This window comes from Semicossyphus pulcher, unplaced genomic scaffold (assembly GCF_022749685.1).
Source record: "Semicossyphus pulcher isolate SPU_LCO1_2020_fin unplaced genomic scaffold, fSemPul1.0.p SCAF_10, whole genome shotgun sequence".
NCBI classification, from domain to species: domain Eukaryota; kingdom Metazoa; phylum Chordata; class Actinopteri; order Labriformes; family Labridae; genus Semicossyphus; species Semicossyphus pulcher.
Genome location: NW_027211604.1, coordinates 18,664,402 through 18,776,273, shown reverse-complemented (window position 1 = coordinate 18,776,273; position 111,872 = coordinate 18,664,402). Strand labels below are relative to the sequence as shown.

General features: G+C 41.1%; 1 protein-coding gene across 4 annotated transcripts; it reads left to right on the top strand.

Moving 5' to 3' along the window:
* The first annotated feature begins 33,147 nt into the window (after positions 1-33,147).
* Positions 33,148-98,570, top strand: gabrg2 (gamma-aminobutyric acid type A receptor subunit gamma2). 4 transcript variants are annotated; one of them, XM_069678061.1, is made up of 10 exons: positions 33,148-33,560; positions 44,158-44,297; positions 52,310-52,377; positions 56,188-56,408; positions 58,515-58,597; positions 61,458-61,595; positions 84,375-84,527; positions 88,108-88,313; positions 90,336-90,359; positions 94,131-98,570. In XM_069678061.1, the coding sequence occupies exons 1-10, from the start codon at positions 33,445-33,447 to the stop codon at positions 94,407-94,409; spliced, it is 1,428 nt and encodes a 475-aa protein (XP_069534162.1). In that variant the 5' UTR covers positions 33,148-33,444; the 3' UTR covers positions 94,410-98,570. The 4 variants fall into 4 exon arrangements, with proteins under 4 accessions (XP_069534162.1, XP_069534154.1, XP_069534178.1 ...); XM_069678053.1 differs by having other exon boundaries at positions 94,128-98,570; XM_069678077.1 differs by lacking the exon at positions 90,336-90,359.
* Positions 98,571-111,872: the final 13,302 nt, after the last annotated feature.

Below are 111,872 nucleotides of genomic sequence, written 5' to 3'. Positions count from 1 at the left end.
AAAAGCAAACAAGACCATGAACGACAAGATTCATTATATAGACTGTTACAAGAAAGCAGGGTGAAGTTTTTTTGTTGGGAAACACTTCTTAAGCCCATCAGATAGAACACGTGTTTGCAGCAGCTGGGGGGGGCTTTGTAGCTGTTGTCAATAAGAGGGACGCTTATGAGGAAACGCTCTGAGCGCCTCAAGTTGAAAAAATTTCAACTCAAAGCAGAAAAGCGCCTGGCGTCACGGCCATTTTTTCTCATTGTCCAATCGGATGAAAGGAGAGGCGGGCCTTCTGTCAGTTTACAATATAACGGTTAGGATAATGACAGCTAATGAATCGGTTGTTGCAGTTGCAGTTTTTTTTTGTTTTTTTTTACCAAAGGCCTCGCGTTTTACAGCCTGTAAATCGTCTTCTGTCTGATCGGGCCCTTCCACATGTACACGACAAGATCAGGAAAAGAGAAACGTACCACTTTGTCCACAGGGGGCAACAAATTTAACACAGACTGAAAGTTCCTCATAGTAGCTTTAAATAACTAATTCCCATCAACCTTTGCTGGATTTTGTTCTAATTATTAACTGTTGGCAATCTAACATAGCAAATTAAAGTAAATATTATACCTGCTTCAGATAGCATTAAGTTAGCATTCAGTACAGCCTAACAGAGCTGTCGTGTTGTGTGTAACACATGTCTTAAAGAGACAACTGTTCTGACTTGTCCTCAACCCTACACCCCTAACTGTAAAGGAGTCACATTATATCATGTCACTTTCTATTCAATTAGATTAAATGTATTTAGATAGTTCTACTTCAATGCTTAAGAGATTACTTTATATGCTTTAAAGACATTGTTGCAGCTCCTTTGCAAGATTTTTCTTTCATGTTTTAAGAATACATTTGGAGGTCAGTTAGTACTTGAGGTATATTTAAAAGAAATCGCTGCTGCAGGTGGAACAATTCAACTATTGAACACATGGAGGTAGATAAAGTACATTTTTGAGCTGTAATGGAAAAAATAGATCCTTTCTATGTGGCTTATGCAACGCCATTGCACCAGTATTACTATATAAAGGTGCTTACGCTTGTTGTACTTCCCCACCTCAACCTGAACCAGACCACAAATACCTCAAACCGTTGGAAGCGCGACAAAGCCCATTGAACTACAATGGGAAATTACAAAGCGTAACAGAGTAGCCTAGTTTTTACAATGTGTCTATTTTAATTCATCTTGGTGCACCTATCCCTCAGCTAAACATTTAAATAATAGCCAAATAAAACCAGCCAAGAGGGGATGTGTGAAGTCTGAGGGCAGCGGTTCAAGCCCCCTTTGGGATATGTCTGTGTCAGAGAGGGTCTAGTTGTCATCAGTTGCTTTAATTCACACCAAAGGGGAATCCACCCATCTCCCATCTGACATGTATTTTGTCCCTCGTTGCTTCTCTCCACACACCTCATCTCTTTCTGCCTCTGCTCCCAAACTCCCAAACCTCCACCTCCTGCATCCCCAGCTTCTCCCACCCTGCCATGAGATTTCAGGTGCAGAGGAACGTGTGCTTCTTCCTTAAAAGCATGTGAGCTGCCAAGCCCCGAGACTGTTATGTAATAAAGCTGCTTCTCGCTGGCAGAGGAGCACAGAGAAGAGGCTTTTTTTTTTTCTTCTTTCTCTCTGCCTGCTTCTCCTCCTCCTCCTCTCCCTCTCCCTCTCTCTGTCTGTCACTTATTCCCCCATAGGCACAGATTTGAGGAGGACAGGGTTGTGGGGACATGTCCCACTCTTGCACACTCCGATTGTTTATGCTTCAAATGCATATAGTGTTTTCCTCTGATCTGCGTTTTTAGACACACATTTGAATTTCAGAGGCACAGCGTGGATGCCTGTTGTCACTACTACAAAACCTCCTTTCCTTTAAGAAAAGAGTCCTTTCCCACATTTCCTAGTTTCCCTGGAATCTCCATTTAAAGATGCATTCTGTCCAGGAATAGTGTTTCTACAGGAATTAAGGTAAATTCAGCCAATCCATTACACAAAGGAGCAAAAATAGCTGCACAAAAACAGTAAAATCTTACCCGTTTTAACACAAAATATCTAACTCAAAACCTCAGGAGGCATTCAAATCTACATTTGAGTATTTTATTCTTAAAATTAAGCATTAATGTTGGAGTTTTTTTCTTTCTTTCTGCAATTAGAGCTCAATAAATGTGAGATTTCTCATCGAAAACCTCTTTATTTCTCCTCACGTGGATGATTGAAACTTACCTACAGGGACTCACTCTGTCTTTCTCGCACACACACCCATCCAATTCTCCTGGCACTAAAATCCTCCAGCAGAAGCCCCAACAGGGACTCACATCGCCTGAGATTTCCATTAGGTCTCCCCCCGCCCGCTCGCTCATTTCTCTGTCCCTTCGCTTCCCTCGTGTTGCTCTCTTCCAGCGCCTGATGTCTTTCCCCAATTATCCTTCGGAAGACTCCATAGATTACAATGGCAGCTATCAGGATCTGTGATTTGCTTTTCCTCTTCAATTGAAATGAATAAATGAATACAAAAACAGCGAAGAAAAATGCATTCGGAGCAAAAGATAATTACTTCAGATTCAGCAGCCACTGAAAGTAAATGCTGCTCTTTTAAAGGTTTGGTGCCCAAGGACAGCATTGTTTTTATTTGCAGTGAGTCCTTCCAGCCGTACATGTGCTGCAGACTGTTTGAAGAACCTCCAAACAGCCTTATTTTAAGCACAGTTGCTGTTCAAAAGAAAAACAAATCACTCATTTATTTTCCTCAACAGGGCTGAAGGAGTCGATATTGGACTGGACTCTTTATGCTGCCATTTACATTATGAGTTCCATCCATTGTCAAAAGCTATTTCCTGAATAGAAGCTGGAATAAAATTTAAATGTCTGCTCTATTACAGCGAAATGTGAGGTAGTATAATAACAAAGTGCCAATCTCTGGTGGTGACAAAGAGGGATAGACAGGAAAAGCAGGGGGCCTCTGCAGTTTCTGGCATCTCTGTGTCCTGCTCTGTAACTATACAGAGATTTATTAAGTACATTAAGTCAAGACTTTTGAGAGAACTCTTCTATTTTATCGATATTATCGACACATTATCTGTATCTGCAGAGAATGGCTTGATAATGACATATCGGCATCGGCCATTTCTCTGCCGATATTTTCCGCCGATAAAACAGAGCTTTAATTCTGCCTAAATGCTCCATGATTCCCTAAAAAAAGAAAAAAAAATGTTACATACAATATATGGCATTTAGTACATAACCTAAACTTAAGTCGTTGTCTTATCTTTCCCAGTGAATGAGTACATTAAAAAGCACTATTATGTTATTTCTGCGTCTGCCAGTGGGTCACTACAATAAGAGTAGGCATGATATCAATTCCACTACAGGGGAGACTTGATGTCCTAATCAGGTGGGAAAAAACATATACCTAATATATCGGTATCGAAATCGGCAAAATGGGTTGGAAAATATCGGATATCGGCAAAAAATCACAAATCGTGCATCCCATTATTTACTGCTATATATACTTTGAGATCAAGTACAGTTTGCAAAAAATGCTTTAACAATTTAAGATTTTGACAACAGGACTTGCTAGTGATGGATCCGTTCTTACAATGAGGTATTGCTGCCTTATCCAGCAATCAAACAAGCTGCCAAAAACACACTGACTTACAGTATAACGACTGTTGTTGTGGTGTCCGTAATACCAGACCAAAAGACACAGGGCAAACTAGGGAGTCATGTTTATGTCCAATCATGGGTACAAGTCCAATATTTAGTCCTCTTTTAGTCTCCACAAAATCTAGAGGGAAATATCTGACTCCTAAGCAATGACTGTATCTCTAGATGGATGACGCGTTTCCATCTGTTCTCATTGTACAAAATTACAAAACTAAACTTTTCAGAAAAATGAACACTTGGATGTAAATCAGCATGATAAGAACTAACTATAATGACAGACACCATGTTTGAGAAAAATGTATTTGGCAAGTATTTTGATTTTACAGTTTGAGTCATGTCCCATCTGTTAACATGGAGGAGGCATGACCTATACTGCAGCCAGTCAGCAGGGGAGCTGTCATGTCGTTCATCTTTTTATACAGTCTATGCTCTTAAGGTTCAAATGCTTGACAACCAGCTTCCTAACTATGTCTGAACATTTGGTAACAGTGTGTAGTGCTTTTATCAAATCCTCAGTGAAAACCTCCGTTAATCATGACTGAAAAGGTAGAGCGGCCGTCCGCTAATCGCTTCTATTTCCTCCAGTCTGTATGAGTGCAGAGGCAAGATACGAAAGCCTAAATTGCTCCCAAAGCTGTGCCTTTGGTGTGTGAATGAGGGTATAGGTATTCGTGTGTGAATGGGGCGAACTAATGAAGGAATCTTTAAGCACTACGTGGTCAGTAGGCCAGAGTATAAACGTACAGTGCATTTATCATCAGCCAGCTGAGGATAGATTTTGGGTTGAGTAGAGCAGTGGAAGTGAATCAGAAAAGAAAAGGTATGGGTCGTAAAGCCAGAACAATGAGCTGACTTACTACACCGAACACCAAGGAACAGCAACAGTTCTACAGAGCAAACTGGGAAGTTATCACAGCCATCAAACACTCGTAAACTGGCTCCCTGTGCTGAGTCTTTTTTTATGTCCATGATGTTCAACCCCAAGCTGAACTCTAGAACTCTGCTTTGTTATTTTCAGCCAAATTGGACGACGGCACAGTTTCCCTGAGGGGCTCTGTCGCAGTGCATGAAATTTCCACAAATTACCAAGACACAAAGCAGCCCCATATAACAACAGTATCAAACTCAAATGTGCTCAGATGCAAATGCTGCGAAAATAAAAGCCCCTGTTCAGAGATTATACCGTTTGCAGCCATAATGTTGCACAGAAAAAACAACGGCTTGCTGAACTTGGCCGGGGCAGCTCATGGAAGCAGAGCGATGCAGACTTTTTTGCCCACAAGCTGTTCTTTTGCCATAAGAATGATGTTAGTCATATAACACGACATTTGCCGAGCCACCAAAGTGACAGGTTACCTAAATGAGCTAGTCATTAAGTGTTGTTTGAATGCTGCACAACACTGGGCATCGGCTAATGATGGTGGAGGCTGCCGACGGCAAGACTCGTCAGTCCAGAGGAAACACTGGGTGATGGTATGAATACGAATTGGACATATTCTCTAGGACATCATGATGTCATCAGCGTATTGTCTGACATCCATCTGAACTCATTAGAGCGCAAATGTCTTCTTTTGTCTTCCCCTATCATTTACATGTAAATGTATTTCATAGAGCTAGAGCAGACGACACCTCGTTTTGCGCTTGTTTCTCTACTTGTCTTTCTCGTTGTTTTGAAGTCAGCATCCAGGGTCAGCCCGACCACCGAACCACTGAGCTCCTATTCAACCATCTCATCAGTTTTGACTGCAGCTGATGTTTTGTTGCACGGCTCTACAGGAGGAGTGAACTTGTGCCAAGATGGAAATGAGGTATAGCTGACAGATAGCGCAAATAACAAAAGGTGAGAATATGGGAATTGGAGCTGGTTTGAAAAGAGGTGTGAAGAGAGGAGGGAGCACGAGGGCATGTAAAATGATAGATCAACGGATAGGAGAAGATGATCAAAAAGGATGAGTGAGGGTCTGGAGGCGGGAAAGGTCAGAGGAGGAAGGGAGAATGAGAAAAAGAAGGAGTGGAGGGAAGAGAATACGGAAGGCGAAGGGGGGAAAACAAAGGTAATTACAGAGGGAAGTGTAGTAGAAAAAGGATTGTGGAAGGGGACTGTGATATGGGAGGAGACTGCGGAGAGAGAAAATATAGTCCAGGAAGAAGAAAAAGATGACAATAGCCCTTTGCGCACGGGACTAGTATTACCTTGGGACCGGACTTGTTCACTGCACCTACTATGGAGACATCAGTGATCGCAGACGGACTCTTTTATCTTGTGTGCGTCCATGAATACGTAAGTTAGGTTTGCACTGATGTTTATGTCACACTCTGTAAGCGTCGGCTTTGGCCGCGAGTGTATTTTTGGCGTGTCGATATGTCAAGCCATTATCTGCAGATGCCAATAACATGCCGATAATATCGTGCATCCCTAATTTTTACTTTATTTTTTTTACTTTGTACAAATTACGGACATGGCCGATTCGTATGGGATTAAGATCAAAGACGACCTCTGCAATTCTTACAAATTACTAGAGGTCCCCAGGTAATACTAGCCCTGTGCAGATAGGGCTGATGAGTATACAAGAGGGAACACAAAAGCCTTGGACAGACTTTGGAAAAAAGCATGATACCACTGAAAATAATGTTCTTCTTCCGGTCATCTAACCTTCCTTTATGGACTGCTCTTCCTCTCATCCACCCTTTCCTTTTCGTCCTTTAAGATAAACACATCTTCCTCTTTCAAATCACAATCCCCATCATCCTCCACCGCCACCTCCAAAAACCGAACTTAAATAAGACAAAAGCCGCTTTGTCATCTGCAAAATTGCTTTCCTGTTTCGTGGAACGCACGTTCAATTTCTCTGTAAGGTTTATATTATGTAACAGCAGTTATGTAACATAATTAAAAGTTGCTGTTTTAACCATCATTGGATTACATTCGTGTGCTTTCCACTTGCCAGCCAAGCGTCCTGAATCAGGAGAGGTCTTAAGCTTGTTGTTCGCTGTGGTTATATTAATACCAGACAACAGAGGGGTAATTTATTTGGCTTACATCACAAAGGCATCCTGATCCATTCATTTGCAAGTGAGGGCTTTAGTGGGGATTTAACCAGTTTTAGAAACACCACTTCAAGTCCACCAGTTAATAAAAGTCACAGACATATACACACAAATATAATCATTATTTTCAACCACTGCTACAACACAATTAGTGTTGCTCTTATGATAAAATGGAACTTAGATAATTACATTCCATAACTGCGGCGTGCACAACTTTCAACTCGCACGAGTAGGTAGTCTCATTAAAATGATCCATTTGTTTCCTCTTTTGTGCAGCAGTAAGGTGGTGTTTGTGCATTCAGTGACCATATCTGCAGCACACAATCCACTCTTTGTGCTAATACAACTGGATTTATGTGGAACAAATTCGACCCGTTTGCGTTTTTTGGAGTTCTTTTATTCCGAACAATGGCTCTGGCTCCAGTTTTGCTGCAGTAAGCTAGTTGGCTGAACAGTCAGTAAACACTGCCTAATTCTTGAAGGTCAAAGCATAAATACTCTTGGACCCAAAGTGGACAATGTGTTTGCATGGTTCAGCGCGAGGCTGTTTTTTTTTTTTGCAGGACATTATCAGAATGTGTGTGCTTCAGCTGTCTTGTATTAAGATAAGCTCCAGTAGGCATGTGCAGGACTGACCCGATGCAGCTACAGAACTGCACCTGTCACAGCCAGATTGTGTGTTTAGCATCAGGAAAACACATATTTGCCCATAGGTGGGCATAAAGCTGAACTTAATAGATTTATAGCTTCACCTTTGCCTGTTCCAGGTGATTTCTCTGTGTACGAATGTGCTTCATGTGTGTGCATGCGCGTGGGATTGTGTGTGTCCTGCCTGGAGCTGTGTTTTCTCTCATCTTCACTCCTATAAATCACAGCATAAACCCACATTTACCACGGTCAGTGCAAGCGTCACCTGGCCATGGTTCGTCTTTGTCTTATGCCCCGTTCAACCCGAGCACGATTCCGTCCTTCAGGGATCGCGTTCCTCTCTTGTAATCTTCCTCTACCCTCTGAATTTCTTTTCCTTTCTTTCCGAGCGTTCTCATCCCTCTCAATTTTTTTCTTCTCTCTTCAACGCCTTCCGGATGTGCTTTGTCAAAACCAATAGTTTCCATGCATATCACTAACAAGCTCTGCACTTCAAAAGGCTATGAATCTCACTTCTGCTCAGCCACACATTGCTATTCAATCATATCTTGTTACCGTGACATGCCCTATTGAAATATCTATTCTGGGAGGGAAAATGGCCACTCAAAGGGCACAAGTTGTTACACATTTTTTAAGGGGACTTGCTATCACATTTTCTTATTCCACATTAAACCACCACGGACTTTCAGAAAGTGCTTTGCCCTGTTTTCCACTGGGGATTGTCCTGCAAAAGTGACTACAGAAGGTATGACACAGCACCAGCTGTAACCTTAATAAATGCATTGGCTTGTACAGGTACAAAATAAGATTTCCTCTGGAGGCCGGTGCTTTCCCAGTCTCAAGAGCGTAAATCAATAAAGAACTTACAGGATAACACGATGTGTGACTGAGGAAGCACAGTGTGAAACATTAATTGGATATATAGTTAAGATACATCATCCTTTTGCAATGCAATTATGAGAGGATTCACCTCGAGAAAACCAGATTTGAGGAGGACATGCTCCATAGCTTCCATTTCTGATGTCATAAGCCCCTCTCCCAATCTGCTAACACCGGCTTTTTACTTAGTAGGAAAGACTACAATTGGCATTCAGACCCGGGTCTGCAGTAGACCCAGATAATTATCGCCTAAGCTCCGATCGGCATTGATGGGAACACAAAATCCAGGTTGACACGCTAATCTCCGCCCCCTTTCCTGCGCGATGCTGCCTTGCGTCTCCGTCCAATCGTTCCAAGTTTGATAAACAGACTGACTGAGTAATAGATACAATAAAGACCTAACCACTGTAACATCTTCACTGGCCTCCACGCTGCTTACCATGGAGTATAATGTTCTTTGTGCGTACTATTGTTTACTAACCCTGTTCCCGGCGCGTTTGTGAGACGGTGACGCAGCAGAAAAGAGACAGAAAAGAGTATACGCCACTGGCAATGGGAAAAGAGACAATCAGCATTTATTAGCGGGGCTGGAAAACCTGCATCAACATGCTAATTTTGGTGGAAAAGAGGTAATATGTTCACATAACATCACACAATGTCAAACCCCTCTGCGCCAACCTGCAGGCCTGTTCGGAGCCTTTTATCTTTAGATGTATAGTTGGGCTCTCTGTGTATGGTAGGCAGCACATATTGCAGTGTGTCCAACCATAAATCAAGCCTTGATAGACTGTGTACACTGAATCGACACATATCTCACATCACCTCCCCGGGGACGTAGGGGGAAGCTGAAGCATCCATCAACAGTAAGCAGGTTAAATGCAAATGGTGGAGAAGGCAAATGGATCCTGATCGGACCAGAAGCAAATCAAAACATATGGTGCTGTCTTCCAGCAGGCTGAAGCGCAGTTGTTACAAAGTGTTGTCAGTTTTTAACTTGTAGACAAGAATATAACATGGCTAAATATGACTTGACGCTATGCGCGTGCCTTAACATTGAATCCCAAACGAGTGTTAGCAGGCGTGATTTGGCTTGTAATGAAGATATTCTGCCTGTCAGCCTGAGGTATGGCTTTGGTGTGTCTAAATAAATTGAGTTGTTCCATTAAAACAATGGCGTGTGGGAGAGCTGAGGCACTGGACATTGACATTGTCACAGGCCATTTTCCGGTTAATTACATAGCAGGTGGATCATTCTCCTGTGACTGCTGGGTATGGATACACATTTCTCTAAATTGCTTATTTGCCAGCTAAGTGTGTCAGTCAGACTCCTTTCTCACCATTATGTTATAATAATAATAATAATAATAAGCCATGATGGCAGTAAGTGAGTGCAGACCAGAAAGTCGTCTGCAGTTTATATTGAAAATTACTGTTTTGCCATTGAGTTGAATGTTATGGTGGTTTTGTGGAGAAAATTGTGGCTCTTTCCACTAAATTGTAAATAAAAGTAAAGTAATGTTATGTGTTTTATAATGAATACAAAAATGCTTATTTCAGTTACAATACACTTTCTATCACATTACTACGGAAGCCCTAAGCGGACATGCATCCATACATTTTTTTTACTCTGTTTTCCTGTTTTCTCTGCTTCATTTCTCCAGATCTCGACTTATTTCTTTCTTTCTGATTCACTTGCACCATAACGTCAGATGATCATCACTCGTATCCGCAGAGTTGCAAAAGCACAAAACAAACACAGAAGCAGGCTTAACTCACCTCATCAGTGTAGGCAATGGCAGCATGGCATGTCCTGGTCTGAAATATCACAGTTGTTTTGTTTTCTAGATCACCGGACAATCATCCCGTTATCACAAGAAAACCAGCTTTGTTATCTCGAGATGACAAGATGTTTCACAACAAAGGTTAAATGCTGGCTCAAAGCAAACCAGAGCTGTAGTCATTTTTAGCTTATTGTATTTTAAAATACTTATTTGTGTTATTGTTTAGTATTTGTGTGTTGTTATATTATGGTATATATTTCTAACTGTACTTTTAAATCTGTAGTTCTATGTGGTTGTATGAGACTGCTTTAATTTTTTTATTACATTGTATATGTAAAGGTCCAACTAGGGACAAGAGCTGAAAATTAGCAAAAGCTACAAACTCTCTGTTTCGCGCTCTGTACTGGACCTATGTTAAATTGCATCGTCCCTATCAAATACATGAATTCAAATCAAAATAAAAACTTGAGATCCCGAGAAAACATCCGCTAATGAATGGTTATCACCAGAAAACGGAGTAAACAAAATATATGTATTTATGCCCGCTTTGGGCTTCCGTATGTTACAGTTTTACTGTATTTCTTTCTTTCTTTGACATTTTCTTCATCTATTTGAGCTCCTCCTTATGCCCCAACAACAATCATCCCCTATTGATACTGGCCTGGTCTACTGGACACATTACATTACTCGGCCCTGCTTTAAAAGGAAAACAATGGCATATTACAAATGGTCAAACAACCTGGAATTACCTCGCATTTTACTTCAAGACTCTTGATTTTAAACTTGACTTAAAGGACCTCAAATACTGAAAACAGCTGAGCTTCTGCGAGTAATATAACATACTGTTTACATATAAAACAGATGCAAATAAGCCTAATTGTTTTTTAAGGTGTAAATGGAGTAATATTCATTATACGGTGATGTAACTTTGTTTGCAGAGACACCAGGCTTAAGAGAGAGCGCGGTGACTTGCTTCACCTGATTCTTCTTCTGTTTGTTTGTTTCGTGCGGGGCAATTGCTCTGATTGTAGTTCCACAGAAAGTCGGAGATGGTCGAGGAGGGAAAACACGGAATTCTGTCACAACATAGCAAAGTACTACTGTTGTATTTGGGCAAAATTTGCATATTACATGAGGGTGTGCCTGAGGCGCTCTCTCTCTCTCTCTCTCTCATAAAAAAATGCAGATTTCCTTCTCAAACATTAACAAACTGTATGATTTTAAACGGTTGGGTTATTTCTCTTTGAAATAATTTGATATAAAAACCCGCCACACATGTAAAGATCCTTCAGGAACACTTATTACAAACATTCTGTGTTTTTTCTGTAACCTGTCCTCTGTCTCACGCACAAACAAGCACACCGCCGATGCTGATGTAATTTGTTTATGTTGACATTTGTTCCACCTTCTGGCAATGCATTTTCCCTCTACATCCACCCATTATCGTTTTACAGTGAGTAATCTGGCATTCTGACCCCACCCACCATGTAAACAACAACATCGCTCACATAGATAGATAGATAGATAGATCGATAGATTTAAAGTTTCTTGAAAGCACTACAACCATCAAAGCTTTAGAGAATGAGATAAAAAAAGAGAGAGAGTAAAAGAGAAGGCTTGAAAGGGGCGAGAGAATTAGAGACTGACAGAATACGACAGGGAGAGATAGAGGGAGATAGATAGAGAGCAGCTCCATTATTCATTTGCTCATCTCACTGCAGTAGATCCAGCAGGGGGAGGTGTTGCAATATTTGGTTCACTGCTGTCTGTCTGTTGCAAAGACTCAAGGAAACACATTCACATTCAGACTTACATATAAACAGTGCAACTTTTCCCATGTATTCCTTAAACAGAGACACACAGTCTGCACACACATTAATATGACAATGAATTGACAGATAAAGTGCCTTATTATCGGCCCTCTCTCTTCTATGGACGTCTCTTTGACTCTCTGCTTCTCCCTTTCCTTCTTGCGTCCAACTCACTTGACTGGAGTGAAAGCTTAATGTACAGGCACAATGTCCCCCCTCCTCACTTGGGAGGGGTTCTGACATTTTGAGAGAGAGAGAGAGCAGGATATAGGGATGAACCCAGACGCAAAGGCTGTCTTATATCTATGCAATCTGTTTGTTGTTGTGGTCATTATCAGTGTTACTGTCACGCTAAATTTGCGCCTCTTAAAATTGTGTCAGCCTGCAAAGAGTTACAAAGTTTTTATACAATATTAGGAGGACGTATTTCTATACTTTTCTGTCAGGCGCTCCACCCCTCTCAGGCTGTTTCAGGTATTTTAAATTGGCTCTTTATTTAGCAGTACAGCATATCACAAAAAAAGGTGGTTCTGCTTCTTATATAACTGACTTATAAGCGTATAAGAACCTGATATTTTTCCAGACCTGTCACACCTGGCCGGGAAATGCTGGAATTAAATTTGACAGGTTGTGGAGAAAGCCCTTTGGGTGGCTGGAGGGTAAAAATGAGTTCTGGGCCCCTATTAAGCACCAAATTTCCCTGCATTGTCTCTTCATTGAGCATTTATTCCTCTAAAAAAAGAACATGTTGTAACTTTATCCGGCAAAAAGAAGTCACCTTTACGCTCCTATTATTTCAGTTTATATTCTACTTAACTCACATTGTGCTTAATTACTAAACAAATGCATCAATCAGATCAGCACAGACTTTTTAATAACATTGCCTAAATATGACCCTGAAGCTTTCAGGCCCCCACAGGGTCGCGGGCTCGAGGCATTTCACTGCTTTGTCTCGTTGGTAATCCAGCTTTGAAGGGGACGTGTGATCCAATGAGCTTTACATAAACCAGACTTTTGTTCCAAAAAATTCAGCCCCATAGCTCGTCTTTGCAAGCTGCTTATGACGAATACGTAACCATTGTTAGACAGCGACCTCTAGTCCCGGTAGTAATCAGGACTGCAGCACAGGAGGAGATCAGGAAGGAGGAAGTTTGCATGAGGTAATTCTGTCATGTTCTTATGTCCTGTGTGTACCCCTAACTTTTTAAATGGTAAATGGAATGTGCTTATGTAGCACTTTTCTAGTCTTCCCACCACTCAAAGCGCTTTAACATAACATGTCACATTCACCCTTTCACAATCACACCCTGATGGCAATGACCTATCTCTATCTCTATAACTACATATCTCCAATCACGATCTCTGCCCATTCATAGCCTTCGTGAGCAATTTTGGGGTTCAGTGTCTTGTCACTTCGATGTGTGATTGGAGCAGTCAGGGATCGAACCCCCAACCTTCCGATTGAGAGACTCCACCGCTGCGCCACAGCCACCCCTAAACTTCTGAACATACTTTTTCAATAAACCAAACAAGGTCTTTTAAAGCTTCTGTGAGGAGTTTCTTGCTGGTTATGAAACAGACTGAAATTAATTCTCATTACTCTATATGAGCTGCAAAAGCAAACCAGACCATCAGCAACAAGGTATGTAGTTATATATAGTTATTTTTAATGCCTGAAACTGCAGGGGTAGGTGTCAGACGAAGAGATTAACTGCACACTGCCTTTGTTTACATTTTCCAGGATAAAAATTGAAAGCGAGTGATACATATGACTGTTAAAGAAAGCAGGATGAGATTTCTTGTTAAAAACCACCACTTAAGCACGTCCAGGACAAAATCAGCAAAGAGATAAGAGGTACGGGTTTGTCCACAGGGGGCGCCAAAATCAACACAAACTGAAGGTTCCTCATAGGAGCTTTAAAGTTTTGAGTTGAGTGTCCAAACCTCACCAAACACATGTTGCAGGTACTTTCAAACAGTCATACTGTATGTGGTTTTGGAAGTCTTAAGCAGTCAACCTATACAGTCAGTGAGGTACATAGACTCGAGACTTGAACGTAGTGTTTCCTTTACTTCTAGCAGAGTGAAACTGGGATACTAAGCTCCTGTAGTGATTCCTTTAGGAGAAACGTCCATGTCAGTTATGATGCAGCACGATACTTTTTGCTTAAAGTCACACAAGCCAATCAGAGTGCCAAGCTACCCTTTAATAATACCAACAGATAGTTATTTATATGGCAGACATATAAATGGGCTACAATCAAAGCCATGATGGACAGAAAGAAGCAACTTACTTTAACTTATTTAAATATCCGAAATGTAACAATTAAGATGTCAACCTGCAGCAATGTTCTGTCAAAATAATGGGTTTAAAATACATTTTAGATTACTTGATACATATATGTTCATGTTTGCCTCTATTGTGCCTGTAGGTCGTAAATCTGACAAATAACCCCAAACAAAACCACTCGTTCCACGCTATTAGCTAACTGTTTTGTGAAAACAAATGAGAATCTTGCCTTCTCTGTGTCATCAAGTTTAAAGCACACAAACAAGGAGCAGATTATTTCTCACAGGTGTCACTTTGTGTTTCAGTATTAACACATTGCCGACTCACAGCCAGGTCGTGACGTGCCTCGGGTGCCAGCTATTACTCATTCCGAGACTGGACGCGTGTATGATCTCGACTTTTTCAGCACTAAATAAATGATTGTTGCATTCCTAACCTGACCAATAGCAAACCTCTTTCTCTCCTCTTTTTTCTTGCCCAGCTTCTTGATGCCTTTCCTGTTCCAAATCATGTTTGAAAGCCAAACTCTCACTCAAATTCTTGCAGCTGAATTTTTCATAAGTTGGTGTTTTGCTCCCTCAGACTGAAATTAAATTAGGTAAACGAAGCAAAGTGTGTGTCATAACTATGCTGGAAACCAAATGTCTAAGCATATGGGTGCATGTCAACATTATTAGATTTTCTATTAATTCAGAGTGTCAATTAACTTCAATTAAAGGTGATAGATTTACTGTCATTAAAAGCCATGGAGCCATCTCTTCTGTGTTGATTTCATGAAGAATATATATACACATAGCTCTGTAGACTAAACTATAGCTCTCTGTATTCTTGCTGCGGACCGCCCTTTTACTTCCAGGTGTTGTAGCTTAGTGCTACCGTTAGCTGTTAGAGCTACCATTACAAGAAGGAACAGGGCAACCTCTACATCTCTTTGCTCTTCAGCCCCTTACACTCCCACTTGTCTGATCCCTCTTTTTATTTAGGGCTCTCTTTGTAGCTTTTTTCTCCTCCAAGGTTTTCATCCTTCTTGCTTAAGGAGGTACAGGAAATTTACCTCAAGTTGCCATAGCTCCTGACTGACACAACCTCTGCGTATGCACAAATGGCCTTTTTTTTTTTGTTTGATGTGGATGATCGTGTTACAAACTGGCGTCATTAGAGCTGAAAATACTGTTATAATAATAACTATTGCTATGAATATTGCCTGTTATTGAGTAAGAGAGATATATTGCTGTCTGGGCTTGGAAACCCTCCTGAGACACAGCTCTACAGTCTCTGAAAGCATGAAACTTTATATTGTCCAATATAACATACATTATTACTGTCTGAATTCAAGGTTTCATCATAGTGCATTTACAGACATGTGGTTTAACTTTTTGAACCTTTGCATATTTCTCTCTTATTATAAGTCCAAACCACAGAAGCCTTTCTCTTCACTCGGAACAAAATTGACAATATTGCCAGCTGAACACACTGTGCACTCACTGCCTGCACCTGCAAACCCCTCATTGTAATAGTGGTGTGAAAAGCAAAGGAAGCTACGTGAGGAAAATCCGAAATCACTGAAAGTTAACTGAATGCATTTGAAGTTATGATCACTGAATGGCTGCATTTGCAGTCCTGGCAGAAGAGCCTTAAATCAATGGAGGAAAACGGTAGTATCTCCTTAACCCTGCCCTTGAGGTGCTCAAATTCCATTGTGCAATCCGAGCTGTGGTTCTCGGCCCTCTTGTGGTCTTATTTCTGTGGCCTTTTGGGACATTTTGGCTGCTAAACTCTCACAGGACTGAAGGCATTGAGGTCAAAAACCTGCAACTGTTTAAAACTCAAACATGTTTGCAGGTAATTAAGGTGAGAAAACATCTATTCGAACTGAAAAGAAATCTCGGGTGTATTATTCTAAAGGTACAGTACTTTATTCACTGAATGTCAAGTGGAGGCTACGCTAGGTTAGCATATGACTGACAGAGCATCAGATATACTCCTGGCAGGGCATAGCGAGACCACCGTTATCTTATACACCCTTTCTCCCTGCCTCTCCGGTGACATGTCCATGCTGTCTCGCAGCCGTCCAAGCGAGTTTCATATCCAACTCGACTGACACCGCGAGGCCAGACGCAGCAGAGGAAGCAGGGGTTGAGCAAAGGGGCAGCGAGGCGGAGGAGGCAGGGTGAGATATGATGGAGGGAATGTTAGAGACAGCAAAGGGGGAGAGAGAGAGAGGGACGGAGGATGGAAAAAATCCAATAGGGGTTTTGAAAGCTCTCCAGAAAAAGCATTAGGAAGTTACTTAGCTAAATCCATTACGCTTCACAGGATGTGGCTGCCTTGCTAGCTTGAAATCAAATCATGCATCCAGGTAATTGTTCTCACATTAGAAAAACTGCGTCCTACTTTCAGCCCCTTGAATGCTCGTTCAACATGGCCCAGCTTTCTGAGACGAGCGAGGGGCCGGGGCTGAAGTCTGAGTCAGGTAATGGCGGCTATAATGATGATCACGCAATAATCACTATGAGGACGTGTCGGTAAGTTGTGCTGATGAGATTAAATGGAGGATAATGAAGAAGAAACAACAACAATGGTGACACAGATGATAACAGTGGCGGTAATGATGATGATTAGCTCTCTTTGTAAAAGCAGGGCTGCACTGCATCGCCACTGGCTTTATCAAAGGCTAAGTACCTTTCTCAATGTCTGTTTGATGTGCATGTTCGGAGGCCCATTGAAAGTGAGACCAGAAACAGGTTTTAAAATCTCAAAATGACAATGAAAATGTCAACTATACGTGCAAGAAATTCTTTAAAGGTCAAGTTTTGAAAACAGCTGTTGAAAACATTACAATGACCTTCTGCGCTGGCAGCCACAAGTGAGGTAAACTCCTTCAGTCAGAGAATGTTCAAGACAACTCAACATTTCCCAGAGGGTAACCATGAATGCTGAATGTAAAGCGGAAACTAATTTAATCTATAAGGTCAATATCTCTTTTAATATCACAATTATGCTGCTTGGTGTATTGTGTTATGGTACATTTATTAGCTTCTTTTGGGAGCTTTCAGCTGTATCGGTAGATGGATCACAGATCACAAATCTGCAGGAAACCTAAATGCACAACAGCCTTCCAACTAATTAAGTTATTGAGGGTCTTAAGTATCTAAAAGGTATATGATATTAGTTTCAATCCAATTGAATTATTATAATTCAATTTAGAGTAGACGGTAGCTCAGTCTGTAAGGACTTGGCTTGGGAACCGGAGGGTGGCTGGTTCAAGTCCCGGACCAACCATGGAATTGGGGCTGGTAGCTGGAGAGGTGCCAGTTCCTTTACTGTGTCCTTGAGCAAGGCACCGATACCCCCAACTACTCGGGGCGCATGTCCATGTGCAGCCCCCACAATCTCTCCATTAGTCCGTTTGTTCATGTGTGTATTTCGAGCCTTTGTGTGTGTAGCATATTTGTAAAAACAGAGTGAAAAAATTGAACTTCCCTCTGGGATTAATAAAGCATGTCTTCATGTTTCTGTACATTTTTCTGATATTGTGAATTGGTCATGTTTATCCTAAATATTAATACTTAAGCTACATAATAAATTCAGCAAACTAATCTAAGAATATATGGCAGCTATTAGGCAGTTACAGCCAACGTTAGCATCGTCACCAGGCCAAACATGAACAGCTGGAGATAATTATTCATGCTAACAAATGTTGAGTGTTGTCTGGAGTTGTGTATTTTTGAATGCAGGAGTTTAGTTTGAGCAACTGAAGGATTGAGTGTTGACAGGGTGAGTTACTTATGAAATAGTACCGCACTAGCTAACGATACAGACTCATCATTTAGCATTGCATTCATAGCTTTGAGAACAAATAGGAGCATCTTAGCTAACTGGCTTGTGTATGCTAACTGCTAACTTTGATATTGCTAGCAAAGCAGTTAGTAACTCAGCAATTTAGATGATTTTCCCACGTTAGCAGGGCTTCTGTTTCCTTCTCTGACTCCAAAGACTGAAATAAAATGTTTAGGGGTGCACTTTGCTAAATGTCAGATTAGCTAATGTTGTGTGTTAGCTAATGTTTAACTAGGTCATGAAGTTTTATTTTCAATTAGATTTTAGGTGGATGCTTATAAGACTATCGGCCTTCATATCATACATGCATTTATACAATTTCAAGCCAAATTAAGAGCCTGTAAGTTTACGACTATGGTCACTTGGACAGCTTGTGAAAAATGTATCTTCTTTAGCAAATAATTCCAAATCAATAACAAGTTTGTTCACACGTGTATTGCCTAATGCATAATAAGAAACTCATACAGAATGTATAACAATTGCACACAAATCAGAAATTACTACACACTGCAGGCGGACCACATTAGTCCTCATTCGTTCTGCTGTAAGTAAGAAAAATGAGTGTGCCACAGCAAATGAATTACTCAAACCTTCAATGTGTGAAGCCCAAATTGACCTTTACATGGCGCCCATCAAAGGGGTGCATTGCATAATTGAAAATCTTTAAAATATAAATGGACACTGAATCTCATCAACTTCCATTGTAGACTATCAACAGGATTGGACTCATGTTCTGTCTCTGGGGTTTGAGCTCAGGCCAGCTGTGTGGCTTCATGCGTTTTTGTACTTCACCCAGAAATTCTAATTTCCCTATCAATTACTCCCCCTCGAAACACACACACACACACACACACACACACACACACACATACTCTGCCCACCCAGTCTCTCTCTGGCCAGGAGACTTTTATAGTGTTACAGTTACAATTTTTTGGCTGAATTACTCCTTTTCTTACTAGAATTGCTAACAGCTGCAACATAAGTTAAATTAATCACTCTCTCCTCTTCCAAAACGTGTTGCTCATCCATTATCTTCTACACACGGAAAATCTGTAATATGGATTTCTACCAGCATGATTTTGTGGAGTTTTCCAAGAGGCCTACTTTTACAGAATTAAGCCAAAAACAGCCTCTTTTTTTTTTTTTTCTTTTTTTTTTACAGCCTAATACATCTTCTATCTTACCTTATTCTTAACTTATTCCTGAATCACATAAAATAATCTTTAAGTGCTAACGTCATAATGACCTCCACTCATTCACTCCAACTATGCACACATGAAAAACACCCCGAGGTCACACATCGGAGTCATGACCTGTCTTTGATCTGACAACTCCTGGAGCTGTGGATGGGCCAACTTTTGTGAATAGTGGGACAACGCTCAAGGCTATTTTCTGAGGATGTAGGCCCATCTTTTGGTTCAGAGCATTTATGAAATAAAACTCGTGGGTGTAAAAGGCCTCAGGGTTATTCTACTAGACTGCAGAGTCGCTCCGCCCGTATTTGACCGAAGAGCAGCTGAAGAAACGGGATGCTGATTACATAGCTGTGGTCGTCTGGATTTTAGCTTTGGGCTGTACTTGCTAATGTTCATAAATATTAATACAACTGTCCAAGTTGATTAGAGAATTGGCTATCCTCTCACAGTTTAATACTGTGGCTGGTCCCAATTGGAATTAACATATGATTTCACAGTGTAATTAATATGAGAGAAATGGGAAGAATGTACACCTGATTTTTTCATGTTTCACATTACTGGATACATTTTATAGATGTAGTTTAAAGTTGTTATCTCGAAGATCTCAGTTTCATTCTCTTTGGTGGCACCTATGGCAATAAACGGTAATTGCGGGAGCACACTTCCCAGATATCCAGACAGTGTTGCATATGTGACGTCCACGGATGGCTCCGGTTGCAAATCTTGATTTTTACTTGCTAACGGTCGCTTTCCTTTTTAGACTTTTGTTTGCCTTCATCTGAGCGTAAAACTTGTTTCTTTTTCTTTGGATTTTCACTTATTTTTGAAGTAGTCATCGATCTTTTCTTTGTCTGTTCAGCCATAGTAGATAACTGTTTACTGGCAACACTTGCAGAGACCGGAAAAGCAGCCGCTTAGCTCCGCCTACCCTCTCTGGCAGACCAACCACTGCTGGGTGATGGAAAACGCGTCACTAACTGGGCGCCTTTCATAAGTGGGCCATAGGCTCAATCACCATTGTGTTGCCTCATTCACGGATAGATAGTGACATTTATTTACATGAATAACAAATATTAATTAATGATATTGTGAGATTTACATAAGAAGTTTTTGATAAATTGGGCTTGACCTTTGACCTTGATGTGTGTAGATTAGTGCAGAAATAAACAACAGTTAGTTTGAGAATTAAGTGAGTGAGATGTATTTCCAATTTAACAACATTTTAGCAGTTTGCCAATGCAGACGCTCATCACAAAAGCCCGTTAAAATAAAACAAAACCAAGGTTATTTTTGTGAGCTGAAGTGCACTCCCAAAACTGAATCGAGCAACTACATTTTCGTCAAATGTGTCTCCTCTGCCCAAGGCTCTTTTTTTCCCCTCCTTAAATTAGACACAGAGCATGTTTCAGTTCCCCATAGGAGCGAATGGCCTTGGGTTAGGCAACAGGCCTGAAGAAACTCCTTATTCAGAGCACATTTGGCTGTTTTATAAACAAAGCTCTCTGGCTAAACTCTGTGATGTGTCTGAGCAGCCACACTGTGAAATCTGTAGTAATTCCTGATGTGATCTTGTATTATCAGGAGGGATCTGTCAGCAAGGGCTCTTATTTATTTACACTTCCAGCTGGCTCTGTCTTTTGTTTTTTCAGGTGCGATTGTCGCTGCTGGCAAGATTTCCTGTTCCTCGTATCTCAAAAACCACAGGCACTTGGCTTGGCGTGTCTTTTAACATCACCCCAGCAGTGCACTTTACCTCTGGTAGCTCTGCTGGAGGTATTTTTTGCGTAAGTAGCCCGAGGATTTGAACTGGTAGAGACATGCAACACTCACTTATTGCTTTCCTCTCCAGGCTGGCACTGGGGCCCCTGCCAGGCCCTTTTTAAAGGATCAGAGGAGCAGAGAGGGATAAGTTTCTACAGACTCCCTACTGCTCAGTGGAGAGGGATAAAGACACAGAGGCAGGCGGACGACCTGGACTCACCAGGTGTACAACCAATTCTCAGTGGTGCACAAATACAGTTGGGTAAAGTGGTACCAGCAGGTTGTATAAATACTGGAGTTGATTTTAAATGGAACGAGAGCACAGAAGCCTAACAGCTTCAGTGATGACAGCCAAAAACATACAGAATATTTAAAGCTGTCATAAGATTTCTACTTCAGTAGTGCAACAAATGAATGCTGTATTTCCAAAGTGAAAGGTTTTCTCATAGTGACAGACCCACAAAAAATTATAGCCCAACTGGTTCCTCTAGGTTCTATGGAGTTGTTTTGGTTTAAACAGCCAAAACAACTGTTTTGATTTGCGTTCAGCACTCTAATCAGTCTCCTTTCCTTCCTGCTCCAACTGTTTCCAAAGTAAAAGCATGGATAAACACACTGTACGCTACCCATCCACCATCAAACAGCAACCAACCCCAACAGGACGGATATTTCCCGCAAGAGTCGGTGAAGTTCAAGCGGAGTTTAAAAGAGAAACATTTATGCTAACGCCTCCTGGAGTATGTTGGATGATTAAATAGGCTGTTATTTTGTAAGATATTACACATCGATTTGACAAAATAAAAACATGTTAGTGTTTGCTTTTAGCTGCTCTTTAAATATGTATTATGGTTTGGCAAGCTGCTCCTTATATCAACAGAAGTGTTTTGGTTATGAACATTGCTAATTGCTAGGAAAAACTATTGGCATAATTTGGTGTACATCTAAGTTTTTGGAACACAGTGAAGATAGTGGGTAGATACTTCGCAGGAAAGTTAGAGAAGTTTCTAGAGATGCTTCAGTATTAACTTTTTTCTTTTTTGCTATGAACCCGAGTTGCCGTTCCAATTTTTGCTTTTGATTTTTGCTTGTTTTTTGTAGGTCTGAAGACAAAGAGATCACTCATACTGTGCACAATTTTGGTGTTACATTCTTCTTATGCGGGGTCCACACTACAGGAAGATTTTGGGCCATATTCCCCCCTTCCAACCAAAGTAAGCAAAGTCGCTTATTTCGCGATATTTTGATGGTTCCAAAGATTATCTTAATGCCAGATGTTCCTGTGCTGTGAGACATGTTAAGAGAAATTTTACTTCCCCCGATCTGCTCGGAAGAACGTTGTGGCCGCATTGATTTCACATCGTAAATATTAAACATGTTCAATTTTTACGATCCAATTGCAGATTGCAATTAATTCAAAACGCTGCAGCCAGGCTTTTAACCAACACCAAGAGAGGAGACCATATCACACCAGTCCTTGCTGCCCTTCACTGGCCACCTGTGAGTTTTAGAACTGATCAGATTTCATTGCTTGTTTTTAAAGCTTGAAATGGTCTGGCTCCAGCCTATATCTGTGAGCTGCTAACTTCCTATGAGCCTGACCGCTGCCTGAGATCTCCTGGCAGGGCCCTTCTAGAGGTTCCTACATCTCGACTGGCGACAAAAGGTGACCGAGCCTTTGCAGTTCGGACCCCACAGCTGTGGAACTCGCTGCCTGGAGATATCAGGCAGGCAAACTCAGTTTCTTCTTTTACATCTCTCCTTTTTTCGTCTTAACCTTTTGCTTTGTTTTACTTTTTTAACTTGTTTTTATTGATGTATGTATAATAATGTATGTAATATTTGTATTTTACTTGATTTTGGGATGCGCCTTGTTTTAATCGCAAACCACTTTGTAACTTGTTTTTAAAAAATGCTATATAAATAAAGTTATTAAAAGTTATTATTAATATCCTGTTGTGTGGGGGGAACCCTGAGGACAACCGGGCACCCACTTTGTGAATTGTCACATGGAATTAAACGAAAGCCAATTGGGAAGCAAGTTGACTGAAGAAGTGAGCCATGGCGGCAAAAGCAAACATGAAGCATAAAGTAACGTGTACAGCCCATGTTGACGCCGTCTCCATGATTCACCCATAGATTGTCTTTTCTTTGTGACTTTTCAGTTAAAAAAGCATCATTCTTCCTGCCCGTCGTCCGCCATGTTTGTTTACGCTAAGGTCTCGTTTGACTGTGAGATTTCCAGTTTTAAGAGTCGGGACTCTGTTCGGTCATATCGTTGCTCTCCACACACTATTGGAACAAATCTGTTCAATCTATCACTATTTGTGGTCATATGTGGGGTCTCTCACATTTTCAATATCTTTTACAAATATTTTAGTGTGGGCCAGGCCTCCTTTCTTATTTGTCACAAAAACATAGAAAACTATTTGTTCAACACATTTAAGGTGTTTCCAGAGAGTAAGAGATACGTCATCCCTGACTGTTGGTATCCTCTTAGTCATAGACAAAATGTGAGCCCCCCTCCCCCCTCCTCCACCATGAGCACAACAAGGCCGAGTAAATAATCATCTGTCGTTGTGAGTAACCAATATGATATGCCGGCTGTGCACAATGGGACAGAGTGCTATGGCCTTGGGTTGAATAAGATGTTATGTAAGCTTCCTGATGGAGGCGCAGAAAGGAGTGATGAGCTTTGGATAAAGCCGTCTCCTACGCAGTGAATTTAAATCAAAGGCATTAAAAACCACTGAGGTGTGTGAAGATGTACTGCGCTGATTAGGTGAGGAAAGGCCTCATATTCATAAAAAAAATTAAACGGCTGTGCTGAATTACAGAGCTTTTTTTTTTCATCTCTAGTCCTTTTGAATGTCACAGTAAAGTGAAAGTGATGTGTTGCTCCACCCCGTAAAAATAATGTTTCAAGTGAAAGCCTCAGTTATACTTTCATGTGTATTCCTCACAGGTTATACTGTATGATGATAGGCAGTATTTCATTTAGGCAGAGATTTTGGGTCTGAGATCTACTTCCTGCTGTTTATAGTAATCATATTGTGCACATAATCCATCCATTTCCCTTCAGTTATAGCCCATTCAAGTTGGCATATTCCATAACACAAAAATGCTGATAAAATAGAAGACATATACGGCTGTGCTCGGCTCTCCGTGTGCAGAGGTGAGAGTCTCAGATTTGCTAATATTATCAATACGAGACACAAAATAATATTGCCATTGAGAATAAATCCCCCTGCTGTTTTCTTGATGACTTTGATGACATGCTCCCCATATGAAGGGGTGTTGAATGTGCAGGGAACGGACATAACGCGCCCTCCTCTGTTGCGGGTGCCATTAAAACACCGAGACAACAGTTGGTGATGGTGAAGTGTAACAAATTGTTCTAACAGGCTGTCCTCTTTCTGACACATGAATCAGGCTACAAGAGCTTTTTTTCAATTATCAGTCATCAAACAATGTAAGAGTCTTTATAGCTGTTTTAATACCTTGACAAAAAGGGGGCATTTTATTTTAAAGTGATTTTTGGAAACGTGAGCCCATGATGGATGGGGAATAGCAGGGCATTAGTGTTCTTAAGATGACAAAGTGGGGTTCTGGCACATCTTCAACTCCAAAAAAAAAAAAAAGAAAAGTAAATGGAAAACAGAGAGGCCACCTTGAACTTCAAATTACCAGCTACGCTTGCAGCGTCGTGCAAAACAACTTCATTTGTGAACTATCAGGGTGTGATGAAGGCCACGGGGGGAAATGCATTTGTTTTCCACGATAAAGTCGTTTTCTGCAGCACTAAAAGCGGAGCTGGAATTTTCAGGGCATTAGCATGCTGCCAAGGGAAGAGCTAATCTTGACGGCAACTGTTGTGTAATGAAACAGAGATTTACTTTTGATAGACAAATGCATCATACAGTTAGTACATCCCACAGCATATATTCTGGCATCTGCACCGTGTGTGTGGAAACATTTCTATGTTGCAGCTTTTTTAAAATTTCTTTCACTCAAAAAGAGGCTTTATAAAAAATAGTCAAATTCCTGAGGGTTCGACTCTGAAATATTCTTAAAGCGCTCCACATAGTGCAGTATCCTTCCGTTTTAACGTACTTGGCAGTAGTCTTCCTTCAGCTTGCATCACTTTTCTATTTTGGCATTTTTTCCGTCATAGGTAATCTGTCGTATCTGCTTCAGTGACTTTGGGTTCAATCGTGTTTTGTGTTTGATAAAGCCGTGACCCTGAAGAGAACATAAAAGCCTCCGAAATAATACCAGAGCTGAAAGCAGAAACTCCCTGTGATCTACCTTTGGGAGTGGAGATTATACCTGCTTAACGTCAAGCAGACCAAATACCATATAAAGAGGCTATGAAATCAGCCAGCTAAATTTCCCCCTACTCACAGTGTAGAGGTTAGACGCTGGCAGGCGCCCTGCAAGCCACAGTTCAGGAGCGTGTGCGAAAGCAGATGACTGAGCTCGGCTGTTACAGGCTTAGAGGAAACTCCATTTCTAAATAATCCTAATGGTTTGTTCAAGCCGTATACAATGGATGGTTTACTGGATCAGAACAGTTTAGATAGTGCGGGATAAATTGTCTTTTTGAACTTTCTTTGAACTCAGTAAAATAAGTTTGGAAACGTATAATGCAATATAAGACACTGTTATTATTTTTTTGACTGATTTTAGGGATTTCTTACTGTCCTCTGTCAAAAAATAGGGTCATGGGTCAATATAGGGTCATGACCTTTTCGTTGATCTATGCAACTTATCTTTTTAGTTTGGTTGCCAAACAAATTATTAGCAAAGGCAGAAAGCCAGGGGCAGAGTAGAAAGGGCAAGACAGTCTGTCTAACACAGGTCTCAGGACACCTGTGTTTGTGTTCTGTGTAAAACTAAAAGTTAACCCCACGTCGCATGTAGGGTCTTTTGCATATGTAGCATTATGCTAGTCATTTACATAAGTAGGGTGCTTATTTGAACCCAAATCATGACCTTTTGTGTGAACTTACACAAGTAGTTTTGCTGAATAAATATAACAAAATTGCTGCTTCATAACATTAGGGACATCCCAGTGAGCACAAACCAGGTTTTCAATGTTGAAAACAGGGTGAAATCAGTTCTGAACGTCCAACACCTAAGCTAAAATATGGTTACGACAACAACGTGTCAGAAACACATTTTTGTTTAATTATTTTGTTCATTTGTTCATTTTAGCAATGAAAGGGTAACAAAAGTGATGATTGTAGCGGCATTTCTCCAAATTTCTCCATTTTGCAGCAGTGGGTTAAATCCGGTCTACACAGAGATGTCATTTCAACCTATTTATTTTTTGTAAAAAAAATTATAAACACGCCGCTTTATAGGCTGTGCGATGTTAACAAGGTTCAGACACATTGTAAAGGGAGTTTGAATCATTACCCAAAGAAGAAGGAAAAACAAGACTGAGCATGCCCAGGTACTTCAGCTGTGCAGCTCTGACTGTGAAGGCGGAACAACCCCTGGATGCTGACGTAGTTTATTAATACCTGACTGACACGTGTTCCATAAGAGAACTTGGTAGCTGACAGGTTTGAGTGCGTGGGATCAAATCCAGGTCAATCCGTTTTGTAAAAAAAAAAGTCATTGGTGACTGTGATGCACTGCTCACTTATAATCATGTTGGCAGCTATGAGACTTGAAATATGTGAGTGTGAATGTGTGATGAATCTTGTGACAGAAGCAAGTGAAATCAACATAAACGTTTGATCAAAGTCTTCAAATAGTCGGTGAAAAAACGTTCACTTCTGAACCAGTGTTGAATGTCTTTTCAACAGGGGTCATAGTTGTCATTTAACGGTCATTTCAACAGAAAAATGCTCCCTGGGTTTAAGCAGCGACGGTTGAAGGGACGGCTACTGCATTCGAAAAAAGAAAAAGTTCCACTTTGACATAGTCTGACATAGTCTATATTTCCCTTCTTTAAATCAACTAAAGCATCCTGCCTAACAGCACATTAACCGTAGCCTAAAATATCTGTCATCTATCACATCTGCTTGCTCACAGATTAATTTACTTCTAAGGCCAGTATTTAAAGTGAGATGCACCCACGGTCCAAACACAACCCACATAGTTTGCCAGGTTAAATGCAAATAGAGTGAGGGTAAAAGCCCGTTTAGGCGTGCTATCGTGCCTGAGAGAGAGCTGATTGATTTTGTGGTCTGTGCCCCCTTCAGGTTGATGGAGCTGAATGCCAACAAATCTGAAACAGTTCACACTCTCTGTGGCTGCCTGTCCACATGGAGGAGGCTTTTTGGCATCTCATATCAAACCTATTCTAGTGGTATTATCCTTTCTTGGTGATAAAATGGGGTTTTTCAGCTACATACCTCCAGGCTCTCAAGCTGTAACTTGATATTCTGAAAATAAATGCCTTTGAAAGGCAATAAGAATATGTTACTTTAGATACTCCAGGGTAATATAAAGTGTAAGTCCATAGGGACATTGGACCATTTTTCAAGGTTAAACAATGTATTTGATTACTAGCTAATGTTAGACAAAAGCTAATGTAGCATTTCATTACTTCTTAGCTAACATTACTGTCTGATAATGTTACAAGATTAAATAGAAATGACTTAAATTCTTAGCTTATGATAAGGTAAGCTAGTTAACAGTAATGTTAGTTAGCTAACAGTAATGCTAGCCAGGAATTGGTTGAATTCTTACACTGACTGTTTTAACTTAGCTTATGCTAGCAAAGGGTTATCAAATATGTTAATTATGCTTGAAATAGGGCTCCATGTCCCTCTGGAATCCAACAATCCATAATACCAGCTGTTCCTGCCCTTACCCTTGTGTCACCTCACGCCGCTCATGTCGCCTAGCAACAGGTAGCTAGCAGTCTAACTAGCTAGTATAACTAACGTCATGTAACTTAACCTCTTATTTTAAAGATAATTTGTTTCAAGGGCCCTTTCTTTTTTGTAAACATGTGTAATGTGAGCTATTCCATTGAGTTAAAACCAGAAATATCTAAAAGTTTAGTCTTTCAGCCGCGAAAGAGTCCGCCATTTTGTTTGAATTGCGGCGCAATGAATCTTATGTTGAAAACGTAAACGAGAACGCATCTGTCGGCTGCATCTGAAGGAGCCTTTGAATTGGGACAGCCTTCAACGCGCTGTTGTGACACAATCGGCCTTCAAAGACAGCAGCCCCTGGATTGGGACACAGCTTATAGCAGCATCTGAGCCCCCTACAATAACATCACAGGAAAATGGCCGCCATGTGAATATGGTGAAAAGGGTTTACCAGGAAAAGCTAGGTGACATAATTTATAAAAAATGACAAAAACAATATCAGTATGAAATGAAGACATGCTTTGCAGAAAATTGGGTCATAAAAATTGGGAAGTCAGTTGGGGTGTGGATAATTTAGAGACGAGGTGAAATGCAGTTCTGGCATTTTAGGCATCGTGGTTTTAAAATTTTTAGTAAGGTCAGACTGCAGAGAGTGCTTTAACGTGTCCTAAAGCTTTCAGTAAGGAGGGATGTGTTTGCACATTTGCTCAGTTTAATAAACAGACCACCTGGCCTGTCTTTTTCAGTTCCAGGGCTCCTTATTTTATATTTTTAGTCACCGCTGCAGCCGATCACAATGAAATCATCTCTTGAACAAGTTCCAAAATTTGTTGTGTATGTTTTTCCTTTACCGTTTTTTTTGGATTTTCCTTCTGATGTTACATCACTTTGGTCTGATTGCCAGATTGCTTCTCATATCCAATAGTGCTTACAGTAGATCATTCTGCTCCCACAGCTTGATGCTAACCGAGTGGGGCTGTGACAGCATATGTGTGGGCTGTAAAACTGGAATGATAGTGGAACTGGGCATCTGTGTGCTCAATCATGCCATTATAGAAGACTATACCTCCCCCATCTCTTATCTAAAGGTGACACAACATATCATCACAGACAGACTCACACATGCCACCCTGCCTGTGGAGAGAATGGGTGCCATGAAAGATGAAATCATTGTGGTTAATTTTAAGCAGATATGTCACAAAGCTAAGCTGACGTATAACAGCACTGTCAGGGCCTAAAATGTATCAAATCTTTTTGATTAGAGGGATGAAATGCTTTGTGGCAGTCGGCTGTGATTTATATTGTGTTATACTGTAATTAACTCAATACATTTCATGCATTTCAACATCATTTTCGTATGTGTAATATATCTGTTAGCGACAATTTGAAGTGCATGGGCCGTATAAGATTTGTAAAAGTAAAGGCAAAATTTGACTACAAGCATGGATTTTCTCACTGTTACAAACACACAGATAAACAGGACTCTCGAGGTAGGTCAGTGCATGGAGCCCAGGTGCACCCATGATATGGGAATGCGCCAATTTGGCCCAAATCTTGCGCTGTGACTATTGAACCAAGTGGATCCAACCTGACATCTCTCGCTCTCTCCCTCTCTGTTAGTGAGTGTGTGTGTGTCCAATAGAGTATGAAAGAAGAGGCAGATTCTGCCAGGGATAATTACCTGGCAGCTTTGTGTAATCAGAATCAAAATTCAGTAAAACCTCTATAGATTAAAAGTAATCACCTAGTCACATGTTTTAGTAGCATACAGGCAAACAAAACATCCTTTCCTTCCTGTATCTAATCCTCTATCAACCTTAATGTCTCCCACTAACAAAGCACATCCAAACGGGTTAATTAGCCGTTACATTTTAGCGGCCGTTTGGTGCATTAGCATTTATCTAAATTACCTCTTCCATCTCAGCCAGATCAATACAGCCTACCACTAACCACAATCTCTGACGCTGACGTTTGGGTCATGACCCGCAAGACTGGACTCTCTGACAGCTGCGGTGACATGGCTGCAGGGGAGAGAGAGATATCTTGCCCTGGGGACTGAATGATATGGGCCTTGTATGTATGTGTGTGTGTGTGTGTGTGTGTGTGTGTGTGTGGCTCTGTTTAGACAAGTTTAATTTACAGGATATGATGAGCAAGGCCAAATCTTTGATTCCCAAAGTCGTAGAATATTTATAGGGTGATATATAATTGAAACAGCATTGTGATGACAATGCCAATTACTCCTCTGCAATTTTTTGACTGTGCAGAAATGTTTACAGCAAAACAAATACAGCAAGTAGATGTTGTTGCAAGTACTAAAATACAGTTTAACATGACCTTAATTAAAGTTATGTGTTCCCTGTTTGCCTTGTGAAACTTCTAGTATATCCGCAGTACCAGAAGTGTTGTAGTAACAGTAAGGTTATAGGAGTGAATTTCAATGACAACAAACTTCCTCTCTTTATCTCTACTTTAATAAGGAGAGGGTTGCTGTTTTACTCTGCCATGTGGAGCGCTGCATGGCTGATGAAGCATCTGCCAATTTCCTTAAGATGATTAACCTGCGCCGAGCCTCACTTGCCTCTAATAAACACACGACGGTGTTTTCAAATCAGACACACCTCATCTTCCATGCTTGCCACACTCAGGTGGCAAAATCTGCAATCAACGCTGATTGCCAAAGTAAATTCTGAATAACTTATGTTTAAAAACAGAAACCAGACAATGTATGATAGTCATTCTGAGTGAATGTTTATGGGGCTTCAATTACACGAAAAACATCAGCGCAACATGACTGTGGCCTCATGGGATGGTTAAAGTAATAGTGCAACATGTTGACTGGATGTATGCCTGTGGAATGGCTGTTCAGAGGGGAATTTGGGGTAATGCACCATGACAAGATGACGACTCTGCAGGCACCTGCTCGTTTCACTGCACCTGCCGCTCTTTACTTGGTGCTTGCTGCTTCCCCCTTCAGTTTTGTGCTGGTTTTCATTTTGAATTAGATTAATTAACTGTATTTTTCTGTTTGCTTTTTTGTGTGTATCACTGGAAACAACACTTTTCGCTGGGTAGGGACAAAAAATATCGAAAAACAACACTGTTTTTCCACAGAGGAAGAAGATAAATTGTGGCCCCTCCATTATCTTGTTTGAGTAATTCAGAAATGCACTGTGCATGTTGTATGAGATGTTGTTGGGAAATGTTCGAAACTTCATAATCGACTTGAGAGTGAAGTAAATCATATAATCTGGTGAAGAACATATTCTGTATGGAAAAAAATCTTTTATAGAGTGTTTAAAATCAAATGTCTTAAGCTTTAAATGATTTCTTTTGTTATTTTTAAAAAGCTACTCTATCCTGTGGTCGAAACTAACCGTGTCAGGTACAGGCAACTTCCAAAGCAATAGCCTAATGTCTGACACCATTAGATTTCCATATAAGGAGAAAACCAATATCTTTTGACACGGTTAAAATACGACCAGAGAACAGATGTAATATTTAAAAAAAGGGTGTTTCTAAGTGCTAACAAGCTTCATAACAGGAGGAGCATTGTAGAGTATATAAGAGGCTGTGTAATGTGTATTTAGTTCCACCCTGGTGAAGCTCAGAGTTTGTTGTCATATTTGCTCATTGTACTCAATAGACTTGTGTTGCATCAGATCCAGCTACTTCTCAGCTCATATTTGATTGACTTTTACCACCTATTAGAGTTTAAACATTGTCAGTTGTAAAGGGAGTTCAGGCCTCATCTGGTCATTGGCCTGTGACCTTTTTGCCACAACAATGTAAAATTGTTCTTTCCTTGTTTCAGTAAAGATAAGAATATATTGTACACGCAGTCCAGATGAAAGACATCTTGAGCTTATAAACACTTTAAATGGAAACTTGGCAGATGTGAGTGTACTACAGTTAAAACAGAAGGAAAATACTGCTGAAGACACGTGACCTATTTTGCACACGTCACTTACATCATGCACACAAGCCCTACCAAGCACTAATTTGAATTTGGTGTTTTGTTTATTAACAAACTTTTATCCTCCTGCTCTCTCCTGAAGTAGCATTAAAAAAGATTTCCATATGAGCAATACGTGTGTCTCCATAAAAGGAGAAAAAATAGAGGGCAGAGGGGGAAGAGAGACTGGGGGGTGTAACAGCAGTTATTTATGGGACTGTGTGAGACAGGCTACCATTTTTTGTTTTAGATTATGAAGACATATTTTTATCGTCAAACTTCCCCTCAAGGAGTCCTTGGAAATAAGTTACAGCCTACAGATGCAGGAGAATTAGCATACTTATGTAAGGATTATTGGAATGGATACTAGAGCACCTTACAAAGGACAGTGCAAAACACAGGATGCTATCTCTGGTTTGGGTTACAGAAAATGTCAAAAGACTTGGAAACCAAATATATCATAGAATTATAGGGTATGCTGCCTAAATATAAATGTGTCCTCTGGAACAGGTTGTACTTACAGTACACTTAACCTCATTTAGTCAAGTTATCAATTAATGTAAAAAAAAAAAAAACACAGCAGTGTAGCCTAAACAGATTTGTGAGGTCTATTTTGGTGGTGACAGCATGTGTTTATTTATATACTTATTTATTTATTTACTGAGTAATCAACTTTGCTGTGTGAGCAACTATAAGTCTGATTTAAGCAGCAGCAGGCTGTCTGGAGCTGTCCTTGGTGCTGATTGGTGGTTTGTAATGCAGATGAAACTAATATAGCTGTCCAAGGTGCTGAAACCATGACTGGACTGGATTCATGGCTAGGGTCATTTAGGATTCCAAATGGATCTATATAGCAAGGAGGAACACACACACAAACACTTCTCCAACTGAGGAGATTAATATAATTATGTGTATACAACTTTCTCTCTCTTCACTTAAGGAAGGAAAAGTACCAGTGAAACATGATTACAACAAGACCCCCACCGTGGTCACTGATACAGCATTAAATAGTGTGTTTGCTCCTCATTAGCCTGTAAGGGACCCAAGGGTGCCACCTTGGATCTCATTTTGAGAGCCTCTGTATTAAATTGTGCTAATTGCTGACACACCATTTGCCAGTAATTACCAAATAGTGCAAGTTCTCACACCAGTTGCCAGTGCTCAGATCATCAACATATTAAAAATATATTTTATTCTAACAAGCATCACGTGGTACACAACGAGAGTGTGCTAGCAGTAAAAAAAATTAATAATAAAGCCACCATTTTTCTTTTAGCACCAAGCTAAGTATTTTCTATGCTCCCCTGCTTCCGCTTGGTGAAACCACGCATGTGTTGATCCGTGCTGCAGCAACGTGCATCAGTTCCTCTCTGACCCCAGCGTTAATCTGCATTCAGACTGAGGCTCCACTGCTTTTCTCAGCTGCTCGGTTTCACTGTAGCTTATTACGGGGGGGGCTTTGCCGTCTGTGGCAATTTTTTTAGGGCCCTGCTAGGCTGTCAATTCGGCAACAGACACGCCAAAAAAAAGAACGAGCGGTACGAAATCAAGCTTTCGACTCGCATCGATTTTGTTTTGGCTGATTTCACTCTACCGCACGTCCGCCTCGGGTCTAGATTTGCAGACCCGCTACTGCTAACGTGCGTAATGTATCGTAGAGAGGAAACACAGTAAATAGACGGACACGTCCATCTGCAATAAAGAGGAAACGAAGATGGTGATGATGGCTTCACCAAATTTAGCCTCCAAATGCTCGACAGCAATGGCGAAGCCTTCCCTCCCACTGAAGCTGTTTCTCTGGGTGTTTATTGTCGTTAATCTCCCTACAAGGTAAGAAACGACTCTCTTATATTTCCTCTTAAAACCATGACATTATGTCGGCTCTCTCGGGTAGCATTTTCCTGTATTACTAACATATAATTTAGCGGTGCCTCCCATCTAATGCCAACACAACCCTGCTGTTAGTGGGCTCCTGGAACATTATGTAGCTGTGGTGAGTCTAGTTTTAGTAGAAACCAACCCATATAGTGTGTTTATATATCACTTGTAATTGTGTTTATTGAAGAAAGTGTGATAGAATTATTTCGGCCAGCCACAGCGACACATGCATCGCATTCAGGAGAGATTTCGTGTCGTTTTCACAGAAAACAAAAGCGACGCATAGCTACATACTGTCTTAAATAAATTTAAAATCGGGCATTTTTATAGCGAAACATTTCTGTGAAGAGACGAATAACCCAGTGTCTCTCACAATCTGCCCCGCGTTAGGAATAGCATAGTGGCAGGCTAATTTGCTTGAAGCTAAAGCTACATATAGTCTGTGCTAAGCTATCTTTAAGGATCAGGTTTATTCTAAGAGCCAAAGCCTCTTTATTGAGCGGAAGCCGAATATGTCGTTTGTATTAAAGCCAACTTGAACATGAATGAGGGTTCGTTTCTTCCCACGTATTGGAAATAAAAAAGCATTTCAAAATGGCAGACAATCACAAAGAGAATACAAGTGTAAAGGCACAATAAGGACAACGATAACACATATGGACTAATGCTTTTCTTGCACGCGTACAGGCAGGCTATAAGGGATGCCATTTCAGCTCTAACGTGAGGTGTAGATTTGAGTTTGTTGAGAGAAGCTGTTTAGTTGTCCCTGTCAAGACGACATTATTTCCGAGCACTAAGATAAGAATAGTCAAGAAGGGGACGGATGGTTAGGCTCCTCGCGACGCTTTCGTCTTATGCTGCTGGAGGGTGAAAAATGGAGGCAGATAAATCAGTCGACGTTCAATCACCGTCATGCTGATGGCAACCACAGGGCTCCCTGCCCAGCCTACATCGTCAGGCCTGTGTACCGCTTAATTGTACGCACAAGTAGTGTTTACAATATGCTTGAGCAAACACTACATACCTTGTCCTTTTGCAACCAGGATTGAGATACATTGGCATATTATGGATTTTGGAAGTTGTCCACCAGTGGTTGTACTGTAGTGAGCTAAGGTAGATTAAAGCAGGTGGCATTTTGGTGTTCGTAACTAATCATAATAAGGCCAAACATGAGCTCTGTGTGTAAACACCTGCAAAAAGGTATTACATTACATTGGGGTGGCTGTGGCTCAGTGGTAGTCGGTCACCTCTCAATCAGAAGGTTGGGGGTTTGATCCCTGACTGCTACAGTCACATGTTGAAGTGTCCTTGGGCAAGACACTGAACCCCAAATTGCTCCCGAAGGCATAGCCATCAGTGTATGAATGGGTGAATGTGACATGTAGTGTAAAAGCGCTTTGAGTGGTCAGAAGACTAGAAAAGTGCTATAAGTAGTCTATTTACCACGTGTCCAAAACCTTGTTATCAGCCTAGTTTAGTTTCATGTTGCCTAAGTTATAAATCATGCGTATAATAATTAAAAGACAGCCATTGTTTAGTAAAGTGCATTCTAAGTCATTGTGATTCATGTTTGAGACCGCTTACATAAGACATCTCACTAGGCCTCCGGCGTGCTCTCAGTAATCTTTGCTACTTTCTGACTCATTGTGACACTTACTATGTGTAGTGAAGTCTGCTGTCTATCAACATACATTAACCCCAGTGTGCAGCCCAATTACCACTTTACATCACATGTATCACACCAGGCTTAGCACAACACCCCTAAGTAGGCTAGATGTAGAAGAAATTTAGTTGCAAATGTTTGGGTACATGGTGCCATCTGTCAACATGAAGTCTTCAGATATTTAGGCCCAGGATCCTCTTCTGTTGACAGAAGGAAGTGATGTCAGTGGGAGAGGAAGCCCTGATTGAGTTTTTTCTATCAAGCCAGGTGGTGTTTGTTGTTCCACAAACTCGACTCCAGCATTTTCAAACATGACACATTTTGGGGATACACTATAATTACATTTTGATTTTCTATTTTTAATTTCTAACCTTACCAGTTCAGTGACATATTTAGGTATGAGTTTTTAGAGCCTACATTGGTTTCTTGACATCGACACTGGTAGTACGAACAGGGGACATAATGGAAGATCTAATATATGTTGTATACTGTCATTAAGTACAAGTTCAAATGACCTAAAGAGGTACTATTGATGTCACTGCACAACATCTCATTTGATAATGCATTTTTCTCCTATCCTAAATTGTAAATTTTTTACAACCTTTATTACATGATAAAATAAATATATGACGCCATTGACAGATTCAGCAGGGCAACACTGCTGCTAACAACATATTGTTATCCCAACCAAAAACAGTGAAGCATTCTCTGCAAGGCCTATCTTCTCTGAATCTTCTTACATCAAACATATATCTATAGTTCTCTGATTGTAAAATACTGTGATGTGTAGCCACCCATGTCTCAACTAATGTATCAACACCAGCAATGCAGAATGTCTATAAGATTACAAAAACAATACAAAGTTAAAGGAGCAATTTGCCCCTCTGGAAAAAGCCACTGTTAGTCAAAGCTGGTGTTCTCTGTAATCGATAGAAGCAGTAATATTTGACATTGGCACCATAGCTGTGGAGAAAGTTGTACAAACAGCTCATAGTTTCACCTATTCTACATTCCTACAACACCCAGCGTGCATTGCACCCCTCCCTCTGAAAGAACGACCCAGCGAGAGACGCTGGAGTGAAATACTACCGTTTTGCTGCAGGCAATGACTCGGTACAGAATCTAAACTACGACGAGAATATACCCGTGGATCATCTAAAAAATCTTCAGGTCTGCAGTCTACATTTCAAACCTGCCGATTTTGAATGAGACATGACATCAGAGGCTAGCATCCTAGATTGTGGAAGTGTAGTTTAGCAAGCTCCCTGGCCTACGCCAGATAACGTATACTGGTGGAGGTTTTCCAGGACCCATTGGAGAAGCGGATAGTGGCCTCCAAAGGCACAGAGCCAAATTGCATTTTTTTCCTACCATAATGGCATTAGCTCCCCATAATAGCATGATAGGACTGAGGTTGAAAATCGGCGAACTGGCCCTTTAAATGTTCCTTTTTAAGAGAAATGTCCTACTGCAACCTAACAAACGAACCATTTTGCTTAACAAGTACAAAATAAAGACTCCTCATCCAACAACATACACCTACTCAGTGTTGGCATAGTTTTTTATAAAACAAAAATAATAAAGTGACTAAAATATGTTTGTTTTACTAAACCTCTGGGATTTTCAGGGTTAATTTCATAGCTAGAGTTGGCTTGCTAGCGACAATATGCTATGGACATGATACATTAAAAGATGAAGTAACCTAGCAATAACAACTTGAGTGAATACAGATTAGTATTGTATTGGATTGGATTAGATTTATTTCGAACATGTACAAAAGAAGGTCATACAGAAAACAGTAATTACACAAATAGAAAGCATAACGCAGTAACAGATTGTCGAATATTTGATGACTCTGTATACACATCAGAAAGGGAGTAGTATTCTTTAGAGCCTCTGTAGGTGTGGATCATTGGGACATATTTCACAAGAAAACACATTTGAAGCCAGTTTTAGCCACTTGTTTATTCCAATTATCCAGAACTATTATTATTATAGTATTATTCTATGGCAAGTGTGTATGCTCATTACAAATCTATCCATTTAAATGGGAAACATACAGTATATTGGACTCAATCAAGCTATCATACACTATCTGGCTCTTGTCTGCATTTATAATGACTATGAGATATGTAATTCTGACAATCTGTCAATATGCCATGTATCCCATAACGACTATCATATGCATTTCTCTCAGAGTCCTGAAAATCTAGTTGATAGCACGCAGATGTCAAACATCTTTCCTTCTATGTTTGCCAGAGTTTGACAAGACAAGACAAGACAGAAGAAGATGACAAAGCACATAGCTGCCTCTTTCTTACAATGTCTGTCATATTTACTCCACAGGAGGTATGAAGGTCAGCAATTTTAGATCTATTCGATTTGGGAAGGTGTACATAACCAGCAGTTGTTATTTCTCACTTTTTCTTGGCTTAGTATAATCACAATAAAGCTGACATAGGGTCATGGTGGTTGGCGCCAACATGCCTAAAACAGTGTCCTAACCAGAATTCTTTTCACTGTGACCGTCCCTGCTGTCTTGGCCCTGTTTGTTATCTCTTATTCTCCCGAGATTCTGTGGATAAATTTAGAACTTTTTTGGATACCCTTATTCCAAAAGGGTTCATTCTTTTCTATTTTAAGGACACAAGTGCACAGAAGGTGAATTTAGGATACTTTTAAAACTAGTTTGAAGATGTTTTGTTTCCCTCTGTGATAATATACTGTGCCTTTTTACAGTTAAATAGCCTACTGCATTAGATTTGGACTTGCTGCAGTATTCTAATATATAAAACCCAAAAGGTTAAAAGCACCATCACATAGGCCTATATGCAAACTGAAAGCAGAATTGGTCCCTGCTATCATTCTTTTTCAAATCCAGCAATTAGCCTAACGCAAGACAGCGACTTAATGAGTTGTAAATATTTAATGTAGGTGTTGAGGGTTTGTTTACATCATCTTTAAGGCAACATTTCAGTTGCATATAGCAGCATAACCTCGCATTTAAATAGTCCATCAAATTACTGATTGTGCCTTTAATTTAAGTGACAACATATTGGCAAGTTTAGAAATTGGCCCAATCTGCCTCATTGCACTCAACCACTGAGGGGAATAAGTTATCCTTGCATGCCAATATTAGCGAACTTATGTGATCCTACTTAGACTGGGCAGAGTGAAGTTCTGTGTTTGAGAACTGCGAATATTCATTTATTGCAAATTTCCACCCTGATTTTTTAGCAGAATTTACATCCATGTTAAATGCATACATCTGTTCATCTGTTCATTAGTATAACATGGTTGTTTATTGCAGTTTTTGTCGTATTAATGGCAGACCTTGTGAAAGGAGGATTGTAGTACAAACTGGGTGTGCAAGAGTGGTTTGTTGTGTTGTTGCCATGGGTGCAGGACCAATTACATGTTGGTGAATAATAAGCATGAGGGTTCATTAGAGTCTGGTTCCTTTATTAGCTACAATTTAAAACATGCAAAGATGATCGCTCAAGGGAGCTTGTTGAGGATGCTAATAGTAGGCAAAGGGCTGTTTTCATTGCTGATACTGCTACAGTTCTCCTTCTGAGGGATACTTTTGAAAACCTGCAGAGGAAGAGACAGTCCTCTGCTGCTTTACATGAAACCTGCAGTGAAATTTAAATTGAGATCTGTAATAGTAAGCTGTGACTGTTACATATAGAGGAAATGAGGGTGCTTCTTGATGCCAAATGTGAAGGGGTAGAATGTATGACACTAGCAGATTGCCCTCAAAGTGATGAGCTGTGAACACAACACTTAACTCCAGTACTTTCCCTCATTAAATACACAGCCACGGACATACATATGCATGAAAAACAAACACGAACACACGCGCAAACACATAACAGCATGCGCGCATACAACACACAAGCGCAGATACGCACACTGGCGAAGACGTCTCTGTAGATCTTCAGGTACCAAATTAGCAGGCAAAACATCAGATCTGCCTGCAGTGGAGAACACATGGCTCTTTCCTTTGAAGTGCTCGTCTTTGGAGCATTTCCAAATACACAGAGATACTCTGCAAGATGAATATAGATGATAACATTGCAGCAACCTAAAAGAGACTGGATACGTTTTCACACCCCTCTCTGCCTTGTTTATCATCACTATCCATCTACCGATCCATCCATCCACGTATCAGTTCACCTACCTATTTATGCACCTATCCATCTATTCATCTATTTATCCATTTACCTATCTATTTACCACTGTAGCTAACTATCTTCCCATCCACCTACATAACTACGACCTGTGTAACTGCTTACCAACCGATCTATCTATGTCCATCAACCCATCTATCAACAATCCAATTCCCATGTACCTACCTATCTACCTATATAGCCAATGTATCTACCTATATATCAACCTATTTGGCTAACTATCTAACCACCTACCTACATACCTACTAGCTTAGTACCTGCCTACTAACCTATCTACTTATGTGTATCCACCCACTTATCGACCATCCATCCATCTATCATATATCTATATACCCACATGCCTACCTATCTACCAAAATATATGTAGCTAACTATCTTACCATCTACCTACATACCTACTAGCTTATTACCTGCCTACCAACCTATCTATCTATGTGCATCCAACCACCTATAAATTATCCATGATTCACCTATAAATCCAACCATCTACCATCTATATAATCATATACCTACCTATCAACCTACCTATATATCCATTTATATATCCATTTCCCTCTATTCTACTTCCTACATTCATACTAACCTATCTATGTCTACACATGTAGCTATCCATCCATCCATTCATTCATCCATCTATCTACCTACATACATCAATCTACCCATCCCCCTACGTACCTGCTACTTACAAAAATACAACCTAACTTTCAATGTCTATCCAACCATACCTTTATATTTATCCTCCCTATCAGTGCCAGAGGCAGGTACTCCCTGCATATTCTTTAATAACATCCAGTAACGCATTTCTAAAAGGGTCCACCTGAGTAACATAATTAAGATTTAATGTTTAAGGACGCAGTGTTATGGTGGAGATGGATGGCACTTATTGGCACTTAATGCAGTCTGAGGCAGAGTGCTGGTCAAAGCATTAGTCCTCACACCCAGCCTGAGAACATGAGAAAGCTATCAGGGCTTCTGTCCTTGTGCTTTACCATGGAAACGGTGTCTTCTTTTTTTCACCATTTCTGATTCTTTATTATTTCATTCAGAGGACTCTGTTCCTCTCATTGCTCCAAAGCCTCTGTGAAAGCTTGCAACTGTTTCAAGGTTGTTCCTTTATGCTGTCGGCCATCTCCTTGTGGTAACTGGAGTTGCATATTTTAACGAGAGCTGTTAAAGACAACTTAGAAATTGGTATAACTCTATATTTGTTTCTATATGAATTTATCACCTCTCCCATTTGTCTCAGTCTTGTTCCTAAACCCTGTTGTTAAACAAACAGCCGCAAATGCAAGTTTTCTATCATCAGAGATGCAACTTGAATGTAATTATTGAATTATGCGTTTCTGTAATGCTTATGCATACAAGGAAGATTGCACAAACAGCAGGAGACATGAATGTGTGCATGATTGCACATTCTATTAGGTATTACGCTAGTCTGTTTTTTGCATGGAAAATTAGCTTCCTCAAAAGAATGGCAAACCCACACTGGTCTATTACATGAAGAGAAACTCAAGTGGGAGTGTCTTTTTGATTTTGATTTTGAAAGACTGTATTCGTCCATTTTCTTACACTAACCACAAGGGTGGTTGGGAGTTGTAGTTTTGACATTTACAGACAGAAGTTGACATTCACTGGGCTTCTGCAGTACAGAGATACCAATTGTACTTGTGATAAGGCAGGCCAGGGACGGTGGAATTGCTTGTTGTTTAGTGGTGCTCTATAAACCAAAGTTCTTTGCATAAGATAAAAAAGGAATAAAATAAGATGGTGAAACTCATTGTAAAATCACCACAATAAAATCATCACAAAATTACTGTGGAGCGCGATTTATGAATGAATAGTCCAAGATTTAATCAATAGCAAACAGAGAGGTTTAAAGCATTGATTTAGCTCAGGTGTTATGGTAGTTTTCTGTCTTGTTAAGTGAGAAACGTGCAAAGAAAACACAATTTTTAGTAAAGATACATTTGGAGAAAAGTATAATATAAAAAAAGTATAGGCTAATCTTTTTTTAAGACTTGAGCTTTTTCATTCCTTAGACAGTAGCAAGACTTTGTTGCAATACATTTAGACACTATGATTACACTTAGTAATATAACATAAGAATTATTTTTTCAGTTGGAATTTGATTAAAACTTAAGTATTTGGGGATTTCTTTACTTCTAAATTAACATTATTTGGTGACTTGTTTTTTTATATTCTCATAAGGTTTATTATAAGGAAAGCCCCAACACTCAGCTGGCACTTTTTGAAGTCACGAAACGAGTCTAGAAGCTAATCTCAGACAGTCATTACATAATGAACTGCTGCCTTTAAAAACCACACACTTTAAATACAGGTATTGCTCGCACAAATGGAATGAAAAGATGCAGCACAGATGTGCGCTTGGCTTTAATGTAGATAAATCTAGCCCACAGTTTCACCAACACATATTTTGTGCCCTCTGTCTGCTTACTCTCTGTCACACACCCTGTCCACTGGCAGCACCAACCTCCCCTCTTATTGCAGTGTGCTAGCGCTACGTGTCCTGACATACATTATCACACCCTAATGCACTGTCATTGGATCACATACCTCCTTTTTCATTCAGATGTCAAACCTGACAAGGTGTATTGTATAAAAACTAAACTTTTATTTCAGACATATAATTTACAAAGATCATACTTGTCTCTGGGAGAACATGAAAAACATCTCCAGCTCCGTCATGTTGGTATTTGTGGTCGGGGGCTCTTGAGACATCATTATCCTTTCAGTGTGAGACGTTTGGGGTGGGAAGTAAACTCGGGAAAATTGGCTTGTCTGCTCTCTTAAAAACCATCTACAATAGCACAAACAATTCTGCTCGTTGTTCTTCAACTTTGCCATCTTGGATTTTATTCATTATTTCTGTTGAGTCACTTGAGTTGAAAATTGCAGGCGAGCTTCAGCTGTTATTGAAGGTCATTGTGGAGGTGGCCATTCAAACTCTGGGCTTGACAGTAAGAGGAGGCTATATAATGTTGTTACAATTGTTTATGCCTCTTACGTCAGGCTGTTTTGGAAGGCTATTTTGAGAAATAGTGGGAAGACCTTGAAATTCAATTTCACTGAAAAGTTGAATTCTACTTTTTACAATAGTTAAAAATTAAAGCAGTAGAGTGAATAAAAATACCCGCTTCTGTAATAGAAAACTCAGCAGACAGAATAAGCCTTTCATTAGAATTAAAACTAGAAGGTTGGTGTGCCAGTTCTTAGGATATGAAAGATACAATTACATGAAAGTGGTGGAGGTGCTTTCATTCATCTGCTGGCCTGACTTGAGTGAAAATAGTATAAAATTGGATTCATTAGACTAATTCATATTCGGTTAAATGGGGGCAATTTGAATGGAAGCAAAGAAAAAACGCAGTACATCTCATTTTAAAAGACTGACCAGTGTGACATTTCTCCCAATTGTAATAGACAAATAAGTAGATATAGAAATAAAGGTTTTTAGCAAGATCAAAAGAAATCCAAATGATTTTAAAATCAAATCAAGATATCATCTCAATGCAGGGCATGCACAAATTTTAAAGCCCCCCTTCAGTGCAAATCAAGTGTTAAACCTTGTAAACATCTTTCATCTTTCATGTGCTACAAGACATATCAAGGACAACATTAGCAGTCATCTCCATGGCTGGGCCTGTCTGCTTTTAAACTGCAGTGTACCAAGGACAGGCTGAACAACACGTTGTCAGATTGGTAGGGTTTGTTACGTCACAAACCGAAGGAGCCAATCCCGTTAATGGACGGGGTGACGCTAAGCATATCATTATGTGTAACCTATGGCGACCACTTCGGCGATGCACGAGCCAGCCGTAACCGTGATCGTCAGCTAAGTTTCAACATGTTGCCACTAAACGATGGCAGAGACGTGTTTTGTTTTCGTTTCGGCTGTAATTTTACCACAGGAGAAACGCAGTACATAGTGGGCGGGGCCTATGCAGACTTTTTTAATGAGGGAGAAGAAGGTGATTCCTTGGGAGGATTTTTACAAGGTAATTAAACGTATTTTGCAGAAAAACACATCAGACACAATTTATTATTTCAAGCAGAGCATTTTATATGTCTTAAACCATGACTGGAGCTGCTCTTTAAGGATTTAGTTTCAGTCCTTTCATCTCATTCTCACATCTGGCATCACATAATACACAGTCTGTCTTATCTGATTTGGTCTGACTACATTATGGGACTGGAATTACCGTTGGGCTCTTCAGCAGTACACTGTGCCCTTAATGGTACTAGATGTGGATTGAGTTTAAAATAGTATACATGGAAATCAAACTAAAGAGAAATGTTTGAAGAAACTTTGGGTGGGGGTGTACCAGAGTAACACAGTGGTATCAAAGTAGATTAATCCTACATCACTTTATTTCAGTCTTTCCTGGAACTCAAATGAGCATTTTCATATAACTGCCTTGTTTCACAGAAGCAAAAAGGAATAGGATGATTAATATTTCAGTGTGTGTCTACAGTCGCAATATTGTGATGATGAAAAGTTCCCAAGTTCATCTCCTGACCTTGGATTGAAATCATCAAAAGCCTTCCTTTTTCTGTGTCTCTCATCTCCCAGCATGTCTGTGTCGAGAAAGCCTAGCACAGAAGTAAAGACACAGCTTGCTCTCCTTTTAAAACAAATTATTGATTGCATGTTTTCTCCCTCTCCTCCCCGCAGCTCCTTTCAGACCGATGACGATGACGAGGTGTCTAACAAGACGTGGGTGCTGACTCCAAAAGTGTACGAGAGTGACGTCACGCACATCCTAAACAGCCTACTAGATGGATACGACAACAAACTCAGACCTGACATCGGAGGTGGGTGCTGATTTTTCACAGATGATCCGTTTAGTCACAGAATCACAAAGAAATGTATTCAGGTTTATGGGCCAAATCAAACAAATATGTTCTCAAGAACTGAGAGACATGCTTATAGCCAAGCAAATCTCCTTACAGTACAGTGGAATAGCATGGAGCTGGCATTTTTTAGATTTTAAAGACAGATAATCCATGATTGCTCTGTTGTGTGAAGCCTGACACTTAATGAATGCTAATCCACCCCGAAATATGCAATCTTTCAACATATTAATACAGTAATTATTCTCAAAATTGTCACAAAAGAAATGTGACTTCAAGGAACGACTTCTTCTCGATGTCACTTTTCTTTTTGCTTGGGTACAAGTTAAGCAGCAGTTAGATAAAGTGCATCTTAAGGCCCTCGTGCAAAGTAAGAGGAGACACTTACATACACACCAAGTGTCACTTTATGCGCACAAACTTGCTGAGACCAGGTTCTCTTTAAATGAAAAAGAGAAACATCAGCTTTAAAGGAGCTTAGAAAACAGCCTTGTGTTTACTGTAGGTTGATGACGACGGCCTTTTGTTATTGTGCGAAGGATTGGAAGGGTTTTATGTGCACAAGGGTCAGATGTTTCCGTCTGCAAATACAAGAGGATTTGATAAAGAACAGAAATCACCATTACTGAATCTCTTGGTTTGTACATGACAAGAACGGCCTGTATCACCACTGTATCTTTTTCATCACTTGGACTGGGTCACTTGGGGCCTGATGGCTTAGAATCAGTTGATATCCTCCGAGGCACCAAAAATAAAAAACTATGTTACAATTTTCCTGACAAATACTTTTGTTTGAAATAATCAAACAGCAGTAAGTGACACGCACAAACGTGAATATATCGGTTCAGGATTTTTCTTTTGTACTTACTTTTGCTTTAAGTGGTTTAAATGGCTGCACGGTGGTGCAGTGGTTAGCGCTGTTGCCTCACAGCTACAAAGTTCCTAGTTTGAACCCAGGTTCGGACGAAGTCGGCCTTTCTGTGTGGAGTTTGCATATTCTCCCCGTGAATGCCTCTGGGTACTCTGGCTTCCTCCCACAGTGTAAAGACATGCTTATTAGGTCAATTGGTGACTTTAAATTGCCTGTAGGTGTGGGTGTGAGCGTGAACGGTTGTCTGTCTCTCTGGGCTGGGCGATATGGCCAATTTTTTTTCGTATCTCAATAACGATATATATCAAGATATATCATGTTTTCTGGTAATTTAACAAATAATTAGTCTGTATGAAATAACCACACGGTAAAGCCTATTTTTTAATAATCCTGTGTGAATTAAATAAGAATTAAATACTAATTAAAGACTAGCCTGAGTCCTTTTCCGGACTGGATTGCAAAGGATTAGAAACGTAAAAAAATTGCGGTAAAGAAGCTCAGCCGCTGGTTTTGTGACATCACGATCGAGACGATATAGAAAAACACATACAACAGACATTTTCATATTGTTTTAACGGTAAATAATGTCACATTGCCCAACTGTGTCTATGTGTCAGCCCTTTGATTGACTGGCTATCAGTCCAGCGTGTACCCCGCCTCTCGCCCAATGACAGCTAGGATACGCTCCAGCCCCCCTGCGACCCTGAACAGAATAAGCGGTATAGATAATGGGATGTGGCTAGTCGCAGAGCTTACCACCTGAAGCTAGTTAACAATGATGCTGTAACCGACTGGCCGAGATGAGACTCGGCTGTTGCCTGGATGTTTCACTTAAATCTGCTATACCATATTCCCCTGTTTAATGTACAGAGTGATATGGGACTTCAGAGCCTGGAGTTGAGACCTACTTGTCATCACTCTGACCTATGCCTCACCAGGTGGTAGCTTGTAATAATGTTAGTCTCTCCACCTGATACATTTTCAAATGTCTGGCTGCAAATTGTGGAATGATAAGAAATAATGACTTTTTAATGGCATGAAATGAAAATGGTGGTACAGCTGCAGCTGGTTGGTCTGTTCACACTCACTGCGTTTGGGCTGTGAAAATTGAACCCAGCGAGGATTTAATATGCACAGGATGTACAGTTCATTATTAGGCGCTGCCGGGCAGTAAAGGATGTCCTTATGTGTCTGCCTGTGTCCATTGTGTGCCTATATGTTGACAGACAGCCGGTCTGATTTAAGTATGTGTACCTGTGTTTGGGCACATGCATGTGTTATGGCCAGGTGAGCTGTCCGTCATGGCCCTGCTGAAAGCCGTGTCTTGTTGATGTGAGATGGAGACAAGTAGCTTACTCCCTTCACTTTGACAGACAGCTGGGCAGGCCTCCCTTGTCTACACAAGTGCACATATATCCTAAAGCCTGTCACGTCCATCTGCAAGAGCAGAGCAGGGAGACATTCAGTACCCTTGAAAACTTGATTCATGGGGTAGTATTGTAGTGAAAACTGGCTGTAGTCAGGATCTGTCACATACTCGTAAGGAATAATAAAGATGTGCTACCCTATATGCTAGCAGCGAATTGCTTCTTCAGCTACTATAGAGGCACTGAGTAGTGGCGTTCTAAAGCTGCAAATTGCAGGAATACTTTGGAAGAATGCCCCAGTTTCATCAGTCACAGACTTACAGTTGAGGCACTTTGCATTTGTCTTGCTTGCATGAAGTAAGTTTTTTTTCTTTAGTGAAGCAAAACAAGAGAAAGAGGGAAACAAAAACTGAAATATGCAACCGGCGACGCAAGCAGTGGCAATGCAGCAACAAAGTGATCCTTCCAAAGAAGAAAATATTGAAACTTTATTTGTATATCTGCCAGAAAAGTGATGAAAAAGTGATGAGCCAGCTTCAAATGATCATATGCTATGTGGTATGCCTGGTTACTTATGTGATGTAACGTGAGTCCTATGAATTCATTTTTAATTAGGTCTTTATGCTTTGTTGAGCCAGCAACAATTACACTTCCAGAGTGTATTTTATGCCTTTATTCCAATTAGGAATGCACTTTATTAGGGATGCACGATACTATCGGCACGTTATTGGTATCCGGAGATTATGGCTTGAAAATGACACATTGACAGACATGTCTATTTTCTGCCGATAAAACAACACTTTAATCTCGCCTAAATGCTCGATGATTCCCTAAAAAAGCTTGACGTAATGCTACGACATTAACTCAGGGCCAGTGTGCGCGTGCAAGGGTGAAGAAGGGTGCAAGATCTCTGCGATATGGCAGTTTCTCAAAGTTTCCGAGATGGACAGCAAGGTCGCTATTTGCAATGGTTGCTCAGCATCGGTCACGCGAGGAGGGGCCAAATCTCATTCAGTCAACTCTACAAATTTAATCACCCATCTCAAGAATCTGCCAGTGGACCACTCCAATAAGAGTAGGCATGATATCAATTCCAGTACAGGGGAGACTTGATGTTCTCTGCCATTAGGTGGAAAAAAACGTGCCGAATATATCGGCATAGAAAATGGCAAAAATTGTTGGAAAATATCGGATATCTGCAAAAATTCCAATATCGTGCATCCCTACACTTTAGTTTTTGTTACTGCTCTCTCCACTGTGGACTTCATAGGGAGTATGTGTGCTACTTCTTCACCCCCTAGTGCAACAAAAATCCCTCACTTGCTTCCCAACCACAAATATTTCTAATTGTCATAGCTGAAAAAAACCCCACCAAGCCCGAGGCACCACTGCAGGGAATAGGCCCCATGCAGCTTTAAATAATGACTAATAAATAGACTGCGATGATGGCACAAGATGAATGCAGATGAGTAAACCCATTACACTCAGCTACTTTCATGGCTTTTCCATACACTGAACACATCTCATGAAGGGCATCATCTGTATTCGTAACACTTCAGAAGTGGGCTTGTGCTATAAATTCAAGAGCAGCTCAGATCTGCTTTGAGGTGCAGCTTCAACCCAGAGAGCTGCTGCATAGATGGGCGGCCGGCTGCCATCGTCTTAACCATCATCTTCAAACGCGCTATGATCTCGCTCTCTCGCGTCGGTCTTCCAGCTGCTGCCAAGTTACACAGCTACAGAGGGGTTATAATTAGCTGGCTATACTGTCATCTGATCCACCAACCAATCAACCCAGCAACCACACCAAGGCAGAGCGAAGTTTCTCCTCCGCTCCTCAGAGCGCTGAAATGCAGTGGATTTAGATTCTTTGCTGATTGTGCCACAGCCTCCCTTTGAAGCTCATTGTGATGCTCATTTAATTTTAATGCCCCTGGAGTCTACTGTATGTACGGAATCCAAGCAAATAGGACAGAGACAGTGAGGGAGAACGAAAAGGGGGGGTTGGGAATCTGAAAATCCTTAAGTCTTAAATCGTAATGCATTCATGGCATTCATCAAGGTCATTGCCTTCCAGAAAATAATGAGATTGTTTCATAGCATTCACAAATGTGAAACGCAGCATTAATGGCATACAGTTATTGTAACAGGCCCTAATTATTCCTGATGTATGGTGATAAATATAGTCGCAGTCTTTGAGCTGATTCAATCAGTCTTTTTACCAGAGTGCCTGTGGTGGGTGTGTTGGCATGTATCATCTGGACTCAGAAAGCAAGTTACAAATCTTAGCAGAGCCACTTTATGTTCACTGGGAAAAAATCTTCCCTTGGCTTCCTTTTTGTGCATTTATGGAAGACGTCCACTTTCCAGTTGGCTGAACAACATGAGACACATTTTTGTAATTTCTGAAATTATTTTCATGCCATGCGCATAACTTGTTACTGATTTGACTCATAATTCAGTCCAGGATTACATATTTTGTCTATCACATTTTCAGTGCTAGATAAATTGTAATTATGCCAATAGCGTAATATGAAGTAGTTTTTATAGCAGCTCACTGATATCTGGCCAAAAGCAGCACTTAAAGAGTAACTGCACACTTAAACATGTTTTTTGAGCTGTACTCTAAATTATATTGCTGTACTGAAACGCATCAGAGTTGGTGTTCATATTGACAATCCTTACCAAATTTATAAGAATCGGCATTTCATGGGTTGGAAAAGGCTCAAACACGCCATCTACGGTTTTAAATCAGCCCTGGACCTTGTCATGCAGACACGACTGTTTGAGACAAAGTTACATCCTGAAATGTATATTTTTAGAAAAGTAATGTTAACGGCTGTCAATGCACGCGTGGTCAGCAGTTGCAGTGCCTCGGCTCCGAAAGCTCCGGCTGCAGGTATTAGCAGGGCTGGTCAACGGTTCGAACTGATAGGGCCCGGGAACACCACGGTCCTCCTCCACACTAAAGTGCTCTTCAGGGGAGAAGTCCTCCACCTCAAAAGAGACCTCTGTGGGATATGTGCCTTGTGACTCTGTGACGCTCTCCATTCTTCTCTGGCCAGGGGAGGGGACGTCACTGAGCTGCCAGACACGCCCACCCACCCTCTTGTCCCCTTGCCCACTTTGAGCATTTTTCAAAATTGTGCAGTGGGTGGAGTTATGGTCAGACCTGTGGGTGCAGTTCGATTTAATGTTGAGTTAAAGTAACAAGTAACAAATTCTACGCGGCCTTGTTTGCATGTGTTTGCGTGTGTATGTGATTTTCTTTCCTGATATTCTGTATGTATCACATAAATGTTTAAATATTGATAATATTTTATTTAGATGATCCATTATTGAAAGAAACAGAGTCTTTGCAGTAAATGAACAGTCAGTAGGTGAAAGACTGGTCACAGCTCTACTGCAGTATATGGAGGTCCCCTCTTAGATAGGTAGACAACACTCAAGTCCCCTCTTAGCAACAAACAAAATAAAAATCAACAATTGAAGTAATATTCTGGTAAAAGACCTTAAAAGTAAATGTTCTATTATATTTTTGTCTTTTTAAAATGAGCAGAAATAGGAGTCCCCTCTTAGATAGTGTATAACGTTAGTCCCCTGTTGGTAATAAAGACGTGTACGTGTGTGTGTGTGTAAAATGTTTTTTTCATGCATGATAAATTGTGTGTGTAGGACTAAAGGTGCAATGCACCTTCATGTATGCCTGTGAGTGACATGAAAAATGGATGCAAACCTGCACTCACTCCCTCTGTCCATCCCTCACTCTCACTATAGCTCGCATATCAAGCCTGGAGGCCGGTCGAGTCCTAACCTGACTCTCCTCTCAGACATAATGCCCAGTCACCCATAAACACACACACATTAGATGGGCCGATTCAGGCTGGCTTAGCTGATCTGACAGAACATTGACGTCCTTTTGAACCAAGCTGTCCAGTTTCCTCATGCAAACACACAAACATATATTCGTATCTAACGTTACCACCGCTCTAATGTTACGTGGCATTTTTCTGTTGGGTTTCTCTTTTGGAGCAAAGAATCATTTTAATCTCTCCCCAAATCTTGTCAAGTAAAAATATCTGCAGCATTTCTTACCTCATAGTGCGTCGCTGTGGCGGCATCGAACTCCAGCAGGCCTTTGAGAGAAGAGAGAAAGTGATCAGTTAAAGAGATAAGCTCAAACAGAAGGGCAGAAAAGGGGGACGATTGGGACGGTGAAGAGGGCACATAGGTATTCTGGTAAATGGGTCAGGAGTTGGGCCGTAAATACAGAGTTTGCTGTTCTGTGACATTGGCAGGAAGCCTGTATGAAGATTAAATTGGCTCTTAAGGCTCCGATGCAGCCCGATTGCCTACAAAGGGGTTTTTATTTCATTAGCACTATCTGATGTATCTCAGACCTGGTGAAATCCTGATAATATTATACAGTGTCATTAAAGTAAAGTGGGCTCATTTGATTTAAGCAAATTACACTATGTTATGCTTTGAAAGAGTGGATGTAATTAGCTTTTACAGTGGACCTTAAAATAAATTGCAGAATAAATGAGATGTCTTTAACCCAACCAGGCTGCAGCAAGCGATCAAAACATCAGACACTGAATCACAAACACCTGGAGACATTTACAACATCAATATTTGACAGAACAAACATTCCTAAAAAAAGAGACAATGATTTATGCCTGTTTCAGATACGTTTGTTTACATTAGTATTCATTATTTGTGCGGTTAATGAAATGCTGCCCTGATACGGTATTAAATATGAGACGTTTTCCTTTAATATGTTTATTTGCCTTGTATATGTAGTCTGTATATTTCCTCTAATAAATCTGTTGTGATAAAAATGTAGATATTTGCTAAGCAAATTTTTCTGTTTGCATTTTTCTTTTGTAAAGAATAGAAAAGCCTCATTTAAAGACACACAGCTCCGGAAAAAAATAAGAGACTGCTCCAAATTGTAGTTAAATCAGCTAGGGATGCACCGATTGAGAAAATCAGGGATGACACCGATACCAATTTTTGTGCCGATTAAATTTATTGCACAATTAAGGCAGTTAAATAATAAAAGCATCAACTACTGCCATCGGTGCATGAGCCAATGCATCGGTGCATCCCTACAATCAGCATCTCTCTCCACATGTCATGGCCAGCCCAATCCAGATCTGAACCCCATTGAAAGCATCCTGAATGTGATGGAGAGGAAGATGGATGGTCACAAGCCATCGAACAAAGATTGGCAAAACGTCACCCAACAGCAATCTGAAAGACCGGGTGCCAAGACGCATGACAGCTGTAATTAAACACCAGGTTATCCTACCAAATCTTGATGTCTGAACTCTTCCTAAGTTAAAACGTTTGTATTCTGCTGTTCAAACATGAGTAAGAACTTATTTTCAGCCCTTTTGGTTTTCTTAACCAGCTGTCATTTTCTGCAAATAAAAGCCTAAGCGGTGGTCTCTCATTTTCTTCTTCTGGAGCTGTATTCATCTGTATCAATTATTGGTGGTATTTGATTGCTGTTCCTATTAACTGTTTCATAAAAATGGTTTTATAGCTGATAAAGGTCCATGAATGCATTTACACTGTGCAAGAATTCTGAACTTTCTTTCTTCAACTTTCAACAACACAGAGATTATTTCCCTCTTTTGTGATGATGATATGGACAAACCTTAGTAACAACTTTCTGAAACTTGTTCTTGCTCGCTCTCTAAAATGGATATCCTTATTCTTTCTTGCAGTGAAACCGACAGTGATCCACACAGACATGTTCGTGAACAGCATCGGTCCAGTAAATGCCATCAATATGGTGAGTAATACAGACCATGGGGTCAATGTGTCATCACTGTTATTAATTATCAGCTTAAATATTGCAGAAGGATCATATTTATTCCCTAATTAGAGTGCAGCATGCCTCCGTGAAGTAAGTGTACAATGATCCAGAGAGTAGGTCTCTGTTCCTGAGCTGGCGGGGATTCAGTGTCTTGCTCAAGCACACTTCAGCAGAGCAGATGCCTGCTGTCATGGTGGATTGGTTGGTCCGCATAATCACTATGCTGCCCCACTGCCCTCGGAGTGAGGCAACACAAGACAAGTGTCAATCAGCTGCTTAACTACTGCACTGGCCTTTGCACCACGGTGGATTAATGTGGTCCATCCAATGCATCTGTTTGCATAAAACACCTCTTATTTTGAAAGGATTGTGATTAACAGTTAGCCAGTTGTGTTGCTAGAAACACAGGCCAGATCTCCAAAGCAGCATATTTGCAAATGGCTGTGTGCGTTGGCAGACACAGAGATGTTCCCGCTTGTGGTTGCCAAGAATTGCATCAGATGAATCTGAGGTGTTACCTGTTTAAGTTCTTTGAGGTTTGTTCAAATAAATATGACAGTTTGTGATGTTCCTCTGGCTGGAAGACAGGACTTTTTTTTATAGGTTTTGATTATTTCTGTCTCTTGTTATTGTGAACTCTGTTGTGGTTGCACTTAATAATTTCCAAGATTTTCATGTAAATAAATGTCTGTTAAGTCACTATCGTCGAATGAGGTAACACGATGGTGATCGAGCCTGTGGCCCACTGGTGAAAGCCTTTGCATTTGCAGTTTTATGGACTGGGCGGCTTTCGTGGAAAACAAGCACAAGCGGCGCCCGGTTAGTGACGCATTTTCCATCACTCAGCAGTGGTTGGTCTGCCAGAGAGGGTAGGCGGAGCTAAGCGGCTGCTTTATCAGTCTCTGCAAGTGTTAACAGTAATCTACTATGGCTGAACAAACAAAGAAAGGATCGATGACTACAGATACAACTTCAACAATAAGTGAAAATCCAAAGAAAAAGAGTCAACGCTCTGATGCAGGGTTCAACGTTAACTTTTCCCCAAGGAGTACATGTGCTCCTAAATGAAAAAATGTAGGAGCCCACAAAGAAATTTAGGAGCACAGTGAAAAATGTTCAAGTAACAGCGAGTTTGTTAACAATTGACTTTATTTAAAAGGCGCATGTGTTTGTGCGTGGCTATTGCAACAGTGAATTATTGCAATTGTGCTGCTTGTTTAATCTGCCCAGAAAAACATGAAGAAACAGCAAAAGTATATTCAAAGCAATTTGTGTAATAATGATGCGTGCACATATGCACAGGTAAGCATACACAAGACAGCTTTACATACTTCAGGTTAAAGAAACAAACAACGAACAACACAGAACGAAAAAAAAACCTATATCTTCCAATTTAATCCTGTATTTATTAAGAACAATAAAGAGAGCCTCGCAGCATTCCCTCATCATCGTGCAGCGTTCACCTTTCTCTCACTTGACACGGCTGCGCCATCACATAAAACTTTCCTGTGATTGGTGCATTGTGGCTTTCCTAATGTGGGACTTGTAGTTTTTGAACGATTAGCGGGGGGGTTACAGTAGGTGGTAATCTTAACTCGCACACTGTGCTCGTAAATTATTTTTTGAGACAGTCTAAAAAGAAAAGCGACCGTCAGCGATGAAAATCAAGTGTGCTCCCGCAATCTTCAAGATTACCACTTTAATATATCTCATTAACTGCAACGCTGTCTAATTTGCAGAAACATTTCTTTAATAAAAATGTGCAAATAAAATCTTGAACATTTTCAGTAATCTCCATTAGAATAGTGGCATAACCTTGGAGTATACGCACAACACTTCTTTTCAACAGAATCTAACTGTTAAGCTGCATTAGAAAAATATAATAGTAGGGTTATATGAAACAATTGTATCATTAAAAGCTGTATAAAGCTTGTTATATCTGCAAAGCCAAGAAGCATTTGATATGTTATTAATACAACGATGCACATCAGTTTCAGCCAATATGAGTGGGAGAACTGGATAACTGTACAGTACCAGCTTCCAAAAATCAGTGCAACCCTTTTAATTAAAATAAAAATTGTAGAGTTCAGAGCGTTGGATAAGCTGAATTACAGTTATGAGATTCAGATAGAAAGCCTCTGCACAATGTTGCGCAAACGCACCTGAATCCTACATAAGAAGACTGATGAATAGTATGGTATATACAGTAGTCATGCTGCAGTTACAAGCTTAACAGGTCAGAATGGGTCATCTTATAGTGCACAGCGAAAGAAATGTTCGTAGGAGAGAAAAATCTCACATCAGCTTGTTAAATGTGTCATTGTTTTCCGTTGCATGTTCCCGCTGTGAACCCACTTCTATTGTAATTCTGCAGAGCTGCTGTCTGCTCTACATGAGGGTGGCGTTCCATCTCGCTAAGTCTTAGCTAAAACACCCACTCGTAATAACAGCAGTCACAGTGAAGTTGGAGGAGACGCTTTGATGGGATCAGTTAGAAACCGTGTGATTGTGCTCACATTAGGGAGTCTTCGTACATGCCACGCGTGATGGCGGCAATCCTCTAATGAAACGTCGAATGATTGCTTCACATTCATATTTCACCAGTGTGACTGGGCCATCGCGTTCGCACTGTGACATGACGAATGTGGCGGGGTTTGGTTTAATTATGTGTTCAGAGTGGTTGAAGTCTTCAGAGAGGCGGGGGAGGGGTGGGACAGAGGAACAAGAAAAAGAATCATTAATTAGTGCTTTGTTGAGTTGAGCAGTTGTTAAATGAATGGATGTTTCTGTGGATGATCCACGAGTGTTTATAAGTTCAAGAAAAAAAGTAGATCTCACTCAGCTCCTCCTGAGGCATTTCTCTCATCGTTGGATTTGAACTGTCTCTCCGTCTTAAAAAAAAAACAGGATGCTGAAAGGGTGGGAATGTTGCCTGGTGAAAATGTTGTTTTTCAAATCTCGTTTGGGACTCTTCGGCATGGATTTAGGCTTTATTGTTGGGCTAAGCTTTGTCAGGAAGTTAATGCCTCTATGCCCTCTTGCACACAAATCCCCTGATTTTTTTCCTCCCCTGCTGTACTCCACTTTGAACCTGAGGGCTCAACCATTCCAAATAACAAAATAAATAAGAAAGACTGATAGCTCTCTCTCTCTCTCTCTCTCGGCCTTTATTCTTCCTGTTTCACACTAGACTGCATCTCACCTTTGCTCTCAGCTCTTCAACTCTGCCCATGCCTCTGTGGCCCCATGCTTTCATCCCTCATATGTACGTTTTAGAGCAGCTCTCACAGGAGCTGAATAGCAGACAGAAGGTTTTGTCAGGCTCAGGACAAAGTGCTGCCAAGGCACTGGGTTAGGAGGTTAGATAATACTTGAGCCAAACAAGGGGAATTATTAATTGCCCCGTTGAACATTTAATTTTCAGGTTGAGGGCGCCAAGACGGTCTTTTTCAATAGAACTCCTTAACAGGGACAAAGGGACTTGTTGGCCTGAATAGACACCATCTTGTCTGTGGAAAATGTGCTTGCAAATGTGTTACAGCATTTACTTTCCTTTGGCATAGACAGAAGAAACAGAGGAGTGCTTTTGCAGCCCACATTTTAAAATGATCTCATTGCATCTCACAGTTTAAAGCCACACATTGTTGACGGCACTGGTTGCAAACAACAGTGTTTGCAAGGGTTTTCCTACCAAACAGAGACTTTCATCTCATGTGTTTCGTTCAGCTTTTAGACTAAAGACAAACATGAAAAATCTGGTCAAACTGTGTTGTTATCTTTCCTCAGGAATACACCATCGACATCTTTTTTGCTCAGACCTGGTACGACAGAAGGTTAAAATTCAACAGCACGATGAAGGTTCTGCGCCTGAACAGCAACATGGTCGGGAAGATTTGGATCCCGGACACATTTTTCCGCAACTCAAAGAAGGCCGACGCCCACTGGATCACCACGCCCAATCGCATGCTTCGAATCTGGAATGATGGTCGGATACTCTACACCCTCAGGTAAAGCGTCAGAGGTGCCTTAGATGCTCTGCTTGAAATAATAAAATGTGTCTGATATGTTTTTCTGAAAAATACATTAAATGACCTTCAAAGGTCCTCTCAAGACATCTCCTCCTTCTCTCTCATGAAACATTCCTGAATCTGCACAGGCCCCGCCCACTATGCACATTTCCAACCGCCCCCTCCGTCGCAAAAACAAAACACACCTCTGCCATCGTTTAGTGGCAACTTGTTGAAACTTAGCTAGCTTGAAATTAAGTAATTAGTAGTAGTAACATTAACGTTAGTAGTCAGAAGTGACGATGACGGTTACAGCTGGCTTGCGCATCGTCAAAGTGGTCGCCATAGGTTACAAATGATGATATGCATAGCGTCACCCCGTCCATTAACGGGATTGGCTCCTTAGGTTTGTGACGTCTCAAACCTGCCAATCTGAAATCGTGTTGTTCAGCCTGTCCTTGGTACACTGCAGTTTAAAAGCAGACAGGCCCAGCCATGGAGATGCCTGGTGTCCCTGATATGTCTTGTAGCACATGAACAACACCACATGTAGATGTTTACAAGGTTAAACACTTGGTTTTCACTGGAGGGGGGCTTTAATGGGGAATTAAAAATCTATTTACATAAACAAATAATTCTAGTACTCTCAGCAGAAAACAAAAGCAGTGAAAATACATGGTCTCACCTAAACAGTCTGGGCCTTCAAACTGGACTAAGAACAAATCACTGTTCAATTTGCAATATTATCAATTTGATGTCACAAAGCTGCTTCATGCTGCACTTGGAATCCGCCATTTATTATGGACTGTACTTATATATGGTAAATGGACTGTACTTATATAGCACTTTTCTAGTCTTTGCAACCACTCAAAGCTGCTTTTACACTACATGTCACATTCACCCATTCACACACACATTCATACACTGATGCTGCTACGTCTCGTGCCCAACTGTCAATCAGGTATCACATTCATACCCGTTGGTTATGCGAGCGGGAGCAATTTGGGGTTCAGTGTCTTATTGACATGTAGCCTGAGGGAGCTGGGGATCGAACGTCCCACCTACCGATTGAAAGACGACCGACTCTACCACTGAGCCTCAGCCCAGTCATTAAAGCGTGTACTTTGAAAGCACGTTGAAGTACCCAACACTTTACAGCCTATCTACATAAATGATTCATGGTGCTGATTATCCTGAAAAGGCCCTGGGCAATTTTAAATTTGAGCATTTTAAATTTGACATTAATTAGCCTGCAGGAACTCTGTCCAACTGAAAGAGGCAGGAAGTTGTTAGCGACAAGGGAACACTGGAGCTACATCGCCCTTAACTGATGTTTTTAGGCACCCCTGCATGGAGTACATTGCTTAAGGGGAGAATTTTTCATTTTTCTCTGTATGTTTTTAGTATATTTTATTAGTTAAATTTCCTGAAATTCATGGGTTTTTTTTAATGACCCAATTTTTTTTATGCCCAAAGAGCCCCAGAATCTTAAAATCATTGCTTGTTGTAAACTAGCTGTGTGTAAAACCCATGACTCTTAAATGAAACTTGTGGTGTGTTTAAAACAGGAGGATCTTTAAAAGAGAATTATTAATGGTGCTTATTATCATGTTTTTCGTTCCATCATAAACACAGTCGACATTTACGCTGACACCACTATATATCATCAGTGATAATAAGAGACAAAGTGAACTCTTCTGGACTCAATCAAGCCGTGATGGATGTTCTTCTGTGCAGAACACTACCCCTCCACTTCATTAATTTGTTAAGGAACTCAAAATGTAACCAATGGTTAATTAGGATGACCGCTGTGATGGGGAGGACAATGATACATGACAATAGCGCGTGCATGGATGGGTAAAGTCATTTAAGGTCATTCTCTCATTAAGGGGAAGTTTAATGACTTTGCCTTTACAGTCTCTCAAGTGTGAAAAGAAGAAGACGGGCGTGTTAGTGTGAAAAACATCAATTTAGTTCAGTGAAATATTAATTATTCCTTGTGTTAAAACTAATAAGAAGTTAATGGTATGTCATTTAAAATCCATATTCCCACATATATGTTTCGTCCAGTCTGAGTCTGTGGATGTAAATATTGTGTCTCTGCAGGTTGACCATCGACGCCGAGTGCCAGCTTAAACTGAACAACTTCCCAATGGATGAGCACTCCTGTCCCCTGGAGTTTTCAAGCTGTAAGTTTGGCCATATGCTGGCGCCCCACCGTCTTACCACTCCCTCTCTTCCTCTCCTTTATCTCAAACACACTCACACACACTCTCACATTGTAGCCTTGAAAAAAGCAACATATGAGCCTAACAAAGACATCATTTTCAGGGGTAATTATGCAACAGGCCAAGCTAAGGAATTCAAGCTGTGGCAGTCTTATGATGTATTTTAGACCAATATTTTGTCCTGAAAAACAATCCGATGAGTCATATGTGTGTTGAGGTTCGACACATTTATGCACATATTTATGTATTTAGAGTATATACAGAGTAACTTGCTAGCTAAAATGCAGTCTTTAACAGCTAAGTAATATGTAATTATGTGTTACAAAATAAGAGATGTGAACAAAACATTTGTTAAAGCATTCATTCATTCATACTATGCTCTGGCATTCCGTAAAGGCCCTTTAATTATAGATGTCTCATTGCCAACGCGACCAAAGGCAAAGCGCCGATTGATTTCCCTGCACTTTGTCAATACCACTCCAAAAGACATTTCAAAAAGTGACACGAGTCCAAATGAGTCAGTCCCTCTGTGTGTGCAGAGCCGATGGGGGGTAAGTTATGCTAATGAGGCCGCTATGGATCTACAGAGAGATGCACCATGGGATACTCTCCAGAGAGAATGCTTCCTAAATAGCTCCAGAGAAACAAGAAAGAGAGACCATGGGGGGAAGCGGGCCTAAAAATGGAACAGAGGCATTCATTTAAAATTTGATGAAAGCCATGTTGTTGATGTTGGAAGAACTTTGAACATCGCTTGATGTACAGCACATGAGCTCTATCTCAGAGGCAGCAGGCGGGGCAGCGCGCTGCGATTTCTCACGCGGCATGTTTTTTCCACACGTGCCGCGAAGATACAAAGCGTTGAAGGTTTTCAGCGCGACCTCCTTTGCTGCTTTGATTGACTGAAGCCAGACGGGATCAGATTCAACTGCATTCAGTCAGAGAATGATTAACAGACACAAGAGATTTTTTCACTTTGATCAAAATTGCCCATTCATATTAATGTGTTAATTAAAGCAACTGTTTTGATAACAATTGACCCTCCGCTAAGTCCTGCCCCCTTGGTTACTGTTGCTAAGCCTGTCAAGCCTTTGCACCGGCATGTAAATATTGTGCCGTTTTCAACTATAACAGTGAGAGATGTTCCAGGGGAAATTACAGCAAATTCCTAGAGAAATATTTCCCACATATCAGAGAGAAGTGGACAGAAAGGACGATATAGTTTGTCAGTGGCGTGTTGAGAATGAAGAGGACATTAAGATCGAAGCAAAAGCTGGGTCCCAAAGCAAGCGTCAGACACCCCACATCTTGACAATTCATGTTAAGGACAGTCAATATATTGTTTTACTTTAAGCTAATGTTTAGTTATGACTCCCTATAACTTTCATTATCTCAAATGTTTTAGCCCATTGCTAGCAAAACTAAATGATCCTCACATTTTGTTTAAAGCACGTCAGGATAATGCTCGCATATCGTGGGCTTGATCCATACACTGGATCTCCCTCCTAAAGGCCCAACAGGAAAGCCCAACAAAATCCTGTACAAGTGTGTCACAACAATGGCACAAACCAAGGGGTGGTAAAATAAAGGCTGTGCCGATATCATCGGTGGTGGTAGCGTAGGCCAGACAGGATCGCAAGCGGAGACAGACTTCCACAGTTTTTAATCCATGTCCGAAATCTTCCTCAAAAACTAAAAATATGACACCCCACCTCCTCTAAACTTTGAGGAAATCTTCTGTCGGACTTCCAGATTCCATATGCACACCATTTCGGCATTTCTCCTTGTTCTGAAAGCTTGACAGGCCTCCCGCGCCGAGCTACGGTTGCTAACATAGGATTGGACAGCGGCCGTTCAAGGAAGGGGCTTAGCGAAGGGTCAGTTAGGTCCAAAGCGAATTCATGGCATTCAGCATTCAGCAAGAATTGTTTGTCTAGCTTCCCGACAGCAATCAATAATTGGTACCGTCAGTAATGTGCGTCTGTCTGGCTGTAATGTGGCAATCTGGGGTAGATCCTTCCATCCCCTGCCCCTCTGAGGGTCCAGCATTACAGGATGTCTGAGAGCACTTAAAGCCATTTAAAGTTTGCACCGAGGAAGTTTCGTGTGCATTATTCAAGCCACTCCCTCCTCGGCTGCGCACAGCTCATCACTACACAGCACCAGACTGAAACTGAAGGAGCTGACGATCGTTACATTCAGACTTTAACACCTGTCCTGTACCGGGAAATATTCAGTCAGGCCCGTCCAGGAGCACAGGACCAGCTCGCAATTGAATTTTCTATTAATTCAAAAGAAGGTCAGCTATGGCTCTTTTCTTATATTTGATATCAGACAAAAATTCAATTCTAACAAATCTGATTTGATTATGATAATGCATCTGCCCCTCTAAGTGAATCACTATCAGACGAGTACGATTTTTATTGTGAATCTCACGACCAGACAGCAGCTCCTCAAAGTAATACAATTACTGAACTCATAGGCAGCATTGAATCAATTTAGTAATTGTTGCATTTAAGTCAGCGCAGTGCTACAGAGAAAGACATTTTCTCCCCACAGATGGACTGGATATTTTGTCACCATGTTGTGCTGGAGACTGTTACATAACGCTTCTTTCATGCAACTGTTTATTTGCAAGCTAGCTATCTTACTTTGTGGGTATGGATTACACTGACATAAAACAGGCTGTGCTCTATGGTTTTGTTTTATATTGAACATGTTCCAACAGATTTATTATATAGCAGGAGTCTTACGTTTTTTTCGAAAATGGAGGAAACGTTGTCATTTTTAGCTCTGCGTAACTCTGCTCTCTCCCGTTCAGATGGCTACCCCAGGGAGGAGATTGTGTACAAGTGGAAGAGGAGCTCAGTTGAGGTTGGGGACATTCGCTCCTGGAGGCTCTACCAGTTCTCCTTTGTGGGCCTGAGGAACACCTCTGAGATTGTCAGGACCGTCTCTGGTAAGAACACAAGCTGTTCTCGTTTTCTAACAAGCCTCTTCTGTTTTTTTTTCCAGACTAGCCTAATTTATACAGAACAAGCTGGCAGAATACACGTTCTTTGCCAGTGACTTTTTTTGTGTGTGTGTCACAAGTTGCTTCTTGCACTCGTGAGGGCTGCAATGAAATAGAGACTTTGTGGTTTTGCATGACACAACATTCATGATAGATTTAATCTAGATAGAAGCAGCAGCGTGCCGGCAGCATCATCCTAATGTGATGATATGGTGTAATTTCATGTATGAAAATGAGGCATTATTATTATCAGGCTGAACCAGGCATGCCACACCAGTGACTCCAAACATATTATTCAGTAAAATAAGTCTCTCTCCCTGAGTCTCCCAAAATGTCCATTCCTCTTTAAAGAGGGGGTATCATGCTGTTTCACATTTTTAAACATATATATATAATGTTACAATGTTGGATGTCCAGACTAAACATGGCTGAAATTTCAAATCTGTAGGTGAAAGTATGTTGGAGTAATCCCCAGGCTTCTCAGCTCAGTCTGCAGGCTGCTGTGAATGCCAGGTTTCACACTGTTTTTTCTGCACGCTGCACTTTGTGACGTCACAAGACCTTGGAGAGCTGGCCAATCAGAAGAAAGCGGGCTTGTAGGGGCGGGGTTTCTTAAAGGGACAGAACTGACTGAGTCGTTTCAGGCTGTATGAGGGCCTGCACAAATCAGTTAAGTGAGTTTTTTTAACTGTAAATTATGCTAAGCTACTCCACAGGTATCACAGAGTGAAATATGAAGCTTGAAATTAGCATAATACCCCCCTTAAAATCTGATCTGTAAATAATCATCACTGATCTGAAGATGGATCTTTTTGCATCTGTTGCAAATGTTAACTACAGTGTTACAAAAATAAGTAGCAATGGGAGACTACACTGATTGCTTTGAGTCATGTTTTGCCCAAAACACACATATGAATAACCAAAAGAATTAATACAACCTCTTTGAAACCTCGCACCTTACTTTGCACCAAAATTCTAAGATGTCTAGTTTGTAAAAGGGGATTGGACACACCTTTAATGCACTTTGGCCATGCATTTTAGACAATGCACTATAGATTTAGGAGGGCCCTCAGTCTTCTGTATTTCAGAATCAGAATCAGCTTTATTGGTCAGGTATGTACACATACAAGGAATTTGACTCCGGTTTAACTTTGCTCTCTTTGTACACTTAAACATTAAATATTACAAATTAAACTGTTATGTACAGACCTACATTCAACATTAAATATTAAACTAGTATCTGCAAGTATAAGCAGTGCAACGATGAAATATGTAATTATGTAATTTACATTAGGTAGATAGTTTCCAGTGTTTCCAGTAAAAAAAAAACACATACACACATGTGCATAGATAGTACATAGATTGGTGCCAGATGACGGATGATATTTACATGAATGAAATGTGTCTATAGGATGAGATGAACAATAAACAGTCTTTTGGCTTATACAAAACTTAGCCTGCTAATCTTTCTCACTTAATGTACTAAAAGTACTGGACCTGGTTGTGATATCCTTTAGCTTTCACAGCCACTTCTTATATTGAGAATGTATATTTACCTCTTTCTGACCCAGAGGGTAGCAGCACCTACAGTACTGTTTGTGACCGTTAATCCAAAACATCCCTGTTAACGTGCCTGTTGAAGTGATTTTAGAATATATTGAAAATAATGTGCTTAATTGAATAAAATAAATTAGAAACAATACATTTTACTGTGGAAACAAATAATAATTTAAGTGTACAAGTCAGTCACCTGGGAGACCAGATTTGCACTGCATGTCTAAAAGTAATAATGACACACTGATAATTTACATAAATAAAACAAGAGAGTAGACTTGCAATTTAATTTAGATTGTTTATGTCATTATAATTTGTTAGATGTGCGTAATTCATCCATTAGTTTTATGGTAAGCTGGCTGGATTCCATTCAGATGATGAATGTTTGAGGAAAAACAGCTGCTTCCCCTAGACGGTGTTGATGTCTAAGAGAAGGGCCAAAACCATGTTTGCATGCATACATTTGTTTATGTTTATATTAATGAGACGTTAGTAAGTACGCACTGTTCTGCAAAGAAATGTTGGGCTCATTACACTTGTCTGTGGTGTGAAGCCTGCGACAGAGATTAACTTAGGCCAGAGGAGAGTTCATTCTCATGAGAGGAGCTGCACGTCGAGAGGAACGGAATGAACGATTAAAATAAGAGTCTATAATACAGCCACAAATAACGACCCCGAATAAATCCTGCTGTTAAATCGCTTAGAAAGATATACAGCCATTTCAGCATTTATCTGTGTAAAACTTGTAACTTTATAAATGATTAAAGTAGAAAAGCAGTCATATATTCGCTCATAAACACCAGGGTAAAGGTGGCCATCTTTTCTCCTTCCGCTTCGGCTCAGTCTCCTTTTATTACGACTTATTCAATTCTTTCTAATCTAACTGTTATGTGAGTATTGATCAGTGTGAATGGATGTTTTCTGGCTGTGCTCCATCTGTTTAGAATATGCTGTGGGCTGGGAGGCTACAGGAAGTAAAGTTATTGTATTAGACATTGGAAGAAGGGTCATTATTCTTACTATGATTTGCAGCTCAGTGTGTGTCTAGTCGTTTATTCTATTGCTTCCCTTTCATATTAAAAGCCTGGTCTTGAGAAAAGCACAAACTGTGGATGCTTTTTAAAACTGTTTGGGTGCTTTATTTGACCATAAGTTGTAGCTTTATTGGAAATATGTCCGGCTTACTTTAAATATAGATGCACTGCCTGTTGATTTTCCTAAACAATGCTCTGCAATGATGGATAATTAAGTTGGAGGTAATATGATGTTGGAGTGTTTGGTGAGGGTGTAATAGCTGTTGTCAGTGCACTATAATGATGACAAACACTCATTAACTTCAGCTTTTATAGAAAACATGTTTGAAAAATGCGAGAATTTTAATGTCACATAAAAGAGAGTGAAATTCTCACTTTTCATAGGAGGCCAAAAAAACCAAGCTCGAGCCAACATTCACGGAAACGCGCTGCCCTCGAACACATCATAGCCATGGGAGTAACTGAGTTCACCCAGTCGTTCTATAATTCGCCCCAATTCTACAGAGTGTCGCTTCAACGTAAGGCTCGCACGCTCAGGGAGGCAGGGAGGCCTTCGGTGCGTACGGGACATGTGAGTTCTTGCCACCGAATGCTTGAACCGCAGTGGTGCAAGGTGATTAAAATTAAATAAAAAATGTTCTTTTTTGTTTTAATCAAAACATTTTTCAAGAGACAACATGAAAAGGCAATCTGCGTAGGAGGATGAGCTGGAGTGGAGAATTTGCAGCGTCCTCTCCCTCTCTCGCTCGCTCTCTCTCTCTCTCTGATCTGGTTTGTTATTCCCACCAACAGCCATCTGCTCTCTTGTCAGTGCAGAGAACCTTGACTGTGGCTGAGAGACCTCTTGTCTCATTTCGCAGTCAGTTTGGGTATCTGACCTGCTTCGAGATTCATGAACACAACATCTGTCTCAAAAAGCAGTCAGTTAGGGCCTTATAATTACCCCGTCATCTCAAGTACTCGTCATGCAGTGGGAAGTGCGGCTGAAAATTGTGCTGGAGAAGCAGAAATACTCCTTAATATGTTGTTTCATTAGCAGCTCCTATTGTGCATCTTAGGTGTAGACAAACTTTCTGATAGTACTTACTGATTTAGATTCAGATTCAGCTCTACTTCTTTGATCACTTAAATGATAGCCACCTTTGTTAATCTAAAAGTCAGCGAAGGAGCTTTGAATCTAAACACTGAGTTATCGTAAGTCAAATATGCATTTAAATGTATAAAAATTGCATTAGGGAAGTACAGATACCTAAAGAATAAATCGATGAAAAAGAAAATATATTGCAATACTTTTTTTTAAACATCAGATAACGTTATTTGCTTTTGACTCCCCTTGTTCGAAGTCATTACATCTCTTGCATCTGGCTGAGGATTACAGACAATGGAAAAGACCTTACAGCTGATGATGCACCCTCCTGTTTCAAATCGGAGGTGTGGCAGCATTTTGGCTGTCCCATGTCCGAAAATGAAAAAAGGTGGCCAGATAACGGTCACGACAAATACTGTGTGCAAGTATTGCAAGAGGCAGATGATAAAAATAACACAACAAACCTGATGCAGCACGTAAAACGGCACCACGGTGAGAAGATAGAGACACCAAGGCCTGAGGTGGAACAAAGGATTGAAAGTGCAAGCAACGCTTGCAAGCAGATTTAAAAAAGGATTTGTTTTAAAGTTGTACGATTTCAGTTTCGTTCTCTTTGGCGGCACCTATGGTGAAAAAACAGTAATTGTGGGAGCACACTTCCCATATATATCCAGACAGTGTTGCATGTGTGACGTCCACGGTTGGCTCCGGTTGTAACTCTTGATTTTCCTGGCTGACGGTCGCTTTCCTTTTCAGACTGTTCGCCTTCATCTGAGCGTCGAGTTTGTTTCTTCTTCTTTGGATTTTCACTTATTTTTGAAGTTGTATCTGTAGTCATCCATCTTTTCTTTGTTTGTTCAGCCATAGAAGATTACTGTTTACTCGCAACACTTGCAGAGACCGGAAAAGCAGCTGCTTGGCTCCGCCTACCCTCCCTGGCAGACCAACCACTGCTGGGTGAAAACTAACTAAGTAAAAAACTAACAAAAAAACAAACACTAAAACTAACACTAACTGGGCGCCGCTTGTGATTTTTTCTGCGAAAGTCGCTCTCAGTCCATAATACTGCAAATGCAAAGGCTTTCATCAGTGGGCCACAGGCTCAATCACCATTGTGTTGCCTATCTGGCGTCTATAGTGACTTAACAGACATTTATTTAAATGAAAATCTTTGAGATGATCACTTTTAATATAGTGAAAACATGAGAGGGAAATATATTTTGAAACTTGAGAATTGAAATAAAAGTATACTTCAATCCCATTTTCTTAAAGAATTGTGAGAAAAACGTGAAAAATTGTAATATGAACCCATCATCGGGATTTGTATTTTATCGTGGCTTGAGTGTATCGTTACATATCTAATAGCAATTGTTTTATTAAATCATCTCTGGCACTAAGACCCTGATTTTAATCATGTTTGTGAAGCTATTACGGGTACACCTTTGCATAAATAGTTCCATAAAAATAGCTTAAATATAAGTTGTTTTTTGTGTATAAGAAGCACAAAGAGTTTTTAAAATAGTTGTTATTTTGTAGCATGACCCAGACTGACGCTTTGAAAAAAATGCTGCACTTTCTAATCTTGCTTGCTGGAGACAACAGAGCAGTGAGCTGTGAGCCCGTCCTTCAACCGCACAACCCAGGGCTCAAACTCTCCTTCTGCTGTGCACACCAGCGCTCTGTCCACTAGCAACATCCTGAATCCCTGCCAGCTGAAGGGTTCCGTGTCTCTGCCCTACCTCTGGAAGGTTATACTTAGTTATTCTTTAAAAACAACTCTTTCCAAGGTATTTCGGAGGAAGCGCTGTGCTGTATCGCCATCAGTTAAAGTGAGTTGAAGCGGGTCAGGTGAGGCAGCGGAGGAATGCGTAATGGTAAGCGGAGCAGACAGGTGAATTGGTCTGATCCTGACAGCGACGACTGAAGCAAAAACTCAGAAGAAGAAGAGCTTCTCTCTCATTCTAGGAGACAAGGCAGCCTCTCTCAGGCTCAGCTCGTCTCACATCTACTCCTCCACATTAATGCTCATATTCTCGGAGTCTCTTTTTTTAATAAAAACAGAATAGAATATAAAAATGGTGCATGATTAAAGAGTGATTGAGTGGTACTGTAAGTAAAGGGGGCTGGGGCTGTGACATGCCGTCTGCTGCCCTGATGCAGCCGTGCTGTAGCTTTTTATAAAGGCGATGTCTGTTTTTATTTGTTCTCCCTCAGCCTGTGTCCAAAGGCTTGCTCTCTTAACATGTCACTTCACATCAGGACCGCCTGTACTGCCTGGAAGCCTATACCTGCATTTACAAACACAGACACACACACACAATCTCAAGGCTAGACTATATATATATATAAAAAAATTCCAAGTCACTGCTGCTTCTGACAAGCAAAGACCCTTGAAAGGACAGCAGCGGACAGAATCTGGAGGAGCTAAAAGAGATCCAGAGGATGTGAATGTGGGACAGCCGAGGCACTAGGTACACAGCTGACGTCGCTGTGAAGTTAACCCCTCAGTGACTTTGCTTAAGCTCGATGCTAGGAGCTGTGTTCTCACCCATCTGCCAGGCTGGAGTTCAGGGGAGGAACATCAGAGTGCAGACAAGGGCAGAGCGAAAAGAGAGAGAGAGAGAACAGGGGAGGAGGAGGCAAAGAAGAGGAGTGATAGAGGAGGGTGAAGGGAATAAAATGGTGGAGCGGGGAGTCCATGTTGCAGGTTTAGAGAGGTCAAATGTTAGGCTATATTTAGGGACTAAAGTGTCAGTAACAATTCAAGCAACATTGCAGTATATAAACTTAAACTCCAGTCAGATCATCATTAGTTTTGTAATTATCAAATACATTAGAACAGGGTTAGCTAGCTAAAAGTCACCGTCATATAGTTGTAGTGACTTGAGCTGAAAATGTTATCGGTATATGCAGATTATGGCTTGAAAATGACATATCGGCATCGGCAAATATGTCTTTTTTTCTGCCGATATTTTCCAACGATAAAACAATGCTTTGATTTTGCCTAAATGCTCTATGATTCCCGAAAAAAGCTTGACGTAATGTTAAGAAATTAACTCGGCAAGAGTGTGCGCACGCACTGCCTGCACCACGCCTCTTCCGTCAAGTGCGAAGAAGGGTGCAAGATGTCTGCGGTATGGCAGTTTGTGGACCACTACAATAAGAGTAGGCATGATATCAATTCCACTACAGAGGAGACTAAAAGTTTTCTGCAATTAGCTGGAAAAAAAAAACATGTGCCTAATATATCGGTATTGAAATCGCCAATCAGCAAAAAGGGTTGGAAAATATCGGCATATCAGATATCGGCAAAAAGATCCAATATCGTGCATCCCTAGAGAATGTACTAATATACAGCAACTTTTTTTTAATTACAAGTCGCTAAAATATTATTGAGCACATATTGGTGTACAACAACAGCGTAGTAGTTACGTTAATACTTAAAATGTAGGCCTGTGCATTTGCACGAGTTGGGTGATTCAAAACGTATCAACATACAAGGGTTACAATTCTTTACTTTGATGTACTACGGTTAGCAAGGCAATATATTGCAATATTTTTAAATGTAATTCCAGGGAAACTGTTATAACAGAAAGAACACACATCAAAATGCATACAGTACATAAGTACTTCATTATGCAGGTAGAACTGTGGCATCTACATTTGTCACAGTCCCTGTAACATCCAACATCATAGCACTACTTTTTGTGCAGTCAGAACAAAAGAAACCAACATGCAAGCAAAAAAACCGCATCCCTGCATGTAAACTATTAATTTAAAAGGATTTTTTAAAGAGTTGACACAGTGTCACAAAACTTAAAGCTCCTGTGAGGGCCTTTCAGCTTGTGTTGATTTTGGCGCCCCCTGTGGACAAAGCTGTGCCTCTTATCTCTTTGCTGATTTTGTCCTGTACTTGCCGAGGTCATATGTATCACTCACTTTAAATTTTTACCCTGTAAAATGTAAACAAAGGCAGCGTGCAGTTAATCGCTTTGTCTGACACCTACCCCCCGCCAGCGGTTTCAGGCATTAAAAATAACTATATAGAAATAATCAGTCTTGTTGCTTTTGTAGCTCATATAGAGTAATCAGAATTAATTTCAGTCTGTTTCATAACCAGCGAAAAACTCCTCACAGGAGCTTTAATATTGTGATATACAAGTGTATTTCTTACATCCCTAATAATCGATGCAAATGTTTGGTTGGTAAAGTGAAGGTAACATGAGACATATTGAGATGAGAACCAAGATGAATGAGTGATTAGTTTGAACAAGAAATGTGGGATTATTCTATTTGTCTAAGGCACCTGAATAATGTAGCCAGTGTGGTGCATCTGCATGAACTATCAGATGCTATCACAGAGATCTATCTGCAGCTGTTAACCATCTTCCTAGAACACGAGGGGAATAAATGAGCTTTAAAAACGGCAAAGCTTAGTCGAGCAAGGAGCTTTGCCTTTCAGGCACACGGGGAATTGATGCCATTTGCTGTCTTTCTCTCTTGTTTTCCACCAGCATCACTTTACCCCAGCAGAGAGTGGTTTAAGTAAGACATGAGGTGGTTAATTTTCTGTCCTTTTAGCAGAGCACAAACGTACGCCATGTGCATCAGCCGGTGCTACATATCTGTGCACGTCTGACAGCGTTCAGAGTGCTCTGGTCTGCGCCTGTGTCCGTGAATTAATGCATGCTCCTGTGTCCATTTGCCTGCATGCACATTTCAGTGTGCTCTCCACTGGATCTGGTCTTTTTTTTTATGTATTGAAAGCTATTCTTAGAGTGACCTTCCAAAAGCCATGGCGTGCAGCCCTGTTGTCTGTGTGCGCCCGCCTGTGTGATTCACTTTGAGTGGAGAAAGCCCAGGGACACATCAGTGGCCCTCTCCCGATTACGGAGCTCCACAGTTTGCAGATGAGTCTTTGATGTGGCGAATCTGGAGGCATTGTGGTTGAAAGGAAGTGACCCGACGAGCGGAAACAGTCAGCGAAACAGAACACACGAAGACTCATGCTCGTTGTATATAGATATATAGATAGATAGATATGTATACATACATATATATATGTATATAAACACACTCATATAAGCACAGTCACTCTCTGACAAGCCAAAGGATTTCCCTTATAGCATGGCAGAGTGCGTTGTTGTGCTATCTTTAGGCACTCGGTTCTACGGATAGAGACTTAGACCATAATTTAATCCTCAACTGCACTCCTACACACTCTCACACACAACTAGAATAGATACAGTTCTGCTGCAGCAAAATAACGGAAGGAAGGATCACATAAGAAAGGGTCCTTAGGATGTGAAATTATTTTATGCTACTAAAGTCGGCCTTTTAGCTTTCAATCCCTCGTTTTTACAGGATGCCTTAAAGGATAACTCCTGTAATTTTAAACCTGGGCTCTATTTTATTTATTTTATTTTTTTTACAAATTTGGGGGTCGTAATGACTCATAGGAGCAAAAACTTTTGGAATTGGTCCAGTAGACAGCCTCCGCCAGCAGCCGCGATACGACCGCAATGGCTGTAACATAATCCCCTGGGGCAATTGCGCTCGATCAAAGTACGTCCACTAAAAGTGCTTGTTATTGCCACAGACAGGCTCACATTGTTCCTCCAGGTGTTTGACAACATTACGGATGATGATCTCTACAAAAATCCTTTTGTTAAAGAGTAAGATCCTTTTTGTGTAACCAGAAACAGAAGTCTTGCTCAAGGAGAGGTCTCGATATGAAATCCTGTGACCGATTCCAAAAGATTTTGTTCCTATGAGTCATTTGGACCCCCAAATTTGTAAAAAAATAATAATAATAAAAAAAATAGGGCCCAGGTTTAAAAACACCAAAGTTATCCTTTAAAGAAGAGTCTTTGTTGAAGAAAATCTTTGATCATTTGATCCTTAGATAACACTTCAGTTTGGTGTCAGAGTCATGTAATGATCAGCTGAGTTTCATCATTTCTGTTTTGTGTTGTTATTGCACTGCCAAACTGAAAAGTTGTCCCTTTAAGGAAATCCACTTAAAAGCGGGTTGGGACAGGCGTGTGGCAATATTGTCTCGGCGTCAGGAGGTTTGTGAAAGCCCCAACCGGAGCCGTGGTAACAGTCGCATCAAATAAAAAGTTTAATAGAAATCCAAAGCAAATTAAAGCGAAAATGTTATCAAATCCCTCGAAGAAGAAAAAATGATGCCGCCGAGACAAGAACTCTTGTCACCGCCTGCCTGGTTTAATCAAGAAAAAGATGCAGGGAGACAAAAAGCAATAAAAGCAAAATGCCAATAGTTTTTTATTGTTACTGAGGCATTGTTTCCCTGATCAAATGAAACACCTGCGAACGCTCGGGCAAATTATTCCTGTTTCCAGTGCATAAATTGTTTTGATGAATAGCACCTTAAAATAATTCGCAAAAATGAATAAAAACAGAGATGTAATAAAAGATCGAAGGATAGGGAGACTCATACAGGACAGGAGGACATTGTTTACAGATTAAAGCTGTGAGGAGTTTTTTGCTGGTTATGAAACAGACTGAAATTAATTCTGATTACTCTATATGAGCTACAAAAGCAAAGCAGACCATCAGCGACAACATTGATTATTTCTTAATTTTAAGGCCTGAAACTGCTGGCGGGGGGGTCAGTGTCAGACGAAGTGTATAACTGCATCCTGTCTTTGTTGACATTTTTGAGGGCAAACATTTAAGCGATGCATATGACTGTTAAAGATAGCAGGAGATTTTTTGTTAAAAACACCACTTAAGCATGTACAGGCTAAAATCAGCAAAGAGATAAAGGTTCCGGCTTTGTCCACAGGGGGCGCCAACCTCAACACAAACCGAAAGTTCCTCACAGGAGCTTTAAAAATGGTCGTATCATAACTTTTCCGTCATGTTTACGTAAAGTATTTCAGTGATTCTGTCTTGTGCAATGCATTCAATTCAAAATGCCAGTCTTCATATGCTTAAAAATACATTTACAAGAAGAAAGTCTTTAATCAGACACGTGGGTTAATTGAAAAACGACACAAAGGGTGCACAAAAGGTTATCCGTGACTTAATGCGGCGTATGGAAACAGTAATTCAATCAGTCATATTACCTTGCAGCTATTTATCAATGACAATCACTTCATTTCTGCTGAACGTAAAAGGTTAAGAAGCGCGGAAACAATGCATTAGCCCAGGTGTTGCTATAATAGCCGCTCTCTCTAATCTCCCCCCTCCCTTCATCCCCTTCTCTCTCTCTCTCTCTCTCTCTCTCTCCGTGCGTTCTCCCCCTTTGCTTCAGGGTGATAGTTGTGATGGGCAGGAGTGGGAGGAAAAATGCTCTGACTCAGCCCGAATCCTCCTTTTGTGAAGTTAAATACCAATTTACACTCCTCCCCATCGACTCTCCCATCCTCTACGCACACATGCTAACCCGCCCTATACACTAACGGCATTCACGAGTGTCCGCTCCGTACAACCCCCCTCAGCCCTCCCCCATCCTACTCCTTCCTTACTCTCGCAAAGGAGAGGGGATTTTTTTCTGCATGCGGTGTTTTCCTGTGCCCTATTTTTTTTTTTACCCTTCCCCCCTTTCTCTCTCTTTGCCTTTCTTAGTTGACAGTCTAATAAGCCGGTAATTAAAACCTGAGAACAGCGGCTGGTGATAGGCCATAGGAGCAGAGATTGCTTTGGGAAAATAAGGCTCTTGTTTTCCTCCCCATCGACCACCACCTGCATATAAAAGAGCGCCTGTGGTGCAAAGCAGAGGAGCACAGATTTAGAGACATAGATTTTCTTCTTCCTCTTTGTGGCATGTTGGGTTGTCAGTCCTCTCTGGAAAGATGTTTGTTCCTGTTTTTGGAGGACACACTATGTAGCACGCTGGAGTATTGATTGAAGGCAGTGACTGAAGGTTGAGGAAAAAAGAATATCAACTTAAGCCCAAGAGAAGAGGTTACTTAAGTCAATTCTATCATCTTTTTTATCCACTTTAATGATCTAAAATCTTTCCACAGCACAAGTGTAGCATCAACATGAGTTCCCTTAAACTAGGCCACTGGAATACATTGACTGCAAAATTAAAGTCATCTAATTTGCAAAAAGAGAGAGAAAGATGGAGAGAGCCAGTGGACGTAAATAAGTGAGGTTGTTGTTAGCTCTTGTTTTTCAGTTGGGTTGCCAGCAGGCAAAGATGGAGGTCATGGGGCGGAGAAATGCAAGGATAAAAAAGAAATGGAGTTGAGGGGGGAAAAAGAAGAAGAAGAAGATGTTCAGCCAATACCGAAGCAGGTCAATGCAGTCTCAGAGATGCAGTCGTTTTAGCTTTATGTAATTCTTGACTTCTCTCGTCGTTTTGAAACGTAATTTTCACCAAGACAGAATGAAGCAGACTGAGGTCAGACCTCAGTTGATGGACTTGATCTTTGATTTCGAGAAGAAGAGAGAGACCTTGTCTAAAGGTGCAGGAGGGAGGTGGTCGCACAGGAACTTCAAGTCACGATGAAACTTTCTAGGGGGAGCTTAGACCAATAATTCTGCTCCCTCTGGTACAAGAATTCACTGCCAATCATACATTTTACTACTTCTTCTCGCATAACTACTTCCTATACTTTAGCATTACCACGTCTATGTTGCAGTTACTATGGGCATAGTATCATGTAAGGTATATAATTGTCTTTTACTAGTGCTTTAATTTAAACACTATTTTGAAATGGTAGGGGTTTTCATTTAAGCTGATTTAACAATGCATCATATTTTATTAGCCAGAAAAAAATGTTTTCAGCTGCTAAAAAATGTAGAGGAGGTTACGGGCCTGTGTCCACTGATGACGTCTTATTCCCCGGCAGCACCCAGGACCTCAATTTCAAAGCACTTCTCACTGGCGCTTACTGTTGCTAGGTTACGAAAGTTGTCTCGGTCATGATCGTTTAGGCTGTTTTAAATTGCTCTGTAGGCTTAATATTTGCTTTTACTTACAGAAATTGTACAAAGACAACATAGAAACATTGGAAAGGAATCGTGTCCTGGCGTTAGCAGTAGCTCAACTCCTGGAAATTGTACCCTCGAAATAGCGAAAGGGTTAGCTTCCCCTCCGCCATTGCTGTTGACAAAGTTGATATCTTAAGTCCTGTCCCTTCTTGATTTTGATATGTCAGTGAGGGAGTAGTGACATTGCTGTGGGGTTCCAAAAGTTAAACTTTTTTTCCCAGAGAGCGCTGTGAGCAGAGCAACAAAACACAGCTGACGCTGAGTGCTGAGAGCCCTGAACTGCACTGGTTTTGTTTAGAAAATAGGATTTGCAGTATTATGCGGCTGCTTTTCCGGTCTCTTCAAGTGTTGCGAGTAAACAGTAATCTACTATGGCTGAACAAACAAAGAAAAGATCGATGACTACAGATACAACTTCAAAAATAAGTGAAAATCCAAAGAAAATAAATTGGACGCTCAGATGAAGGCAAAAAAGTCTAAAAAGGAAAGCGACCGTCAGCGAGGAAAATCGAGAGTTACAACCGGAGCCAACCGTGGACGTCACACATGCAACACTGTCTGGATATCTGGGAAGTGTGCTCCCACAATCACCGTTTATTGCCATAGGTGGCCCCTAAGAGACCACAACTGAGATCTTCAAGATTATAACTTTAATAAACTGAATTACATTCCACCACTGAACTCATCACAATACAAGCACAGAAGCATTTCTCATACTGTAAGATAGCTCTCATACACAAGTACCTGAATAGCAATTGTATGTAGTAGGAAATGTGTAGCACTTAAGAAATACTATTTGATGTCATACGTCATTGTTAAGTGAAAAAATAGCTTGTTTTTCAGAGAGATGTGCAGAATGAGGGGTCATATGCTCACATCTGCATGCGGTGCACACACACAAGCTGCACTTTAACAGTCTCCTCCTGATGAGGCGGGCAGAGCTGGCTTGGATGCTAAAAGCAGTTCAAAGTTGATGCCACTCAGTGGAGCCATTGTTCTCGGGCCAAGCCCTCATTGCTCAATAAAATGTTATAAAGTTCCGTGCTCGGGTCTTAGATAGTCCTCTCAATCAGCTTATTGGCCCTGTGTAATATTCTGCAACCCAGGGCTTCAAAGTAATTAACCATAAGAAATAAGAAGAGCGTAGAGGAGGAACAGACTGCGTGTGGTTAATTCATTCTGTAAGGAGCAGTTTCCCATGAATCAGCACATTACCTGAATTCTATGGACGCAATTAATACAGTTCAATCTCTTTTTTCTGTTATGTGGTATTAAAACTTTGCAGCATCAATATTGTGAAATGTGGCACATGATATTACATTACCCATCCTTGAAAAGAGCCTTGCATGGCTTATCTGTGCATATTATGCTAATACGTGTCATGTATTCTATAATGTATCCGATGCCTTTTATAAGTAAGTCCAGCAAAGGCTACGGTGAAATTAAATGTAAAGTCTTATCTGTGAATATAACTGCTCATGAATCTGTATGAGCGGATGCATTGTTAATATTCATGCTGGATAGCGGAGATCCTGTCTTAAGACTTACAGCATTGGAAATATCTGTTTCTTCAAGTACGCATGTTTTTTCTATTGGAGTGCCTTTTTGGCACAGATGTGTGATTATGTAGTTAGTTGAAAGAATTGCTATTAGTCTGAGTATGTGCAGGCATAAATCAGCGCTGCAGTTTTGGGCATTTCAGTCACTATGTTGAATCAGATTAATTAGATTAGAAAGCTTAAAAACCAGGGATCCAAAACTCTAATCTGTAAGAGCACAAAGCCATGGGCAATGATTGTCTTGGCTTATACAGTGTTTGTCAGAGCTTATCCATCAAATTTAAATTTAAATTACATTGTAGTAATTGTGAAGACCACCACACTGTGCTATTGTGACTGAAAAGTTATCCTGAAGACATCTTGTAATGCGGAGATTTGCTTCTTTAGCACAAAGTAGAAATTACTAGATGAGATTAAGCGTTCATCTCGGTAAATGTTCTGTGAGTTCTGTTGTAAGTGTTCTGATGACTAACTGTTGTAGTCTTATTGCACAAGATCAGTTCTGGGCCATAAAATATGGCCAGCGCTGTGACATCCTTGCCCTTTGAGTTTCTGTTCGAGGCTCTGCAGGTGTGTCAGCCACAGATGTTGTTATTGCTGAAGCTAACTACTCAGTGCTCCGTCTTTTATTGTAGACAAACTGCTGTTCCTGCTGTAACAACAGTTTTCAGAAGGCTTTTATCTTAAAAGAGACCAGTGGTTTCCTGCACCGGTAAAGCTTCAACTAAAGATGGATTTGGTTCGATCACTCTTGTGTTACACTGCTGAAAAGATACAGTAGCTGTGTCCCAATCCAGGGGCTGCAGCCTTCCAAGGAGGCGGTCGATGGAGGATGCGTCATTCGTAGCCTGCGTAGACCGTTAGCTGAACTGAAATGAGATGGTCTGGTCCACGGAGGACTTCCTGTTTGCATCACCAGCTGTTCCCGTCCTTATCGTTGCATCACCAAATGCCGCTCCTGTCACCTAGCAACAGGTAGCTAGCAGGCTAATTAGCTAGCATAACTAACGTCGAGTAACTTAACCTATTATATTAAAGATAATTTGTTTCAAGGGCCCTGTCATGTTTTAAAAAATGTGTAACGCTAGCTATTTGAGTTGAAACCTTTTACATTTAAAGTGTAACTGCGCCCACAGGTCTGACCATAACTCCACCCACTGCACAATTTTGAAAAAAAGTGGTCAAAGTGGGCAAGGGGCTGAGAGGGGGGTGGAGGGGGGTGGGTGTGTCCGGCAGCTCAGTGACGTCCCCTCCCCTGGCCAGAGAAAAAATGGACGAGAGCGACACGGAGCCACAAGGCTTCTCCCCTGAAGAGCACTTGAGTGTGGTGGAGGACCGTGGTGGTCCCGAGCCCTATCAGTTCGAGCCGTTGGCTCCAGCCCCACAAATGCCTGAAGCTGGAGCTTTCAGAGCCGAGGAAATGCTAGGGCAAGAGAGACTGGGCGCATTCTCTGAGTGGTAACGTAACGTTAGTTAGAAGGCTAATGTACAGTGTGCTGGCAAAAATATTGTAAACTCTAGTGAATGATGTGTCGATCGGGATATATCTGAAAATGAGCGCGGTTTCACAGACTCCCGCTCAAAGATGGGGGCCGGGGGGTGTACCGCCCACCTCTGATTGACAGGCTTTAACATTCCTTTTTTTAAAATACATTTAATTCACGTAGTTTTGTCCCTAACAGACGTGTCTACGTCACCATCGGCTGGCAAGGTCCAGGGCCGATTTAAAACAGCAGATGGCGTGTTGAGCCATTTCTAACCCATGAAATGCCGACATGTTTAAGTGTGCAGTTACTCGTTAAAGTTTATTCTTCGGTCATTTAAGAGTCCACCAGCTCGTTTGAATTTGCGCGCAATGAATCTCAAGATACGCTGGGAAGGATGCACCCGTTGGATCCTTTGTGGCCCAGGAAACGGAGGACGCATTTGGCGGCCGCACCGACAGTCTTCGACGTGCTGCTGTGACCCTTCAAACACGGCCTTCGAAGGATGCAGCCCCTGGATTGGGACACAGCTCGTATGTGTATGATGAAACATAGTACTGAGAACAACTGCAAATGTTTTCTATCCATCTTCTGACTGCTTGTCTTAAAATATCAAGTGACCGCTTCATCCATCTGTGTCTCCAGGTGTTCAGGTATACTTTCTTTTACAGCAAACACACACAAATCAAATCTGAACACACAACGTGGCCGCTGGACCGCTGTTTTTGTACCTGTAGTTTTCCATTACATGCTCTATCCTCTCATTGCTCTTGTTTTTCCCAAATTAGCCGCTTTTATTTTGAAACGCGGCTCATCTTTCCTTTTAAAAGAAGTGTGAGTCGGACAAAGAGGCCTGTGCCGTGACTGTTTTAAGTGATGACGAGTCCTGTCGCCGGGCCAACACAGAAACAAAAGCACGACCAAAGAGGTGATGTATTAAACATGGGGCGAGGAGCGTGAGAGTCGAATTTTAGGACGTGGGGCTTATGTAATGAGCGAGAATCGCATCTGCGAGCGTGCAAATAAGAGATAATGAAGCCATTTTTAGACAAGGTACGCTGGAACAAATAGATACAATGAAGCAAGACTGGAAGAGAGGAGAGGCTTGTGAGCGTATCAGCTTTGTTTTTGTGCGGCAACAAACAAGCCCACTGATGGACTTTGGGTGTTTTTAACGTTTTTCTGTTTGCTTTAAAAATGTAGGAAGAAAAGACTGCATGAAAAAAGAGATGTGACCAAAAAAAGCCAGGAATGAATAACCAGCTGGGCTGTAAGGCCAACTGTCAGATTGTCTGTGTGGTAATTATTTTGTAGCGATTTGATAAATTAGACATTTGTTTGGTAATATGCACCGCTGAAGAACAATTAAAACCGGGCCTAAGTTGCATGAATCATAGAAGGCCCCTGTGCCAAAATCTAATTTTAATACCTCTATTTATTCAGCTGATAAACTTTTATTGGTGCAAAATCTTTACCAGTTTGTGTTAAATGAAGTTATTATCGTCTTATTGCCACACAGCAAACCCAACGGGCGTAATATTCCAGTTTAGAAACAGTGCCTGTTCTTTCGACCGGGCAAAATTGCTGTGTGTTTGTGTGCGTACGGGAGACTCGAATAGTTAGTAATTGGACCCTGCTATTCTAACTTCCACAATCTCCTAAAATCTTTAAATAATAATAAGGAAAACAGTTTTGGCAGCTGCTTACTACCTGTCATAAATCCTCTAAACAGCCTTGCTCTCAATAATTTGAGAGCTATTAGTGTGTCTGAGGGAGGGATAATCATCTGTCTCCGTCACATTCGCTACGATGTTAACAACAAGGCAATCAAACTCCGCAGCCTCCTGTCTGCCGTTTAATCACGCCGCTGTGTTGCCGCAGTTACTCACCATGACAATGCTGTGCCTTGTTTGCCGTGACATCATCCCGCCACCCACTGCCGGGTAGGAAAAGCAGCGGTATCGCCTGTGGAGACAAAATGCTAAAGTAACTAGTTAATCACTGGCACATAGCCCCGAGTCATGTCACAGAAAGTGGTGACTTAACATTCTCTGTAAGTATTGTTGACCCTGGCAAGCAGCCATGGCATCAGCCAGGTCATTAGCAGAGCGTCCTGCCTGTCTCGCAAACACACATGCACAGTAGCACCCGCTGTCACCTCTGATACAGATGACCCCTGACAGGAGAGGAGCTCAGTGAGACAGCCTGTCAAGCCGCTCTGCGATGTGTCTGGCTCGTCTCCCTTCAGCGGATGGCCAGCATGTGCCTCAGGTCTCTCCTGCCCATCCATATCCACAGCAATTTACAGTCTAGCTGCCAGCGCAATCATATTCTCGTGTGACAGGTTTCGGTTTTTTTCCTACGGGTCAGCAGTCTTGAATTATCATGTTTCATTCCTACGAACTCCCCTGTGGCTTTTCTGCAATAATGTACAGCCACATTCCGTCTCCCAGGTCGACAAATACAGAACGTTAAAACAATTTCTGTGCTTTAATAATAATAAAGCATCCATCTTTTTCTTGTATTTTCACCCTCGTACTGGAAGACTGATCTTTTTCCCCCGTCCTCCGCTGCGTGTGCGAGTGTGTCTAATTCTGTTGAGTGTGTCGTCTCTGCGGCTTTTAACAACAAAGCGTCGCTGTTTTCTGATGAATGATCATCCCCGCCAACTTTTTATTGCTTTCCGTAGATTACATCAGCTTGTAGTAAATCGCTTTTGCCAGGGAAATGTGTGATCCTAATAAAAATACTTCAAACCATATCTCAATACAAACAATAGTCTTGAGCCGTTGTCTTCGCTCACAGCTGTCATCAGCATTTTTCATTCATGAATTATAAACAGAAAGGAACGGATTGAATTGATAGCGATGTAATTACAGCAGTAAGAAGATAGGATTGTAGGACTTTTTAGGAATGTTGGTGATAACGACGCGCTGAATGGAAGAGTATTCTCGTTAATAAAGAAAAAAGCATATGAAGTTGAGCGGATGATTATGAAGGATGGAGGCTGCCAATAATATCACACTACATGTGGGTGTTGTTTTGAAAGATGTGAAAGGCTGTGGGCTCATTGCATTGTGTTTGACAGCTTCTTGGCGATACATAAATTCAACCCTAGTGCTAACAGAGTTGGGGGGGGGGGAAAGGAGTTCTTTCTATAGACCCTGTGAAGATCGGGTGTGAACACTCTTGCGAACGCACCCTCGTCTGTTTGGCGTTGACGGATGGGGAGCTCTAGCTGAGGTTAGTCTGAGGGCTCCCATTAGGAGGGAGGCGAGCGCAAAGGCTTGGATGCTTTGATATTCCAGCTGCAGCCTCATGAGGAATAAAGGGACCTACATTCCCACACACAGGCGTAGGTTTGTGCACATGTGAACATCCAGTATATTCTAATTAAAGGAGCAACAGTAACAAGACGAGCAACAGAAGTCTTGTTGAAGGTTTGGGGCGAAGGTAAACGCTATAAAGTTGATGTCAACTGCATCCACAGTGCAGACACAAGGGGACAGCTCCATACTCCATACAATTGCATTATATTAATGTTTAATCTGTAGGACTCTGAAGTATCTGACACTGGCGACTCCTTGTGGCAGCAATGCACACTAACACGTACGCCGCAACACCCCAAAGCCACCGCACAAGGAGACTGCACCAGTTTTCACAAGGATTTAATGATTTTGTAACTAGCATGAACATTTCTGTCCGTCTGTAGTATATTGTTTTTATTTTTGTAGCTGCTTTTTCTCTATGCATTCTCTTTCCTACTTCCTCTGTGGGGTAGATGGTAGCTCAGTCTATCAGAGAGTGGCCAGCTGAAGTCCCGGGATGGACCAAGCATGGAATTGGAGCTGGTGGCTGGAGAGGTGTTACTTTCCTGGCCACTGTCAAGGTGCAAGGCACAGAATCCCCAACTGCTCGGGGTCCATGTGCAGCCCCCTCACTCTGAGATCGCTCCATTAATGCATGTCCATAGGGTCCTGTTTCGGGCCTATGTTTGTAATAACAGGGGGTTAATAAGTATGTCTTCTTCTTCCACTCATCCAGTCATGGCAGATGGATGACCAACAATTATGATGCGTTCAAGACAACTGGGAACTCGAGAACTTCCCAGTAGAAACTTCCACACTGTGAAGTCGGGGTAGATGAATCTGCTCCGAGTTCACAAGTAGGAACTCTGACTTTGATTGGCGTCTGTGGTTGAAGTTGGTGGTTGGAAAAAGTTGACTTTTCGAGTTGTCCTGAACGCAGCATTAGTCTGGTTCTGCTTCAGATTTCTGCCTGGTAAAATGAAGCTATTGGTGGATTAATGTTAGGTAGTTGATATTACAAAGAGCACAATCCACGTGCTCTATCTGGACTGTCATGAGATAACTTTTGTGCTGATTTGGAGCAACAAAAATGGATTGATTGACATAAGAATGATATAAAGGAATTTGTCCCTTTATAATCCACTCAAGCAGGCGATCAACCAGCATGCAAAAGGAAACTGTGGAATATAAAGTGTTCACAGAGTCTTCTAATTGTGCTGGGACTGTTTATCTGCAGCACTAACCTATTCGCTCCCCATACGCTAATGTTGTGAAATCCCAGCCAAACACTTAAACCAGTGATGGAACTGGAAACCATTTTGTTTTGAGTGGAATCAGGAAGTCATTAACAAACTGATGCATTACTCTAGAGCCGTAATGGCAGGCGGGCTGATACAGATACATCAGCCTGCCAGGATGGAGGGCACCGGTCGATAACACCTTCTCAGAGTGTCTTCCTGGCAAGCCCCACGGCCTATAATGAAACTGGCGAACAGACGAAGAGAGGAGGGTCTTACACCGGCCGACCTCACCCCTGTGGTGGAAATCCCATTATCATTAAGAGTCTGAGGTAATGTGAAGGAGGCTTTGTGCTGCTGACCAAGCTGGAAGAAGTGTATTAACCTGCAGTTTCTCAGCTGTCAGGGGTCTCCGTTTTGGGCCCCTGCTAATGTGATGTTAATAAAAACCAAATAGTGGGTTGCGGGACCCCTGAGAGCAGCCTTCATGTGTCTCCCGCACTGCTACAAACCGAGGCGGCGCTCCGTAATATCCCAACACCTGCCTGCATCAGCAGAAAACACGCACACATGGTGATATGAACAGTTATGGCCGTGCTGCCGAGGTTATTGCACTTGGTTTATTTGACGATGCGATCATTGGCTGGGTGAACAGAAGTGCATGCTGGGATAAATCACAAAGGCTTGGTGCGCGTCCAAACACGATGAGGACTCGCTCACACCGAGCGCACGTGTTCGCAGACATAATAAACACTGACAGTCTCATCTCTCTGCCTCTCTGTCTCTCATTAGCACACAAATACACAGATGTTAGCTGTTTTTCACTAAACTGCAGTATGTGTTGTGCGCCCTTTCTCATGAGGAACATTATTAGCCAGCTGTTCAGTCCCCAGCTGCAGAGACTGCTCCATGTGTTGTGGGTGCTAAAACACACACTCTTGCTCAAACACACACACACACACACACACACACACGCACAGTGTAGATAGTGGCTGAGGGAGAGAGTAGCTTTGTGCCCTGCAGGTTACGAGCCACAGCGAGAGGCCAGGGGAGGTTTCCGACACTCTTAACAGTCTGATGTTAATCAATTAGCAGACAACTGACTGAGCTGGAGCCAGCGGTGAACTGCCATTACACCCAGAGACACAGACAGACAGGTACACAGGTAGACAGCTAAAGAGGACAGGAACTATTGGCAAGTATTGCTGCGGGCATTGACGGCACCGGAACTTGCATGCCTGTCCTTTTCCTGTTCATGCTCCTTGCAAGGGTGATAGATGCAAGAAAGTGTGTGAGTGTGTAGTGCTGGAGGGTGCAAGCATGCGCGCAGCCGTGTGTGCTTCGTATGCATTTTAAACAGGCAGGGCAGATGAGCCATATTGCCAGGGTCAGGTCTATCTGGGCTCAGCTAACCTCAACCTCCTAACGTCCAACATCTGCCGGGGTCAGACAGGCAGCCCAGGGATGGCTCATCATCAGCTGGATGCTGGTGCTCATGTTCCAACTAACTACTGGCAGGAGACGTGGCTTTGTGTATGCGTGTGTATGTGTGTGTGTGTGTGTGTGTATTCAAGCAAGTCCGGCTCCAGCTCCCTGAATCAGTCCGTTTTGTTTTAGATCTCGAGTTGCCTCGGGCAAACAAGCAGTGTGGAGTTCGGTTACACAACATTACATATTGATTAGTCTATGATTTAGCAGTGTGTTTAACTGATTCGTGGTGTTTGTGTTTTCTTTAATCTAACTGAGATCATGTGAAAATATTTAATAGATTGTGGTTATTGTCCACCTCCTGCAGTATTTTTCAGCCCTGTCAGTGCACTGATTATCAAGACTAATCAGTATTTTACATGACATTTTCTCCACACACGTGCAAATTTAAATCCTCCCACTTCTGCTTTTATTGTTCTGATTTTGTCATCGTAGTGTTATTAGCACTGAACGCAGTACGAGGACCGTATTGGAATGCAAGGAATTAATATTATTATTATTCTCGCACCAAATGAATTGCTTATTTGGGGGCTTTAACGTGCCCCAAAACTCACCAGAATTTGCAAGCGCATCAGAAGTGAGGGAAATGTATGCGTGATAGTGCTCTTGTGAATGGGCGTGGTAAAATGGCTCAATAGCGCCCCCTCAAAGTGGAGAAAAATTCAGCCCCTCCAGCAGGTTTCACCTACATGTACCAAAATTTGGTACACATATGTATCATGTCAGGACCAATAAAAAAGTCTATTATGGACATACCCGAAACCCAACAGGAGGTCTGCCATTTTGTATTTTGTCCCCCTTTTTGGCCTATTTTGCCATATTCACGAGGTTCATACTTTGACAAGGGACTTCGTCTGATCCTCTTCAAACCTGGTCAGTGTATTGTGAAGACATTGAAGAGGGTTAGACAGATTCCAAACTGCTCTGACAGTAAAGAACTTTGGGTCACTCCACGCTGCCCTAACTCCGTCTTTCTTTTCCATCGTTGTTTATCTCTCTCCAGGAGACTACGTGGTGCTGACCGTGTTCTTTGACCTGAGCAGGAGAATGGGCTACTTCACCATTCAGACCTACATCCCCTGCACCCTGATCGTTGTGCTTTCCTGGGTCTCATTCTGGATCAACAAGGACGCCGTACCTGCCAGGACATCATTAGGTAAAAAAGATCAATAAAGTTGCATTTGCCTGTGATTTTGATGATCCGCTGTCATTGCTGACAGCAATTAAAAAAGTTAAAAGTCAGCAGAAAATAATTTAAGTTTTATGTGATTTATTAAAGCTCCTGTGAGGAACTTTTGGTTTGTGTTGATTTTGGCGCCCCCTGTGGACAAAGCTGTGTACATGCTTAACTGTTATTTTTAAACAAAAAATCTCTTCCTGTCTTCTCTAACACTCACATGTATCCCTCACTTTAAAATTTTGCCTTGTCGCTGATGATTTGGTTTTGTAGCTAATATAGAGTCATCAGAATTATTTCAGTCTGTTCCATAACCAGCGAAAAACTCCTCACAGGAGCTTTAAATTTTCGTTCCTGTTTGTAATTTGAAAGCCATATCCCACCTCTCTCCTGTAACTGCTCATGAAGCCTGACAGAGTGTTTGCTGTATTTCATTCTTATAGTCCGTCCACCCAGCCCAAACAAACATATGCTGCAGTTATATCGGCGAGGTTCATTAGCTATCCTGGCCTTAATTACTCCCTGCCGTGAAACCCATCAAGCACCCTGTGGTGGTCACACACCACCTCGTACGAAAAGCAGTCTGCTTACGCTTCCTCTATCTCCTGCTGTTCTCTCCTTTTTCTTTTTGTCTCCTCCATCACAATCCTTCCCTCCTTCTCTCTCTCTCTCTCTCTCTCCGCTGAGACGGGGCAGCTGCTCAGGAATCTAGTCCGTCTTGATTAGAAGAGCCTCTCCTGCCACATATGTTTTCATGCATGCCTTAATGAGGCATTAATTATGCAATACAGCGGGGAAGATGCAGAGATGCAGCCTCAGCACTGTAATAATGCAGGTGGCCTCTTCGCTGCATGCAACAAAAGGACACGGAGAGGGAAAAAAATGAGGGCAAATGTGAAGATTCAAGGAAATTTGTCAACTTTTGAACTTGCCCTTGGCGTCCAGTGGACATCCTCCAAAGTTCACTTGCGCTGCAGTAACTTATTCCTTAGTCAGCTCTCCTTACGGCTCTAAATCCTGACCTCAGGTCCATGTGATGGGATCATTAGCGAGCATCACTGAATGTAAAGCAATCCCTGCAGGCAGAGACCCTCATCCTACCTCACTATCATCATTACTCCCTCCATCATTAATCTCTCTAAAAATAGCTTGTTTTGTTTTCTGCTGCAGCTCCAGACGTGATATGCAGGCGAAATAACAACACTATTAATTCCCTGCTAAAAATGTACCAAGAGTGGAATATCTTAATTTCCTTTGAAAGATGATGCGGGAGGTACGGAAAGCCAGGTGGTTAGGAAGCGGATTAATGCAGATGACATAATTCTTAATCCTTCAATGCCGTCCAGAAATATATCAATTCACTCTCAATACTGCTGTGATAATCTTAGTGCAGACTGGTGTCTTTCAGTTCCTGGTAAATTTAGACATAAATAATCTCCCTCTACATGTCGGGTCTCTTTAAAGAAAGGAGGCGCTCTTTTCCTCTTGCTTGTTTGTTGTTGGAGTTTTGGTGCTGCTTGTTACTAATCTGCTGTATCTGTGTACTTACAGTCTAAACGCATTTTCTTGTCGTGTGCCGTCACTTCTCCTCCATCTGCATCATCTTTAGACACAGACAGAGTGATTAAAACAGAGGCTTATCCGATAAAGGAGTGTAGTGTTACAGTGTGGTGGTCGATGGCGGCTAAAGCGGTAAAGTATGTTGATGAAGGGGACAGTATAACAGCTGGTCACTTTCCCCCTAATGCACTTTTAACCGTTAAGAGCTTACAATGAAACCGCTGAATTGACTCCTCCTTTATATACGTATACAGTGTATCAGTGACAAAACTTAATTTTATTACAAAACATTGTTATTTACAAAATTTGCTCAGCACTGCTTAAAATAATTCATAATTACTTGGGTGGACCCAGTGACCGTCATCACAGCGATTCATTTTTTTATCATAGACCCAGTGATGTTGCCCGTACCCGTCCTGTGTCTCATTAGAATCTAAAGGGATGCTGTAAACTCACTATCCATACGTCCTAGAGAAGCATTTTGAACGACGTCGTTTTAAAAATCACAGTAATCAGCAAAAGAAAGCTGACTGTCAGAGCACCGCTGTTTCAACCCTCTCTCCAGTCACCATGGATTTCATTTAAACAATTAAGGATATGAACTTGGTAGTGGTTAATAAACTCGCGTTTCCACCGCTCATGCTGTGTTCACTCATGTTGATTATGTTTTACCATCTGGGGAACGCGCTGTAGTTAAATAAGCAAAACATATTCCGGCAGTGGGCTGGGGCGGTGGTTAACCTCCGAACCATAAGGGCACGTTAGTGTTTCACCGTGGTTAGCACAATTCAGTACGGTGACAGCCCTACACTAGCCCTTTTTACACTCCAATTCCACTACAGCATTGTAACAAAGCTCCGCCATCATGCCGCCTTTGCCATTTTACATTGGACCAGGCAACGGCGGTGTAAAGCTGCGCCAGTGTGTGTTACATAGTGTTCGGGCGTTGCGGAAGCAAAATACGCACGAGGTGTGAACAAACAGCGCCCTGCCGGCTCCACTGTTTACACTGATGCTGTTACGCCTCTGGTAGGCCTCGTTTTACATAGAAGAAGAGAAATAATCCCGCCTTGAACTGGCAGTGTAAAAGGGGCTTTAGTTTTGTTACACCTTTCACCTTATGGCCCTTTAGATATACAATTTTATTTAGACTGTTCTCAAGTTTTTCAAGTGTTTCTAAAGTGCAAAATGTATCTTACAGTAGCTCTTTTTACACTGCAATTGCCAAATGCCGCCTTTGCCATTTTACATTGGATCAGGCAACGTCGGTGTAAAGCTGTGCCAGTGTGTGTTTTTACATAGTGTTCTGGCGTTGCGGAGGCAAAACGTGCGCAAGGTGTAAACAGACAGCCCGAGCTTCAGAGACACACACCGCGCTGTTCCGCCCTGCTGTATCCACTGTTTTCTCTGAAGCCGTTTCGCCTATGTTACTACCTCCGATGCCGGCTCAGAGACGGAACGACTTCACCCCACCATCCCGCCTCTATGCGCTTTACATAGAAGACGAGGTGTTACAGAGGCGTATTAATCCCGCCTTAGTGTAAAAGGGGCTTATGTTTTGTTACACCTTCCACCATATAGGCCTTCGATTGTATTTCTCAAGTTCATGTGGTTCTAAAATGCAAAATGTATCTTGCACTTTCATTCATCTAGGAGTACATGTGTTTTAAGGTTGAAAAATGTATGAATCTAAAAAATGTTTCAACACATTGAAAGACTGTTGCATGGTTTAGCTTCCTTCCAACTGTGTTTTAGATATATGTATTAATGTCTGTCTTTGTGTTGGCTATTTTTGTAGGTGAACAACTTTAACAATACAATATTATTGCTTTATGGGGCATGTTTTTAGAAGAAATAGGTAATCAAATGTAACATGAAACATACAAGTGAGTTCTTCCTGGCGGAATAAGAGTGCCAGATAATTTAACTCACACATTTGTACTTTGTCTTGATTCAGAGCAATTCTCATGTTCTCTGTCCTCCTCGATCTCATTACCAGGCATCACCACTGTGCTGACCATGACCACGCTGAGTACTATAGCCAGGAAATCCCTTCCAAAAGTGTCCTATGTGACCGCCATGGACCTGTTTGTCTCCGTGTGCTTCATCTTCGTCTTTGCCGCACTTATAGAGTACGGCACGCTGCACTACTTTGTCAGCAACAGGAAGCCGAGCGCCAAAAAGGACAAGAAGAAGAAAAACCCGGTGAGCGTCTTTCTAAAACTTGTTCTCTTTCACAATGTACAACTACAACATTATTATTATATATTTACTACAGTATGTCTCTGTCCCACATGTTTACAGTGTTTACATTATCCTGTATTTAGGTGAAAGATCAAGTTCCTCCCACACTCTCTCTGCCCCTCCTCCACAGCTTTACTGCACTTAGATAAGCCTTAGAAAACAGCCACACACTGCTAAGTATCCCTAAGGGAGCATCTTCCTATGGGTCACTACGTCAAATTACTCAATGAGCGAGGCGTGCAGCTCGAACATTTTCATAATCCACCACACATCTGTTACGCTTAGTAATTTAGAGCCATGTCACATGACTGGAGAGTCAGCATGTTAGCCTTATACGAGCTTTAAATCCATCAACAGATCATGGCAGCTCCATTGAAGGGCTGTGATTTCTGCTCAAATTTATGAGCACTTATGCAGCTGAGTAAATTAACCCGAGATTAGATGACTAGGAATTCCCCCTAATAACATAGAGCATGTTATGTTTATGGACATAGGAATTAAGATTTTGAATGCTAATTCTTTAAATCTACCACAAAATCCTTTGTTTTTGGGGGGTTTTATAATGCTATTTATTAATAAAAACGTGTACACGAGTTACTTCAACACTATTTAAATTTGTTTTCGTTTAAAACCACACAAATTACAGCTTACCATCTGTTTTCGCCATGTTGAGTTTGCAATCCTGCTAGCTACCTGTGCTGTAGCTAGCGGTAGCTGGCAGCCTACGGGAACATTGATTGTTGTGAGGGTGGCGGCTGCAATGGCGATCATGACGGCGCATGTCCGTGATGAAGCGTTAGCAACAATCAAGTTAGTTTTCCTCACTTAAAACAGCGAGGAAAACAGCACTGCAGCATATTATCAATAGGAGACGTAGCAGCTTGGACCCGGAAACAGTTTAATACGAAGGTGTGACGTCAACACTTAACAACCGGATAGCGCCATAATCTGGGTAAAATATTGTAACACAAAAACAGACCGCTCTGCATTTTATTCTGGTAGATTGGTCGCGCCGGTATATAGGACAGAGCCCACTTTTTAGATGAAATGTATTAAAAGTGCGTCTCATACACCGAATTTTCTTAGATACATTAACCAAGTTGCAGCACCTTTTTAAAATGAACTATATTGGTCACTGAAATATGTTTGAAGTTAGGGTATTTCTTTTTTAATCTGGGGGGCAGTGGGGCACTTAAGCTTCTGTAACTAAGGGTTTTGCACACGATCTCACTGTTTCTTGGGCAAATTAATGGGTACAAAAGGGAAAAGCGTATTGCAAGTTTGCCATCTCAAAGGGGCTTTTCTAGGTTCTCTGCACGACTTGCCAAGATGCCCAAAGGAGTAAGTATGCAAGAAAAGGAGGTCTTCACTGTTCATGAATTGTTTAAACTGTAGCAATAACAGGACATCGAGGAATTATAATGAAGAACTTTCATGGTTTCTTTTTCTTCTTGTATGCTATTTGGTTCCTGTGGATCTAATGACATGCAGAGTTATTTATCAGATGTATTTATCAGATTTACTCCTGACGGTTAGTTTGTTTTGTCTCTCTCACAACATCTGCTAAATTTGATGACTTTCTGTGTAAGACAAATGCTTCCTTCTAATGTGAAAACTTAACAATCCTACACTCACAGAAAGTATTTGAACTCAGCGTTGTGTTACTTAATGTGTCTAGCTTTGCAATATGTATATGTACTATTTTCCCTAAGGTGATGCTGGCGTAAGAGGCATGTGAGATACATATATATCCCACCATGCATCTCCCCCTTTCTCTGTTTGTAACATGTACGTCTCTCTGCAGTATATTTCTTCTCTCTCCATTGATGTAGACAGTACAGTGCTTGTAATTTCACACATTCTCTTGTGTTTCTTTTCTTTTTTATTGATGTTTTTTTTTGTTCTCTGTTTACATGTTTTCTTTGTTTTTTTTGTTACTCTCTTTCAATTCCACATATTCTTTGTTTCCTGTCTGGACAAAAGCTCCTCCGGCTCTTTTCCTCAAAGGTATATTGCCTGTGTCTGACTGCATGTGTCTGATGCATTTTGGCTCTCTGAGCCCCCAGCACCTCACTGCTTTTCTGTCTGTTCTCCAGCAGACACGCCTCTTTCTATCCCCTCTATATGTACCTGCATTCTTACTGTTCTCCTCATCAGTTACTGAATAGGAATCAGAGATAACTTTAAAAATAAGGGGCACTCTGTAGTGCACAGTGCGGAGGCAGCCAGCCAGACAGCAGTTTTTAAAAATTCCAATAAGCATCCCACACATCCCATGTCCGGAGGAATGTATTAGCCCAGGCCCAGTGTGGACTCATTCTGGCTCCCTCTGTCCTGTCTCACTCTTTGTTGTTGTTGTAACCACAGTGAACTAGCAGCCGCTGCAATAGCTTCCTCTTCTTCTTTCCCCTCTCCTGCCAGTAAATCTATACCTGTGTGTTTGTTGGGCTTCTCAACCTGACGCTTCCTACAGAGTCAGCAGAGCCTTAACAGACTGAAACAGACAACCCCTGCACTGTGTTAAGTCTAATTATACTTGGAGGTCCATTCAGAAGATTAACGCATGCTAATCTTTAAACACCCAAAAAGCATCCAGGGTGGGCGGGAGCATGCGAAGATCTAAATTTAACCGAACACGCTAGTCGAGGCAAGATAATCTGCTTTTCCACTCAGAGGTCACACGGACTTTTTAGTTTATTTAGTATCAGCTTTTTTTCTTACCAGGAGGGATTTATTTAGGTTGGGTCAGTTAGATTTTCAGCCAACACATGAGTCTAAATGCACTCCTGAAAAATCCACCTGCAGTATTTAAACACTACTATCAAATATTCAGCTTGAGCCACAAAACCAAGGGATCCTCCAGTAATGCTCCAGACTGTTTTCAGGCTTTGGGTTTCTCTGAGAGGTTGTCTACTTTCAGCCGGTTAAAGTTGCCACTGTGTTGTTTCTTTGTTGTTTTTCTTATTATTTCTGCTAACACCGACTCAGCACAGCCCAGCTTGACCAGGCCATGCGGCAGGATGCTCTTAATGCTCCTTCTGCTTGAGCTTCCACTGCGCTTTCCTCCAGTGCAACCAATCCCCTTTGAGAACTGAGTCATAACCTGCTCCCGCTAATCCCCCTCATTAACTCAACATACTGTCCGCCAAATGAGGACAAAAATGCTGAACCTGACCCCCTATGTGGTTTTGTTTGTGGTTATGTATGGTTTTCAAAGGGACAGCAGGTTTGTGCACTCACTAAGATGAGGAGGTCTAGGGAATGAACAGTCCAATCAAGTTTAAGTATTTTAAGCTTGTTTGAGGATGCATGCTTACAGCAGATAATGTTATGTTGTAGCTAAAACTGCAATGACCTATTTTTTTGCAGCAAGCATGCGTATTGTAGATACAAAGAAATGGGGGCAAAAACATCTATGTGGTAAAAGGGGGAAAAATCTATTTCCTGTTCAGTGGTGTGATATAACAATACATCACCTTCTTACAATACAGAGCATAAATACGCACTGTGCAGCATATATAAGGAGTGCTGCTGCAGTCGTGTAACAAAGACGAAACATAAAGAACAGCCTATATGACAGCTCCTGGCACTTGTCTGAGGGAAAAGCGGTGATGTGAAATTTTCAGAAGTTGAACTCTGGAGCATGCTCTTCTCACCGAGTCTTCTTTAAATGATGAGCTTGACACCCTAGTTTATCAGCAAGGTCATGGAATGTTCCATTGCTGCCAAAAAGGCGGGGGGAGGGGGGAAGCATTTAATCTGCCAAACAGCCCGAGTTCTAATTTGTGCAAAGGTGGCGTGGTTTTTCAAGATAAAAGCTGATGAAAACGTTGGGTTTGAATGCTAATTGTCTCCCTTTAGAATGACAGGGCCACAGACTCTGCTGATGTCACCGTCCTATTTTAGGAAGCTTCACAAATGAAAGGCATGTGCCCTCCAGTGGTTGAGCACTGTTTGAAAAGGAGATTTATTTTAACCCGTTTAGTGACACAGCGAGTGGGCTGGAGAAATATTGAGCTGTGTGCTGCACATCTGCCAACACATGCTCCTCCCTAAGCTTGGCTTTATGATGCATCATAAGCCAGTTACAACATATCTTATATAGTGTGTTTCAGAAGAAATGCTTATAGCGGAAATGCAGATTCAAATGATGACATTTTGTTGAGTCACTGGGCATTAAAAACACTTTAAATTCTGTACCTAGACTTTTGTCATCTGTGTTTTCACTGCATTAGGAAGTATTGTGAAACAGCAGTAGCATCATCTAGATAAAAAAGCACTAGCTTAATATAGCTGCAAAATAAAGCAATGTGTGACTTCTGCACTCAAAACATTATGACAGCCTCATCAGCCAGCCTCAAGGTGTAATTGTCATCATAAGTTTCCACAGGGACTGACCCTTGTCACCAGGGCTTGACATTAACACTCTCCAACCTGCCAAATGCAGGTAGAATTGGGCAGTGTTGGGTGACTCACTCATTCTCACTAGCCACTCTGTCGAGTGGCATTCTATTTTCCTTCAGTAAGGAGACTGCTTTAAAGTTTTTAATACGGGACAATCCGGAACCGACGAGATGGAGAGACAGCACGGAGAGAGAGAGAGATGATCCAGAGTGTGATCTATTATCGGTTTGCAAGCAGTGAGCAGTTTATAATCATGCAGCGCAGTAATGACACCGATCTGTGTGTGGTTCTCATACTCCGCCCCTGACTAAATAGGGTCGCGATCTTTCCCCGTATTTCCATGAACAATCATCTTTATAAAGCAACTTCGTCCAGGGGCTGTGAATGAAATGAACCGGAGGTGATCCACGCGTAGTTTATCAGTTATCATGTTGCGCAGGGAGGAGGAGATATGATACAGATCTGTCTTTCTACCTGGCTCAATAACGTCGCGATCTGTCCGTATTTCCGCGCACAGCTAGGCTCCTATAAAGTATAAACTCTCCATATACTGTGTACTTCATATATTTCACTGATGAACACAGGCGTCAGGCTTCATCATCAAACAAAGTTTCACGTCATCACTTCAGTCCGTACTCACCTGCTCCCTCCCTCTCTGCGCCTGCGCAGCAGCTCTCCCCCTCTGTGCTGTTAGTCTGCATCACAGTTTATTGTATTATATGATGTTTTTTAAAGTCTTATTAAGGTTTATGAGGCTCCGTGTTCATTTGCATACAGAGCGGGACATGAGCATTACCTGCACGCAGTATTGCCTTGCGGTTGCTCGCCAGTGACCACACATGTGAAGGATCATAATGTGGCTGCACAGAAGTGTAACAAAGCCAGGGGAGGAGACAACACAGACGAGAAAACTTGATTAAACAGATGACAAAGAAAAAGAAAAGACTAAAAGGTCAGGTCGAGGTTGGCTGATAATGATCCAACAAAGAAAATTATGTAGCTGCGCTGACTGTAGGACGTATGGCTGCGACAAGGTGAAGGAAAAAGGAAATAGTGGCTAGTGAAAATGTTGAGTGGCTCGTAACTTTGGAAAACCACTAGCCACAGTGGCTGGTGAGCAAAACAGTTAATGTCAAGCCCTGCTTGTCACTATCAGCCTCACTAATTACAACCAAAGGTGCTAGTTATAGCTCCATAAGTATTTCCTCAATGTTAATTGGTCCTTTGGCAAGTTAAAGGTGCAAATTACATTGTGCTGGCTAATGACAGAAAATGAAGTGCCAAATTAGGTCCCCTGTTATGTCAGTGAGGTCTTGATTACGACACTCCGAGACTCCGAAGGCTAACTGTGTCATTTCGTCCTGTTAAAAGCAGACACCCACGGTAGACATCCGCCCACGCTCGGCCACGGCCATTCAGATGAACAACGCCACGCACATGCAGGAGCGGGACGAGGAGTACGGCTACGAGTGCCTGGACGGGAAGGACTGCACCAGCTTCTTCTGCTGTTTCGAAGACTGCCGTTCAGGAGCCTGGCGGCACGGGAGGTTGCACATCCGCATCGCCAAGATAGACTCGTACGCACGCATCTTCTTCCCCACCGCGTTTGGTCTCTTCAACCTGGTCTACTGGGTCTCCTATCTCTATCTCTAGGCCTGGGTGTGTATCCAGCCTCATCATACAGCTCATTACATTCTACATATGCTCTGTGCCAGCAAGGGACATTTTCAAGGAGGGGGACCCACTGCAACACAAGATGTTTTGATTTCAAGCATTTCCTTTAACTCTTCACTTTTAATCTCTCTGAATTTTTGTCATTTGAAAACTTTGACAGACATTGCAAATGTTGTAGCATTACATTTAACTGGTGTGAGAAGGATTGTAGACGTGTTGTGGAGACATTGATTGTGCGAGCGATTTACAGGAGTTCTAGTTTTTGTTTTCATGATTTGGTTCTTGGCTTTTATTTTGGAATTTCCTGTTTCTCAAAGGGGTTTTTACAAGTTGCTTTATCGTTCCTTCCACGGTAAATAATTGAAATAAACAGCAATGCAGATCACAGCAAACATCTATGAGAAAAATATAGCTGACATGAACATGTCCGATCATTTTCACTTGTTTTTTTCTGACTTTCCATGATGAAAACACAAAATCTGAAGCACTTTAATAGAGCTAAGTTAGACAGTGACATCAAATTCATTTTGACAATGCTAATTTATTTTTAAGCTCAAGTGTTGGCACAATTAAACATTTTCTATGTGTGGTCATAGAGAGATGATGCTGTTTATGAACAATGCTAAACTGTACAGACACTGTATATATTTTACTATTACATAGTGGTTTACATTTATTGCATGCACCTTTCAGGCCAAAAAATCAACATGTTTTATGGTCTTCTAACGTTGGCTATGGAAACTACAAAAAAAGAGCACTGTTGATTATCATTCAGGATTTAATTCTACTTTCTTTTCTAGGAAAATTGGAAAATTTAATCGGAAAAAAAGTGCCCAGCTCATCATTATTTTGAAGTTGAGGGAATCATCTTTGCATACAGGTGGGAGGATCGGACCGGGATTTCAGGCCAGACACCTGGTTCAATCATTTTCCTCACAGCCATTAGCTTACTGTATAGACAACACTGACCTCTCACCCCCTCCTCCACTTGCTGTTAAAAGCGAGCATTTACATAATGACACACCGCTGTTGTATTTTGGTTATGCAAGCTTTTAAAAAGAGGAACTGAAAAAAAGTTTGATTTTGTTTAACAAAAAAACTGATCCTTTTGTTTGCCCTTTACATTAGCAGAGAGATAACTGCCGCTGTGTTTTGCCTTCGAGTACAGGAATTCAAACTAATCTACTCTTTAATGGAAATGTCAATACAGACAGCTGTAGGGGGGTTTGCGGTCTCTGCAATAGAGCAGGATTCTTTCTATGTGCCATTCTGCGATATTGAGCAGCAAAACAAACAAAAAAGTTGATGATAAATTAACTTAGGCGCTTTATTAAAATATAAAAGCATTTGCTTGTAACGCATTGAGAATGTCAATTATCACCGAGGAACTTGATTCACTGGCTGGGCAGAAATTCATCGTTCTTTTATTAGTTTTTCCCCAATAAAATAAGCTCTGAATGTCAAAGACAGCAGAGAACGCAGCGAAAGCATCTGAACTGTAAATGTTGTGTATGATAACATTACAGCCCCTTACAGATGAATTCTGATAGACACCAGTATGCAACGAATGGAGGCCGTGCTTCGGGTAGGATTTGTAAACTCACGAGGAATAGGTGTAAATCACATTCATGTACATAGATAATAAAAGGAAGAAAACGCTCGTCCAGCCCTTGGGATTTTGTAAAAGGGTATAGTATATTTTGTAATTTCAGCATTGTTACAGTATATCATCATACAGTATCAGACTTATTGTATTATGCTGGACTGACCATGTAGAATACTCTGGGGGTAATGGGGGTATTTATTTATTTATTCATTAATGGTATTTATTTATTTATTTTCTTGACAGAAGCTGTATTTTATGTTCATATAGCCCCTAAAAAGAAACACAGAATGCTGTCACTTATATCAATGCTACATTTTTGTTGGTGTGTCAATGGAGCTTGAGCCTATTTATCTTGTGTTTTCTATGTTGTGATCGATGTATACACTACTCTCACAAAGGCCTGTCACACTGTTATATCTGTTCAATTAGTGAGTTGCAACATTATCTGTTGTGCAGCTTCTGAGTAGTAGACTTGAATATTTTCAGGGAGAAAAAAAAAGACACAAAAAATAGTTCCCGAGCCACCAGAAGAAGAACATTTTGCTCGTCTAAGTGACTATTAATTATTTCCACTTTTTTTCCCACCACCACAAGTCTCCATTGGTCTTGATATCTGCCATCATTCAGAAGCATCGGTGATGGTACGAGCATATGCATTTACCAGATTTTCTCATATCTCCTGAACTTCTTTCCCTTTTGTATTTAACGGTGGTCCTGTTGTGTTCTGAAGCTGCTACTTAGTAGTCCGAACCTGTCTTCAGTGTGCACATACTCTCTCTCTCTCACACACACACACACACACACACACACACACACATCGTTAGGGACGTAAGTGTGTCAATAGCAATGTAGACTGGTCATCATCAGTGTTCAGTAGCTTACAGAAGTGTTCAAGAGTGATTACATCTTATAAAGTGCCAAACTGACACACATGCAATAGAGAATATCAAACTGTATTATCATATGTGAATCCGCTCCGACTGCTTTGTGGAAGATGAAACATATGCTAAAAGTGAGTGTTACATACACGGACGTTCCCTCAGTCATTAGCAATGTCCCAATCCAGGGGCTGCAGCCTGCGAAGGAGGCGGTCTACGGAGGATGCGCCAGTCATAGCCTGTGTAGACCGTTAAAGCGGAACTGAAATGAGACGGTCTGTTCTACTGAGGACTTCCTGTTTGCGTCAGCTGTTCCCGCCCTTACCCTTGCTTCACCAAATGCTGCTCCTGTCGCCTAGCAACAGATAGCTAGCGGGCTAACTAGCTAGCATAACTAACGATACATATCTTAATCATAATACATCTTTAAATTATTTTAAAGATGATTTGTTTCAAGGGCCCTTTGGTTTTTGTAAACTTGTGTAACGCTAGCTTTTGAAACCAAAAACTTTTACATTTTAAAGTTTATTCTTTCGACCGTGCAAGAGTCTGCCTTCTCGTTTGAATTAGCACGCAAGGAATCTCGGGATATGTTGGGCCATCCTTCGCAGCCCGGGTAACAGAGGGCGCATTTGTCAGCCGCATCTGAAGGAGCCTCGGAATTGGGACAGCCTTCGACGCGCCGCTGTGACGCAGTCGGTCTTCAAATACGGCCCTCGAAGGCTGCAGCCCCTGGATTGGGACACAGCTATTGTTTTAGTTTTTTATGTTTTTTTGTTTGTTTTTGTTGTTATTGAAACAAAAGCAGCTGTTGAAATGTAGGCCAGAGCAGTAAAAACGTATTATGGTATCAGGGTAAACTAGAACACATTTCTGATTCAGACTATATGTGACTTTGTTTACAAACCTAGCGTTGTGCTAACCAAGCATGTGATTTTTATTTTTATTTTATCGGGGGTTTTTTGTTTTTTTTCAGGTTTTTGTTTGTTGTTTTTGGGTGTGTTTTAACAGTGGTGCAAAAACACTTCAAAGCATTTTTTTCCCATGATGGTAAAAGCTTGATTCTATTTGTTTATTATGTTTTTGTGCACTCTACTGTAAATGCAAAGACATAAAGGTGAATTGGAGATGAAACGTGTTTATATTCAGTAGTGTGCATGTTGATTACGTTTTTTTAGTTTGAAGAATTGGAACTAATTCAAAGCGTTGTTACATCTGTTTTCAGTATTTTGCCTGCATTGACATGGACTTTTATTACACCGTACTTCTCTCTGATAAAGTGATCATTTCTTTGTTTTGGGACCCACAAATGAGACTTATATGTGAACAGCACATGTAGATATTTTCTATTGTTATGTATTTTGTCAAACTACAGAAAACAAAATAACACGCACTGAAACTACAAGAGCTCAGTACAAAGGTATCGCAGAACAAAATAACTTTCATATGATCCTCATACATACAGTATGTTAGTTGTTTGCCATCTATGTATATTTGAGTATTGTATAAAAGGGGCACTGATCCATTCTGTTAGGGTCTGCATAATATATTATACATGTACTGGAAAAAATCCTTTTCATAAGGGAATTGCACATAGCTGTGGAATTTTACAATAAAATGGTTGCATTTATCGAAGTGCAAAGTTCATCATTATTATTTCAAGTATTGTTGGACGTCATTCTATCCCAGACTTTTGACTCTGTTACTAAGGGGTTGTGAGATAGTTATGAAAATGTTCTGTCACATACATTTTTGGACTTCTACTTCAATCATTGTTTTACAGTGTTTGTTTTTTTCTGTTTAAAATAACCTCTTTGACCTGTTTGGGCCCTAAAAAGAAGGTAACAACAATTTTATTTTGGTGGAACATAAACTAAAAAACTAACTAAATATGCAGTGTTAATGAATTTTGGTTAATTCAATAACACTGGAGTGCATTTCATCCACTTACATGTCTTTGATTATATACATCCTGAGTCATTTTAGCAACTACCGTAAAATACGGAATGTAAATCGCACCAGAATATAAGATGCAGTCTGTTTTGGGAGATATCCCAGAGGGAAAAAAAGGTTTTCTGTAGCTGTTTATTAATTTATTATTATTATTAATATTATTATTTAGCCTTTATTTAGACAGGTAATCTCTTTGAGACATGTGGTCTCATTCTCAAGAGAGACCTGCTTAGACAGCAGCAACAACACAGACATTACAGACATTCAGAAAACATTAATAAAAACCCCGTAAAAGTTACTTCAACACTATTTCAAAAACATTTTCATTTGAAACACAAATTACAGCCTGCCATCTGTCCACAATGTCGAGTTTGTGATCCTGCCAGCTACCGGTGCGGCAGGTGAGCTCGGCCTACGGTAACGTAGATTGTTGTGAGGGTGGCAGCTGCTCTGGCGATCATAACGGCGCCATCGTCTGGGTAAAATACCATAAAGAATAAAATACCTTTCTATGCATTTGATACTAGTATATTGGTCGCACCACTGTACAGAATTCAACCCACTTTTTAGATGAATAAAGAAAGCATTAAAAGTGCACCTTATACACCAAATTTTACGGTAGTTACTAGCAGACTTATAAGGGAAACAAGAAACTGAAGTAGAGTTCAAGTAGCTCAATATTCTGTTTATTTACAGTGCTCGAGTAAATGTATACTCTGTTCCTTCCCACCACTTTTTTGACAGCTTGTCAGGAGCTCATTGCTGAGTCATCCTCAGCACAGCGAGAGTAAAACATCCGAGGTTGTGATACAAAACCTGCCGTTTGTGAAATGCCGTATAAATCTGAATTTCCGCTCAGGGAAAAAAGGAGACAGTCCCTGCTATAATGTTACTGAATTGGTCTACATGATCAGAATCAGAATCAGCTTTATTGGCCAAGTATGTGGGCACATAAAAGGAATTTGACTTACTCTACTTTCATGAACCTCAAACAACAGTGACCGTCACTTCCAGAGTTCGCGGTAGAAGTAGTTTGATCGTATCAGCCTGTCAAGAGGTAAGCACTACAGCGTGCAAGAGCTATAAAAAGGGAGGAGTTAATGCAAAAGACTGCTGACACACTAAAAAACTTTTGCTGCAAACAGAGAGATAGTCGTGAGTGATGCCTGAGATTACACAACAACCAGAACAACACATACTGGTACGGATAAATGCTCAGATTTGATCAGTAAAATATGCACCAAGGCTTGGATAGTTGATAGAAAAATGTGGCCTAATAGAAAGTGTACACCCACTCCAACTACATATCCACTTACAAGCTTCAAATGTGCATTAATCCACGAGGAAAGAGTGGGTGAACAAGCTGTGGTTCAAGCAGTCTATTTAAAACATATGATCCGATTTCATTGTTATTTGATAAGCTGTCAAGTCAAGATAAAAAACTGACATGTTGAGACATCTTAATAGCTACATCGTAACAGCTTTGTATTTTCCAGAAAGGATTGATGGAAATCGTACATATTTCCCCCATGTGGGAGCAAAACACATGAAATAGTTTCACCCTCCTTTGCGTCAGGTTGTCAAATTTACACTTCAGCTCTTGTCACTCATCTTGATGAGCTGTCAACAATGGAAGTGCATCTTATCTGAGGCCGGGGTGACGCGCATATCTGATGCCAGCGCGGGGTTTAAAGACGCTCAAGGTGGATGTTGTATTTGTTGGAATGCAGATGTGTATTGCACCTACAATAGAGCGTGATAATGAGACTGACCTTTGCACTTTTACAGTCAACTTCTGCATAATTACAAAGCATGGATTGCTGACCTACTACTATACAACCAAAGGTCATTTAAGTACAAACCTGCCATTAGGGAAACAGCTCCAGTCGTCAGTTCAGGCATGAGAGAACTCGACCAAAACACATGCTTTCCTTTAATAGGACAGTTTTTGTGCCTGAATAGTACAGCCTGTTCCAGCCTTGCCCGGTGACTCTATTCCTTCCAGGAAAGTGCACTTGAAACACAGCAGCAGTTGGCTGATGGACCCCTGCGCTGGCACCTCTCCCTCCACTGGGCAGGGTGGCAGCTGCAGAGGAGAGCCACTGAATCCCTCTGATTATTACACAACCGTCTGCAGCGTACCACAGCAGTGCGCCATCATAGCGAGCCCTTTCATCAGCTGAGGTACAAGCTCCTCAGCGAGTGCAGAGCGGGGAGTGCAGGGACTCCTGCATGAATAATGCAGTCTGCACATGGCTCACTTTTTAGGACTTCGCCCTCCTGCCTTTCATCACTCAGAGCAATGAGATGTCTTCAGTATAAATATATTCTCACTCATGTTTTTTTATGATAAAAACAGCCAGCAGTAATATTGTCGACGAAGTATCAGACGGCTCAGGATGTTCGCTTGCAAAACAGGAGAGATCAAATGTTTCCTGAAAATACTGTGAGAGCAGTTTGTAATAGTTCTTTTATCTATAATGCATGTGTACATATTGTACATATACTTTAGTCAGGCAATTTTAAATATTTTATATATATAGATGTTATATTTTTTACAGTCAAAGTCTTTATCATTTGATAAATGATTCATGGACTCAATAGCGCTTTTAAGGTGTTCTGACCATTAAAAGCTATTTTACACTACATATCACGTTCACCCTCACACACACATTCACACACTGATGGCAGAGGCTGCTGTGCAAAGTGTTGATCTCCAGTCAAGATAGAGCTAACCACTCACGCAGTCACGCACCGATGGCTATGCCTTCGGGAGCAATTGGGGGAGAAGTGTCTTGCCCAAGGACACTTCGACATACAGACTGCAGCAGCCAGGGATCGAACTGCCGACCTTCCAATTGTATCTCATCTGGGCATCCGATGCTTTATATAGGTTATTCTTCTGTGAAATAGATTGTGTCATGATTGAGAAAAAGTAATTCAAACCATCAAGTTAATCTTACATATACTGTCTTGCTGCCATAAATCCTTAGAGTGCATAAATAGAATAAAAACGTAGATAACCAATAAAAAAAAGTAAGCCAAACTGATCCTAGACGGGTACCTAAATCGCTATGTTTTGAAGCTTACAGCCACAGACCATGCTGCTGTATTTGACATCTTGGGAGTGAGAATCAGCAGTATCAGCAATCAAAGTGATGCATAAGTGTTGTGTTCAGGGTGCGAACCGAAAGAAGAAGATGCAGTGTAAATGTCAGTCGTTGGAGGATACTGTGCACAATGCATGTCGTCAGCTTTTAAAGGGGCCACATCTTTTGAATGGATGTTCTCATGTTTTGCATGGGCTTCACATTTTTGGGTGTTTATTGTTCACAGTGATGACAGTGATTTCAGAATGACATTTTTAAAAAGGTCGCCTCTGAACAGCTGCAGCTTTCTACGTTGAACCTTGCTTTCGCTGAAATCGTCATTCACCGTCATTCACCTCAGGCTGCCTTCTTACACTAATCAAGTCATCAAGATTTCAACTTACCATTGTGTTACCTCCTGGCGACTCTGGCTCGTGCTTATAAGGCCGAATAACTGATCCTAGAGCAGCCATGTTTTCTATAACTTTGGAGTGACAGTGCAGTGCTATGCGGTCGCTCCAAATCAGCCAATCATGGCTGAGGCCTGACCTTTGAATGGAGAAACAGCTTGTTCGTTTCAGGAGGAAGGAGAGGCTCGGAAAAATAATTAAATTGAAATACCATTTTTAAAACAAAACAAATTTTACCAACGTGATTCAGAAAAACATTAGAATAATAGAAAATAGATTGCACAGCTGAAATATGTCCCCTTTAAAGCCTAGAAAGACCAAAGTGGTAGAACTAGATCAGCTAACAACCCCTTCACGTCAGGCAATTTCCTGATGAGCTTGGAAAAACAGCCTCAGACAGTGGGAGGGGCATCGCAGCACATAAATGACAAAAGGGTAGCATGTAATTAACCCACAGTGGATATATAGTCGCCTCTGTCGAGGCATTTCACTCATGATAAAGCATGGATGAACGGAACAATGAGTCAAAAGCCATACAGGAAATTAACAGGAGTTCGTGTAGAACAGCATTCCAACTGTCAGTAAAAGAGTCTGCCTTTGTGTTACACCAACATTAAAGTGAACTTTAAAGTCTCATACTGTTTAAGTCAGAAATAAGACTTGAGTAAAGCCTGTGATAGCGACCTCTCTTTCATAATGTTTAAAAAGAACATTAGCACGGAGGATAACTCCCTGTTACATCAATAAACCACAGACTTCATTAGAGCTGACATTTAATGACTTCTGAACTGTTCAATCAATGATGCACCATGTAAAATGTCAGCCATAAAATAATTTGACCTTTCTCTTTAATTTAGACTTTGCCCCCCTTCATCAGCACTGAGCCCTGCTTGGTTTGCCCATGTATGTGGTCACGGGTTTTTTCCATCTGCGTGTGATGTTTTCTGTTTTTTTCCGCCAGTGTTTTTGAAACGTATTTAACTGTGCGTGCATGCCTCTGCTTGGTTTCCTGCACCCCTCATTAACAGCTCAAACGTAATCTGCATGGGCTCAGTAAGTGTAAACGGGGTAACAGAGGGATGGTTGCATAACTACTTCCTTTAGCCAAAATACTCTGTATAAACAGGGATTAATTACCAGGGCTTACTGTCAAGATACTCCCCTACGCAAGCATCACAGGCGGACAATGAATGGGATCTGAAATGGAATGAGACTATAGAGTAAACACTTTTTTTGGCATTTCTAACAGTAATTAAAAAAGTTAAGCATTTGCTTTTTTGTTTATTTCAGAATATTAGTCTCTCGTCGTATAAATGTCCCACTGCAGAGGCCCGCATCTCAAAATGGTGTTTAATGTCTGTGACGTCAAAGGTCAAAGGGGACAAACTGGGAGATTGGGGGTAAATAAAAGACAAATTGAGATTAGATTTTTTAACATTCAGTGATTAGCAGAGACTTTAACCTTTGACATTCAAATTCCCACCCAGCTTTACTCTTTACATCCGCAACTGCCTGACTTCTCCTCTCGAACAGCAACATGTTCAGCTGGGATTTTGTTTCACAGTAATTACAGATCCAAATTAAATCTGTGTTCATTTTATTCTGCAAAAAAAGTTTTTTTTCTTGGGTATGTCAAAAACTGAAGCATATCCCCTACAAAATATGTAGCGATATTTGAAATTACTTTGTTTTAAGTGTTAAGTCAAATAAATGGTAAATGGACTGTTCTTATATAGCGCTTTTCTAGTTGTCAGACCACTCAAAGCGCTTTTACACTACATGTCGCACTCACCCTTTCACACACAGTGATGGCAGAGGCTGCGAGCAAAAGTGCCCAACTGTCAATCAGTCATCACATTCACACACCGTTGGCTATGCCACTGGGAGCAATTTGGGCCTCAGTGTCTTGCCCAAGGACACTTCGACATGTAGAGTGAGGGAACTGAGGATCGAACCTTTAAATTGAAAGCCACAGCTGCTCCAAATATGCACCTTTCTATACATAAATTCGTTTTTTTTGTTTTTGTTGCTCATAATTTATTACATTGCACCCACTTGTCTCTTTTTAAGCAACGTTTTACTCAGGTGAAGATAATTGTGACACAGGGTCATAAACACCAAAGGTTTTGTGCAGAGGGGAACTACTACAGCTAACAATAAAGTCCTTAAACATACATTTAAATGCCATCGAGGTGTTTTTAGTTCAAAGAGAATCCCTGTTGTGTTTTCAGGTTTGAATAGACCTTTATTTTAAGCTGCTAATTGAGCCTCTGGTGACTCAGAGTAAAGAAACACAAGCTGCATTTGTATTTTAAAAATGCCACTGAAATTATCCAAAACTTATAGAGGCGGATGTCTTGTCCAAAGTGTAATAGAAATATAATTCATCTGAGAGTAAGAATTAGCATAGGCACTCTTTTTTTTAAACACAAATCTGACGCACATACATATTTGTCCTTTTCTTTTTAATACAAGAGCAAAGCTCTGACACAGTGTGACGTCCTCGCACAATGTCTTTTTGTAGACAAGGTACATTTACCAGGAAGTGAACGCACCATAAAGCCTGTGCTTTATGGGCAACTCAAGGTCAATGACCCTTGACGTCTGTGGCCACACACTCTAAGCTTCCTGTAGACCTTCAGGAAATGTACTCTGTGCATAAACTGACTTTCCTGAAGCTTAAAAAAAACACATTTCCAGTTATGTTAATTTAAATGTAAATGTAACGTGAGCAACAAAGCGATTAACCGTATACAGGCCGAGAGAGCCTTGGTCTATAATTTCTCCAGCATTTTTTTTGCACAACAAAAAAACAAAACACAATAATTTGAAGTATCACCGGTGCATCCTGCACAATAAATATGAAAGCATTTCCAATTTGACATTAAGTAACACAAGTCTTATGTTCTGTTTGGTCCAGTAATTACTTTAGCAAGTGTCCAATATTTTACAAGAACATTTACACTTAGAGAAAAATATTCAACAGCTGTCATGCACAGCCGGTCTCCTGTGGCCAAGAGAATGAATGTGGGCCCAAACAACACAAGCTGTTAGCCAAATAAAACCAGTTCTCTCTGCGCAAATTCGACAATCTCAGCAGTTTACATCTGTAAACGGCAAATATTTTTAGACACAATGAAATAAAAAAAGCTGCACAGACAGGTTGGAACAAACACAGCAGGACGATTTCGAACATTTGCATGTGTTAAATGTACAGGGGCAGTTTTTTTTATGCAAAATGTCCTCATACTGTACCATGTGGCACACCGGCATCTGTCAAGCCCAGAATGTTTCCCATATCTACATTTACATGTAGAGCCAAAGTAAAGGCAAAGTTTGGATCTGTTTTTCAGCTACGCTCGGCACCCCGCAGGCAGCAGCAACTGAGGTGAGAACAAGGACTGTGCTGCATCCTGAGAAGAAATCTACCCAACTCCCACACCCTCTAAAGTTATCACCTTCATCTTTCTTCTCATCCCTCCAAGGTGCAACTTTCAGAATCACACTTCTACCAGCAGTCATAAGACCGTGCAACACCTATTCCCAAACAGCATATCCAAGTGGGAAATTTAGCAATTTATAGTTGATAAAAACTATTTCCTAATAGATCTTTCTTTAGCACGTGCTCTGCTTTGTAACTGCATCAATCTCTCTCTCTCTCTCTCTCTCTCTCTCTCTCTCTCGATGTATTATCTCCCTACCTGTTCTATTTTTGTCCTCCTTTGCAGTATTCTGTTGCTATTTGCTGATGCAGTTGAGCTACTTTCCCCTCGGGGATGATTAAAGATTCATCATATCTGAAGTATGAGGTGGAGGTGAAGTTGTTAAGTCGTTGAGCTGAAGACTTCACCGTTTCACATACAGTCGGAAAAAGAAGGTTGTTTAAGTTCTGTTGAGGAAGCCTCAGGAGGTGGTGGTGGCGACACATATAACACTGGGGAGAGGAAGGCAGGGTAACGCATGCGTTTCATTTTAGATCATGACTTATAGATTAATGGTTGGCTGGCTTTAACCAACTTTTAAAAGAGCCTCACAGTATGCATACATGTTTATTTTTAAAACAGTGGTAGCAGTGACAGGTGCACGTTGGCTTATATATAACTGTTAACTCGCGTTATGACAACAAAATAGTCTAATATCATTTTGAGCGTCTTTACGAATAAATTAAATTACCAATTAAGCTCACATTTTGTAAAATATTACATCAAACGTCTGAAAATAGCCAACTATTTTAACATAGGCCTAATCACTTAAGTGTGTTAGCTAATTGATAGCAGCCACTGTTCAGGCAACAGTATGTGGGTGTCGTTAGCTCAGCAGACAAAATAAGTTCACAGAACTAAAAAACAATTTAAAGATGTTGGGTCTAAAACAATAGTACGCTTAAATGTTTTCAAGATGTAGAAGTACTCAATTTATGCCAGCTGTCATTCATTTAATGTTGCATTGTCAAGTAACCAGGCTTGGGGAGTAACGGAATACAAGTAACGGTGTTACGTAATTAGGATACAGAAAAAAGGCATCTGTATCCTGTCACAGTTACAGAAAAAAAAGAAGTAATTAGATTACAGATACATTGATTAAAAATGGGGATTACTAGCATTACAATTTTAACATACATTTGTTAGACGATATAACACCAAAGATGCTCTATAACATCTGGCGTCTCATTTCTAAACCGTCCATCTGACCGTCTCTGATAATACCATGCACCTGAAGGCACACGTTACTACACTTCACAACACACAAGTCTCACAACACCGCTCCTCAAAGTTGCCATCAACAGTCTGTGGTTGCCATGACCTGTGGGGAAAAAACGCTTTTACTGGATGGAAATGGGAGCAGCATAGCAGCACAGTGCAAGTTATGCCTTTCGGCTGTCATTATCCAAGGACTCGACATCTAATTTAAAGAAACATTTACAGGTAAGACCAACTGCTTACATTAGCCACACAGAATTCCAGTTAAACATGTTAGATAGGGGCACTGGTTTAACTCAGTCGGTAGAGCAGGCGCCCCATGTACAGAGGCTACAGTCCTCGTCTTACTGATCGCAGGTTCGACTCCCAGTCTGCTGATCCATTTGGTGCATGTCAGCCCCCACTCTCTACTCCCCAAGTTTGCTGTCTGTCTTTAGCTGTCCTATCAAATAAAGGCAAAAAATAAACACAAATGTTAGCTAACCTGTCGTCTTCTACTACTATTACTGAAAATAGTTTGACTCTGGTGATGGCCGTGGCTGGGTAGAAGCACAAGCCCAAGACTGGAATAAGTTGATGGCAGTTTACTTGAAGTTTGAGTGTGAAGAAGAGTGAATAGAAGACTTAAAGTACATTTAAATACGCATAACTTCTGCTATTAATTTAAACAGGCATTCACACATTACAAAAGTGTTGACATTTCTTTTCTCTCTTCTTTATTTGTAGATTTAGTTTTGAAATAATCCAAATGTAACTGAAAGTAATCAGACGTTACTCTATAATTGTGATACTTGGATTAGGTTACTGATTAAATTTTTTAAGAAGGTAACTGTATCGGAATACATTTTTAAAGTCACCCTCCCAACCCTGCAAGTAACTAAGCTAGCTGCTAGCTGCTAGCTTACAGTCTGAAGCTGCAGCGATTACATTAGGGTCAACAGTCCTAAAACTTTGATAGTGGAATACTGAAAAGGACCAACAAGCTATAAAAAAGATACAGAGTGACTGAGTCTTAATAGATGGGATTAATTTGTAGTTTGGAACATTTATTTTAGCTGACCACGTTAGCTAGCAACAGTTGTCTGTGTAGCAATTGACCGTTGCTCAGCTTTAACGCTTGCAGCTGATACTTTATTAATAGCCCAAGTAAGATGTGGCTATTGTGGTTTAAGAATGCACTCTTTGTTATTGCTTTTTATTTGTATCAGTTTAGTCAAAATAAGTTTAAGCTAGCATACATTTAGCAGAAGGGGGTTCTTGGTTGAGGGCATCCACAGTTGAGTTTGTTGAAAGTTCAAGTTTCTAAAAATCATGAGATACCAGCAGCTTGCCTTTATAGTTATAGCCACATCAGAACTATTTAGAAACGCTTGCAATCGTAAGCGGCAATAGAAAAGACATTAAAAAGTACATTCAGACATTATTGAAGTTTTAAGAGGTCTCAAAGTGGCAATCTGACCTACGACAGCCCTGTTCGAAGTTTTCTATGCCTTTACTTTGCTTTCACTTTCAAAAGATTAGTAGCCATGCACCGCAAAACTAAAAGTCATTCAACTTCTTTTGTAGTGAATAATCCCACTTTCTTTCTGCTGCTCGGAGCCTCAAGGACCCTGTGTGCCTACTCTGTTTCTTTTTAGCATGCTGGTCCTGCAGGGAGGGAAGGCTGCAGGTGCAGAGATGTTTAAATCTCTAATCTCTCGCAGTGACTGACTTCTTCACTGTGACTAAATCTGTGAAATTAGAACACAGTGTTGCTTTGGGTTACTGTGGAGATAAGAGTACAGTCTGCATGGTGTTGATTATAACAGCCTTAAAAAAGTTTAGAGGCATTCTTTATTTAGAAACTACTTTGCATTCCCTTTAAAAAAATGTGTGTTTTATAGCTATGATAAAAGATTTAAGAGTTTTCCCTGTGATTTCAAATTATCTACACTTTACTTGCAGCGCAGACAAATCAGCCCTCAGTCCCCCCTGTGGGGCAGCCACCTGTTCTGGTGTTTTATTTCATCTCGGTATCCTCGGATTCTGTTTACCCGTGCCACTGCATCATATTTTTGTGCCCTTACTATTAATGTCTCATTTTTATTTATGGGTAATGCAATACGACAGAGTGAAATATGTGGCCCAGGCCCCTCACATCATTGTTTTCTCAGCATTGACTGACTCTCACACGTAATCATAGCCTGATAAGTCAAGCCAATACCATTACCGGGCTTGTTTCACAGTTTGGTTTTGAAATGAACTGTGGCAATAAGCTCTGACAGGATTGATGGAGCGTGTAGACAAGAGTGACACAATGTTATACACATTTCCTCCCTGTAACACAACCGAATCACCTTGTACTCGATATAAATTGCTGGGTAGAGTCAAACGTGCTGTGACAGTGAGACATTTGAGAGCTTTTTATTTATCCTACCACACACACACACACACACACACACACACAGGATGGTGATAAGAGTGTTGCCCACAAATACGGTAAGGAATATGATGCACTGACCCGATCCATTGTCATCCCGTGGATGTGTAGCTTTACGACAAGCTGACAGAAAATGTGATGCTTGAATTCGTTTAAACATCCCCATTCACGCCCCCTTTTCAAATCCAAATAATCAATATACCTCAAATAGGTTGAAATAGAGATAACTGTAAACCTCTGTATAGGTAATCAATGTCACTGTTTTCTCATCTTTTCCTTTTCAACACACGATTCAGTACCTCAGTTTGCACCCAAAGCCAATAATACCAACAGTGAAACATCGATACTTCCATAAAGTTTCAGTTACTTAACCATAGTTTATTGATCATAGCCACGGATGAACAAAGCCATCATCAATTTTGCCTTACAGACATATTTTCTAAGTGACTAATTACATGACCGCAGACTGGCTCTGATGGTAAACATCCTCTGTTAACATCCACAACACATGTCTGCAAAGTCAAACTACAAATATCATTGAGGTGAAACATATTTAACTCTTATTGATAATGTTACATTCAAGGCTTTATAACCCAGCAGCATTGGAGTATCAGAGCAGGGAATACATACACCGTGAATAACATTGATTATCTTGGTACAATGGCATCTGTCAGTGGGTGGGATATGTGAGGCAGCAAGTGAACATTTTGTCTTTGAAGTTGATGCGTTGGAAGAAGGAAAAAAGGGCAAGCGTAAGGATGTGAGCGACTTTGACAAGGGCCAAATTGTGATGGGGTGGTTCCGGTCTGCAGTGGTCAGTACCTACCAAAAGTGGTCTGGCCACATAGCCACAGACTGATCAGATCATTGTTGCAGACCAAGTACCCCGGCTTCATGAAAACGGTATTACCTAATGGCAGTGGCCTCTTTCAGCAGGATAACGCTCACTGCCACACTGCAAAAATGGTTCAGGAATGGTTTGCGGACCATGACGAGTTCAAGGTGTTGACTTCGCCTCGAAATTCCCCAGATCTCAATCCAATCGAGCATCTGTGGGACGTGCTGGACAAACAAGTCTGATCCATGGAGGCCCCACCTCTGAACTTACAGGACTTAAAGGATCTGCTGCTAGCGTCTTGGTGCCAGATACCTCAGCACACCATCAGAGGTCTAATGGAGTCCATGCCTCGACAGGTCAGGGCTGTTTTTGGTGGCAAAAGGGGGACCTATTATGCAGGTGGTCATAATGTTATGGCTCATAAGTGTAAATTATATTATATTTATACATTTTTTGAACTGTGTTACATTCACATGACACATGAACCAGCCCTTAAGCTTAATATTTCATCAGACAAGCTTGCAGCAATGCCGACAACAGGTTTATTGTCTTCTCCTGTAGCTGCCATCCAAAGTAGGCCCAGATAAATAGCACATGTACAACATACACGTCATCTGCAAAAACAATGACAAAATCATATGGAGAGGCAAAATATGCCTGAAAGCATATGTGAATATAAATACTGGCATGTTGTGATGAAACAAGTTGTGACAGGAGGGTTATAAAAAATATGTTTATACCCAACCATGTACACATGACACAGACACACACACACGTGCAAACACACTCAAACACACAAAAAGTCCACTGCTAGTCTTACAGTACCTTCGGCAGCTGCCTTTTCTAATCTATCAACAGAGTGGATGACCTGTCGCGGTCCAGGCTTGGTCACACAAAGGGCTGTCAGAAAGCACTGCCACAATGTTTTAAGTTTGTGTTCACAACTTCAGTATGTCATGCATTTGTCAAAAAGTGGGGGGAAAAGTTTTTTTAGAAACAAATTATAGATTTTCAGCAACTCCAATGTGTCCGGCCAGAGAGCTAACCTGCCAGTGAACCAATTTGTTTTGCAAATGTCCACTGCGTATCTGCATTTTCTACCTGAGTGGCTTTGTTGTGCGTGCACATCCACGTCTCCACTCCCAAATGTGTGTGCATGCATTAGACGGCTGCTGAAGCACACTTCTTGACCACACTGCCCTTGACGCTACCTCTGTCCATTTCACTGCCTCTGCCTGGACCGCCTGAGGCAATGTCGCTCCAGCATCATTCCTGTCTAGTCGGGAAAAACTGGATCTCTCTCTCTCTCCCCACAGGGCTGAAGGCCTGTGGTTGCATGCCTTGTATATCTCATCCACTGGCTGTTCACTCCCCCCTGGTCCCATGAGTCACCCAAGCACATAACTGAGTCACTCCTACAGGGAGAACACTGACATGACACAAACATACTGAAAAAGTATGCTACATATTTTGGGATATAGTAAACGAGTGCTTAAAAAACACTATAAGAATGTATCACTAGTAGTGTTCACATTCATCCATCAATCCT

Excerpts from the sequence above, each read along its gene's own strand:
- gabrg2 (XM_069678053.1), top strand. The coding sequence starts at position 33,445 with ATGGTGATGATGGCTTCACCAAATTTAGCCTCCAAATGCTCGACAGCA. Across the intron at positions 44,298-52,309 it reads ACTCAGACCTGACATCGGAG|TGAAACCGACAGTGATCCAC; the intron begins GTGGGTGCTGAT and ends TCTTTCTTGCAG. Across the intron at positions 56,409-58,514 it reads CGGATACTCTACACCCTCAG|GTTGACCATCGACGCCGAGT; the intron begins GTAAAGCGTCAG and ends GTGTCTCTGCAG.